Here is a 124409-nt window from a genome sequence, read left to right as displayed (position 1 = left end):
AGTTTTCAGTAATACTGTGACATATATCCTTATCCTTGATTACAGCTCTAAAAAATACACATTTAAGAGTATCTGCCACTGGGGGGGGAGGGAATTGGGAACAAGAGAGTGAGGAAAACTTGACTTTATTCTATGCCATTTTGTATGGTTTGATTTAATCATATGCTTTTTTACTTATAAAACTTTTAACATGAGAAGAGGGCATGGGGTGTTGAGAATGTAGCTAAGTAGTAGAGCACTTGTCTAGCATGAGTGAGGCCCTGGGTTTGATCCCCAGCACCACAAAGAAAAAAAAAGTATAAAAAGAACAAAGCAGGAGGCATTATACTGGTGACTCCAAAATATATACAAAGCTATGGAGGCATTATACTGGTGACTCCAAAATATATACAAAGCTATGGAATCAAAACAGTATGGTATTAGCATTAAAAAAAAAAAGACATATAGACCAAATTAACAGAATACAGACCCTAGAAATAAACCCAAGAATCCATAACCAACTGATTTTTGACAAAAGTGCTCAGAACATCCACTGGGGAAAGTACAGTTTCTTCAATAAACAGTGCTTGGAAAATTGAATAACCACATGCAAACTAACTGAATAATACCTACCTCCCCACCCTCTCTCCAAATCAACTCAAAAGGGATTAAAGCCTTAAATGTAAGATCCAAAAGAAAAATCTCTAAAAGAAAATAGGAGAAACACATCAGGACATTGGAATGGACAAAGGTTCTTGGTTATAATCACAAAAGTACATGCAACAAAAGCAAAAATAGACAGCTAGATCATATAAAACTAAAAATTTTCTATACAACAAAGAGAACAATCTACAGAAGGGGGGCACAACCTACAAAATGGAGTAAAATATTTGCAAACTATACATCTGACAAGGAGTTGATATTCAGAATATATAGGAAATTCAAATAATTATATCGCAAAAAACCCAAACAATTCAATTTTTAAAATGGTTTATATGCCTAAATAGACGTTCTCAAAAAAAGACATACAAATGGCCAAGAGGTATATGAAAAAAATACTCAACCAATCAGCAGGGAAATGCAAGAACTATATTGGGATATCCTTTCATCCCATTTAGAATAGCCATTATCAAAAAGACAAAAAAATAATAAACACCGGCAAGGATTTGGAGAAAGGAAAAAAATCTCATAAACTGTTGGTAGGAATGTAAATTAGTACAACCATTATGGAAAACAGTATGGAGAATCCTCAAAAACTAGAAATAGAATTACCAGCAAGTATAATACTGGGTATATGTCCAAAGGAAATTAGTGTATAAAAGATATGTATGTATGCCCATGTTTATTGCAACACTAGTAGCCAAGAAATAGAATCAACCTAACTGTTCATCAACTGATGGATGGACAAAGAAAATATGGTGTACATACAATGGAATACTATTCAGTCTTTAAAAAAGAACAAAATCTTGTCATTTGGAAAAACATGGATAGAACTGAAGGACATTAAGTGAAATAAGCCACCATGGAAAGAGAAATACTGAAGGACCTCATTCAGTGGAATCTAAAAAAGTTGATTTCGTAGAAGTAGAGAGTATAATAGTGGTTGCCAGAGCCTGGAGAAGATAGGAATGAGGGAAGGATGTGGATAGGTTGGTCCGAGGAGGTCTAAGAATAACTAAGTTAGTTATAGTTAGATAAGAGAAATCAATTCTGGTGTTGTATTACACAGAAGAGTGACTGTAGATAAAGATAAGGTACTGTATATTTCAAAGAAGCTAGAAGAAAGAACTTTGAATGTTTGTATCACAAAGAAATGATGTTTGAGGAGATTCATGTGCTTACTCTGATTAAACAATGTGTATGTGTACTGAAACATCATATGTAACCCCATAAATACGTACAATGTTTATGTGTCAATTTAAAAAGAGAGTAGAAGGTAAAGTTCTTGGTTGGGTCTTTCTTTCACTCTTTTTCTTTGACATCTGGGACATAGCTCTTCCTGGTTTCCTCTTACTTTGGACCTTTCCATTATCTTTGCAGATTCTTTCTTTCAAATGTGCCTTAAATTCATGGATGAAATAAATATTTATTGCATACTTATTATGTGCGAGGCACTATTCTAAGAACTGGAGAGGCATAATAATAAATGAAATAGCAAAGAGTCTCTGTTCTCATGGAAGTTACACACTGATAATGTAGAAGACCGTCTCCTAAGATTACATCTATCATTTCCTCCTTCCATGTATACAAATGCCACTCTAAACATCAAGAGATGGAGACTTTTTCTTCACCCCCAAACATGGGTCAGCCCTGTGATTTTATTTATTTATTTACTTATTTACTTACTTTTTTGGTACAAGGGATTAAAACCAGGGAGGCTTAACCACTGAGCCACATCCCTAGCCCTTTTCATTTTTTTTTTTTTTTTTTTTTTTGAGACAGGCCTCACTAAATTGCTGAGACTGGACTGGCCTCAAACTTGTGATCTTCCTGCCTCAGCCTCCCAAGTCACTGAGATTATAGGCATGTACCACTATACCTGGCAATTTTTAAAAAAAATTTTCGTAGTTGTATATGGACAGCATGCCTTTATTTTATTTGTTTTATTTTTATGTGGTGCTGAGGATCAAATGCAGTGCCTCACGCATGCTAGGCAAGTGCTCTACCAGTGAGCTACAGCCCCAGCCCCTGGCAATTTTATTTTAATTGATATATTGCAACAGAAATTAAGTTCTAGGATTTCTGGATCAAGAGTTTAAGTAAACTGGCAACTTTCACATCCTCTCTGAGAAGCCAGCTACCATGTTCTAAAGCTTCAGCCATAGCACGGGCCAATAAGAAACAATGTGAAGAGAGAAGCCACATTCAGGAACACTGAGGTGCCAGAGTGTAGCTTTCTGAGACCTTCCAGGCCTACTCAGTCACCAAATGAATGCAGGTGAGTAAGATAGGCCAAGGCAAAGTAGGTCAGAAAGTCAGCCTAGTCAAGCCTTGCCTGAATTCCTGACTCAAATTCCTGAGGAATGATAAGTTATTGCTTTAAGCCACTAAGTTTGGGATGATTGATTATGCTGAAACAAGTGATAAAGCTGTGAGATAATAAACATAAAATAGGTAGTGACTACAGCTATTAAAAAAATAGGGCAATAAATAAAAAGAACATGTTGGAGCCAGAGAGCATGCATTCAAATTTCAACTCCATCACTTGGTTTTGTAACTTTGGAGCAAGTTATTTAATGTCTGTATGCCTTAGTTTCTTCATCCATAAAATGGGAATAGTAACATTGTCTATATAGGATGATGTGAGGATTAGGTGATTTACTATCTGTGAAGTGCTTACAATGATACCTGGCATATAGCGAATGCTATATGTTCTATGCTCTACATGATGTTGTTGTTATTAAAAAGGTATAGGGATAGAAGGGAAAGGGTGCTGCTTTTTATAAAGTAAAAAGCTTTCTTTTAAGAAGACATCTGAGCGGTGGTGCATGCCTGTAATCCCAGTGGCTGGGGAGGCTGAGGCAGGAGGATCGAGAGTTCAAAGCCAGCTTCAGCAACTTAGTGAGACACTGTCTCTAAATAAAATTCAAAAAGGGCTGGGGATGTGGCTCAGTGGTCGAGTGCCCCTGGGTTCAATCCCCAGTGAAGAAGAAGAAGAAGGAGGAGGAGGAGGAAGAGGAGGAGGAGGAGGAGGAGGAGGAGGAGGAGGAGGAGGAGACAACATCTGAAAAGAGACATGTAAGGAAGTGAGAGCATGAACCTGTGGACACCTGGCACTCCAGGCAAAGGGAGCAAGTGATTGCAAAGGCAGGGAGGGCAGTACTGTTAGAAATGCATGATAAAGGTTCAAAGGGTCTGAATGAGGCTAAAGATAAATGAAAAAAGAATAGAAAGGTAGGAGATAAGATCAGGTTGACAATGATGTGGTAGTGAGGTAATCATTTGGGTCTGTGGGTTTATCTGATGTTCCTGACTCTTAGAGGGCTTTGAGCAGACGGTGTTAGAGGCTGGCTTTCTTTCTTTCTTTTTTGAGCAGGGGTGGTACTGGGGATTGAACTCAGGGGCACTTGACTACTGAGCCACATCTCCATCCCTTTTTGTATTTTATTTAGAGACAGGGTCTCACTGAGTTGCTTAGCGCCTCGCTTTTGCTGAGGGCAGGCTTTGAACTCATGATCCTCTTGCCTCAGCCTCCCAAGCTGCTGGGATTACAGGTGTGCACCACCTCACGTGACTGGCTTCCTTTTTCAGAGGGATAGCTCTTCTACCAGATGGAGAGTGAAGAATAGAGTGAAAAAGTGGAAGCAGGGACATCAGTGAGAGACTATTAGAATAGTTGAGGCAAACAGTCACTATGACTTAACTCTTAGAAGGTCAAAGTGTTACAGAGCCATTGATGGTGGTGCACACCTGTAATCCCCAGGGGCCCAGGCAGGATGATCTCAAGTTCAAAGCCATTTAGGGCCTCAGCAATTTAGAAGGCCCTAAGCAATTTAGCAAGGCCCTGTCTCTAAAAAAAAAAAAAAAAAGGGCTGGGGATGTGGTTCAGTGATTAAGGCCCCTGGATTCAATCCCTAGTACCAAAAAAAAAAAAAAAAAAAATGTATTACAAAGCAAGGGCCTGCAGTAGAGCCAAGGCAGTCATGGAGGTCCTCAGTTACTGGTTCTTATAATTATGCCAGAAAGATTTCAGACGTATCGCTCAGAGTAATAGGCATGAGGGATAGGAAAAGGGACAAAAAGGACACTCTCAAAGGAGAGAGTAGGTCCTCTCAGAGAGAAAAAGAATGGTGCACCCCTCCTACCCTCCAGATTTATTGGTGGGGGTAGGGCTGAGGGAAATTTCCAGAGAGTCCCACCCAGGTCCACCTCTTGACTTCTGACTGATAGCAGGATTGCATCAGACTGTCAAGTCCCCACTTCACAGGGCCTTACCCCATGGAAGAGAGATCTTATTATGATAATGGCATGCTAAAAATCCAAGGCAACTCTGAGTCACCTTGGCCCACATTAACTGGTTTTATGTTCATCTCTCCTTGAATTCTGAAATCTGGTTGGTGTAAAGGTCACAAAAGTCACCCTCCTCCTTTAGGGTAACTTGTGCTTTTCTTATCAGTAGAGAGGAGTTTGGGGATCTGCATATCGCCTGAAGATAAGAGTTGTTTGCTAAAAATGTAATATATCCTATTGAATTATACTAGGCAGGGCTGCACATAAATTGCTTTTTAAAGGAAAGCATGTTGGGGTCAGTCAACTCACTAGGCCCAATTTACAGAATTATCCCTTGAACCTCATGTTCCCACTGCTTATTTCTGTTACCTATTGAAAGGAGTTAGATTCTGGATATAATTTGAAGGTAGGGGCTACACTATTTGTTCATGGATTAATTACAAGCTTTGAGAGAAAGAAAGGACTTAAGACCTGAGTTTTTGGTAAAAATGAGCGGGCATTTATTATATGTTAAATGACAAAATTGCAACAACTTATTTTAAAATCTCCACCTCCTCCTCTTTCTTTTTCCCCTCCTCCTCCTCCTCTTCTTTTTCTTCTTCCTCTTCTTTTTGTTGCCCTGTTCCTAAAAGTACTGCAGTACCAGGTGGATGCGTGGAGTGGATGGAGAAAACTCCTGTTCCCTTTCCCTTCTTCAAAAATCCATTAACTATATTGTCCTCATATAGAGGAAATATCAGATAGTGAGTTGTAAATTGATAAGAACAGATTCGCCAAAAGGTCAAGAAGGATAGTTTAAAGATCTTAATTGGCTTTATTTTTGATTCTAGAGTTAGGCAACATTGTATTCTATAAGTAGAATAAGTGTTCCAGGGTACTGAGTAGTACCAGCTTGGTATTACAGAAAGATAAAGGCTGAAAAAAGCAGCAACAAAGAAGACAAAGTAGGCTGCTCATTTTAAGTTACTTCCTTTCGAGGCAGAGACAAAATAGAAAAATAACTGACTAGTTAATATCAGGTTATTTCGAGGCATTTCTTTTGTGTAAAGCTTAACTTTACTATTATGAACTATTAGGAAATTCAGCTTTTATCTCTCAAATGCTGATTTCTCTGAAGTTTAGATAAACAGTTTACTTTCAGATTGGTGATGTGGAAATATAAGGTCAATATGTCCATTTTGATTTCTATCCTGGTTGTTTAGGTTCTAGTACAGAAGCCTGTTCCAAACAAGGCTTCCTATAATTTTTATTTAATACTGAGATGGGAAAGACTGGGAAAACAGTATGCTTGGGGAGGTAGTGAGGTTGGATATCAGAACCGGATAAGTCATATATATTGTATTGTTATTAGACATCTGAATGGACATATCAAATAGACAGTTGAGGAGATGATCTTGTTGAGAGAAAAATCCAGGCTAGAGATATAACTTGAGAAGTCGTTGAAAAAGAAAAGCAACCTGAGGCCTGAGCTCTGAGACATTCTTCTAGAGCAGAGAAGATGAGGAGGCCCTAGCCCAGGCTCCTGCTGGGTTCTCTGAGGGAACAAGTGACCTGTGTTTGAGAAACAGAAAGAAGGCCAAATTAGCAGAGAATGGGTGAAATGGAAGAAGAGTAGAAAAGAAAGTTTTCTTCCCCTGCTCTCATCCCAGGACCTTGGGCATAATAGGCAAGGACTTGACCACTGTGCTACATCCCCAGCCCTGAAAAAGTTATAAGGAGGAGAATGATTTGATCTGATCCAAATTTTAAAAAGTTGATTCTGGCTCATGCTCCAATATGTCCCATTTATTTACACAGAATTTTAAAAAGATGCTTAGTTAAGGGCTAAGTCCTAATACAAATAGTTTCTTGTTTAAGTTCATTCGGGGTGAATAGATACAGGAGGGTTAGAATGGAAGCAGAGAGACACAGTAGGTTCTTGCATTAGGCCAGATGAGAAATGGTGATGCCTTGAACTGGGGACAGAGCAGTATGAGCACAGAATAAGACACATCTGAGTGGTTCTCCAGAGGACTGACTAATGGATGACACATGAGATTTGGCTGAGATTTTGGATGGGGGCACCCACCTCTCGCTGACATCTGGGAGCACTTTACTGTATGGCAGAACTTCATGCAAGATATTGGCCAAAATGAGGAGCAAAGACCTGCAGATGACATGTGGTAATTCGGGGGATGATTTAAATAGAAACGCTTCCACTCATCTCATACCAAAAAATAATTAGTGGATTGAATGACTAATCACCAGATGTAGGTAAGCAGATGCTAACTTGTTATTTTTAGAATGGAAGCACATGCTATATGAGGATAGTTGAGACGCATACTCATAAATCCTATATTATGGCAGGTAAGTAATTAGATATTAGAGCAACTTTTTTTTTTTTTTTTTTTAGTGTGGTACTGGGAATTGAACCCAGGGGTGTGCGCTGCCACTGCGTCACATCCCTTGTCATTTTTATTCTGAGATAGGATCTTGCAAAATTGCCCAGATTGGTCTTGAACTTGTGATCCTCATGCCTCTGCCTCCTGAATAGCTGGGATTACAGGAGTGTGCCACACAAGGACTACAGGAAGCATATTTAAATAATAATATGTTTAATATTTAAATAATATAAATAAATATTTAAATAATATTTAAATATCCATGTTTAAATAAAACTTCTTTTAAATCTGAATTACTTTATGTGGCATATGCATAACACTGCTACAATTTTCTTATTCTTGTCTCAGTTTTGTTGACAAAAATCTATTCTATTGATATATCTTGGTATTTTGATCTCAAACTTAGCATTACAAGTTGCTTTTTTTTTTTTTTTTTTTTGGTTTGTTTTACTAGTTTGGGCCTAGTAAAACAAAACTTCTTTTGTTGTTGTTGTTCATGTGTTACAATGTATAACATGTACATTTTTCTGAAATATTTTTTAAAAAGCATTAGGTTCCCAATCTACAAAAAAATATAAATAAAAAACAAGAAAGAAAGATTTTGCAAGTGAATTATTTAAAATGTAGAACACATTTTCCCATATAAATAGTAAGGAACTTGAGGGGTAGCTTGGTGGTAAAGTGCTTACCTAGCATATTCAAGGTTCTGGGTTCAATCACCAGGACCAAAAAAGAAAATCATAGGTACTGTGAGGTAAATAAATATTTAATTTCTGTTAACTTATAAATGTTATTTGTGGTTATAATATTATTTATGATGTCACTCCTTTCTGAAAACAATACTTTTGCAATATTTTGTAGTTAAAGAAACAAGAAGAAAAATTGTTTGGTTTTGAGGGAGTCATTTTTCATGAATGCTGGTCCTTGTAGAAAAGCAGATTTTAAGGGACAGTGAAGAGTTTCTGGGAGGTTATGCAGTTGAGGAGGGAAGAGAAGCAAGGATGTACAAGCAGAGAGCAGAGTCCTATCCAGCCACATTGGAGCCTGAAGCAGAAGAGAAAATGTGCCCTAATAGAACAGGTATCCTTTCCCCAGATTTTGCAGGGAGGCTACTGGAGATTGATCCTAGGGGTGTTCTACCACTGAGCTACACCCCCAATCCTTTTTATTTTGAGACCTCAAACTTGTGATCCTTCTATCTCAGTTTCTTGGGTCCCTGGGATTAATAACACCACTCCTGGCATCCTCCTGTATCTTGAATCAAGTGGAAAAAGTCAACAAAAGCTCTACAATTTAGGAAAATGTCTATACATAAGGCCTCACAATGTCCATATGTTCTCATACTACTATCAACTCTCATAAACCTGCCCTGTGGTGGGGGATTGTGATGATGTCAGGATGGTAGGGGGACAGTGGGTGCACCAGGTGTCCAGCAGCCAGCAAACCACTGGCTCAGGATTGGAAAGGACTGTTCCCTTTGCATAATCACATGGGTTTTGAAACAGGCCACTTGTCTATATTTAAAATTCAGATACTGTATTTTTTTAAAAAACATTTTTTTTGGTTGTTAATGGACCTTTATTTATTTATTTTTATGTGGTACTGAGAATCAAACCCAGTGCCTCACACATGCCAAGCAAGTGCTCTACCACTGAGCCACAACTCCAACCCCCAGATATTATATTATTTTTTTAATCTCTTTTTTTGTGTGTGTGGTGCTGGGGATTGAATCCAGGGCCTTGTGCATGTGAGGCAAGCACTCTACCAACTGAGCTATCTCCCCAGCCCCTCAGATACTGTATTTTGTTCATCAGGAATGTTTATGTATTTTTTAGCAAATTTTTAGAACTACTGCATCACACAATTATTTATTTATTTATTATTTTTATTACTGAGTGGGTTTTGGTGCTCCCTTGTTCCTCATCTCAATCCCACACTGGGTGGAAGCAGTAGGAAAGGAAGCTGCAAATGTCTCCCCCTAGAAAACCCTCACTCTTTTCCTTTCTTTCTTCTTCCCCCCTTCCTTTCCTCCCTTTCTTTATTTTTGTCTTTCTCCCTTTCTTGTTTTCTTTCCCTTCTCTCTTTCTGTCTGCCCACCTCCCCCCAACACACACTGCTATCTTTTCTTACTGTGGTCTGTGTCTCCCTCCCTGGTTGTTAAAGAAGCTTATCAGGTACTGGGGGCTAGGAACTGGAAAGAGGACAGTATTCAGTTTGAATAAGGTTTTGAAATGCTCAACTCTAAAAATCATGGTTAGCGTCAGGCATGGTAGCACATACCTGTAATCCCAGCAGTTCAGGAGGCTCAGGCAGGACAGCCTCAGCAACTTATGGAGGAGAGGACTGAAGCAACATAATGAGATTCTGTTTCAAAATAAACCAGGAGGATGGCTCAGTGGTAGACCACCCCTGGGTTCAATCCCAGTACTAAAAACAAACAAACAAAAAAAGTCATGATTAACTCTTCCACATTTCCAAGCATGGGGGCCAAGAGTGGGTGGCCTGGCTCTAGGAGCTGCCAGGTTCACGTATGTTGATAAAGGCATTTGGAGGAATAAGAAAAGATTTGAAGCAGCTTGGTAGGAAGAAGAAGAAATATTCCTTAAAAAGGATGTATGCAAGTGTGAGAAACCATTGCCTGAGGTGGAATCAACTTGGCTATGAGTAGCTAAATCCAGGGAAAGTTGGGGTGGGTGGAGAGACTGGGTTTTGAAGCACATTGTCTGTGGCAAAAGTTGAGTAGGAAGAGTTTTTAGTCAGTTCTTCACCCTGGCCACAGAGTGGTGCTGTTGGAACAAGACTGTCTTCACTTGGACTTGGCCAGGGGGCCTCAGGAACCCTGGGAATGGAGATGAGGAGAGGGAGGCTCAGAGATCTGACACACAATTTGTGAATATCAGAAATTTACAAGTCAGGATATTGTAACATGCATTTATTTGCATTTATGTACACACAGTAAGTACCTATTTTAAAGTAGTAATAACTTGCAGTAGATGTTTTTCAAACATTCCTAAAACCACTGCTTTTAAACTGCAGAGTGCTCTGAACTTCACTGTGACAAAAGGATGTTTCCAGCTAGACCATTTTACCCTGACACAGAAAAAACTTCAGGACAATGTTAGAGGTAATTGGAGCATTTTAATGCATTCAGAGAAATTAACAGTAACTAGTTGGACAAAGGTATCATTATTCTTTTTTTTTTTTTTTCTTTGTGGTGCTCGGAGTCAAATCCATCAAGACGAGGTAAGCCCTCTACCACTGACCTGCACCCCCAGCCCAGGTATCATTATTCTTTAGACACAGACTGAGCACATATGTAGTGGACAAACTGTTTTAATTGGACATTGACTGAAAGGGACTGGCAGAAAGAGAGCCCATGGAGTTCAAGATCCCTATTTCAGAAATGCGTTTTCTATTAGAAAGGAAGTTTTTTCACATGGGTTGGGTACCATTCTGAGTTCAAGGAGCAAAATTCCGTTCCACATAGGTATGCTAAGTTGACCAACTCACAGTGTTGGAAAAAGGGTGCTTGCTCACAGAAGCTGAGTGCTCATTGTGTGGAGGCAAGAGACTAGAATCAAGACCATTGGGTTTAAAATTCTAACTCTGACAGTTACAGTCTAAAAAAACATGAATGAACCCATTTCCTCATTTAAAATGAAGGGAATAAATACATTGCCAAATTAAGTGAGATGCGATATATATGAAGATATTGTTTAGAACAGATTAAAAAATGGTAGATGTATTTAGTGGCAATGTCTAATTAAGGAAGAAACAAGCACAGACATGAACACTCTTTGGGTATGAGTGGACATTCTTAAATTGTATCAGACAGGAAAATGATCAAGCAGCTTACACGTATTGACTTAGGAGCTGGCCTGTCTTGATTCTCATCCTGGTTCTACCACTTCTGGCTAGTTTGACTTTAGGGCAAATTATTTAATACTTTTGACCACATTTTTTTCCCCTGGTACTAGGGATTGAGCCCAGGGATGCTTTACCAATCAGCTACATGCCTAGCCCTTTTTATTTTGAGACAGAATCTCACAAAGTTGCCCAGGCTGGCCTCGAAATTGTAATCCTCCTGTCTCAGCCTTGAGTCGCTGGAATTACAGACATGCACCACTGTGCCTGGAAGTTTTTGGTTTTTGCTTTGAAATATTTTATTGGGATCCCTTTTATAGAACCAGATACTTGTGTTAAGAACAAATTCAAGTGAAAACTGAAACTGTCCCAAAATTTCTAATCAGTCTTTGTTCCAATAAGTTGACACCTACTCACACAGGTTAATACAGGAAAAATATAAATTCCTAGGATCTGGCTAGCACCAGATAGAGGTCAACCTGTGTACAAAATCCACAGCAATCAGAAAGAAAGGGCTTGCTCTGCACTTGTCACAGCATGCACCAATTATCAGGGACCCTTACCCTGGCATCTTAGCCATCCCAACAGTCTCCAAGGGGAAGATTCCAAACTTTAGGCTTTCAGTCAAGTTAGTGCAGAATCTCTGTGATCACAGAATTGTTATAAGAAAATACAAGAAAACTGGGTATTTTCTTTATTAATGTCGATTTTCCCCCTCTACCCATAGCCAGAAGAGTTGGACTAAGTATGTTTCAAATTGGTTTACTAGGGGACCCGACTATGCTGTATTTACAAATATGTTGTTTATAAAAAGAGCATTGACTCATTCTTTTTAAAACTTGAGCTGTTAAATTGAAAGCGGAAAATTAAATATAGCATTGGTTTCTCTCATTTCAATAGGGACCAAATTATTAATTCATTTCTGAAATATCTCCTTTGTCCATTCAGGCTCAAGAAATTAAAACAGTGCTGGGGATATAGCTCAGGGGTAGAATACTTGCCTAGTACAAAGTTCTGGGTTTGATACTCAGAACTGCAAAATAAAAATAAATAAATAAGGAAATGAAATTAAAATAATAAAACAATCATACACATGCAAAGAACAACCAAGAAAATATCTGGTATATAGAAACACTGTTTTCTTTTTCACTTAAAACTAGAAATAGGAAGTCTTGCTCTTTCCCTACATCTACAGCTATCCCAAGGATCCCTACAATTTTAGACAATGGGTCCTTTTTTAGGTCTACTGTTTAGTATAATTGCATTTATAGTTTCACAAGCCATTCTGTCACAGAAACACCTTGCAATTAGATTTCCCTACTTGCCTGTGAAATGTTTTGCTTTAAACCTATCATTCCTTTCCAGTTGTTTCAGAGTGTGGGACTACACATATGGAATTACTTGGCATCCTTGAGCATTCCATTTATCATTAAGAGTTTTGATCCACAACAGGTAAACTGTGCTTTCAGAAGTGAAGGCCAGGATGTGGGGAAAGCCTAATAAGAGGTAGGAGTCTACTAGGAGGGCAAGGAACATAGATTTTTTTTTTCTTTTCTTTTTGGTGTTAGGGATTGTACCAAGGACTTTGGATATGCTAGCTAAGCCCTCTATCATTGAGCTACACATGGAATTTAAAACTAGAAAACTAAGCATGGTAACTGGGACATTTGGAATTTGTGCACAGAAATTCCCAGGGCTTCAGAAATTACCTTCTTAAGTCAGTAAGAATTCTTAAAGTCTGGAAATATGGCTTCTTGCTCCACATTCTTTTCCAATAACTAAGTCACCAGTTTTGAACATTACTGTCTTAAAATCAGCAGAAATAGAAGACAGCATGTTTAGAATGTCAACTTCAAAGTGAAAATTAAGTACTAGTAAACAAATAACACACTACCATGCAACAATAATGTGGGGTGGAAAACAACAATATATGCATGTAAAGATACAAAGGAAAGCCTACATGCCATGTGCTTGCAGTTCTGCTTATTGTCATCAGACAGCACTGTCAACATGTGACAGTTACAAGTTAAAGTACTACAGGAAGAAGGAAGAAGGGTGATTTAAGAAATTATATTTTGTAGCTTTTATTTTTCAGAAAGATATGTATTTTACCAAAGATAATGTCATATGCCCCTGATAAATGAACTAGAGTCACTTACTTATTGTTAGTAAGTATTATATTTTGAATTGAGTATTATATTTGAATAAAATGACTTATCTTAATTTAGCCCTCATAACTGAGGAGTGCGTCCAAACTAAAGAGATTTCATGCTCTCTGTGCAAATATAATTTATTAGCATCTCCCATTAAATGAGATTTGTGAAATTTGGTATATAATCTTTGGGGAACTTTATAAATATTTTTTTGGTACTTGCTCATTTAGTTACCTTATAAAAAGGCTACTTGAACTCATTAAGATTTATTTCCCCTAATGATTAAATGGGGATAGTAATGGTACCTACCTCATCGCATGGCATAGTGATGATCAGTCTCCATGCAGCATGCAGTTTGCCCCAGATCAAGCATGGACATAGTGGCTGTGATGATGATGATGATTGCTATATTTTTATAAAGGCCTACCTGCCTTTTTGTTGTTGTTGTTTGTTTGATACCAGGGATTGAACCCAGGGGTGCTTTACCACTGAGCTACATCGCCAGCCTTTGTATTTTTTAATTTGAGACAAGGTCTTTCTAAAATGTTGAGATTGGACTTGTGATCCTCCTACCTCAGTCTCTTGAGTGCTGGGATTATAGCCGTGCACCACCATGCCCAGCTTACCCATCCTTTTTTTGGAAATAGACAGAATATAAATAAACAATCAAAAGATATGGATTTTGCGAGAATGTGTTTTTTAAAATATTGTTCTTCTTTTTATTCAGAAAAACCTTAAACACATGACTGATCAGTGGGCTCAGCTGATTTCATGACAATGTTCCTCATCAGTCTTTTATCTCAGGCTTTCAGCATTCACTGATGACTGATTAGATCTACCATTGCATTAAGGATTGCATGATAGTGATTTTCTCTTTTTATTCTTTCTGCTACATTTATTAGCTGAAATTCTGTGAGGACTTTCCACTCATTAGCAATTTGATAAATCTGGAAAAACAATTTGCAAAAATATTTTTTAAATACTTGTTTTTTTCTTTTTAAAAAAATTAATTGATATTCTGAGTAATGTTTGTACACTAGAAACCTCCAAGTGACAACTTAATTTTTAAGAATTAGTCTACAGTTCTTGATTTTATGCATTCCTTGTTGTTGTTCTGTTTGACACTTAATTTGTTCCACCTTAAGACAATGGGGGGTCCCTTTCAGTTGGTTGCTGTGTCCTTTTAACAAGCCTCCTGTTGGCTTACATAAGCCTGAGACATCTTTCTTGATAATTACTTTTCTTGCTTTCTAGCTAGTCAGATACCCATTTTATCTTATGGAATTTGTACTCCAGACCTAGAATCCATGATTTCTCCATGGATGTTTAGTTCTTTTTAGAGGGAAAAAAAAAAGTATTTAGAGCCCATTAGGGTCTCTAAATTGAACTTAAGGTTACTCATTTCTATTGTGTTGTTGTTCCTAGGTCTTTTTGATTGACAGAGCTTTTGGCTTCCCCCTTAGGTGCTTGGGATTGAACCCAAGGCCTGTACATGCTAAGCATCACTGAGTGACATCCCTAGCCCCCAGGGCTTTTCTTTTTGTTAAAGGAATAAGAAACATAAGTATATGTTTCCAAGTCCAATTTAAGTTCACATAAGTTTTCCTTGATTTAATATTTATGTCTATTTTCTCTTACACTAAAGAGTTAGATTTCTAATGACATTAGCATATTTGTTATTTGTTTTAGCCTTAGGTACACATATAAGTGATGGGGTTCAGTCTGTATTACCCCACAATATGGCACCTTGATAAGTGAAAAAACAGCAGAAGCAGAAAGCTTTCTCTTACTTTCCTCTTCCTCTTCTCTCCTAAAGCAGGCCATTAAACCTAGCTGACCGTTCTCTAAAATGGGTTATAATACTTAATTCTAGGGATTACCACTCTCTACCCAGAGGAAGGGAACATCCCTATCTTTAAAGACACAGAGATACCAAGAAGAATCTGAAAAAACAGGTTTGCTAAGTTCTCCCCAGTTTATTAACCATCAAATCAGACCCTTTTATCTTCCAGTCATATTTCTTCCCAACTATCTACTTCATCAAACTTAGAATAAAAATATACAGGCTTCCCTGTTTCTTTGAGTCTTCATGTGTGTCATGTATGTCTCCCATGTCACATAAACTTACATTAAATAAATCTGTATGATTTTCTCTTGTTAATCTATTCATTATAGAGATCTCAACCATGAAGTTAAGCAATAGATAAGAAAAGAAAATACTTCTCCCTTACAATAGACAACAAAATAAAAATAATGGTAATATTGCTACTATTGGTAAGATAATTAACTACATTTTATTTCCCCTAATTTTTTTTTTTGCTACAAAATGTAACAACACACTATAAACATTGTTCTGCATTTTGTTTTTTCACTTAAAATATTTGGCGATCACTCTATGTCATTATAAAAAGATCTCACTCCTTTTTTATAGTTGCATATTATCCCACTGTGTAGATGTATATGAATTATTTTTAATGTTTATAACACAAATTTTATATATTTCTCATGTTTTTATCTGTTGAATGCCTGTGGTAATCTACCTATCCTAGAAAGTTATAATTAAACCATAATTCCCACTATTTTGGCTAAATTTAATAAAGATAGAACACACACACACACACACAGGAAAAAAACACATACTCCTAGTTAAATATGGTAGTTCAATTTACACCACTTGCAAAAGAAAAAAAAATGACTCAAAAAAAATGGAATGAGTGGAGAAGCTAACCTGAATTTGTCAATAATATGATTTTACTGCTAATTTTAAAATGGCTGGCATTTTTCTTGACATAATTCCTTGAAAACAAAGCCTGAAAAAAAAAAGGTAGGAGGAGTAGGTCACATATGCAATCCCAAGAAAGGTGAGGGGAAAGGAGAGAGCAAATGAATGGAGCTGGTTTCTGAGTTGCCCAACTCTTGCTGGTTTCATAATGGTGGAAGTGTGCTCCAGGAGTCTTCCTGCATTTCCAAATTGTATGAGCTGGCCCTTGTGGGACTTTGCTGAAGCCAGAGTCTCTGTTAGTCCATTTGGGATGGTGGGCAGGCCCAGGGGTCTCTCCCTGTCAATCAGCCTCATGTGTGGGGGCTCTTGTTCTACAAAAGCAGGAGGTAACGGCAATAATGGACCTTCTTCCCCAGGACAAGAATGGCTTCTCCCATTGGAAAGCTAGTCATACTGCAAAAAAGCAGGGCAGCCAAGTTGACCTGGAGTGGTGCACGAACCTGGTCTGAAGCAGAATTCAAAAGGAGATTATCATCTAAGTCTTCTGTCCTCATTCAGACATCTTTGGTAACAAAAATTATTGTTTTGGACACAGAGCTAGAAAACACCGTAAGAATTCATCTGATACTTTTCCTTAACTTTAAGCAAGACCATAAATTATTTAATTTTTGAAAATTCTGAAGAATATTTTGCAATTTCTCCTCAATAGCCCATTCTAGTATCTAAACAGCAATTTTAATCTTTAAAATATCAGGCTAGCCCAGTGCAGTTGTGCATGCTTGTAATCCTAGCGACTCAGGAGGTTGCTTGCAGCAGGAATGCAGGTACAAGGCCAGCCTCAGCAACTTAATGAGAGTAAGTCTCAGAAAAAATAAAAATAAAAAAGGGTTGGGATGCAGCTCAGAGACAAAGTACCTCCTGGGTTTAATCTGCAGTGGCAATAAACAAACAAATCAAATAAATCAGACTGTTCTATTCTACTTGTTACTTTATGCATAATTTCCTTGGCTAATAATAATAATGATCATTTAAAAATTCTAAAGCTTAGGATAATTAGAGAAAGGTAAAAAAAATTACCCTAAACCTGGTCTAGAATATAACTTTTATTTGATGAAATACATAACCTCCTTTTAGGAAGAAATTGGCATTTCTAATAAAATGTATTATAATCAGCATTTTGATAAATTCTAGTGGAGTTAAATATTCTAAAAAAAATAACTTCTTGTTCTTTGTTAATTGATTGTTGGTTAAAAGTTTAATAGTTTTTCAAGACTATTTTTAAAATATTTGTGTATATTAGTGAAATTAGTCTCCTTTTATGAAATATGAATCTTTGAATTGGTTCGTTTTTTGAAATAAAGCTTAAATACATGTTAATAAATGAATTATCAGAAAGTTTTTTTAAAAAGTATTGTGAGGTTCAGATATCAAACATCCATAAATATTATTGTGACAATAGACATGACTCGCACACACACGTGGGCACGTGTGCATGTGTGTGTATGTATTTGTGACCTCCTTTCTGTATCATTCTGTGAGTGGTACATTATAGTAGCAAGAGTCTTAAGCATCTGTCACAGAAAAAAATTCTGTTCACCTGGGCACAGTAGCACACACCTGTAATCCCAGCAACTCAGGAGTCTGAGACAGGACAATTGTAAGTTTGAGGGGATCCTGGGCAACTAAGCAAGACCCTCAGCAACTTAGTGAGACACTGCCTTAAAAATAAAAAATAAAAAAGACGAGGGATGTAACTCAGCACTGAAGTGCCCCTGGCTTCAATTTCTCACAAACAAACAAACAATAAATAAATTATTAAAAAAAGTTTTGTTCAAAAACTGAAGGATATAAACCAGTTTGAGCCAGATTCCTGGTCATGTCAATATTAACATAGTACCTTACATATAATAAGTATTATATTTATGTGGGAAGAAGAAATGGGAGAAAGAAGGAGAGAAAGAGGGAAGATGTTTCATGCAAATTCGTGTCTCTTTACTGTTGGCTTACATCCTTACCTGTACAGTAAGAACAACACTGGTGCTCATCACACTGTGTTGGAATAAATGAATGAATGACTATCCATCTAGGACTGTTAGATACACTGTTGCTTGGAGGCAAAGAGATGAAGTAGACATCCTCAGCTTTCCCCCTATTCTCATTCTATGGTTTCTTTGGCCACTAAACATTGGCTCTATTGCAATTTTGTTTTATAAGTCGGAAAACCAAAATGCTTTCAGATGAAAGGCAGGGAGAAAAAACTTCCTCAGTGTATTTGCTTTAGTGCCAGGAAAGCCTACTAAATATCAATATCATTATCCATGATATCTTGTAAATATCATCACATGGATAAGCAATGTGAATTCAGAAAAAATATGCAAACAGCACTAACTTGTGGCTGGAAGAAGAACTTTAACTGTGCCCAATTTTATTCTATCTCATACTAGAGCTGCCTTGTTTTCGTTGTGCATATATGAATGCAAGCAGCCGCCTTTCTGATGTCAAGCTACTTGCACTGAGAAGGAGAAACTGCTGAAGTCATGAGGCTGCTCCAGGCAGAGCCTCATGTGAGTCATATGAAAGCTCCACACTGCTGACCTCTGGCAAAAAGGGAGTGAGAGAGGACAGGAGAGGCAGAGGGGGAGAGGTTCAAGTGTGGGTTTTCTCCTTGAACCTGAAAGACTATGGGTCAAGAGCTGTGTGCTAAGAGTCTACAGCCTGGGTGCAGCTGCTATCACCGTTCCAAAGGAGGCGAGGCACACAGCAGCCGGAGGAGTCAGCCTGTGACCATGGAGGCTGAATTCCAGGTATTGGTATTCCAGGAGGAGCATCTTTCTCTATTGATAAACCAAGAGTTCAGACAGACGCTCCCTTTCCGAAGCAGAGGTCTGATTCCTTCTGCGGTAGGTCGAAACCCATAAAAAAGAAAATTCTATTAAAGTCACAGAGAATTTATGGCTGTAGTTATCCATTGTGGGGATGTGCTTGTAAACCAAAAGGGAAAAAATAATCCTTGACTTTGTGCTGCACGAAACTCCCCTTGACTTGAAGTGGAAAAAGTGGTTCTTCTCCTGAAATCTCTAAGGTACTACATTGCAGAGCTGACAGGCTGCAGTATTGGTTTGTGGTGGATTCAAAATTTCAGTAATTAGCTCATATCTATTAGCCATGCCGTGCTAGAAGACTATTCCTCTAAAGTGATAAATTACACAATGTGTGTGGGGCAGAGGAGGCTGAGTTAAAGAAAAAAACGAAAAACATGTATCAAGGAGATTCAGGTTAACCTAAGCATTAAAGGTAAATGTATTCAAGTGAAGAAAGATTGCAGCATTTCCGCAGATGATACCATTATGGTCGTTTTGTTTTTTTGTTTTTGGATCTGACTTTCAGAAAGGTGCCTTTTGGGGGTGTAGGAAGAACCTTAGAAAACATCTTAAGGGTGAGAATCGGGTAAATTGAAAAAAGATGGTTTTGGCAGCGGCTGAATCTTGACTTTGCATAGATTTTACTCCTGCGCTTTCTTTTTTCTCTAGCTAACAGACCTAAAAGAAGCATCAAGCTGCATGACTTCATTTCACCCCAGGGGAGTGCAGGGGGCTGGTGCCCGGAAATTTGAGAGTAAAAGGCCACGGAGTAATAGCGATTCTTTTCAGGAAGAGGATCTGAGGCAGGGTTTTCAGTGGGTGAGTGAACCGCTGACGTTGATCTAGAAGAATTTAATGTGTGCTGGTCCCCGGGAAGCTGGTCCTCAACTTCCAGGACAATTACTGAGCGGGCCTTCCCAGGTAGCTTCAACAATACGGTTTCCCTGGGGGGAGCAGGGGAGTCAACACTAAAAATAAAATAAAAGAAAAGAAAAAATTGATCTTTCTGTCTTTTCCACCTCTCACCCCTCCCCTTCCTTTCAAGCAGAGGAAGAGCCTCCCTTTTGGGGCCGCCTCATCTTACTTGAACTTGGAGAAGCTGGGTGAAGGTTCTTATGCTACAGTTTACAAGGGGATTAGCAGGTGAGTTACAGTTGCAGGAGACTTTAAAAGATGAGGGTTCCATCCCCCTCCTTTTACATTATAGAGCCAGATGACACAGTACAGAAGTTCACAGCGTTTGGAACCTGTATAAGACACCAGGGCCAACAGGGAGAGAGACATGATGACTTAAATAGCCTTAAAATAAAAATAAACCTGTCCTACTCCAATTAAAACCAGCTCACTAAAATGTTTATCAGCCTTTCCTCTCTTTTATTCCATTAAAATAAAGTAGACTTTCTCCACTATTAACCAAAAAGAACAATTACTGCCTGGTGGGAAACACAATTGGGAAGGTATTTCTAGAGAGTTTTTCATATGTAAGTCACAATGATAAAGTTTTACAATTAAATTTGCTGCTAATTCTTCCACCTTGCCTTCTTATAAAAAATCTGAAGTTGGTTTCTGCAAAGTATGGAATACGCAAAAAATGATAAATCCTGAGTTTTCTACACTTGCAAAATATGCAAATAACCGGAGAATAAAAATACTACTTATCCAAGACAATTACCCATTTTGGAAAATTGAATTCCATTGCCTTTTAGGGTGGGAAGTTTGGAAGGCCTTATTTCTTTCATTTATCTTACTTGGATGGAGAAAAATAATGGCTTGATAGTGGTTAAATGTTAATTTTAGAAATTTAATATAAACACTACAAAATTAAGTACTTATTATTTATCTTAATGGTTTGTGATTTTTATGATTTTTTTACTTGTTTTATAAGGGAAATACAGTTTAAAAATATTGTATAGAAGCAAGATTTAATTCACACCTGCAGATTGTCATAGGAATTAATGATAAAAAAAAATTATTTCTCCTTCAAGAAACTCACCAGGAATAGGATGAAAAGTGCATTGGAAGTACATGTTCAAGTGCACAGGGATATAAGTAGAGGTGTGCAGCTCACTTAGGGATTTATAATAGAATAAATAAAAACCTGGTCACAAATAGTCATCAAGGCAGGACTGGGTAAATAATCACCGTAGTGTGAAATTGTATGCAGCCATCTGCAGTATGAAGTAGATGTACTAATATGAAAAGATGTCCAGTATTTTAAAAGAAAAAAAGCAAGTTACTGAACAATACATACTCTTTGATCCCTTTTAGGAAAAAAAACACTCAGATGTATTATACATATATAGATTTGTATGTACATAAAAGAGTCTGGGGAAATACACAAGAGATTAGTTATTTCTAGTGGTTGAAACTGGAGCAGGGAAACAAAGATCACTCTTAAACTTCTCACTTTATTCCCCACCACAAAGGCATTACATTTATAATATAAAAATATGTTCAAAAATACCGTAAAGATAGATGCCAAAAAGGCATTTGGTAAATTCAACATCAATTTCTAGTTTTTAAAACTCTGAACAAAACAGAAATAGAACGATAATTTCTCATTACCATGAAGGATATTTCAAATCAATAGCACACACACTTTTCTGTTAATTACAGAGACTTTCCTGGTAAGATTGAAATAAGGCAAAAATGACCATTATCCATAACTGACAAACAACGTCAAAAATAATTTTTTTGTATATGATATCATTGTCCCCCTAAAAAAACCAAAGAGAATCATCTAAGAAACTATTAAAAGTAGTAACAGAACAATAGGTAATCGGTTACAAAATCAATATATACCTATTAAGGTTGTCATATATATTAGAAATGATTATTTAGAAAATATAGTAGGAAAAGCTCCTCTCATAATAACAACAAAATGTGATGATTAACATTAAAAAGCAGAGCAGGATTTATGTAAAGATTTACTAAGGGACATCCAAGACTTAAAGAGTCAGACATTCATTCATTCTACTAAAGTCTATTAATTTTTCTAATTGTGATATTTATTATGTGTCACACACTACTTAAGCTAATAAGAATACATTGGGGGCTGGGGTTGTGGCTCGGAGGTAGAGTGCTTGCCTAGCATGTGTGAGGCACTGGCTTCAATTCTCAACACGGCATATAAATAAATAAAAGGAAGGTTCATTGACAACTTAAAAAAAAATGCATTGGAAAACAAAAGAGACAAATATCCCTGCTCTTATGGAGTGTGATGGGAGTGACATAAACAGTGAACAAATCAGTAAACTACTGAATTTGTTGAAGGGTGAAAAGTGCCAGGGAGAATGAAAATGGCCTGCGTGGTGGTGCACAATTGTCATCCCAGCTCCTCTAGAAGCTGAGGCAGAAGGAATGCAAGTTGGAGGCCAGTCTGGGCAAAGTAGTGAGACCCTGTCTCAAAATAAAAAGGGCTGGGGAGGTGGCTCAGTGGTAGAGCACCCCTGTGTTCAATCCCCAATAATTCATAGAAAAGAATGAAACAGAGAGAGAGAGAGAGAGAGAGAGAGAGAGAGAGAGAGAGAGCCAGAGTTGTTGTTGGATTACCATTTTAAATAGGGCTCCAAGAGGATGCCTGGCTGAGAAGGAAACACTTGAACAGGGAACCTGTTGGAGGCAAGGAGTGAGCTATGTATTAGCACAGTGGAAGGCAGGGGAGACTGCAAGTACAACAATCCCTGGGGGCAGAGTCAGCCTGGCATTGGAGGGGACAGTGGATAGAGATGAGTGCAGGCAGGAGGTCGTATGTGTGCATCAGGAGATTGCGTAGGTCTTGTACAATGACCAGTCCGAGGACTGATTAAGTACAGGGTATTTGAATTAAAAATTCTAATTGTGGGGCTGGGAGTGTGAAGCTTAGTGGTAGAGGGCTTACCTAGTACATGTGAGGCCCTGGGTTCCATCCTTAGCACTGCATAAAAATAAATAAATAAAATAAAGGTATTGTGCCCATCTACAACTAAAAAAAAGAAGAAGAAAGAAATTCTAATTGTGCAAACATGTCAGTGTCTAATTTCAAGTTTTGATGTATTCTAGGTATAGTAAATTCTCAGAGGATTAGATCCCCTTAGACACCAAAATCTACGAATCCTCAAGTGTCTTATATAACAGGGGGCAGTATTTGAATATAAATTAATACCTAATGCAATGTAAATGTTATGTAAGTAGTTGTTACATTGTATAATTTAGAGAAATGACAAGAAAAAAAGTCAATACATGTTCAGTACAGACATAATTTTTCCCAGATTATTTTCAATCTGCAGTTGTTTTAACAGATACAGAACCTACAAATACAGAGGTCCAACTGTGTATTCTAAACTACAATAATTAAAATTATGCAGCACAGGGCTGGGGATATAGCTTAGTTGGTAGAATGCTTCCCTCACATGCCCTAGGTTCAATCCCCAGCACCAAAACCAAAAACAACAAAAAAAAGGCCAGCACAATATAAGAAAAGACAGATCAAAGAAACATGGTTTTGAAAAGTCCAGAACAGTTAAAGATCCAAGTATCACTAAAATATATAATCATGGTGGATTAAGGAGATAAATGAAAAAGAAACATACAAGAACTAGAAGAAAAGATACGTGGATTCTTTGTAACTTTTAGGCTGGAAAGTCTGTCTAACACTCAAATCAGAATCCATGAGAAAAGATAGGAAGTGTCCGTGGTGCCCCATATATCCAAGTATGTTCTAGGGATCCCCAGTTCTGAGACACCTTAATAGATGTTTCATTGAAACAGTTATGGAAAAATCAATATGGGCAGAACAAAACCAAATTCAATTCTTTATTATAGATTCTTTCAGTATTTTAAAAATGTCAGTGTATACTGTGACCTTCTAAGAACAATTAAGAAGCATTTTCTAAACATATTTGACCAAAAAACTTTTATTGGGGGAGAGTAGGGTAGAATTTTACAGAAACAGGCTCTAAGCAAAACTCTTTGGAAAATACTGAACATCATAAAAATCTTTTTAAGTTCAAAACTTCATGGCTAGGGATGTAGGTCAGTGGTAGAGCACTTGCCTAGCATACATGAGACTGTGGGTTCGATCCTCAGCACCACAAAAATAAACAAACAAGTAAATAAATCTTCAAAGACATTATAAAGCAAATGAAAATAACTGGTGAGATGTATATGTAAGTATTTCAAGAAAAAAGTAGGCAATTTAGGGAAAGCACAAAAGAAATAGAAAAGACTATGAAAACTCACTTGCATAAGTAAAGAAATTCAAGTGTGATAACGTCTTTAACTTATTATATAGGCTAAAATGTGAAGATAAAAACAAAAACATCCAAAAACAACAACAACACAAAACCCAGTTTGGTGTGGATGTGCCAAAGTGACATGAGAGCTAACTGAAAGATTTTTCAAAGGACAAATCTGCAAACATTTGAAAAACAAAGTAAAGTAATATCAAATTATAACCCAAACAATAAAATACCTATGAGTCCATACTGATATAAATAAATGGTTCAATAAGTTAATAAATAAGAGAGGAGAAATAAATCTCCCATGTAGAATTCCAGCCAGATCTCAAGGAGGTAGATCATAGCTCTCAATTCCTTGTATGTAGTGACATTCATCCTGAAGTACAGAATGGAAAAGGGAAAGAGTAACTTCCCAGTAGAGAAACCTGACAAATGCTACTCCAGCCACGTGGTTAAGGTCCACATCAAAGGAAATTCATGTGCACAATAGGTATCCTGAATATAATGTGAAGATGGCTCCTCCCCAAATTCATGATCCCAAACCAATCATAAGAAAAACAGAAAGATCCCAAGAGAGGAGCATCCTACAAAATACTTGACCAGTACTCCTCGAAACTGCCAAGATCACCAAAAACAAGGAAAATCTGGGAACTATCATAGCCAAGAGTGGCTGAAGGATACATGACAACTGAATGGGATCCTGGACAATAAAAAGGACCTTTAGGTACAAACTAAAGAAATCTTAATCAACTCTGGGCTTTAGCAAATAATAACTTATCAATGTTGGTTCACTGTCTTCCTAAGTTTTCTGAAAAAGTGAAACTGTTCTTAAAAAAGAAATCTAAAAATACAAAAATAGAAACAAAACCCAGCTCAGTGTTAGCAAGGAAGTGATGGAATGGCCACTCTCATGCCATCGTTGTGTGATCACTTAGTGAATTCAAGTCAATGAAAACATGGGCACTGAATACCCTTTGACTCAGCAATTCCATATCTACCTAAGGAAATAATAATTAAGGCTGTATGAGAAGATGAATCTTTAAATATGATCATTATTGTATTTTTATAGTAGTCCAAAGGTAGAAACAATTTACACACGTTTGGAATTGGCTGAACAATTTGGTATGTTTACATGATGAAATATTAGGCCATTATTAAACATCATACAACACAATAAGGAATGATAAGAGAAAATGTTAAATGGAGAAAGATCAGATTACTGACAATATGATATAAATCCTGCTCTGTAAAAATAACATTTATAGTTGGTTGTGGCCTATAATCCCAACTACTCTTGAGGCTGAGGTAGGAGGATCACAAGTTCGAGGCCAGCCTGGGCAACATAGCAAGAACCTGTCTTAAAATAAAAAGTAGAAAGGGCTGTGGCTGTAGCTCAGTGGTAGAGCACCGTAGGGATCAATCCCCAGGACCCCACAAACCAAAGCAACCCAACATATTTATACCTGCATTAAAATCTCTGTTCTTTTTCTTTTTCCTTCCTTCTTTTTTTTTTTTTTTTTAAATCTCTGTTCTGGGCACTTGGCTTACATCACAAACAAAACAATGAATAAGGGGAGAGTAGGAGGATGAAGGGGGAGAGAGAGAGAATGGTGAAGCCTGGGCAGATCAGGCAACACTTGCCTGATCAGGAGGCTGTTGTAAAAGTCTGGCTGGTTTTTGAATGAAGAAGTGACTTGTTTTGACTTTGGTTTTTAAAATGTGCCCCCAGCTACTCTGTTCAGTATAGATAGATGGAGTACAAGTATTTAAGCAGGGAGATGGTTAGGAGACCACTACAAGAAGTCAGATGAGAAGTAAGAATATCTTAAATGCAAAAAAGGGAAATAAAAGAAACAATGCACATCAAACTATTATGAGGGCCGGGCATGGTGGCACATGCCTATAATTCCAGCAATTTAGGAGACTAAGGCAGCAGAATCACAGGTTCAAGGCCAGCCTCAGCAATTTAGCAAGGTCCTAAGAAACTTAGTAAGACTGTCTCAAAAAATAAAAAGGATGCTGGGGATACAGCTCAGCTGGTAGCGTGCTTGCCTCACATGTACAAAGCCCTGGGTTCAATCCCCAGCACCCCTATAAAGAGGGGGTTGATTTCTCTGTGCTTCTATTTTCTTCAGTTTTTTTCTATAATGAACATACATCGCTTTAGTAGATATAGTGTTGTTAAAATATATGAATCATATATATGATATATACTTTACATATATATATATAAAACTTTTTGTTTGGAGAATATTTTTATGTACTTATATGTATAATTTTTTTATTTGGAGATAATTGTAGATCCATATGCTAGAATATCTTTTGTTAGAAAACTCCTTTTCTTAAGCCTTCTTTTTCTATTGCTGCTTTGAACCATGTCAATAAGTGAGTGCCATACTTCCCATCCCCTTTTCTAGGATAAATGGACAACTAGTGGCTTTAAAAGTCATCAGCATGAATGCAGAGGAAGGAGTCCCATTCACAGCAATTCGGGAAGGTAAGAACCAGAAAAGCAAACCCAAGAGATCTGTTTTGATTCCTGGATTTGGTAAAAGAATGCTTTGAGTTTATCTGTTAAACATCTGGTTTTTTATATTTATGAAAGAAATATTACCATTACAATTTTATTCTTGATGCCAGTTTTCTAAGAAAACTTATACTACTATTTCATTATTTATTCTTGAGGACGTTAAGATTCAAAACTGTTATATCACTTGACCAAAACTTTGACCTCAAACAGTGTTTCTAAATACGTTCCAAGTGTTTGGCCTCATGCTGGTTGTGAAAACTGCATCTATACAACACCAAAAAAATTCATATGAAATTTTTTTAAAAAAAATCATCCAAATTATTAGTGGGAAATTTGCCTAAATGTAGCAAATGTTTCTTTCCTCATAGTTGAAAAACTCTTTTGGGAAGGCATATACTTTAAGAGTTGTGTCTGTATTTCCTTTGTACCCTGGTTGGTATAGCAAATGAGGAAGGATGGACTTGGGTTTGCATTGTAGGTCTACCATTACCAGTGGTGTGGTGTTGGGTAGATTGCCCAAGACTTAGTTTATTGTAGAGAGAGGATAATAATAGTCCATGTTTCACAAGTTGCTATGAGGATTAAACAAGAATATATATACAAGGCACTTATCACAGAGTCTGTTTTCAGACTTCAGTAAATGTTGGCTCTTATTATTCCATTCTTGCTCCTTTCTTTGGATAATTTCTTGTTGAGCATAGAGATAACTAATAATTTACACTATAAAAATTGAAAAGCCAGGCTGAGGTAGGAGGATCACAAGTTTGAGGTCAACCTGGGCAATTTACCAAGACCCTGTCTCAAAATAAAAAATAAAAACGACTGAGGATATGGCTCAGCAGTAAAGAACTTGGCTAGACTGGGTGAGGTACTGGGGTGGACCCTCAGTACTACAAAAAAAAAAAAAAAAAAAAAAAAGCCAATAGAGTGAATAAATCATTAAAAATACAATGTATCAACTTTTTTACATGGGCCATTTAAAATGAAATTGAGATTACTGTCCATTTTAGCAAAAAACAAAAGAAATGCCTTTCCCTGGCTTTACTTTCTCTCCCTTTTATCTTCTCTTTTTACTGAGCACATATTATGTGCAAAGCATATTGCTGAGTGTTGTGAAGGATGAGAAAGCTCCAGTCTCTTTTCTATGTGGTTTTCCATGTGGAGCAGATAATTCATGGAACAAGTGTGTAAAAGATATTGTAAACCAAGACAACAACCAGTGGTCTCATTATGGCTAATGGAGTCAGTAGATGCTGAGCTTAGGATGGGTTTATGCAATCAGGCATGGAAAAAGCAATTCAGCAAATGAGTTTATAACTGAATTTAATGCCATTTTCAAAGTCTTTCAGAGCCTCTGGGGAATACATCACTTTAAATTTAAGTGGAAGGGCCAAATGGCTGTCAGCTTAGCCAGGGACCCATCCTGGTAGGATCAGGTGCATTCTGGGGAATGCATGGTTTTAAGTGTGTAATACCATGGAAGCTGCATTTACTGATGTACTTATTAGTGGTCCCTGTGAAAGATGATCATGTTTGGAAGAAATGTGTGGATAGGATAAAGAGTATTTCTGAATAGAATAGAAATCACCAGGTCACTCTCCTTCAAGGATGGGATCCAGGTCCAGGTTCACTTCATTCTCCAGTTGTGGCCTTTGTGAGCTTGATTGTGTAAGGCCAGTGTTGCTGCTTAGCTTTTGCCCACAGCCATGTTTTTCAGGTTGACATTTGAGGCTAACAGTGAAATCTTTTTGCTGGATTTGCTAACAGATGGTTCTCAGCATGGTTCAGAAAAGCTGGATCTGTCTTGTTCTGTATGCTAGATGCTTCTTTCATTGCACTTTTACCAACGAGCTGCCTCCCGGTCACAGGTGCTTACAATTACATTTAGTATTGAACTGAGGATACTCTTGGTTGGTTTTATGAACTTCCCTTACTGAAAGGTTTGCAATGTATAATAATAAAAACCACAAAAGGATTTTTGACACTTTGGAGGTTGTTAGGCTTCCAGTTTCCAACAACGAATGTTTCTTTTTCCATCAATATAAAAACTTGGAGTCCTTGTCAGAGAGGCCCTCTCCCTTCAAGATGTGAGGCCTCATTTAAGAACTTTGGCACTGTCCCATTTCTCCCGAAAGAACTCGAAGGATGTGCGCCCAGGGAGACAGGAGGTTAACTGAGTAGGGCTGGAAGGCAAAATAAGAACAGCTGGAGTTCATTAGTTAAAATCCAGGGTCACTAGCTAAAAAGGCAACCAAAAGCCAAGTGCAGAAAAACCAAGTGAGTACCACAGCCTGCTTTAAAAAGCCTTGAAGCAGGAATTACTTCTGAGCAGTTTGGCTGCTCTGATGGCAAAGCAGCCAGAGACGAATTGAGGAGGATTTTGCTATATGAACAGTCTCTCTGTATGTTATAGGGAGAATACACGTGGCAGTTTATTAGTCTGGTCAAGTACAATACTATTTGTTTTCATTTGATCTTGATATATAATATTATGAAATTAGCAAAAGTATAAACAGCACTAAGGAAAACGTCTTAATTCAAGTTCCAGGTCCTTTTTATACCTCTTTCAATCTTCTTAACAACCTTTAGAAATAGGTGTTATGATTGCACTATAAGACACAAACTAAATCTCTCTGATTCAAAAATCCACAACTTCCTATGCTTTCATTCTACAAATATTTATTGAGTACCTGCTGTGGCCAAGCACTCTGCTTACTGCTAGGTACACAGCACTGCACATGTTTCTTACATTATTTTGCTAATTAAAAAGATCAGAAGCTTTTGCAAAAACTTAGAAAATCTTTCACAATTGGCTCAAAATTATATTTCAAATGTTTCTTCTCATATCTAGAAGAAAATATGTTTGTTTTTTTATGTCAGGATGAAGAGTCTTCATTTTATTCAACTCTTCATCAATATCTTAGTAATATACCTTATTTTAAATATCTTTGTACAAATGTTCAACTTTTGATTTAAACCTAGGACCTTCGATTATTACCAGTATTTTCTTAGGAAGCAATCGTATAATTAACCTTTTTTAAGAACCAGGCATACAAGGTAGCCCCTCTCCATAATCAATTTTTTAAACCCCTTCATGAACTCTTGGTAGTAAAAAGCGTTATTTTTGTTGTAAAGATGAAAGAATCTGAGTCTCAGAGAGGTTAGGTGACTTGTCCAAGGTCACAGAGCTAGTAATAAGAGTTATTAGGTATTAGAATCCATGTCTATTCTATTTACAATTTTTTCTACTTTATTATATAAATTTGGAAATGCTTGGTCTAAGCATTTCTTTTTTAACAAGATTAAAAGTGAAAATAGAAATCTGTTTTTATGATGTTCTCTGTATAAACATTAAGGAAAATGCGGAAGAAACATTTTTAAAGAAAATAATATTGTATATTTAGCAATTCTGATTCCATCATCGATTCTACAATACCTGTAATTGCATTCTCTAAATTGGAAAGTTTCAGCTAAGGATCTTTTAAGACCATTTGCTTTTAGGAAAATTACAGAGTAATTATTTCCAATCCATACAAGAGAAAAGTAAGCCAAAAAATAGTCCAAGGAGCCTTACTGAGGTCATGGGATGAGACAAAGGCGGAGTGTGATTCGAATCTCAGAGTTGTTCCTGGTGTGGTGGAGCATACCTGTAATCCCAGCTACCTGGGAAGCTGAGGCAGGAGGATAGCAAGTTCAAGGCCAGCCTGGGCAATTTAGCAAGACCCTGTCTTAAAATAAAAACATTGATAAATAGTCTGCAGTGGAATGCAAGCAAATCACATCACACACAGCAAATTCACATGTGCATGGTTAGATCTTTATAAAACAAAATGAAGGTATGTGATGGAAATTATAATTCCAGAAAAATCAGATGATAACCTCCTCCTCCTCCTCCACCTCCCCTCCTCCCCCTCCTCTTCCTCTTCTTCCTCCCCCTCCTCCTCCTCTTCCTCCTGCTTCTCCTCCTCTTCCTCCTGCTCCTCCTCCTCTTCCTCCTGCTCCTCCTCTTCCTCCTCCTCCTTCTCTTGTCCTTCTTCTTCTTCTTCTCCTTCTCCTTCTTCTTGCATCAGGGATGGAACCCAGGGACATATAACCACTGAGCCCCATCTCCAGCCCTGTTAGTTATTATTTTTTTATTTTGAGATAGGGTTTTATTAAATTGCTTAGGGCATCACTAAATTGCTTAGGCTGGCCTCAAACTTGCAATCCTCCTACCTCACTCAGCCTTTTGAGTTACTGGGATTACAGATATGCGCCACCGTACCCGCCCAGAGGATAACTTCATATCTGACATTTGTCTTAATGTTTATCTAGATTGTATCTTTTATTGGAATGTATAACTTGACTCATTGACCTGATCCATGTCAGAGAAAATGGGACTATAACTGCAACCCCACTTTTTTCTTCTTTTTTTGTAGTGCTAGGGATCAAATTCAGAGCCTCATGCCTGCTAGGTCAGAGCTTTACCACTGAACTACACCCCAGCACACCGACTCTTTTTTATTCAATGTCTAGTGGGAGTTGAGGTGGGTTGCCTTATTGACTCCTACATAAACTCATTACAAGTGGCCTGCTCTTTATTAATTCTCAGTACTTATTGACCACCACATTCAAGGCCTGTGTTAGTGCTGGAGATGGGAAAATAGGGATGGATTCAATCCATACTCAAGGATCCCACAGTCTGGAGAGGACTCTGACCTGCAGGCACTCACCACGACTTGGGGAGACAGCCTTGCTCTCCCTTGTCATCATCTTCCATATTTTCTTCACATCTCCAGGACAAGGAAGAGACATTGTGACCCATTGCACTTGAAAAGCATTACTTTTCCTAAAACTTCATTAAGACACAAAATCCAATGAAATGGACAAAACCAAGATATTAAATATTCTCTTATCATTGTGAGATGAAAGTGATAATTGTCTGAATTTTGAAATAGCTCACATTATCATATTACTATCTAGATTTGTAGATATCTTATGAACAGAATCAAAATCAACCATGCATGATTTTTCCTGATCTTTGGGATTGTGTTTCTTTTTTCATGTTTCTTCTGATTTTCTGGATGTTTTCATGATCAAGCCAAGTAGATACATACAAAATTCTTACAACAATACCTGGGATGGCCTAAATACTCAATGAGTGTTAGCTATTATCATTGATATCATTTATAAAATTACTTCATTTGTTTTTTTCTTTTGCAGTGCTGGTGGTTGAACCAGGGCCTTATGCATGGCAGGCAAGTTCTCTACCACCGAGTTACACCCCCATCACTGAAATTACTTTAGAAGCACCATATAGCTCAGTGGTACAGCATGTGCTTACCATGTGGGAGGCCCTGGGTTTGATTCTCAGCTCCACATTAAAATAAATAAATAAATAAACCCCATTGTGACTTGTCTGGAGCTTTAAGCACCCTGCACCCCATTTATTTGTGTGTCTTTTTGTTGAAGAAAAACAAAAATAATGTCAGGCACAGTGGCACAAGCCTGTAATCCTAGCTACTGGAGAGACTGAGGCAGAAGGATCACAAGTTAGAGGCCAGCCTCAGCAACTAAGTGAGAATAGTGTCAAAATTTAAAAATAAATAAAGATAAAGGGCTGGGGAATGTAGCTCAGAAGTAGAGCACCCCTGGGTTCAATCCCCAGTTACATAGATAGATAGATAGATAGATAGATAGATAGATAGATAATACTTGAAATATGATTATGAAAACAGCAATTTTACCAGAATCAGAATGCTGATTTTAGGATCTGTCTCCCTTTTTCTCAGTTGACTTTTTCATCCTCAATATGTTTAGTCTGCAGAACAGGCATTACATCCTACTGCAAAGATTATAAGATGTCCTTGAAATTTGAAGAAAGACTGTTTTTCCCTGGGTTTGAGACTCTCATATTTGAAGCTAAAGACATTTTTGGTCCTGTAGTGCATACACTCAACCACATACCAATGCCACCACAAGATAAAAGCTTTAAACATTATGGGCTCTTTCATGCAAACTCCCTATAAATTACTCAGTAAAATTCAGTTTCCACATAGCTATTTCAGTAGTCTCAGGCATTAAAAAAGCACTAGTAGGGGCTGGGTTGTGGCTCAGAGGTAGAGAGCTAGCCTAGCAAGTGTGAGGCCCTGGGTTTGATCCTCGGCACCACATAAAAATGAATAAATAAAATAAAGATATTGTGTCTACCTACAACTGAAAAATAAATATATTAAAAAATATCCGTAATAGACATGGCCGTAAAGCAGAACATTTGGGAGGGAGAAGACTAAAGAAACAAGGAATAAAAGGATCTGAATCAGAAACACTCTCTACCAGCCAACAATGGGTGGAATTTATTGATAATATGAATATACCAGATGTTGTTCTGTGTACCCTAGACACAGCAATAAGCAAAAAAAGATAAAAGTCCCTATTGTTGATGAATATTATATTCACAAGGATCAAGGCAGACAGTAAATGTATGTGTGCATGTATATACACGTGTGCATGTATGTATTTTGTGTCTGGTGCTGGTAAGTGCTATGGGAAAGAATGAAGCAGGGTCCAGGGATAGAGGCCTACTGGGGTGGGATGGGGTAGAGAGCTGCTTTTTCATCTACAGTGGCCAAAGAAGCCCAGACCTAATGTGTATCATCTGGCCAAAATCCTAAAGGAAGTGTGTAGAGAGCTGAGGAAAGAGAGTGGCAAGTAAAAGGATTGCAAACCTGAGACTTCAGAGAAGAATTGTGTTTGCAAGTTCCCCAGGAATAGGTAGGGGGCCAATGTGGCTAAAGCCCAGCAAGCCAGGGTGGCAGTGTGAGGAGATGCCCAGGAGTGATGGGCATGGTTGGATGAGCAGAGGTGGGGCTGGCCAGAGCAGGAACTTTGGATTTTATTGAGTGAGATGAAAGGTCACTGCAGGGTGTGGATCCCTCTCCAGTGAAGGATCCCAGTGGTTAGCTGTGGAAGAGATGGTAGGATCAGGGGGACCAGTTAGGAGGCATTTACAGCAGTTCTGCCAGGGTAGGATGGTGACTTGGCTCAGGAAGAGTGCAGAGGACCTGGCCCGTGAGGGCTTCTGGAATGTCTTGAAAGTCTTGCCAACAGATTTGCTGATGGATTGGGTGAGGGTGTGGGGAAAAAAAGAGTAGAGAGAAGTAGCCATTTGCCAGAGCAGCGAACCTTCATAAAATGAATGAATGGCTTAAAAATATTTCTGCAAAAAAAGCTGTGCCCTGTAAGGGCTGGGGATGTGGCTCAGTGGTGGGGCGCTCGCCTAGCACATGCGTGGCCCTGGGTTCGATCCTCAGCACCACATAAATATAAATAAGTAAAATAAAGGTATTGTGTCCAACTACAACTAAAAAAATAAAATAAAAGAAACTGTGACCTGTAGATAAAACTAATCAGACAAATATAAATCAAAACAGAGAAATGGCAGAGTTCCTAATAAGTAAAATAATCAAGAAAATTACATGAAATAAAGATTTATATTCATGTTTTTAGTAGTCTCATCCAAGTAGATATCATTCCTTGAGCTTTTTAGCAAATGATAGTTTGAAGTCATCATGATTAATAAAACATACAATCATGATTTTTAAAATAAGCATAAGGGGTTTTAGTAATATAATTAAGACTAAAATTGTATTAAAAATCTTAATATTCTTAGCAATGTCAGCTTTACCATGTCCTTTTTTTTTTTAGGGATCAGGTCCAGGGCTTAGTACATGCTAGGCAAGAACACTGGGTGCTAGGTATCAAGTCCTGGGTTTTGTGCATGCTAGGCAAGAGCACTGGAGCACTGAGCCACACTCCTAGCCCCTAATATCTAATTTTGATACATACTTTGTAGTGTGTGTGTGTGTGTGTGTGTGTGTGGTGTGTGTGCGATTGTATGTGTATAAGAGGGGAAAATTGTGAAACAATTTATAAGTAAAAATATACATAAAATACAAGCATTCTCAGTAAATAGTCAGAAGTCATGGTTATAAATACAGAAAGTGTTGAAAACTCTTGCAGAAACATACCAAAAGCAAGACTTTAAGACTGGGTGTGGGGGTTTAATAGGTTCAGTGTGAAAGGGGCATAGAGAAGCAGATTTGAGGACATTAATTTGAATTTGCCTTTGAGTAATGCTTTCCAAGCGTTCTGCAAAAGGGAGCGGAGTCCATCCTCGTATCAATCCTGCGGAGTAAAGTCAGGAAAGCTGATAGGACTTTTCACTGGGAGTGGCTACATGGAGACTTGGGTTGAGATACTCTCCAGAGATACTCAGATAGAAAGTGACAGGGCCAGGATTCATGTAGGGCTTCTGGCTCCACAGACAGTTCTCCCTTAAGACACTCAATAAATATGCTTGATAAATTAAGTGCTTACTCTGGCTGAGTGTTAATAGGTGGTGTGGTGGGGCATCCAAAAGAGAGAGAAAGTCATCTCTCTATTCCCATGTAGTCTTTGGTCTGGAACTTGAGAAATGAAACAGATGCCTGTGGAACTTGCTGATTACATTTATAAAACAGTGCATTTGTAAAAGCAAAATACTGAATTTAGTCCAAAAAGACTTTGGGAGCAAACAGTATAAATTAGAGCATAATAGGATTTTGAACTCCTTTGGTGGTAAGAGGGTCCCAGTTCCAACCAACTTAATAAAGAAGGAAATGCACTAGCCCACAGATCTGATAATTAAAGGTTTGCAGGGTACAAACAGTGATGGTGGGAAGCCACGTATCTCCATCACTCAACATTGGTTTTCTCTGCCTTAGTTTTATTCCTAGGCCTGCTGTCACCAGGTGTTGGTAATTTGGTACCAGCAATTCCTGGCTAAATCCCACAAATTCATTTCTCACGGTAGAAAAGAAAGCACCTCTTTCCTGATGGTACCACCAAAGTAGGGCTCTCCCAGGCCTGGGTTTTGTGCCTGTGTCTGAACCAATCATCCATCACTGGGGCTGATCTCTGGTTGGGTTGTATGCCCACATTGAATGGAAGTGAAGTCAGCCACAACAGAAGGGCATGGACTAAGTCAGAAGAGGGTTGAAACAGAGAAAAACAGAGGTGTCCCCATTAGAAGGGAGAATGGCTGTCAGAGGGCTGTAATAAGGATTCATTATAACTGGATAAGATTCATGCAGGAAATAACTTTGTTCCCCAATTTGAGTACTTAAGTTTGTTTGCTTGTTTTTAATCTTAGGGAATTCTATACTAGGAGGGAGTTGGTGCAAGAGATTTGTGAAATGCAGTTGTATCCTACAGAACTTTTATACTGACATTTCTTTTCTTTCCTCCTTCTCTCTCTCCTCAATGATGGGGGTTGAATCCAGGGTCTCACACATGCTAGGCAAGTGCTCTACCACTGAGCTGCATCCCAACCCTCTTTTAAGTATTTTTTTTAAATATTTATTTATTTTTTAGGTGTAGATGGACACAACACAATGCCTTTATTTTTATGTGGTGCTGATAGTCGAACCTGAGTCCCACCCATGCTAGGCGAGCGCTCTACCGATGAGCCACAATCCCAGCCTTCTTTTAAATCTTAAAGACACTATTTATTCATTCAGGAATGCCCTGAGCTGAGACTTATCATCTCTTTATGGTGGCTTTTCTGGTTTTTGCTCTCCTGAAGACAGGGTCTTCCTATCTCTAGAGCCCTCAATGATAGCCTTTCAACTCTGTTCCCAGCCACTCCTGGCCTTTGTGATTACTTCTCCCTTTTAAAGGGCTGCCTTTAGCCATCTAAGAGCAACCTGTGATTGAAGAGTCAAGAAACTCATGGGCCCTTCCCCTCTCTTCCCCTGACTTCCCAAGTCGGCTCTCTCTTTTCAAGTTTGCATTTTTTGTCTTTCCACAGTGGTATGCGACATTCCCTAAGAAAGCCTTTCCACTCTCTAATATGCCTCAACAAATCTTCGCCCTATGCTTCCCAGTTATAATCACCTCCACTGACCCTGTTGACCACTAGCAGGACTTTGCATTTTGAAACCAGTCCTACGTTGCAAAGTCCTGCTCTAGAAGGCAGACAATCTATTTCCTGCTCTCCCAGCGGCCTTTATCTCTCCAGGCCCCTACTCCTATTGCTGTGGAGCAGGGATGATGAGATTCCCAGAGGAGAGCATTCACAAAGTGCTCTGAGTGCTTTGATGAAATTGATGAGGTAAACAGAAACAGATTTTGCAACCATTCTAGCCTGTAAGAATGATAAGTTGTATATATGCAGTGATTTTACCATTTAAAAAATAATGGACTTTGTCATTTTAAGTATTCTTTCCAGAGAGATTTATTTCTTGCTGTAAGAAAACAGAATGCTTGATTTGAAACGTTTTAAAAAATAAATACGGCTTGATAGCTTTTAAAACAGGACTTTCGTTATCAGTGATTGATTTAATATTTTGTTTAATCTTTCTAGCGTCTCTCCTGAAGGGCTTGAAACACGCCAATATTGTGCTTCTGCATGACATAATTCACACCAAAGAGACCCTGACATTCGTTTTTGAATACATGGTGAGTTATCCAGCATTTTATAACACATGAAGGAGAGGCCTGGTGCTTGTATAATGAATCTGTTAATATTTTATGGCATGGTAAAACTTTCATTACAATGTGGAAGGGAGCATGGAAATTTCCATTATATTGTGATTTGTGAAGCCTTAATGTTCCTGTATCCATCTTTAGTCCAGCTTCTTTGTCCACTCTTTTTATTTTTTATTTTTTTGATACTAGGGATTGAGCCCAGGGTTGCTGTACCACTGAGCCACACCCTAGCCCTTTTTATTTTTAATTTTGAGACAGGGTCTCTCTAAATTTCTAAATCTGGCCTCAAACTTGCAATCCTCTTGCCTTAGCCTCCCAAGTTGCTGTGATTTCAGGGATGTGCCACCACACTTGGCTTCCTTGTCCACTATTTTTGCTGTCTCTTTTCCTGTCTCCACCAATAATAAACTAGGATTTTGAATTTGCCTTCTACATAAAATTTTGCCCTTTAAAAACAACCTATTTTTAATCACTAGTTGAGCAGAACCCAACATTTATTTCATTGATAACCAAGATATGTCACAAATATTTTAAAATTATATGTAAGCTTATTAAAGAACAACTCATTTTGTACTTTTAAAAGAAAAAGATTCAAATGAGCAAAAAGAAATCACAAGGAGCATGTACTTGCCTTGCCTCCAAGGATCCTTGGAGGGTGAAAAATTCCTGTGTTGTGTTCAGTGCCAGTCATTCATAATGAGCATCTCCATTTGTGCCAAGAAACAGGCTTCCTTCTATAAGCAGCCTGTCAGAAAGACACATTGTGTTTGACCTTAACAGTGTAGTCTCAGAAAACCTGGTTATATTCCTTTAACACCTTGGTCTCAAAATCCTTAACTTCATCATTCGTCCTTCATGGTCAGGTCTGTGGTCTGCTTTAGGACAACATCCCAGCACCCCTGACTTCACTCTTGTCTTCTCTTCCTCTGCTGCTCCATTCAGCACACAGACCTGGCCCAGTATATGTCTCAGCATCCAGGAGGGCTTCATCCTCACAACGTCAGGGTGAGTACTGCAAAGGTCAGGCTTTCCTGTCCATAGCAGATTTTTTTTTTTTTTTGGTCCTAGGGATTGAACTCAGGGGCACTCACCACTGAGATACATCCCCAGCCCTATTTTGTATTTTATTTAGAGCCAGGGTCTCACTGAGTTGCTTAGCACCTCACCTTTGCTGAGGCTGGCTTTGAACTCGCAATCCTCCTGCCTCAGCTTCCCAAGCTGCTGGGTTACAGGCATGCACCACCATAGTCCAGCTACAACAGAAGAATTTGGAAACAGATTTACATCACATAGCCAAGTACCATGACACCAAATAAGAGATGGTCCTCACTGATATTTTAGAGAAACATCAAATAAATAAATAGTTGTCCCTTGAGAACTGGAGCAATATCTAGCTATTTTCTGGGTAATGTAACCCTGTCAGTCATCAACATCATGTCAAGGTGTCCTCAGAAATATAAACTAATTAAAAAGGATTATATTAAAAGAAAAGAAATTAAGGTAGGTCTTCATAAAATAAATGCCTTTTTCATGGGAGACTACTGTGGCCCATGATAAAATTTGCATTGCTTGTTCTAGTGGATCCTATTATACATATGGGACTAAATTCCATTTTCTCAGTCATTAGAATAGAAATAATAGTAAATGCTTAACTAGCAGTAATTCTACATTATAAATTTTAGAAGTCATTTATATTTCATACTTTCTACTCCCTAAGGTTTTATTGGCATTAATTAATTGATCAACTCTTAGAATAACCATATGAGATTTGTATAGGATATATTTATTCATTGAACTAATATTTATGTATTCATTTATTCATTCACTCAAGAAATACTGAGTACTCAGTGTTATATTAAGTTCTATAGTTTTAATAACAAGTTATGTTTCTTATTTTCAATGAGCCTAAAGTGAAATAAGATACATGGACTCAACTAGGCAGTTTGAAGTGCAGTACTAAGAACTATATACACGTTAACTAAGAATATTATGGAAATACATGGTGAGTGGACCTAACCTAGTCTTGGGTCTGGTAGGGAAGATTGAGGACAAAACCTGTAGAGTGGGAAAAAAAAAATAATATAACTATGGATGATGAGATAACGAACTAACCAGGGAAACCAAGAAGGAATGTCTAGTCTGTTGAGGACTCTGCTAAGGATGAAGTCCATTAACTCATCTGCATGACGATGGGATTTATTTTTTTATGTCAGTGTTTAGCAATTTGAATGGAGGACAATTGGAGAAAGTAAACATTTGGACTGATCCAGAGTTAGTTTTACCAGACCCGTGAAAAGAAAAGCCAGGTAAGCAAGAGGAGATGAGGAGATTGCTAAAGTGATGGTCAGCAGCTTCTAGACAGTGTCTAAACTGAAGATAGGAAGTGAAGCTAAGCAGTTGCTCAGTAGAGGATGGAAGGGCCAAGGAACCGGAGTGTTGATTAAACAGAAGACCAGGCAGAAGAAAGATAACGGAGAAGGACAGGTTTTCAGGTCTGAGTGACTTACATAACCAGACACTGTCCAAAATGATGACAATGATAAAAAGATACAGGCATGATTCCTGACCTTCAGGACCTTGCACCTAAAAACAGAAGATAAGATATATACACTGGTGTTACCGTGGGACATTTGTGAATTATGCCAAGTAAGAAATGAGACCTGGTACTGTAGACTTGCAAAGAAGACTGCTGGAAAAGTTTCAAGCTTTAAAAGATGCACTGCATTTGAAGAGGCTGGAATAGCACAAGATGGTCCTGGGGGAGGGAATGCTCTCAGAAAAGGCACAGAGTGGGAAGTCAAGGATGTGCTTAAGGAAGAGGGACCCTGAGTTCTGCCCTGTTAGGGCTAGAAGCACTACAGTGTTTTTCAGTCTACAGGTTCTTACCAATGAGTGGGTCATAAAATCAATTTGGTGATTAGCAACCAGCATTTTAAAAACAAAATAAAATGAATGAGAAGCGAATAGAAAACATTATAATGCATTTCACTTAGAGCAAATATTATTTTGTGCAACTTTTGTTCTGGTTGTAACCATACTTATATTTATGTATGGAGATAAATGCTGGATGTGTATGTATTTCTTACTGTGGATTGCAGTCAACAAAGCTTCAAGGCACAGGGCTGGTCTGACTTACTTATTTTGCATACAAGGGATCCAGAATTTGAGAGGACCACTATAATGCCTGAGTTCATGGAACCAGACTTACTGTTACTAAAAGTGACACCTGGTTAAAATTCTTTTCTATAAGTGCCATACTGCATTTTTTGTTATGTTGGCCTGAAATACAGAGAATATTAGTGAAATAGGGTATACAGTCTAGGGAAATAGATTAGGTGGCTGAGAGCCTTATTTTCTCAGAGGTATGGACTTTATTCCTTAGTATAGTCATTACAGGGGTTTGAGTTCAGAGAGAATGACACAATCAGAAGGAAATGTTTAGGACTGTGATCTGTGGGATGGATGAAAGGGAAACAGAGGCTAGAGTCAGAGATTCCAGTTAGGAGTTATCTAGGATGTAGTCTAGTCTAGCACTTCTCAAACTCTATTGGCAGACAAGTTACCAGGGGATCTGATTCAGTATGTCTAAAGTTAAGCCTGAGTTTCTGCATTTCTGACATAATCCAAAGTGATACAGATGCTGCTGGTGAAGGACCAAACATTGGGTGGCATGGATATAGGTAAAAAGTCATAAAGGCCTAAATTATGGTAGTGATGGTAAGAATGGAAAGAACTGTGAAAAACAATAATAAAGAAGAGTTTACTTTGGGCTTGAGGGCTAACTGGGCACAAGGAAGAAAAGGATGGGGCTGTTCAAAATCATTTTGAACTTGATTGACAAGGAGAATTATAGCTTTATTAATAGAAATAGGAGAAGTTGGTTTGGGGAGGGAGAAGAGTCCTGTGAAGACATGTCCAGTTGAGATGGGATACCCAAAGGGGATGAGCAGCAGGCAATTGAGGAGGATCTTGGTGCTCAGGAGGGAGCTGTGAGCTGGAGATGTAGATCTGATGGTAGTTAACTCATGAATTTTGGAGTAAAAGACAGGAGAGTAGGCAGACATGGTGGCGCATGCCTGTAATCCCAGCAGGTCAGGAGGCTGAGACAGGAGGATTGCAGGTTCAAAGCCAGCCTCAGCAACAGTGAAGCACTAAGCAATTCAGTGAGACCCTATCTCTAAATAATATCAAATAGGGCTGGGGATGTGGCTCAGTGGTCAAGTGCCCCTGAGTTCAATCTCCAGTACAAAAAAAAAGGAGAGTAGATAACCAAAAGTGCATCAAGAGAAGAGGATTGAGGATGGAACTTTCAGTTTAAGGATAAGAGGGACAGGATAGCAAGTGACAAAAGGGAGCAGCTTTCAGGAATGTACACAACCTGATAAATACTTTGTCATGGAAGTCAAGAGGGGCATGGTGGAGAGTATCACCAATACAAGAAATACAGTTAAAAAATCATCCTCTTCGGAGGTCCTGGAGTTGGGGCTGCAATTGTTTGAGGGGATGTGACATCAGTGGTCAGGGGACTGAGAGAAACTACTAATGTTCCTGTGGAACTGCATTTGAATTTTATAAAAACGTAATGGATAGAGAGGAGAAAACCTATAGTGGCGGTGAAGACCCTGATGCCATCTATGTCACACTGATATCTTCTGATGGTCATGAATATGTTGTAAAAAGAGAACGTACACTAAAATGGCCCAAGTCAGTCTGCCAGAAATGAAACCATTGAGGTCAGTTTTAGAGAGATCCTTCACATGTGCTATCAAAAGTGTACACAGCTCCACTGAGATTCCTGAATTCCCAATTGCACCTGAAATTGCACTGGAACTGCTGATGGCTGGAACTTCCCAGATGGTAAAATAAAATAAATTATAATAAAAGAATCATCCTCTTGGCTTCAAGGGCTTTGTAGATCTGTGAGGGATACACTAATAAGCAGAGGAACTTATTGGGGGTATATGGAGGCAAAAAGGAAAAAGTAATCCAATCAAAGCAGGTGGGAGTGGGGATGATTTCCCCAGGATGGAGGCACTAGTGAAAATGTCAGAATGCCAGAGAAGGCATGGAACAGGCCCGAGACCAAAGCTAATTCAGTAAGGCTAGAGTTTAAAGTAAGCAGACTTAGGGATGGGTAAAGATGAGATAATGAGTAGGAGCCTGTGTCATTCTGTGCCACATGAGGACCCATTAAATGGTTTTAAACAAGAAAGGAGTAAACTCAGATATTCTTTTTGTAAAGCTCATGATGATAACAAGTGTGGTGATTGAAAGGAGGGAAATACTCTTTAAAAATATTGTATTATCCAGACCCAACATCCTCCTTGATTTATCCTACCTGTGCCACCCCCAACTCCCACTCACACAGTATGTAGGCTTCTCTTCCTCTGCTCATTCCCTAAGTGCTGGTGCCTACCAGTCTCAGCCTTGACCGTGAGGCTAATCGGCACAACGGTGGTGCCATGTGAGGTGATGGTGGAGGGAAGTGGCTCCATATGTGATCAGCTACCTACCCAGCATTGACTGGAAAAGGAAGTGTTGGAAAGAACTGTTCTGGCTTTGAGTATTAAGGGGGATGGTGGTGCCATTTGCTGAGATAAAGGAATAGGAAGACAATGGATATTGAAGGTACAGTGAATGATGCTCGGACCTGCTGAGTGAGGAGATGATGGGATGTCCAGGTGAACATCAGGCCATGTGAGTCTAAAGGCCAGGAAAGAGATCAGAGTTGGAGATAAAGGTTTCAAATGGTCAGAATATGGGTGTTCCCTGAAGTCCTGTCTATGGGTAAGGTGGTGAAGGGAGAGTATATAGACCTATAAGAGAGGAAGGTCAAGGACAGAGCCCTAAGGTACATCAGCATATTAGAGATTAGTAGAAGTGGAACCTATGAAAAGAACAGCCAGAAAGTCAGGAGGAAAATGAGGAGATTGGGGAACCAGGAGGAGAGAGAGAGTATTACAAATGAAAACATGGTCAACAATGCCAAACGCTGCAGAGATAAGAAATGAAAGGAATCTATTGGATTTCATGGCAAAAGGCATTGGTGATCATGGCCTTTTGTAGAAAAACCTCTTTCTAGGCCTCACCGTCAAAGCCTTTATATAAGGGTATGAAATTCACATTTTAAAGGACAGTTTCATGTGATGGCGAGATCCATCATGTAACCATGGAGTCCGTAGCCACAGTAGACCTGAGAAGCAGATCAGGGATGCTGGGGAGATTGACTAGACTCACTCTCCTGGGCACTGATGTCCTGAGGCAACAGCTGTGATTCAGATGACCACGTCTTCAGTGTGATAGACAGGGAACAGGAACTGACTAGATGACAGTGAAGAGAGGTAGAAGAAGACTAGCTGAACGCATGAAAATCTAAGAGATACCTAAAATTAAGGGTAGAGAAGTAATGCTTCTGTTGTTTGTTTGTTTGTTTTTGAGGTACTGGGGGTGGAACTCAGGGTCCCTCTACCACTGAATTATATTTGTAGTTCTTTTTTAAATTTTATTTTGAGACTGGGTCTTGCTAAGTTGACCAGGCTGACCTGGAATTTGCAATCTTCCTGCCTCAGCCTCTCAAGTAGCTAGGATTACAGGTGAATGCCACCATACCTAGAAAAAGTAATGGTTTTGAAGTGATATTGGGAAGGGAGAGGTAGCATATCCTACCTTTAGTGATCAAAATTATGAGGAAGTTGTAGAAAAACTAGCATATAAAAAAAGAAAAGAAAAAATTCAATAATAAATCTAAAAAAAAAATGAAAAGTAAAGAAAAACTAGCATCTACTAGAGAATAATGCAAGGAAGCAGTGAACTCACATCTCATTGAAGGAAAGGAGGCAGAAAAAAAATCATTAGAGCTTAGTCTTTGGAGTGTTTGCAACCAGGATTGAGGAGTAAAGAGTAAAGAATGAAATGGTTCGGAAAAGAAAAGAGCAACAGATACTGGGTTCGGTGACAGGAAAAGCAGAGCCATATGGAGATGAGGTTATAGGAGAGAAGGCAATAGTTAGAGACTTACATATTGAAAAGTGACCAAGAAAAACAGGGTGGAATCCTAGTGATTTGCCTTTGTTAGTCAGCTTTGTGTCACTGTAACAAAGCACCTGGGACAATCAATTCAGAGGAGGAAAGATTTTTGGCTCAGGGTTTCAGTCCATGGTCACTTGCCTTTGGGGTTTTTGTGTTGTTGTTTTGGTCAGGGAGCCTGTGGTAATGCAGAACATCATAGTGGGAGAATGTGGTGGAAGAGGCTTCTCACTTCATGGAAACAGGGAAAAGAGAGAGAAAGAGAGATCTAGAACAAAATATACCCTTCCAGATCATGCCCCCAGTGACACATTTCCCCCAAGTAGCCCCCCACCTCCCATAGTTTCCACTACCTCCCAGTAGTCCATTCAATTATGAGCCCATCCAATTAATCCATTAATCCATGGATGAGATCAGAGCCCTTGTAATCCAATCACTTCCCCAAAGCCCCAAATCTGAACATCACTGTATTAGGGACTAGCCTTCAATACATGAAGCTTTGGGCCACTCTCCATGTCAAAACATGATAGCTGCTGGGCACTGTGGTGCATTCCTGTAACCCCAGAGGCTCAAGAGGCTGAGGCAGGAGGATCATGGGTTCAAAGCCAGCCTCAGCAACAGCAAGGTTGCTAAGCAACTCAGTGAGACCCTGTCTGTAAATAAAATACAAAATAGGGCTGGGGATGTGGCTCAATGGTCGAGTGCCTCTGAGTTCAATCCCTGGTACTTCCCATCCCCCCCCCAAAATGACATTCTTTTTTAGATTTTTAGTATGAGTCCTAGGGACCCTGATAAGTGGCAGGAGGCAGGCTTCCCTGCACATAGCAGGCTAAATGATTCAATTATGGTTTTGAGGGACTCTAGCCCAGATGGCACTAGCCCAGTGGAATTATTTTGTTCCCCTCAAACCTTACTGTGTTGGAAACAGGTCTAACCCGTGGGCTATGGGAAGTCTCTTTGGAAAGAGTCGCCCACGGTCTGGCTTGACTTTGAGAAAACCCCATAGGATTTGGCGATAGCAATGATGGAGTAATTGTTGAAGGAAGAATCCAGGTTGTGAAGGATGAAAGAGTGAGTGGGTGGTGAGCTTAGTCAGCACACACTGCAGTTTTAAGAATTGTGGCTACAAAATACTATACCTTGATGCCGTAGGGCTTTGCCATTTACAATGCTTAGAGGTACCTGAAGAGGCAGAGAAGCAAGGCGCTGAGCAGCAAGAAGGTAGGAGGTGGGTGTAACTAATTAGTAAGACCTGTCTACACTTGGGACATGAAAGGCATTTCAAGCTGACCCACCAAGAAGCTGTGTCTCTGACTCAGCCAGCTGACTCTTTCCTTCTTGTCATGTTTTAATTTCCTGTCTTTTCTCAGGTTGGTATAGTGGAGTCAGGCAGTCCTGAATTTGAGTCTGTGCCTTGCCTTGTGTCTAGTTTCTAGACTCTTCCTAGACATTTTTTTTTTCTCCCTGGCACTGGAGGAATTCAGCATACTCTTCCACTGAGCTACATCTCCAGTCCTTGTTATTTTTAAATTTTGAGACAGGGTCTTGCTAGGGTGGCCTCAAACTTTCAATCCTCCTGCCTCGGCCTCCCCAGTGGCTGGGATAACAGGCATACACCCACTGTGCCCTGCTCTAGACATATTTTTAAAGTTTCCTGAGTCCTGGTTTTCTTATCTGTAAACTGAGGACAAGTTGTCTTCCAAAGGCTGGAATGCTCTCTGGCCACCATATTCCTATCTACTGTCTCTCACCTGTCTTCATCTCCCTCTTTCCTTCATCCCTTCTCATTGAAAGAGCATACTACGATACCTTATCTTTTGCCTAAAATTTCAAATTGCTTCTTTTTATTGTCTTGTCTATGAAAATTTCTATTTATACCAATTGGAAGTTTTGAATGTTAGCATAGGAATTTTGTGCTTTAGTAGCTTATTGGTAAATGGTAAATTGAGGTACCAGAAACATAAAGTGTTGGAAAGACTCATAGGAACAGTGAACATTTGAAGAAAGAGTCATATGAAAAAAAAATTTGGAGGGTGGTGGTGCTGGGGGCCTCATACATGCTAGATGAGTGCTTCAGCACTAAACTACATTCTCAGCCCAAGAAATTTCTAACTTTTTTTTTCAGTATTAGATATGAACCCAGGGCCTTAAGCATGCCAGGCAAATGCTCTACCACAGACCCATATCCCCAGATATCTATTATATAGAGAGATTCAGATACACTGGCATATAAGCTTGCCTGTCTCCTGCTTTGGTTGGACCATGCTGCTCATTAACTTGGCTCCAATGTCTCCATGTCATTGTTAGGTTAGCCCTGCTCCTAGTAGCTCTGAAGTTCCTAGTTTTCAAATTGCCACGAGAAAAGTGGATTTATCCACACACCTCTGCAGATGCCATTTTGCCTGTGTTCCCAGGAATGCTGGGCCTGGCCTTTTCTTTTCTAAACTGTTAGAACATGTTCCCAGTTGGCAGAGATCTTTGTAAACACTGATGTTGGTGTTTGGATTCTCATTGCCAGTGGCACTGGAAAATAGCAAGAGACACATTAGTTTTTCCTTGTAAGCTTTTACATCGATGGGAATTTAGTAATGTCTTTGGTTTCTGTGCTTCACAATCACAAGGGAAAAAAATTTGTTTTCAGTGCTGAGGATGAAACCCAGGGCTTCGTGCATGCTAGGCAAGCACTCTACCACTGAGCTGCACCTCTGGCCTCCATGTGAAACATTTTAAAATTGTGGCCTGGAATGAATTTTTGCTTTTTCCACCAGTACCACCACTCTTTCTCCTTTCTTCTCCCTACTATTGATTCCTTATTTTCTTTTGATTTTTTTGGAGGGGGGTTCATTTCGCTTGGTCTCTCTTCCTTCTTAATCTGTACTATGTATAGATTTTTAGCTTTGAATTTAAGACTTTAAAATTAAGTTTAAAAAGATAATGATTCCTTTCTTTCCTAACATCATCGAAGGATCTATTTCCCAGCCAGGTCTCCTTGCATTGTGTTTCAAAGAGGGTTTCATATCAGAATCTGGAAAACTTTCATAATTGAAAACTTTAGAATATCATTTCCAGGTCAACTTTGATCTTATATGCCAAATTCATTGGTGGGGGGAATATTATATCTTTCACATCTAAATCAATAACTAGTGTTCCAAGGGAAACTTCAAAGTTTGGCTTTATATTTTTAAGGAAGGGTAATTCCTGCAGTGTCAAAGAAATGAGATGTCAGGAGAAGCCAGAATCCCTTTGTTTAGGATGTGGTCTAGTTACTAGATTTTCTTTATCCTTTTTTTCCTCCCTCTGAATAAATGTAAAGTCCTTTTCTCTCTCTCTCTCTCTCTCTCTCTCTCTCTCTCTCTCAAGAGACACTTCCACTATATTCTTTCAGATGCCTGTTTTTGATTTAGAGGAGAAGTCAACACATAGTGGCTCAAATGTCCTTAGGTTTGGTGTTCATTCCTTCCAGCTTTTCATGTTTCAACTTTTGCGGGGCCTGGCGTACATCCACCACCAACACGTCCTTCACAGGGACCTGAAACCTCAGAACTTGCTCATCAGTCACCTGGGAGAGCTCAAACTGGCTGATTTCGGTAAGTCGCCCCTCAGGTCTTTTTCTGGGCTGTGAACAATGATGCTTTTGTGTATATGGACTAGTCCTGGCCTTTGAAAACTTGGGGGCTGGGAAGGAGATGCCCAATGAGGATATCAGATAACTACCATCCAGGAAGTGTGAGGCAAGAGAGAGAGTGGAGATCAACAGCTTCTTAGGATTCCGTCAAGCCCAAATCTAGTCAGATGCCCCAAAACTTAGGCATCCCCTACACCCTTGCTGCCATTTTTTAATATAGTGGCATTGGCAGAGTAGACTCTACTCAGTAGGTTTCCCTACATCTGAGTGGATATTACAAATTCTGTTAGAATAGATCAAGGTTATCCCAGGATAAAGAGGTTACCTCCAGACTATAGCACGGACTCTTGCAGGAATGGACACTTTTTCCTGCTCACCTAAGTATCTACAGAAGTGTGACTGTGTTCTCATCAAAGTGACAGATTTCCTCTGAGTATCACTATTATCTTTCCATTTTAGCATTTATCACAGTTCATAATTATATTCACATACCAATGCATGCACATACACACACACACACACACACGTACACACGAATACACACACATGCCCATACACAAATGTACATACATGTAGCTTTTTCTCTTCCACTAGAGCATAAGCATTATGAGGGCAGCTGGGATTAGATTTGCTTATCATTTTATCCCTACTGCCCTGTACCACACTAGGTGCTCAATAAATGCTTGTTGACAAACTGATTCCATGAGAGTGGAGGAACCACTCTTCTCTGTTTGACAAATGTCAAATGGTAGTGCTGTAGCTGCAGGATTTTATTATGAGGTAGTAGCATTCATCTTGACACATAAGCATTTAACAGAAATTCATTTACTACTTCTTTACAACAGTGAACTCCTCTTTTAAGTTTTTTTTCCCAATTACAAATCATATAATTATGTGAAATAAGCAGCTGACAAAAATACTGTCATTTTGTAGAATAGTGCTTGAGAGAAAATTATTTCAGATCCTAATAAATGAAATAATTTGGATCATCAGTCCCTATCATTTACCTATGAAACTGGGGGTTCCTGCAAAAATCGAGGGTAGACATATTAGTCCTAAACACAGTTAGTTTGGTTGCTGTTGCAGAGACCACAAATTATAGAGGTGTAGCATGCTAGAAGGTAAGAGTCCTAACCACACAGTCAAGCTTGTATGGTGGCCCCTGGTGTCTCCGCTGAGGCTTCTTGTGTCCTTAGCCCCACCATTCCCATGACATTTTCTCAGTTGTGTATTTCAAGGTGTTTGCCACTTCAGGCTCATCACAGCTCAGAGAAAGAGAAAAAGGAGACAGAACACTTCACTCCTCCATGAGGACATGACTCAGAAGCTCACACATCATCTCTGTTCACATAATATGGGCGAGAACTTGGTCACCTGACCACACTTAGCTACCAGGAATTCCATACCCAGCTACAAAGCAGTCAAGCTTTGGGAAATCCTCTTGGTGAGAATCAAGGGTCAAGAGAGTTGAGTGCTTCTATTAAAATCCCCCAAAGTTTGTGTGTTATTTTTAAAATTCTGTTTATTCTGCCATTCACACACTCTCCCAGTAGAGTGAATCATTGTGTCTCCCAGAAGGGTCACCACAGTGAGTTCCATGATTTTCCTCCTTTGGGCAGGTCTTGCTCGGGCCAAGTCCATTCCTAGCCAGACATACTCTTCAGAAGTTGTGACCCTCTGGTACCGGCCTCCTGACGCTTTGCTGGGAGCCACTGAATACTCCTCTGAGCTGGACATATGGTAAGAGCTAGCTGATGCCGAGAAATTGAAGAAAATGTGAGTCACCCAGCCATGAGGGTTGCTTGATCATCTATAATACATGTCAAGTAATGATCTAATAAGGACAGTCACTAACATTTATATAGAGAGACCTTAGGTGTTTCGAATGCATTATCTCATTTGATTTTTGCAATCAGTCTATGAGTTTTTATGGTAAAGAAACTGCTATCCAGAGAGGTCTTGCCCAAGGGATCTTCTGCATTCTACACTCCTTCTACCACTCCCCTCCTCCTGGCTCCTCATTTCAGTCTTTTGCCTTTTCTCCTTAACAGCTTGTCCTCAGAAAAACACATATAAACCCCCCAAAGAGACAGATACAAACACACACAACTGCACCCACACACTCACAAGTGCCCAAACATAGGGCACAGTCTGGTGGGAAAGGCATGAAGACTAAGACCAGGAGGCCTGATATTCATGCCAATTCTGTTTCTTTCTTTTTTGAGGGTGCCCAGGGGCACTTAACCACTGAGCCAGATCCCCCAGCCCTTTTTTATGTTTGATATAAAGACAGGATCTCACTGAATTGCTTAACACCTCGCTAAGTTGCTGAGACTGGCTTTGAACTTGCAATCCTCCTTCTTCAGTCTCCTAAGCTGCTTGAGATTAGAGGCATGTGCCACCATACCCAGCTTTATTTCTAATCAATTAATCTTGATTCTAATATTTTGAAAAACTCATATATCTTTCTTTTGTGTGTTTCTTCATTTTAAAAATGAGGGTCATAAGCTCTCCCCACCAGGGGTTAAATGGAACTGTAGTGCAAGTATAAGGACCTGATAGATAGATGCTATAAGTAGAACCACATTGTTAGGGTGACTCTTGGGTCAAGGGGGTATGTGGAGAGAATGGGACCTCAGTGGTGTTATGCACTCTGGGTGTTGTTCCTGGAGGTAGCCCATCATTTGAGGGCCACAGTTAGACAGTCAACTCTTCGAAGGTGATAAAATGCACAGACCTCTTTCAAGAGGCTTTAGAAAAAGGGTTTCTATAAACACAGGCTTTGTTTTTAAAAATCAATATATTTTTTAAATTAAACAGTGCACTAAAAGGCTGATGTAAGCTTTTAGATTTCCCAACAAATTGAAAAAGTTTGCAGAAAATTTCCTCCAGTTTATCTAGAGTCATGGATTTTTGATATCTGGTCCCATTTCTAGAAATATCACCTGATAGTCAAACCCCTCTGAAACTGTCAGCTTACCCTGCTCTGCACTGTCACTTCAAAGGCCTTCAACAGGCTCAGGCATGCTCAGCTCATAACGATGTCTTCCTGTTGTGTTTCACAGAGTGAAACTTCTACCCATCAATTTTAAACTCGCTCTTATTATAGAATATTTAAAACACTCAAACATATGGAGAACACATATGTAGATCAGCAATTCTTAACCAGGAGCAATTTTGCTCCCCAAGGAACATTTGCCAATGCCTGGAGACATTTTTTTGTTGTTGTTGTCAAGGCTGTGTGTATGGGGTGCAGTGGGGTGGGTTGCCACCAGCATCTAGTAGGTAGAAAGACCAGGGATACTGCTAAATATCCTACAATGCATAAGATAGCTCCCCACAGCAAAGATTTATCCAGCCCCGATTGACAGTGGCATAAAGATTGAAAAAGCTGACACAGATTAAGAAGCATAATAAAGTGAACTGCATGAACCTACTACCCTGTATAACAGCTAGAACTTAATATTGCCATATTGACTTGTGTACCTTTTCCATCAACTGGCTGCTCCACTGGATCAGTGTCCTCCTGAATTTTGTTTTATTTTATTTTTTGATCCTATTCTCTTACCCCTTTTAAAAATAGTATCTTACCTGGCATAGTGGCACATGCCTGTAATCCCAGCATCTCAGGAGGCTGAGGCAGGAGGAGGATCATGAGTTCCTAGCCAGCCTCAGCAATTTAGCAAGTTCCTAAGCAGTTTAATGAAACCCTGTCTCCAAATAAAATATTTTTTAAAAAGGCAGGGGATGTGGCTCAGTGGCAAAGTGCCTCTGGGTTCAATTCCTAGTACCAAAAAAAAAAAGTAATAATAATAATAAAAATAGTATCTTCACATTTTATTTGTATTCTTAAAAATGTTATTTTATTTTACCTGCTTTTGAGCTTTTATAAAAATGGGATTGCATTGTTTAGTCTTCTGTATCTTGCTCTTGTTCTCATGCAATGTTTCTAGGATTCATCCACATTGATTTATGTAGCTACACTTTATTTCCTGTTGTTGAACATTTTATTTACTTTGATTTTGTTTTGTTCCTGCTATTTTGAAAAGAATTGGTGTTTATTTTTAAGGGTTTTTCTAAGATACTTATCTAGGGATAAATGTGCTATCTCCCAGGGGATGTAAATGTTCAATTTTATAAAATAGTGCTTCATTGTTTTCATAAGTGGTTATAATAGTTGATATCCCAGCAGTGGATTGTAGCCCCTGATTCATATCTGCACCACTTTGCAATAGCAGAATTCTTAATTCTTGGGGTTCAATTCTTAGCACTGCATATAAACAAACAAACAAATAAAATAAAAGTCCATCAACAATAATTTTTTTTTAATTCTTAATTCTTGCTCATCAAGTGTACAGAATGTTTTCATGTTGTGATCTAAATTTGCTTGTCCCTAATCACTAATGAGGTTGGGCATCTTTTCATGGATGATTTGCCATTATGTTTCTTTTCTGTGATTTACTTATTCATGTCTTTTGTTCATTTGCTGTTGGTCTCTCTGTTTCCCTCTCTTCCTTTGTTGATTAACAGTAGTTCTTCATATATTCTGGATTTTAATCTTTTATCAGTTATGTGTCTAACAAGTAGCCTTTCCCAGTTCAGGGCTTATGTTTTCATATCTTAATGTTATTCTTTTGGATAAAGTTTTTAATTTTAATATTGATGACCTTATTAATCTTTTCTTTTGTTTATCCCTTTTAATTTCATATTTCAAAAGTCCTTCCTTCCTTCCTCTCTTCCTTCCCTTAGGTGAGGATGATATTACCTAATAGATGCTTTTAAAGATTGAACAGTTGTGTACGTGTGTGTATGTGTGTGTGCACACATGCACACCACTTGGGATTTGCACAGGAAAGGCAAGCACTCTATCAGTGAGCTACATTTCCAGCCCTTTTTAAAAATTTTTTATTTTATTTTGAGATAGGGTCTCACTAAGTTACCCAGGTTGGTCTTGAGTTTGCATTTTTCCTGTCTCAATCTCCTGAGTAGCTGGGATTACAGGATTGAGATACAATGCTCCATCAAAGGTTATAAAGTTTTTTCTTTGCACTTTCAATCTTTGGTGCATTGACTTTTGTGTATGTTAACCAAACTGTCTCACTCACTTCTTCAGTAACATGCCATGCCAAATCTCTCATATATCAAGTTTCCATAAATGTATAAGTTTGTTTCTGGGTTCTTTATTCTAGTGCACTGGGGTCAATTTATCTGTCCTATCTTCTAGAGCATTATAATAATAATTGATAGGACAAAGTCTCCTCACCCACTTCGTCTCCTCCTTCAAGAGTATCTTGATTATCACATATCTAAAATCCCAACTACTTAGGTGACTGAGGCGAGAGGATTGCAGATTGGAGCCCAGATGGTCAACATAGCAAAAACCCCATCCAAAAAAAAAGTCCTGATGATTTTTTGTATAAAGTTTAGATTCAATACTTCGAGTTTCATAAAAATTCCTAATATGATTTTCACTGGGATTATGTGGAATTTATAGACTACTTTGAGATTAACACCCATGATATTGCCTTCCAGTTTTTGAACATTATGTATCTCTCCATTTGTTAGTTATTCTTTAGTGACTTTTGGTAAAATTTTATAATTTTCTTTTAATCTAAGTTCTTACATATCTAAAATAAAGGTTCTTAGCCAGATATAAAAGTACACACTATTACAGCCTGAGAGAGTCTGAGACAGAAGGATCCCAAGTTCCAGGCCAGTTGGGTAACTCAGCAAGACTCTGACTCAAAACAAATTAAAAAGTATTGGGGAAGTAGATCAGTGGTAGAGTAGTATGGGGCCCTGGATTCAGTACTATAAGACAAAAAACAAGTAGAGGTTCTTGTAAGCCTATTTTATGGTTTCTTATATATGGTGTGTTTTCCCCCGTGTGTGTTTAGTTGTTTTTGACAGTGATGTTAATTTGCTTTGGAATTTTATTTGTGGGATTTCTTTGAGGTCTTAAATGAGGTGAGTCCTTCAGAGAGGATTCGTATTTGATGACACTGGGGATGTTTATCAAAATAATACAAATATTTTATTAATTGCATTAATTATTTATTAAAGTAGTTTTACCTAAGTATTGGTTTACTACCCAAGTCTTGACTTCTTTTACCACTATCTATCAAAAAGAACTATGTCAATTTGGAGGAATAGTTGGGTAGACTATGTAGCCAGGAGCATCTTACAAAGTGATCCAAAAGGATGAGGGTGTGTCAAAAGGACATAGAAGGGCTGGGGATGTATCTCCAGGCTAGACTATTTGCCTAGTATTCAAGAAGTCTTGGGTTTGATTCTCAACATTACCAAAACAAAAAAAGACAGGGGAATCTGTTTGAAGAGATTTCAATTGACCAAATCTAGGGAAATTTGGATATTAAAGTAAATGATGAGAGTAGAATACATGTGTCCACGCTAAAGATAGCTAGCTAGTTAGATGGATAAGAAGGGAGGCGCCTTCCTACAGTAGAATGCCAATTTATAACTGAAGCAGAAATGATGGAGGTGGAAAATCACTATTTTATAACCAGTATGGGAGTAATTAGTTGAAACAAGAACCATCCATGCTAAACTAGAGGGGGAAATTTTGATGAGCAGTAAGATATTTACATGGTCTCAAAGTACCTCTTCTCAAATCACTTAATTACAAAGAAAAAAAATAGTCACCTTATTGGAGAGAAATGTGGCAGGCAACATCTTACCTAAGTAATGAAAGTTAATATGATAAGACTACTGACATTATGTGCCTCCAAACATTATGCTCTGAGAAGGATGCCACATCATTTGTTTGATAGTCCCGAAAAACATAGCCTGAATCTAATCACAAGGAAACAGGAGATAAATCCAATTTAAGAATATTCTACAGAAGTAGCCAGCCTGGTACACTCTTTAGAAGGTCAAGCCCCCCCCCCTTTTTTTGGAGGGCCGTGCTAGGTAATGAACCCAGGACTTCATACATGCTAGGCAAGTGCTGTACCACTGAGCTACATACCACCCCTTGGGTCTAGGTTTTGAAAGCAAAGAAAGATGGAGGGACTGTTCCAGATTAAAGGAAACTACAGAGACATGTCAACTAAATGCAATGCACAGTGCTAGATAGGATCCTAGGGCAAATGGAGCTATAAAGAATATTAGTGGGTTCAAAATGCTAGAAAAACTAGGGTTATCAGGAAAATACCTCAACATCATAAAGGCTATCTATGCTAAGCTCCAGGCCAACATCATTCTAAATGGAAAAAAAATTGAAAGCATTCCCTCTAAAACCTGGAACAAGACAAGGATGCCCTCTTTCACCACTTTTATTTAATATAGTTCTTGAAACACTGGCCAGAGCAATTAGACAGATGAAAGAAATTAAAGGGATATACATAGGAAAAGAAGAACTCAAATTATCACTATTTGCAGACGATATGATTCTATACTTAGAAGACCCAAAATATTCCACCAGAAATCTCCTAGAACTAATAAATGAATTCAGCAATGTAGCTTGATATAAAATCAATACCCATAAATCAAAGGTATTTCTATACATCAGTGACAAATCCTCTGAAAGAGAAACTAGGAAAACCACCCCATTTACAGTAGCCTCAAAAAAAATAAATAAAAATTATTGGGAATAAACTTAATGAAAGAGGTGAAAGACCTCTACAATGAAAACTAAAGAAAGGAATTAAAGAAGACCCTAGATGGAAAGATCTTCTACCTTGTTCTTGGATAGGCAGAATTAATATTGTTAGAATGAGCATACTACCAAAAGCACTATACAGATTCAATGCAATCCCAATCAAAATCCCAATGATATTCCTCATAGAAATAGATAAATTCATCTGGAAAAATAAGAGACCCAGAATAGCCAAAGTAATTATTAGCAAGAAGAGTGAAGCTGGTGACATTACTAGTCCAGACCTTAAACTATACTAAAGAGCAATAGTAACAAAAACAGCATGGTATTGACACCAAAATAGACCTGTAGAGCAATGGTACAGAATAGAGGACACAGAGACTAACCTACATAACTACAGTCATATTAGACAAAGGCACCAAAAACGTACATTGGAGAAAAGATAGCTTGTTTAACAAATGGTGCTGGGAAAACTGGAATTCCATGTGTAACAAAATGAAATTAAACCCCTATCTCTCACCATGCACAAAACTCAACTCAAAGTGGACCAAGGACCTAGAAATTAAATCAGAGACCTTGCACCTAATGGAAGAAAAGTAGGCTCAGATCTTCATCATGTCAGATTAGGCCCCAACTTCCTTAATAAGACTTTTATAGCACAAGAATTAAAACCAAGAATCAATAAGTAGGATGGATTCAAACTAAAAAGCTTCTTCTCAGCAAAAGAAACAATCAGTGAGGTGAATAGAGAGCCTATAGGATGGGAACAAATCTTTACCACAAATACATCAGATAGAGCACTGATCTCTAGGATATATAAAGCATTCAAAAACCTTAATACCAAAAAAAAAAAAAAACAAATAACCCAATCAATAAATGGGCCAAAGAACTGAAAAGACACTTCTCAGAAGAGGATATACAATCAATTAACAAACATATGAAAAAATGTTCAACATCTCTAGAAATGCAAATCAAAAATACTCTAAGATTTCATCTCACTACAGTTAGAATGGCAGCTATCAAGAATACAAACAACAATAATGTTGATGAAGATGTGGAGAAAAAGGCACACTCATACATTGCTGGTGGAACTGCAAATTGGTGCAGCCAATCTGGAAAGCAGTATGGAGATTCCTTGGAAAACTTGAAATGGAACCACCATTTGACCCAGCTATCCCACTCCTCGGTCTATACCTAAAGGACTTAAAAAACAGCATACTACAAGAACACAGCCACATCAATGTTTACAGCAGCACAATTTACAATAGTTAAATTGTAGAACCAACCCAGATGTCCTTCAGTAGATGAAAGGATAGGGAAACTTTGGTATATATACACAATGGAACATTGTGTATACATACAGCATTAAAAGAGAATAAAATCATAGCATTTGCAGGTAAATGGGTGGAGTTGGAGAATATAATGCTAAGTGAAGCAAGCCAATCCCAAAAAACAAAGGCCAAATGTTTTCTTTGATATGAGGAGGCTGACTCAAAATGTCAATGGGGGGAGGCGGGAAGCATGGGAAGAATGGAGGAACTTTAGATAGGGCAAAAGGGAGGGAGAGGAAAGGAGGGGACAAGGGGTTAGAAATGATGGTGGAATGAGTTTGATATCATTACCCTAAGTACATGTATGAAGTCACGAATGGTGTGAAAATACTTTGTGTACAATCAGTGACTTGAAAAATTGTGCTCTATATCTGTGATATGAAATGAATTGCATTCTGCCATCATATATAACAAATTAGAATAAATACATAATTTAATTTTAAAAAAAATATTAGTGGGACTATAGATGAAATTTAAACATGGGTTATGAATTAGTGATTTGGGATTAATGTTAAAATTCCTAATTGTGGTAATTGTACTGTTTTATATAAGACAATGTTTGTATTCTCAGAAAATAACCCACCTAAGGAACCTGGAAAGGATAAAGAAAAATAAAGGTTGGGGGAGGATGTCTCATGGAAATAAAAGGGAGATGAATAGAAGAAAGGGATGGGGGCCAGGAGGAGGGGAGGGCAAAGAGAAACACCGGGGAATGACATTAGCCAGATTATATTGTTATATCACATGCATGAACAAATATGTAACAATGAGTCCCATTGTAATGTATAATTATAAGCACTGATAGAAAACATGGGAAAATAATAATAATTGGTTAATTAATTATGGGGCAAAAGAAAAAAACACATAAGCATTTAGAAGTGAAGAGTCATGATTGCTGCAAGTTGCTCTCTAATGCTTCAGGACAGTTAGGTAAGTAAAATGAAATGGAAGCAGGAAAACACTGGCAATGGCTTACTGTGTTTGAAAGACATAAAGGAGTTCTTTCTGTTCTTACATCTTTTCTGTAAGTTTGAGATTATTTCAGAGTAGAGGATGTAACTCGGTGGTAGAGAGCTTGCCTAGTATGCATGAGGCTCTACATTTGATCCCCAACAACGAAAAAAAATTCAAGATTAAGAGTTACCAAAAAGCGAAAAACTTGGTCTTTCCCCAAAGATAGTGTAAGAAGCACTACTTAGTACATGATCAGTGCTTGTAATTATTTCAAGCATGTTTGAGAAGAAAGTATTCCTTAATTTTTAAGTACAGGTTTTTAATATATCCAAAAATTTAAGATTGTTAATCATATCACCCAAATATTTTTTGTGTAATTTTTGTCTCTTTAACCTATCAATGGAGATATGTTGAAATCATTCACTGTATTGTCAGTTTACCACAATTATATCCATTTGGGGGCGGGGGCGGGTAGTGGGATTGAACTCAGGGGCCCTTGACCACTGAGCCACCTCTCCAGCCCTATTTTGTATTTTATTTAGAGACAGGGTCTCACTGAGTTGCTTATCCCCTCAATTTTCCTGAGGCTGGCTTTAACTCTCAATTCTCCTGTCTCAGCCTCCCGAGCTGCTGGGATTACAGGCATGCACTACAGTGCCTGGCCTTCTATTCATTTTTGCTTTACTTACTTTGAAGCTATTTTCATTAAGTACAAATAAATTTAAGAGTGTCCATTATTCCTTTCTGCACTTTAGATGTTACTTTTGGAATAATTTTCTTTCTTCTAAGGTCAGTCTTTTAGAATTTTCTTTAGTGTAGGCCTGTTGGTGGCGAACTCTCCCTTTTGTTTTCTGATGGTAAACGTTCACCTTCACAGGCAGTTTTTCTGGGGGTGCAGTTCTAGATGACAGTTATTTTCTCTCAGAACTTTGAAGAGGTAATACCCTGCTTTGTCTTCCATTGTGGCTGCTGAGAAGTTTGCTTTAAGCTTTTCAGTCTTCCTTTTGCAGGTGTTGCGTGTTTACCTTGAGATCCCCATTTTCTCTGGATGTTTTAAAGAAAATTTTCTTTGCCTTTGTTGTTATGCAGTTTCACTATGAGGAGTCTAGTATGCACTTTTTTCATTTACCCTGCTTGATATAGATAGCCCTTCTTCCATTTATGAATTCATGCCTTTCATCAATTACTTTTAAAAAAAAAAAATATCACCTCTATTCCGCTACCTCTGCCCTCTCTTTCTAGAACTCCAATGAAAGATTTTTGGACCATCACCTATTATCCATATCTCTTTTCTTTCCTTCATATTCTCCATCTCCTGAACCTTTTGTGCTGCATTCTGAATAATTTCTTCAGCTCCTGTGCCAGTTCTTTAAATTTCCCTTAAACCATGTTATTGCATGTATAAAGATATGCATTATTCCTTTGATAAGTGTTTCATGGATTTAACCATGGATGATGATGGCACAAAACAAAAATTAAAATTATTGTCATTACTCTTATTCATCCCACTATTATTATTGTTTGATGATAAAACTAAAAAAATATATATATAGAAATAGTGTTTGTTTTTCTGGTACTGGGGATTAAACCAGGGCCCTGAGAATTCTAGTGGTCTCTGAGCTACATTCTCAGCAGGAATATAGAAATAGATCAACAGGCATTTTCCATGGAGTTTACTATATTTGTTTACCCTCAAAGCCATTGCTAGAAATTGAGTGTTTACATTATGATTCTCCCTCTCTACTCCCATTTAAATTTTTTTAAAATTTTTCTTCTCAGATGGATAAGAGGGCAAGTGAGTAGGGAGAAGATCTCTAATCTACAAAGGAAAGAAAGGGGAGGAAAAATCCTGTTCTGCTAGACCATGCAAACCTATAAGGTCCAAACCAAATGACTTTGTAGGAGGCAAATGTCAGTGAGCGAGCATTGGAGCTTTTCTCTTAAAGAAAGCAGTTGACTACAGGGCTCGGGTTGTGGCTCAGTGGCAGAGCGCTTGCCTAACATATCTGATGCACTGGGTTCGACCCTCAGCAGCACATAAAAATAACGAAATAGAATAAAGGCACTTCACATTGTTTCTCTCTCCTTCCCCTTTTCAGACCTTAAAAGAGTTCATGAGGTACTTCAGTGAGAAAAACTCTAAATTCATTCTAAAAACTTTTTTAGAATGATTACAATGTTGTTGTTTTACTTTTTTTGTATTACAGTAAAATTTATTTTATTTTTTATTTTTAGTGCATTATAGTTATACATAATAGTGGGGTTTGTTTTGACATATTCTACTTATATACATACATATAATAGTTTTCTCCTTTTCAATTCCCAGCACCTCCCCCTTCCCTCCCCTTCCCTCCCCTTTTCTCTCCTTCTGCTTTCTGTCTCTATGAAGTTGACTGTTCCAGGTACCTCATCTAAATGGAATCATGTAATAACTTGTCCTTCCATGTGTGGCATTCTGCTCAGTGTACTGTCTTCAAGGTTCATGGCAGTCTAGTGTAGAGTTTTAAAGGAGGCTTTATTTGGGTACACCAGCTTCCCTATTGAGTACTAACTGCCATCAGCTGCTGGTTTTAAGACTATGGAAAGTTGTCCCTGCCTGATTCCTGTCCTGTCAGGCTTCTCTCTGCAAACTTACAAATAAAAAATGCGGGCCAGGAAAAGCAAATGGACATGTCATGTCCCTGCAATGTATTATGCTATTCTGAATCAAGTTCAGCACTAAAATGAAATACTAATTCATTTCTCCCAACAATATATCTTTATATGCTCCTTGCATCTCTGAAAGCCTTAAAACTCCTGAGATGGTTTTCTCCCCAGGGATTGCCTGAGGAATTTGAGGAATCTTTTTCTCTCTTATGGAAGATTTTATTCATGCTTAGAATAGAGAAAAAGTTAGGAAGATTGCCAGAAGGAGTAGAAAACATGTAAGCTGTTTTCTCTAACTTGACTGAAGTACCACAGTTAGAGCAATAAAATGACCCAGGGCATCTCTCCCTTCCGAAGGATTCACTGTTTATGCCACCTGGTCTTTTTTCCTCCTTGTGTGTGAAGTTCCTCTTCATCTACATGAACAATCCCAAGGGTATCTCCAGACCAGAAATCCACTGAGAAGCCTAGGATAAGAACAGCCACCAGAATGAAGATTTAAAAACAAAGCAGAAGCCAGACGAAGTGGTGTATCCCTGCAATCCCAGCAACTCAGGAGGCTGAGGCAGGAGGATTGCAAGTTGGAGTCAGTCAGCAAATTAGTGAGGCCTAAAGCAAATGAGCAAGACCCTGTCTCAAAATAAAAAATGAAAAGAGCTAGGGATGTAGCTCAGTGGTAAAGGATCCCTAGTACCAAAAAAAAAAAAAAAAAAAAAAAAAGAAAGAAAGAAAGAAAAGAAAAAAGAGCTAGTTTCCTATCTAGACTTCAGTATTCAGAATATTTTAAATGTTTGCTTAATCCTAGTATGAAGTGGGCAAAATGGATGATAGCCTCACAGCTTATATTCTTAAATTTAAAAAGTAAATAAAAAATAAAGCAGCTAAGGAATTTATATATACATATATATTCTTATGTCCACATCTATTCTCATATCCATATAAAACATATATGTACATATATACACACATATAAACATACACAAATTCTTATATCCATATATACACATATGTATCTATATATAAATGTGTATGTATGTGTGTATATATTATATATATATATATTTAGACTCCAGATTTGTTAAATTTCTGCCTGCCTTGAAATGATTATGAAATATTTCAACCAATAAACCAAATATTATTATTTTATCTCTATAACACAAATATCTTGTGTTACTTTTGGAGTACTTGTATAATGGCCTGAATGTTCTAGATTTAATATATTTTACATAATTTTGTGCTCCATCTTAGCAGCGTAGAAGGTAAAGTCATTAAAAAATTGTGTAACAAGTTGGGTGCGGTGGCTCACACCCATAATCCCAGCCACTCTGGAGGCTGAGGCAGGAGGATGGTGAGTTCAAAGCCAGCAACAGTGAGGCACTAAGCAATTTAGTGAGACTCTGTCTCTAAATAAAATACAAAATAGGGCTGGGGATGTGGCTCAGTGGTCGAGTGCCCCTGGGTTCAATCCTTGGTACAAAAAAAAAGAAGAAGGAGGAGGAGGAGGAGGAGGAGGAAATTGTGTAACAAAAGGACTTCCTTCTTGTTTTTCCATATCTACCAATTGAAAAGATACTAGGAGGGGCTGGGGGTATAGGTAAGGGCCAAAGTAGCATGCCCAATGCAGGAAGCCATCTGTGAAATACATGAGGACCTTCTCTAGGCATGGGAGCTAGGGAGGGATAGGCCTGGCATAGGGAACTTTCTGTGGCTCTCCTGTGGCAATAGATTGCCCAATGCATGTGACCTTCCCCTCCACTCTGCTAGAAAGGTCTTTCATAGTACGTAGTACTAGAGATGGGCATATCCTATTAGGAACTGAACAGTCCACCTTTATATTATTTTGGTGAAGAATAGTCTAATACAGAAGGCCTTTGATGTTTTCCGATAGGCTGGGCTCCATCTTGTTCCAGAAGCTCCATCCATCTGATCAGCTTGCTGGTTCTGCCCCCGTTTTTGAAACTACTTTCTGTGTCCTGTGTTTTTTTTTTTTTTTTTTTTTCTTTCCTGTGTTTTATTTCTCTTAGCTTTTATTTCTCAGCCAGCCCATTCCACCAAGGGGAACCCCATTTCCACCATCCGCGGGGGATGTGGGCAGGACCCAGGGCCCTAGGTTCAAATCCCAGCAACATACACACACCTTGAAAAGACAACAGACTTTTTCCAGGCAATGAAAGTCTATTTTAGGGAGAAGAAAAAAAGGTCGACTTCCAGTTTAACCCTAGGAATGACATATTATTTTTAACCTTGTTTAATATGCCTTCTCTTCTAGTGGTTCGTAAGCCATATAATTTCTTGAAGGTAGTTGGGAACTGGATGGAGTGTTGGGTCTAGTCTTCAAAAGCCAATACATTTTAATTTTTATTTTATAACCAAGTAATAAACCAATTACATATATATTTTATGTCCACACAATGTATACATTTCACTTCAAAATGAAATTGTGTTAGGCTCTTCAAGTGTGTTTGGAGAAAGCTTGGGCTATGGAGACCATTTGGGGGCACTTGCTACCTGCTCCTCAGTTGACTTGCCCCTTATATGTTACCATTGCTAGCAACCAGGATGGGTTTACCATTTGGTAGGGTGCCATTACTTTCATTCCCCTCCATATATTGTTCCATTTATACATTTTGTATCTGTTGTTTTAAAGACAACAAGCAAAAAGAATAGGAATATTTAGAAACAAATTAATGAGTTTTAAAATAACAATAATTCCAGAACTCCACCTCAAGATACTCTTTACTAGATCCATAAGTTACATTTATCTGATCAAAATTTAAAATGTATGACAAAAAATTTAAAAAAAAATTGGGGGCTGGGTTGTGGCTCAGTGGTAGAGCAATGGGCTCAATCCTCAGTATCACAAAAAAATAAATACATAAATAAACATAGAGGTCTACAACTAAAAAAAATTTTTTAAATGTAGCTCTTCTATACTAATTGACTTTTTAAAAAATGTGTAACAAAGACCTATTGTTCAAGAGGGTAAAGAAAAACCTGCTTGTAAAGCTTAGTCTGATATCTTTCTTTTTTTCATGAAATTATGAGAATAAGCCAGTTGATTAAGTTCAAAGGGTACATCATGAAACCAGATTTTGCCTATTGTGACATAAGATAAATTTCAGTTTTCTTTGAAAATATAGTCTCTCCCCAAACCAAATACAAGATAAGACTTTTTATTAAACTTGATTGTCGAAAAACCTGCCACCTTCTGCACAATCAGTAAAAGTAAATTAAACAGTGTATATTTATAGTCGGATGGAAAAAGTAACAATCTGTCATATGAAGTAAATGTATATGCAGTAGAGACAACATTTTATATGAACTTGATAATAAGTCTTTCATAATACAACAATCCATAATAAAATGTTTTACTTAAATTTCCTTGTTCATGGTGCCCCACAAAAATTACAAATTTATGTGTTATGGTGAATGGGATTTGGAGTAGAAAAAAATTGAGAAGTATTGGGCCATGAAGATAATTGCTATAATCAGTCACCTGAATCATTTTTAACACACAAAAGACATAAAAATGTGCACATGGGGTTGGGGATGTGGCTCCATGGTAGAGCGCTTGCCTCGCATCTGAGAGGCCCTGGGCTGGGTCCTAAGCACCTGCAACAAACAAACAAACAAAAATGTACATTCATTATTAGCAAAATAAATCTCACTCCTTCTTGTCCCTCAGGAATAATCTTTCAGTTTGATAATGGAGGAAGGAAAATTTATATTTCGCCCTATTTAATCTTTTTGAAGATGCACATTTTCTGTTAAATTGGGATGCATCTCACCAATAGTAGCATCTTCAATAGAAGTCAGCCAGCTGCAGTTGTGACTGTAGTTACAATTGCAGAATGAACATCAAATAAGCCAGCATCAAAACTTGCAGAATGGGTATCACTGACTTGGGAGGAAAACTTACAAATAAAGAGCCTTAAAAAAAAAAAAAAAACTGTATGAGCCAAATGATGTGGAGAAGGAGTGAGTTGAACATGTTTAGCAACATTCTTTAAGCAGGAGTCAAAAGTAAGCTAACTATGTAATTGCAAAACCACTTTAGAAGCCCAGAACCAATGACTTAGTTCTTTTATAACTTATTTTAAGAAATGCTGCATCATCAACCTCTTAATACAGGGGATGATACTGTGAGTAAATACAGACAGATATTGAGGAGTCTGAGTCAAATGCTAAATGTGAATAAGTTTTAGGAACCAATTTATTTTGTTAATGTTCCTTTTCTTCTTGCATGTGTATGATAAAATAATCTAATTAAATTTATAACATTCCTTTCAATAAGTACAAAATAAACGTTCTGACCATGTCATAGTTTAACTTGCAAGGGGTGTGTGTGTGTGTGTTTTAAGGGGTTGAAATCTTTTAAATTATTAAAAAATCTTAATCGACATGGAATAGTTGTACATACTTATGGAATAACTTGCAGGAGTTTTTAAACTATCTTAATGAAGTACACCATAGTGAGGTCTTTTTTGGGGGTTGGGTGGGTACTGGGGATTGAACCCAAGAGCACTTAAACAGAGCCAAATCTCAACCATTTTTTATTTTTTATTTTGAGACAGGGTTGCACTGAGTTGTTTAGGGCCTCACTAATTTCCTGAGGCTGACTTTGAACTTGCAATCCTCCTGCCTCAGCCTCCTGAGCCGCTGGGATTACAGATGTGCACTGCTGCTCCTAGTGATGTCTTTTTACAATGATAGCATCTTAGATTCAGTGGAAAGGACTATACAATTTGTGAATTCAGTACTTTCCCCTCTTCTCATAAAATGGATCACTAATAAGCTTGAATGACCCAAGATGTTTGATGATTACATAGTGTTCCTTACTGCTGCTGGCTTAGTTGCATCTTAACAAAAAGCTGCATGTTGTTCTCACTTTCATTTGACGTGGGGACTTCTCCCCCAACCCCCGCAAGACTTTTAATAGCATATGGCCCCTATTTAGTAGTCTCCAAAGTATTCCTCAGAAGTTGACACTCTAATAATTCAGTTTTGCATGTGTGGTTTCCCTGAAAATGTGTTGTTTTCCTTTGCTAGGGGTGCAGGCTGCATCTTTATTGAAATGTTCCAGGGTCAACCTTTGTTTCCTGGGGTTTCCAACATCCTTGAACAGCTGGAGAAGATCTGGGAGGTAAGAAAATAATTCCTCTTAAGGAAAAAGAAATATCCACATTTCAAACCTTGAACTAAATTTGCTTTAGAGACAAACGGAGCAGTCCGTCTGAGTCATGTATTAAGATTATAGAAACTGTGGTATTTGCTACAGGGATAAGCACCTTAGAGATGAGTGTTTAGGAAAACCCCTGCTGCTCCATAGCAGCCCATGAAGCCACCCCACCAATGACATAGGTCTCCTGATTCCTATTTTTATTATGGTCTCAACCTCCTGGGGCAATTTCTGCTATTACTACTTAAGCACTTCTCTGCCTTCTCACCTCCAACTATTTCCACCATGTATTTGGCCCTGGATGTTTCTCAGTTGAATGACAGACTGTCATGGAACCCTCATCAAACAGAGAATTCCTTGACTTCACTTGTCAGTATGAGATACGTATTCTCTTTATCATGCTCCTCAACAACCAGATTCCTAAGATGTCTAGGTGCCCGTGTAGTGTAGTTCCATTCCTTTATATTATTTATCTCTACCTTCTTTGGTACTACGATGTGGTTGGTTTTTATGTCCCTTACATAGTAGTATTTCAGTCATACTATAGTCACCTGTATGTTTCTCTTTTGATGATTTCTTTTATTGTGACAAAAAACATTAAATTTGTCAGGTTGGTCAATGAGAACTAAGTTACTGTTAGGATAGGATAAATAAGTTCTGGTGTTCTATTGCACAAAAAAGCTAGAATAAAGAATTTTGAATGTTTTCATCACAAGGAAATGTTTTTGGTTTTGGGTTTTTTTTTTTGGGGGGGGGATTCTTGTTTGTTTGTTTTGTTTTGGGCCCTGGAGATTTAACCCATGGGCATTTTACCACTGAGCTATATTCCCAGCCCTTTTAATTTTTTATTTTGAGATAGGGTTCCACTAAGTTGCAGAGAGCCTCACTAAATTGCTAAGGCTGGCCTCAAACTTGAGAGTCTTCTGCCTCAGCCTCCCAAGTCACTAGGATTACAGGCATGCATCACTGTACCTGGCTTAGAAATGATAAATGTTTAAAAACATATATATGTTCATCCTGATATTAACATTACACAATATACAAATGTGTTGACACATCACACAGTACACTATAAATCTGTACAAATTTTATGTGTCAATTAAAATGCAACGAAGTGAAAGCTTTTACCAATTTCATCATTTTTAACTGTACAGTTCATGCAGTAAGTTCATTCCCATTGAATGCCATCGGTGACATCATTTCCAGCGCCATTGCATCATCCTAAACAGGCTCTGCAACTATCAAACAATAACTCCCCATCTACCCAACCCCCCAGGCCCAGGTAACCTCTAATCTACTTTCTGTCTCTATGAATTTGTTTATTCTAGGTACCTCATGTCAGTAAAATCGAGTAACATTTGTCTTTCTGTATCTGGCTTATTTCATTTAGCATAGTATTTTCAAAGTTCATTCATGCCGTAGACAATGTCAGGTACTTTACACTGGGGCTTTTATCACTTGCAATTCTGGATCCTGCTCCTTGTCTTCTGGCCAAGATAAAATGTACTTTGGGAAATTAGCACATTATATAGCAATTAATCACTGACTTATATTTTCTTTTGGAACCAGAGCGGCTTTTATGAAGAAACCTGGGACAAATTGAAAAGCATTCATAAACTAAAAGAACATTTTTCAGACCAAAAAGACTTAGAACTTTTTCCTAGCAAAACAGATAAAATGCTACTTTAAAATAACATTGTTAGATGGTTGTAACCATCTAAACTGGAGACAGGCTAATGAAATGGCTTTGGAATCAGAGAACCTGGATCTTCCTGAATTCTAGCCACTTTCTAGCTATGAATGTGGGAATGTTATGTAATATCTCTGAACTTCATGACTTTCTAATCTTGCTGTGAGAATTCCATAAGATCAAATGCATAACAAACTCAGTATGCCATAAGTGCTTGACAAATATTTGCTTTCTTCCTTTCTCATATAAATTGTTACAGAGATGTTTCAGTAACCCAGTTGCTAGTGAATGTTATCTGATATTTAACTTATTTGGTCGATTCTTCCACTTAGCATTATTACTTCTTATCCACAATAGAAAAAGCACAATTAGCACTGCCTAAACTTTTTTTTAATTTTTTAATATTTATTTTTTTAATATTTGTTTTTTAGTTTTCGGCAGACACAACATCTTTGTTTGTATGTGGTGCTGAGGATCGAACCCGGGCCGCACGCATGCCAGGCGAGCGCGCTACCGCTTGAGCCACATCCCCAGCCCCACACTGCCTAAACTTTACCCTGCAAGAACCCTTTACACATTCAAAGAATTTTTCCCAGCTGTTTGATACCTATTGAACATTCACCATATATAAATTCTTTTCAAGGACTTATAGGAAGCAGCAAGTCATGGAAAAAAAGAGAATAAGAAATATTCGTGATTATGTTTTCAAGAGTTGTTCGGTCTAGGTGGGATGATGGGTAGAGTCCAAGTAAATACATATAGAACAAACAAATGTGTATATATGGAAAGGATATATGTATAGTTAAGATAAATTTTAATATTGAAAAGAGATGTAATATTCAGAGATTTGAAAAGTAGCATATTTTAAAAGAATATATCCTTATATGCTATAAGTATTTAAAGAGTGGTGTATAAACTGACTTTTTAAAAATCACACACTATTTAAATTACCATGCATTTAAAAAGCAATCATTTTATACTTCTTTGCATTTAGCATAGCACTTAGAAATCATGAACAGAAAGAGTAGACTAGATGTTTCCCAGGACCTGATGACACTCTAGCTATTAGTTCAAGTGTTTAGGCCTGGCCTTGGTAAGTGACACTGGGTGCCTGAAGGATGTGTCAGGTAATTCAATAAGTGAAAGATGCTGGACTTGAATCTGGATGTAAAGTACCAAAAAAGAGTGAGGCCACAGAATCCAACAGGACCTGTCCCAGAAGCCATGTTCATGTCTACTGTTACTTTTACCACATTGCAGTGAGTGAAAGGGTCTTTATTTTGACATTTATGACAACCCACTACAAATTTAAAACAAGTGGACATATTTGAAATAACACTGGCCTGAAGTCAGGACTCAGGAGTCGTGAACACAACTCCAACTTCAGGCACGAAGTAGAGCAAGTGTGTATCCAACACCCCTGGCTCCAGGCCTCAGAGTCTTCAATTGTATTTGATTCTCTGACTCTGACTTTAGTAACCAAAGTGCAAAGAGAACACTGTAGCTCCTATGAATTTTAATCACAATATTCTCTGTTCATTAAATTTTCCCCTCAGTTTTTTTCTCAAGTTTATGTAATTGCATTGTTCACTGTTGACTTTCAACCTGTGCTTCCAGAAGATAGTTCTATATTGTGTAGCTGTGGATTATGGGCACTAGGAGGTCAGAGTCATGAAAGCTCATTTTCTCATTGTCCTCTCCAAGCAGTTTTGTTATTACATCTGTAGTTCCATACTTTGAGGAAAAATGTGAATATCATGAGTTAGCAGGTTTGCTGTCTTTTGTATCACTGTACCTCATCTGGTTAATCTCAAGCAGATTAGAATTATTTTTTCCCCAGTGCAGTGCCTGGCCTCTGGTAAGTGCAAAGTTAATAATCATATTATTATTGATAATAATACTTGTATTCCACTTTGGTCTCCATATGTAAAATCTGATTGTAACTAGTATGTATTGCTTTAGAAGCAATAGGGCCATCAGGGAAGTGAGTGTCTGGAGGAAAAGTGAGGAAAGAACATCTACAAAGGGAGCATATAACTGTGGATTCCAGTTTTTCATTTTTACAGTTGAGGAAATAATGTCCCAGAGTAGTTTCAACATAGACAAGTTTGCACAGATAAAGTCACAGCAAAAAGGCCATAGAGAGAAAAAGACCCTGTTGAATATTGTTTGAAGCCACTAACATTACATTTGATGACATCACAATATCTATAAGCTTATCCATATGGCTCTACTATACCTCTAAGTATAGTGGATATGTGCTTTGGGTCTGGATCGATTTCTTTCTTTTTGATTGATAAATTAAAAGTGTGTTTATTTATCATATACAACATAGTATGTTTCTTGGGATTTTTTTTGTTGTTTTGTTTTGTCATGCTGGGGATCAAATCCAGGACCTTATGCGTACTAGGCAATTGTTCTACCACTGAGCTACACCCTAGAGCCAGTATGATGTTTTTTTTTAAAGACGTTTTGGAACTAGGTACTGTGGTGCACAACTGTAACCCCAGTAACTTGGGAGGCTAAGGCAGGAGGATCACAAGTTTGGAGGCCAGTCTCAGCAATTTAGTGAGACACTGTCTCAAAACAAAACAAAGCCGGATGTCATGGCGCAAGCTTATAATCCCAACAGTTTGGGGCAGGAAGATCGTGAGTTCAGAGCCAGCCTCAGCAAAAGCGAGGTACTAAGCAACTCATTGAGACCCTTTCTCTAAATAAAATACAGAATAGGGCTGGGGATGTAGCTCAGTGGTTGAGTGTCCCTGAATTCAATCCCCAGTACTAAATAAATAAATAAATAAATAAAAAAGGATTGGAGGTGTGGCCCAGTGGTAGAAGACTTCTGGGTTCAGTTCTTCATGCCACACAAAAAAAATTAATTAAAAATCAAATAAAATACGTATTGGAGTGGCTAAATTGAGCCAATTAAAATATGCATCACCTCACATACTTTGTGTGTGTATGTATGTGTGTGTAAGTGTATTGAGAATACTTAAAATCTACTCCATGATATTCAAGAATACAATACATTAACTATAATCACCATGTTGTATTATGATATATAATACAATAATATAATATAATTTATAATTATATAAATATAATCAATATGTTGTATATTTCTTAACCTTTTTCATATCTAATTGAAATTTTGTATCCTTCAACCAACATCTGCCCAACTCCCAGCTCTAGTCCCTGGTCACCATTAGTCTAGTCTACTGCCTTGAGTTGACCTTCTTTAGATTCCACATACGAAGATATCACAAGGCATTTGTATTTCTGTGCCTGGCTTATTTTATTTAACATGTCTTACAGCTTTATATACGTTGCTGCAGATGACAGGATTTCCTTCTTTTTTCCAAACATCCCCTACCAGATGCATGGTTTGTAAATATTTTCTACCATTCTATAGTTTGTCTCTTGATTATTGTTCTGTTTTCTGTGCAGAAGCTTTTTAGTTTTATGTAATCTCATTTGTCTGTTTTCACCTTTGTTGCCTGAGAAATAGGCTAGAAAATTAAACAGATTACAAATAGTTCCTGAATTTGTGTTTTACTAAATGTGGTCTTCACAGATAAAAATAGGAAAACTATTTGAGGTTCTATGATATTTGATGTAGGAATTGCTTCTTTGAAATCAATGGGCCCATTCTAAATTTCCCAACCTCTAACCACATTTTTCTCTACAGTTAGATCTCAGTCTTAGCAATAAAGACAAAATGAGAAGTTCTGAATATTTATTTTAACATCTTTTGGTCTGTGGGTGTGTGTGCATGTACATGTGATGTATTTACATCTAAAGTCATAGCTGCCAATATTTTCTGAAGTGTTTTTAAAATATATTCTTAAAGTGTTTTTGCAAGCAATCATGTATTCAGTCCTAAAATCAGAATAAACTTTCAGAATAAACTATGCAAACTTTAAATCCATTTATCAAAATGCCTTTAGTTTTCATTCCAATGAAGGCAAATAAACAGCTCCTCCGACCACTGTGTTTAAAACCTAGAACTTTCTGCCTTACAAGAGCCCATGGCAAGAGAGAAAATCAGCAATTTTTTGAGTTTCAGTTTCCCAGAAAATGAAGATGAAATTTAGTAACTTTCTCAAGTGAAAAAGAATTCTCTAACTTTCAAATGGAAACTGAGCATCAAATTTCCAAATAAAGTATATTGAATATTTTGGTTTACACTTCTAAAATCTTAAGCTTAAAGCTTTTAGCTCAAAAGAGTTTCCAAAAACTTTGGTATCTGTTTCATTGGCACGAAATGCAACACTAAGTAACCGACAAGTCTGGTGATACCTAGAGAAGATATGAACGTGGTTGTTATTTTGTTTGTATTGTTTTCTCTCTTGATCTTTGCTTTCTTTTCCTCGTGTTTTGCCACCCATCAGAAGATGAATGGGTGCACACGAATCACACCCACTCATTTATACTTGCATCCCGGCAAATACATATGATGGTAGGTTAAGAAAGAAGAATTAGCTTCCCGTCCTCTGGCCTTTTCCTACAAAAGAAGAATTAATCCAGTTGGTTTTTCAAAATGGATTCTAGGATTCTGAGTGTTCCCTCAGGCTCAGGGTGGTTGATAGGAAAAGCCTATAATCCCCTCAGTTGCTTTTCAGTTTGTTTAGAGAATGGATAAAGCAGGAAGATTTTGCTGGGTGGCATGATTTTTTTTTTTTTTTAATATATGAGGGAAAATAGCACTTCAGTATCTTTTGTTTAAGGACAAGCTTAAAAGGCTGGAAAAGTAGACCTCTCAGCCAGAGTCCTAGTCAGCAAACTGATAGGTTTGAGATTCTGGATTCCTTATTGATAATACTGCTGGTGTTGGGCAATTAACTTCTTGTCATAAAAATTGCGCCAGCATCTTTATTCACTTGGATCCTCCAGACTGTCTCTGCAAGATGCTTCTCAAGAGTAATCCTGAGGTATGCATCTATGAAGAGTTGTGCTATAGCAGTGTATTGGAAGCTACAAGTGCTTTACTAGTATTTCACAAAAACAGTGTAATTCAGATTCCCAGATATAACTGGCTATGGGCTTTCATGATCATCTTAAAAGAATGGGAAGAGGAATCCTATAGGGGAACTTTCCAGGACAGCACCATCCAAAATCTATTTTGGCTTTGTGTTCCAAACAACTTTTATTTTCATACAGCATCTTAATTTAGAATCAAGACCTTTGATTTGGTCATGTAAAGCATAGGCTAGCTCTTTTTCAAGTGATGCTACCATTATAGTTCACTAGTGAAAAAACCAAATGCTATATTCTAGGCTGCTGGATACAAAGAAAACAACCCATGAGATGAATTTGGTAGAAAGGACTGGAGTTAGGTTAGGGGTCATTTTTAGCCAACATTCCACTGCCTAAAGGTCAGTAATCTGAATCCTTTTTAATCTGAGCACGTTGGGAACAGCTGAATGCCTATGCTGAGGCATGATTTAAGCTGTCAAATGTCCTCTGTCAGTATGCTTACGGTAACGTGATGTAAGGCAAAGGGACAGTCACTCCGGCTTGTTTATACCCCATCTGCTAAAATGACCTCCTCATGCATGGTGTTCATGCAATAAATATTTGCAGATGAGGATGACTTTAAGCAAGGCCATATGATCTGCCTCAGAATATCAAGTCAATTAGCAAAGACACACAGACCATAGGCATGTACTAGACTTTGCCCAATGTTAGAAATACTACAGTTTCTCTTATATATTAGCTGGTGTAATGTGACATAATCAAATTTTCCCCACTCCTCCCTGATCTGTCCTTCTTATCTCTGTACCTGCTTCATCTTTCTGGTCTTCCCATTGACCTTTATTTGTCTTTTTCTGTCTTTATATAGGTGTTGGGAGTCCCTACAGAGGACACTTGGCCTGGAGTCACCAAGCTACCTAACTACAATCCAGGTAATATCAATCCAAACTTCTGAATGTTTGGAATTAGCAATGTCAGGAGAGCATTGGCCACACAGAGTGTCTGCTTTGCATTGTGAAATTAACTTAAAAGATGGAGTTCAATTCATCTATTTCCTGATTCTTTTATGAGAAAGACATTGAAATAGTAGTTAATGTTAGATTGGTTTCCCCAACTCTGTAAAACACAAGTAGCAAACTGAAACATAATCTGGAATTACTAATACTATGGATTCCTCATTCATTTCCAACTGCCCGATGGCAAAAATAAAAAATTAAAATTAAAAACCCCCCAAACTCAAAATATGATCTCACTTTTAAGTACCCCCCCACACACTGTCATTGAGTTACAGTGGTGTTCTCATCTTTTCCCACCCTGTCCCTACTTCTTCCTGTCCACTCTCCTCTCCATCTGGATGAAAGTGGGACCCCTAACTTTCCTCGGCTTTCTAACATGTATGCAAACAGAAGTTTGGAGTCACAGAAAACATTGTGCATGAGGTCCAAACAAAGCTGCTGTGGTAAACACATGTGCTGTTCCCCCAAACTTCAAACATTTAGGTTTCAGGTTGTCCAGGCAACAAATAGAGACCCTTAATACTGAATGTCTTGATGAGAATAACAATGCTAGAAACTTGGCCAAAAATGCCTTCCTGCCAGAGTCTATGCTAAATAAGAAATCTGTGCTATAATAAAACAGAAGTGAGTTGCATTTTACTGTCATATCAAAGTAATGTGCATTTTTTTTCAAAGAAAACTCTCAAGGTTTAACACTAGGAGGGTTCATACTTTGCATTGTTTTTAGTAGGAGTTCAACTTAATTCAAGTAAGTCAAAAATTTTTGAGTACTATCTGTTAGGCATTAGCAGAGGTGCTGAGGCTGTGGGGATGAATACAGTGTGTTTTTGGATCTCTGAAGCTTAGGTTGAATTCATTCATCCACACTCTTGCACTGGTCCTCCTTAGCAGGGTGCCTATTTGTGAGAGCTGCTCCCTTGGGCTTGGGAAGCTTGTGGCTTTGAGCCTGGCTGAGTTTATAGAAGGAAGGGAGCCAAAACCTTCCTTCTAAGATGTCTAATCCTGCCTTTGCAAATCTTAAGAGTTCATCCTATCTTAGGCATGGGGTCAGTACTATTAATAACTCAATCATAAGGAATATGTTTTTAAAAGGTCATCAGGATCTGTGTTCCAGGAACATCCCTTCATGTGACTCAGAAAGTCCCTTTTGAGTCACCCCCATCCCTAGCCCTGAGATGCTGCTTCTGCTTCCATACACATGAACTCCAGCAATTAAAGGGCAACTGAAGGGGAGATGGGAGTCAGGAAAAGTGTCAGTTGGAACAATGTTTACACCATTCTGGACACAATTTCCACACCTTTCCCTTTCATTCCACATAAGTAAGAACACCGAAACTTTGAACTCAATCAGCACAATTTTCTAAGTATTTTTTTTAATTTTTAATTAACACAGTAATTATATATATTTATGGGGTGTAAAGTGATATTTCAATATGTGCATACAAGGTGTAATGATCAAATCAGGGTAATTGACATATCCATGACTTCAAACATTTAATCTCTTTTTGTGGGGGGAATAGTAAAAAATCCTCTTTTCTGGCTTTTTTGAAATATCTAGGTAATTGTTGCCAACCATAGTTATCCTACTGTGCCATAAAACATTGGAAGCTATTCCTCCTATCCAACTGTACCTCTTTACCCATTGACCATCCTCTCTCCCTTCATCATACCATTTCCCAGGTTCTGGAAACCATTATTCTATTCTCTACTTCTTTGAGATCAACTTTTTAGCTTCCACATAAAACATGAAACGTGTTATTTGCCTTTTTGTGCCTGACTTACTTCACTTAATCCATATTGTTACATCCATATTGCTGCAAATGACAAAATCTCATTTCTTTTATGGCTGAATAGGATTCTATGATGTATACATACTACATTTTCCCCCATTCACTTGTCAATGGACACCTAGGTTGATTCCATATCTTGGCTATTGTGAATAATGCTGCATTAAACATGCAAGTGCAGATGTTTCTTTGACATTACCAAATTTAATTCCTGTATATACCCAGTAGCAGGATGGCTGGATTGTATGGTAATTCTATTTCTAGTTTTTTGAGGAAACTCCGTACTGTTTTCTATCATGGCTCTATTAATTTACATTCCCACCAATAGTGTGTAAGAGCTACCCACCCTGCTCCACATCCTTCCCAGTACTGGCTATTTTTTGTCTTTTTGAAAATAGCCATTCTAACTGGATTTAGGTGATATTGTGGTTTTGATTTGCATCTCTGATGATTAGCAATGTTGATCATTTTTCAGGTACTTGTTGGCCATTTATAAGTCTTAAGATATATCTAAGCAGGTCATTTGCCCATTTTTAATTGGATTATTTATTTTTGTGCTGTAGAGTTGTCTGAGTTCCTTATATATTCTTTAGCCAATGCAATTTTGAGAGAATTCAGTTGCTCTGAACTTGGGAGAACTATCCAGGGTCCATCCACGTCCACTCTTCCATTTCTCTGCTTTGTCTGGGCTCTGTCTAGGAGGACAACACAGTTTCTGTTTGTACAGTTTTGAAAACTCACCTGGTGCTGACTCAGCTTTAAGATATCTCTGCTGTTACCTGTTTTCTTGGATCTCTGATCAGCAGGGTGGTAAGCTTTCTAGCTACAATGTAAACTCTTTTGCCTGATTAAATCTGGCAAGGTGAAAGGGGTGTATTATTTTAGAGTCTGGCTCCTTCCTTCTTCCTTTCTTCCTTCCTTCCTTTCTCTCCTTCTCACCCACTCCCCATTTAAGTAAGCTGGCTGAGAACTCTGTGTCCTCCACTTCAAAGGGCCAGTTGTCTTATTTTGATGTGGGCAGATTGAGAAGTAGGCTTTGAAAAGTAGGCCTTTTTTTGTTTAATCTTTTCTCCTGGGATAGCTTTCAGAGCAATATATCCAAGTGTCAGTGAGGGGGTTCTGACGAGCCCGGATTCCCAGACGCTCAGCGGGATCATTCTCTAACAGAAATATAAAAGTGAAATATTAAAAACCCTGGAACGTGAACTCCATCTGCAGAGTAGCCGGTGTCTTGCCTGCTTGCACCATGGGAAAAAAAAGATCTTGAAAAAAGAGGGAGGAGAAAAAAAGTGCTTTGAGTACGAGGTTTACAGGTTTAGTAGAGCATAGTAACATCCCCTCAAAGAAGTGGGTGTTGCTCTTGACCCCCCAAAATGCTCCTCCTTTGACTCAGCCGCCAGAACACTCCCCCTCCCCCACAACACACCCCCTTTTCACATGCTAACTGAGGTGCCCGTGATTGGCTGAACAATAAACTGGTCACACTTGCTAAAGGGCTGCCATCTTTCACACAATTAGTCAAGACACATTAATCAAACTGGCTGGGGAACCGGGCTGCACTGGCCTCCTGCAGTGGGGGAAGGGAGAAATTTTGGTGATCCTGCCTAAGAGACCCTGGGTAGCAAAAATAAAGACGTGAACGCTGGAGGGGATTCTACTCTCAGAGAATTAGAAAAAGTTAAAGGCCCAGTTGATGCCTTATCTGGGATGTGGTTGGTTTGTGGCTCAGAAGATCCCAGAAGCTTAGAGTAAACTGGATATTCATGTTGGCTAAAATCTGTTCATATAGTCGTGTGGATTTGAACAGTGAACCCCTCTAAACAACTCTGCAAACTTCCTTCAACCATCTTAGCTTCCCTTTCCACACCCACTCAGGTCACACCCGCCTTGAGCCTAGAGCACTAGACAGAGGACATGCCAATCCACACAGCAGAGGTTTCACTATTGTGGGGACAAATAGGAATAAAACAGCCAGCCATTTAGAACCAGCTAAGTCAAGGCATCAACTGGGAAGTTGTTGGTCTTAAACTAAGTATTTGAAAGACATTGAAAATAGCCAGTTCTGAGAGAAAAAGTTCAAACGTTTGTACTTTTCATCATGATATTTTCTGATTTTTCTTTTCCAAGTCCCCATTTAATAGGTTTTCCATTGGCCATAGGGACCTGATAAGATCATACCTTAGAGACCCATTTGCTACAGAATCATGTAGGGCTTTTCAGAGGATCAACTAAATATTTGGACACATCTCAGCGCAAGTAAATGGAGGCCTCCCTCCTCCAGGGGCTGCCCAGTCCACCCACTACCTCATTAGATGCAAAGATCCTGTGATAAAGAGAAACTTTTTTTCTGCCCACATGATTGCAGCCCAGTTGTGGTTTTTAATGTGTCGTTGATTGTTTCATCCAACTCCTTTTGCTCCCCTGAAAGGGTCTGTCGTGGCTCTGTTTGCTTCCTTAAACACGGTTTTTGAAAGCGCTCACGCTGTGTGAGCTCAAATCCTAGCATTAATGCACTGCTGAGTTCATTTCACCACACTCAAAAGCGCTGAGTTTAAATCCCTCTCAATTCCATTTGAGGCACCAGAAGACTTTATCCTCCTCTACTAATGGTTCCAAGTTTACATCTAGATACTAGGGTTCAAGGACAGGAGAGGATTTAGAAATAACAGCCCCTGATATTAGTCAATGCATTTGCCAAATTGGCAATTAGTTCCTGATGTGCGTGCAAAGCATTTTACTCCTGTCTCTTTGATGCCTGTTCCCATAGAGAAGGGAACAGAGTCCACGGAGGCCTTCAAACTTTTAAAGCAATATCTGCTGAAAATCATGCCTGATTTGTGACATGAACTCCGCCACAGGGAAGCATCCGGGATTAGCCCAGTTCTTTCAGTCCCAGGAAAGAACGCCTCACATGGGAAGTTTTTCCACTGGAGGAACTTAGTGGAAATCAAAAGGCAGAAAAGCAGTACAAAAAACCCCACAGGGACCAGAATCAGATGCACTCTAAGTGATAGGCCCATGGCCAGGGATAGGCAGCAACGCCCAGTTGTTTTTTGGTATGCTTGCTTTTTCAACTTTTGACCACCAGGTGGAAGCAAGAAATAACCAGGGTGGAATGAGTCCTGACATAGAGCAACCCTCCAGCACCACAGCCTCGCTCCCAGAATGTCTAATTTTGACTAAATGCAGCATGAGAGTTTCACTGCCTTTGACACCACTGTGGGATGGAGGAAGAATAAAATCTAAATAATCCATCTCCATTGGGATTATAAAGAGCTGTTATGCTTTAGGCTCAAAGGGTTCTGAGCATATCTCTGTGTTTGCTATGAATACAACCTAAGATTGCATCTGCATTGTTATCAGCTTTGTCACATGAGCTATTAGCCCAGTGGATTGAAGAAAAATGTTGATAAGACAAGGCATTAACTAGGGGCATCAATTCTCATATGGAATAGCAAGTCCAAGCTCCCCTCCTTAATGTCAAGGGAAATTGAGGAAGTTGTTTCCAGTTCCCAAATCTGTAAAATCCTGTCATTTAAAAAGTGCTCCCTATATGCCAGGCAATGTTCATAATTATATGCATATGTGATGTACATATACAATATAGCAATATGCTTATGTTTGTTGCTAATATACATAACTGCTAATCCCTACCATGGCCTGCCAACGGCAGTGCTGGAAAGGGTAACACCATCCTACAGATGAAGAAACAGAGGCCTTCCTCCCAGGCTCACAAAGAGGCATTTCTTGACTGGAAATGGGTCAAATCTGCATCCAAACCTTGTTTTCTCTCCATTAATCATGTTGTGTCCCTGTCTGATTTCGCAGGGCGGTGTTGAGAAGTCAATGAAATTATTGAACTGCATCTGCCATGGTGTTTAACCTTCAGGTGCTCAATAAATTAGGGTTTTGGGTTTGTTTTTTGTTTTGTTTTGTTTTTTTTTTTTCAGTGCTAGGGATGAGCCCAGGGCCTCATACATTGCTAGGCAAGTGCTGTACCACTGAGCCACAGCCCAGCTCCTGCATTCTGTTTTGTTTTGTTTTTTTGCAGTGTAGAAGTTCAGCTGCCTAATGACTCACCATGGTGCAGACCCAATGACAGGTGTGAGAACTGATGCTGCCTCTTTCTTTATATTTAGCTCCTTCAAAAGCATGGCCTCCTTCTAAATGTCAGGTGTGTCTCCCAACAACAGAACTGACTTTGTTTCTGCTTGCTTAGGCCTAAATTTTGCCTGAATTCCCACATTCTAAGAGTGGGTGCTCAGTGTTCAAACGTCTACCTGAGTCAGTCTGAGTGCCTGGTAAGGCTGTCCCTGTCAAATGGTCTGTCCATTCTGCTCCTCACACCTGAACTGCTGTGAGATGTTTGCCCATTCAAGAAACCTCTTGAATGATTTTTAATGCCCTAGGAGAATCCTTGTGAACTACCTACCACATAATGAATATCCAGTAAGGGCCACCAAATCACAACAGCATTTGTGTTATCTTCATTCATTTTACCCAAAGATTGAAGATGGCATGGTAGAAAGAGACAGAGTTTTCTCCAAACCAAACTTCTAGCACTTCTAGTATTTTATACATGTCCCCTAAATGGCACATAATAGGTAGTCAGTAGATATTTGTGAAATGAAATCAATGACTAGGAATTATAAAACTTGGGTTCAAATTCCAGTGGCACCCTCTAGGGCTCTAATTTATTCTTATTCTGTCTGCTTTCCCAAGAAAAAAACATATAGTTATTATTGACCTTATTACTGGGCAATAGTACTATAATTTATTGAGTATTAACAATGAGAAGCATCATTTTACATTGATTCACAACCACCCTATCAAATCAGGGTGCTGTTATCCTCCATACTTTACAAAAGAGTGCTGAAGCTTTGACAGGTATATGTCTTACTTAGGTCACCTGACCAGTAAGGGGTAACCCAGTATTTACAGACACATTGAACCCCAAGATGGTGCTCTTAGCTGTGTTCACATTACCTTAACTGTCAAATGGCAACGGTAATGATTTGGTGATTAGGACAATGTCCTACACAGGAGCCCAGCCTATGTCACTTTTCCAAGTCCATTTCCAGATGATTATCCTAGTCTTGATGTTCGAATCTGTGAGCTTGGCGACGGGTTTCTGGAATGTAATGTGACTGCCGTCCCTACCCTGGGACTCTGGCAGCCCTCCCTTGCTACAGCTAATGAAGCCACCAGCGATCACCGAATCTATGAACCGAGATTGGGCTCATTACTGTTTCGCTTCTGGAGCGCTGCCGAAAGCTCCCGGGGAGTTCCTATTAACATCTTTATTAACCCGTCCCCCACATCAGTCAGTGAAATTCATTTAGATACACAGCCCACTTTGATCTTCATTAATAGTTTCTTCTAGTTTCTACATTTATTTTTAGTTTTCTCATCTTTAATTTATTTAGTGGCAATTATTAGTTTTTATGGAGGGGGAGTAGATGATCTTAAAGTAATTAAGATTAGGAAAAATTGGGAGTGAAAACAGGTAAAACACATGTCTTTCTAAGAGAAAAGAAACATGCAATTTTTATGTTGTGTGCAATACATAGAATATATAAATTATATATATATATATATATATATATAAAATTTGACAATTAAAATAAATAAATAAATGCATTAGATGTTTAAAAAAATTAAAACAAAGCAAAACCTGTCTATATTCTTGTATAGTTTCAGAAGAAAAGGGTTTTCAAAGTGCCAAATGTCATGGAACTGACTCAAACCAGGGGCTCCTTCCTTAACTTTAGTGCCAATGCCTTGTGGCATCGTCAATCTCTGTTATACACAGGGCTGGATACACAAGTGGGTTCTCATGAGTTACTTTTACATTTTAAGAGTAAGGTTAACTAAATTTATTGCATTTTTATTTTTTATCCAAGCATCAACTTCTGTCTTTCATTTAGCAAATATTTATTAAGTGCTAGGTGCTGGGACTGGGAGAATAAAAAAGAAATACAGCATGGAATCCTGCCTTCAAGGAATATAATCCAGAGGGAGAAATAAACCAATTACACAAGGTGGAAAGTACATTATAGCATCATGCCCTGGGGACCTAAAGAACGCTGGGGAGAGGCCATCTTTATTTGGGGAGTTTGGAAACGTTGTAAGAGGAAAAAACATGAGCTGAGCTTCTACAATGAGTAGGGAAAGGTGATAGGGGTGAGCAGGAGGAAAAGATGATCCCAGACAAAGGGACCAGACATAGAAGAATAGGAAAGCAGGCTTATGTGGTAATGTAGCAAGCCAGTCAGTTGCTCAGGGCAGCTAGAATGGTGGCATCACTGGAGATGAAGTGGAAGAGTAGTCAAGGACCAGACTGGGAAATGCCTGGTAATCATGCTAAGGATTTGCACATTGACCTGTAAACAAAGAGAAGGACTTGAATGATTTTTAATGAGAAGTGATATGGCAGGATTTAATTTTTAGGAAAAAAAAATCTTGCAAGACTATAGAATCAAATTGGTGGTTAAGCAAGGTGAGGCAATAAGCAATGCTTTAAATTCTAGAAGACAATAGGATGTCTGTACTTGAGCAGTGACTGATTAGATTTGAGTTGTGAAGGAACAAAAACCTGTCTCTATGGATAAGAGAGAGAGAGAGAGAGAGAGAGAGAGAGAAAGCGAGGGCACCATTCACTGGGACAGGAAATAAAAGGGGGAAGGAACAGATTTATGCGGAAGGTAATAAATATAAAGTTTCAACATTTTGAGCCAAATGGAGATATTTAAAAAGCAATTAGAAATACAAGTATGTGATCACAAGAGTCCAGTTTAGGAATGCAGAATTGGAAGTCATTTGCTTAAAGCCCAAGATGTGAATCCTGTTACCCATGAGAGACAATATGGAGAGAGAAGACATTGCCAACCTAGTACTGAAAGGGCCTGGTAGAAGGAAAGGAGTCTTTGGGAGCTGAGAAGACCAGGAGGTAATGATAATAATAACATAGAAAACCACATGATTGTAAGCTTACTGGAGGAAGCCAGGTACCATGTGTGTATATTCTCAGTACTGAGCACAATGACTACACCTGGTGGCCCTTAAATATTTGTAGAGACTATAGGAGAATGAAAAATGCTGTCAAATATGCAACTGTGAAACGATGATAAACCCTGAAAAGTATGATCAAGTTCAAAATCCATTTGTTGGGGGTGGATAACTTTAACCACGGTACTGCTGAGAGGGAGGTGAGTCCTGACTATGCCCACGCCCTTCACCTTCATCCACCAAGAGCAAGGCCCGGCTGCTTCACCTACAGAGACCTTGGGAACAGGCTTCAGAGGATGGTGCATCTTCTCAGACTCACAGAAAGTTTTGATGCAGAGTTAGAAAAGTGGCAAGTTACAAACATGAATCAGAGTGCCAGCCTCAAATGCCAAGGAACCTTGCCCAGGAGAACACTGACTTTTTGAGTCCTGATGATGCTCAAAGAGGAATCTAAAGCCTGGTAAAAGCTCCTGGAGCCAAAGAATAAGGAACCTTCCAAACTAGCTCCTTGAGGAAAAGCAAAGCCAGCAGTTGAGTAGTTGGGAGGTAGGGAACGATAGTGTGTGTGTGTGTGTGTGTGTGTGTGTGTGTGTGTGTGTGTGTGTTTGGGGTGGACAAGAGGCACAGGTAGGAGAAAACGGCTACAGATTTTGGTAGTGCACTTTTAAAGTTACTGCTTGAGATAGCAAAGTAAGGCTAACAACATTATCAACTATCTAAATATATGGTATCTCAAGAATGCATTGTATTCAGGAAATTCCAGAGGTGTAGTTCAGTAGACCACACTATAAGATAACCTTAGAGTGATTGTGGCAAGACTAGAAAATGTTTTACTTTGAGAGGAGACTCCAAATGTCCCAGTGATGTTTTATCAATCAACCAACAAATCTCTATTGACTAAGGTTCCCATATTTGAGTCAGTTGTGAAATGAGTTCTATTAAACATTTATGCGAAATAGAATTTATTTATTTATTTATTTTTATGGTGGCAACAGCTCTGCCTTCAGTGAATTTTCTTCCACTTACTTTGGACATTTAAATATCCCATCTTTAGTTTTCTTTTGCAACTTGCTTTGCTTTTCCTGCCTCAAATTTCAGTTGAACTCAAATGAGAGAACTCTTAAAAGAGAACCGCAGAGGGAGGAGATGGAGGGAAATCTGGTCTAATGATTTACTGTCGTCTATGGAAGAAGAAGGGAAACAAGCTACTCCAGATCTGTTATTTTTGAAGGCTAAATGGTGATGTGTACAATGCCTATCTGTTTGTGGACGGTTCCCTCATCGATTGCTTGCAGCTTAAATACTGGGAAAAATCAATGGAAGAGAGACAAGGTGTTTCGATGTTATTCAACATCTGGTTACCTGCTTAAGAGTGGGAGGGTAGGCCACAATAGGCCTGGGGCTTTGACTTGGCTTCCTAGCAGCTCCTGGCTACATCAGTTGCTGTGAGAATGTAGCTACAAAATAGGAGTGGCAAGAGCCAGCCCTATCATTCTACCCAGAACATGGAATCTCCAGTTCAAAATGTTGTCACTCCTGGGGTCTGGGGGCAACTCTCACAGTCATCCTTTCCTGGTTGAATTTATGAGAGCTGATTTCTGCCTTGTCACACTTCCTCTTTTACATCCTGGAACAACAACATATTAAGGTATGAGTCAGACTCTACTGCAGTTTTTATATACATTGATTAATGGAATTCTCACAACAACCTCACTTGTCACAGATGAGGAAATGAGGCTCAGAGAAACATGTGGAGCCGCTGGTGAGTGCTGGACCCACTCTCTTAGCTAGACCAGCAGTCCTCTGTCTTAGCCTCACTACAGACATCTGGAGACCATTAAAGACATAATAACAGCACAACAACTAACCAATGCCTGGACCTTCCCAGACTAGTTAAATCAGACTCTCTGGGGGGAGTGGAGCCAGGGCTGCCTTTCTTTTAAAAGCTCTGCAGGTGAGGCTAATATGCAGCCCCCTTGAGAGCCACCATGTTAGACCATGCGACCTCTCCAAGACAATGGTAAGAAAAAGAAGAAGAAGAGAGAAGGAACGAGACAAACACCTTTTTAAAAAATCCCCTCTGTATACCAAATGCTTATTCTTTTCTAATCCTTCCAGCAACTGGAAAATTATTCCCATTTCATGGATTTGTAAGCTTTCTCGGTTACTTGACCAGAGAGGTTAGGCAGTTTTTCCCCAAGACCCAGTGCTCCTAAGCAGCAGGGAAGCGATCTGAGCCTGGGTTTGTGTTCAGGTTACTGCACTACACAGCTAAGAAACACACCTCTGGCTCACACTGAGGCCTCAAAAGAAATCAAGCCAGGCCTATAAGAATTGGAGCTTGGAGCAAGTTAGAATTTCAGTAGCAGGAAACAGTTATGGAAGGTTTACCTAGGAGAACAATAAAGCAGAGATACCTGAGAGGAGAGAGAGAAACAAGGTACACCAGACAAGGGAAAGGAGCAGGAGAAACAGTGAGCAAAGTCTTACAGGCACTTATTACCCAGTTCCACAACCCTGTGCAGAAGGAACTGTAATTATACCCCTTCTACAGATGGGAAAACTGAGGCCTAGTTAAGTTAAGCCACACTTTCAAGTCACACAATCAGTAAATGGTATATCGAGGAATGAAAACCCGGGTCAAGGGTCCAAGTGCCTCACCATACAGTTTACACTGCTCATCACTTTTCAAAGAAAGAGGAAGAAAAGGCAGACAGGGTTTATTTTGCTTAATGCTCCAGAGCAGGCACTTTACAGTCATTGTGTAATTGAATTGCTTTAACGTCCTTGAAGGTGACTGTGACCTGCAGCTTGGGTTAAGGAAACCAAGGGTCACCAGGGTTCAAATATTTGCTTCATGTCTTGACAAAACTAAAGCAGCAATCAGTACCCAGATGGATTCAGCTAACTCCCAACATGAACAACACTAAAGCTTGAAATAGTATAAAATTACTAAAGGCTAAAAAACACAGCGCAGAGAGCTCTACGATGGGAAAGACAGAAAATGGGAGAAGACTGACATGGATTTCATTATGCTAATTGGAAATTGGGATATGACTGAATGAGGAAATATTTTAATGTTGTTTGGCCAGGGAAGAACTGTAAATAGACAGTAGAAAGTGGTTTGGAAATAAACATACCAAACAAATACCAGATATTCTTATCTTTATTGGTTATTTTGAACTCAGGCACAATTGTACTGAACAGAGGGTAAATAACCTGTATATACTAATGCTTCCCTTAGTGCCCACCTGAGACTATAAACCACCGGCAGAGTGGTTCACATTTGATTGCATCTGACCTTGAAAATTCAAACCATTTTCTTTGATCACTCCTTTTACTCTACAACTCTTAGCACTATAAATTCAGCTTTTAATTGAACTTGCTTCTGAAAGTACAGCAGGATACTGACATCCTTCGGTATCCACAGGGGATTGGTTCCAGAACCTTATGAGATACCCAAATCTGCAGGAGCTCAAGTATCTTAGTATTTTTCATATAATTTATGCACATTGTCCCATATGCTTTTAATAAAAAAAAGATTACTTATTGTGCATAGTACAATGTGAATAGTTGTTATGATATATTGATCAGGCGATAATGACAAGGAAAAAATGTTTGTACGTGCTCAGTACAATTGCCCCAGTAATTTTTAAAATATTTTCAATTCATGGATGGTTGAATCCTTGGATGGGGAACCTGTAGATAGAAACCTGCAGAGACAGAAGGCCAACAGTAAGCTAGGTGTGGTGCTGCACACTTGTAACCCCAGTGATGTGGGAGGCTGAAGCAGGAAGACTGCAAATTTGAGGGCTTGTAACCTAATGAGGCCCTCAACAATTAGTGAGACACTGTCTCTAAATAAAAAGTTAAAAGGACTGGGGATGTAGTTCATTGATAAAAATACCCCTGAGTTCAATCCCTATTACCAAAATAAGAAATAAAAAATAAAAACTGGGCTGAGGATATAGCTCAGTTGGTAGAGTGCTTGCATTGCATGCACAAGGCCCTGGGCTCAATCCCCAGCACCACAAAAAATAAATAAATAGATACTAAAAAAAAATAAAAGGCCAACCATATATGCTTTTTATTAATATTTTTTGAGAAAATAGGCACAAAAGTATAAAGGGTAAGCCCCTCTAACCACAGTCTCTGTTTAGTGAGTAGTTTTCTACATGTTTCTATGCACATACCAGCTTGAATATGTCAGTATTACCAAAATGATTTTTTTCTTTTGCCAAACTCTGATGAAATTCTTGGTTGTAGTAAACAGCATTGATATATTCCATTTGTATAGAACCAAGAAGAAGAAAAATTTTTTTAAATCAAAATTTCATGCTTTAGAAAAGGGTAAGGCAGAAATATCACTTAAGTGAGAGTCAAAATACTCTTTTCTCAATTTGTATGAGAAATACAGCATCAGCAAGCATCTTCTATGGATCTTTTCGTGGCCCTCACCTAGAGGTGACATTGGATTTCTTGAATGAAAAATGTCCCCTTTCAATGAGGTTTTATTTGGGGTTAGTATCAATACCAAAAGTTATGGGAAAACCCTGTATCCAAATATAAATGTTCTAGAATGTTCCAAATTAAAATTACAATTATTATTATTATTTTTAACACAAATGGCATATAAAATTAGCTTCCCTTCCTTTTTACCACTTTTAAGTCTTTGAAATTTTGCCCTATTGTTCCTTGCATGGATTTTCATGTGTCTATGGCAAAGTTTCTTTTGATTCCTTCATATTCTCCATGCTCTGCACACCATATATGCCAAATAAATGTTTGTTGACTTTACTGAATATTTTGACTCTATTGGTTTGCTAGGGCTGCCATCACAAAGTGCCATAAATGGAGTAGCTTAAGTAACAGAAATTTATTGTCTCACAGTTCTAGAGGTTGGAACCCTGAAACTGAGATGTCCTCAGGTTGGTTCTTTCTGAGGACTATGAGACAGAATCTGTTCCAGGCCTATCTCTTTGGTTTGTAGATGTCTGTCTTCTCTTTGAATTTCTTCACATCATATTCTTTGGTAAATGTCTACCTCTGCATCCAAATTTTTTGTGTGTGTGTGATGTTTTTTGTTTTGCAGTACCGGCTATTGAACCCAGGGTCACTCTACCACTGAGCTGTCTCCACAGTCCCTTTTATTTTATGATTTTGGTCTTTATTATTTATTGTATGTATGTGTGTGGTGGGGTGAGTAATAAGGATTTAACCCAGGGATATTCTACCTCTGAACTACACTCCCCAGTTCAGTTCATTAATTTTATTTCAAGATAGGGTCTTGCTAAGGTGCCCAGGCTGGCTTCCAAATTGTAATCTTCCTGCTTCAGCCTCCCAGTTGGCTGGGATTATAGGTGTGCACCACCCTCCCCAGCTAAATTTTCCCTTTTCATGAAGAAGCCAGTAAAATTGTATTAGGGTCCACCCTAATGACTACATCTTACCTAATTATATCTGCAATAACCCTATTTCCATAAAGGGTCATATTCTGCTGGGCGTTGTGGTGCCTGCCAGTAATCCCCAGTGACTCAGGAGACTGAGGCAGGAGGATCACAAGTTGAAGGACAACCTGGGCAACTTAGCCAGACCCTTGTCTCAAAATAAAAAAACCAAAAGGGCTGGAGTGTAGTTCAGTGCTATGTAGAGCATCCTTAGGTTCTATCCTTGGCATGAAAAAAAAAAAAAGTCATATTCTGAGTGAGATGCTTGCAATTAAGACTTCAAAATAAAAATTCAGAGTGAGAAGAGGCCTTAAGAAGTCATTAGTTAGCTTATCTAATTTTTTTCTTTTTTTTTTTTTTGGTACTGGGAATTGAACCTAGGGGCACGTAACCACTGAGCCACATCCCCAGCCCTTTTTATTTTTTATTTTGAGACAGGGTCTCACTAAGTTGCTTAGGGCTTTGCTAAATTGCTTAGGCTGGCTTTGAACTTGCAATCCTCCTGTGTCAGCCTCCCAAACCGCTGGGATTACAGGCGTGCACCACTGCACCCGGCTGATCCTTGAGTCCTCTTTTACCCAGGCCAAGAAGAGTATTTAGAATTTTAATAATATTTTTGGCAACATATGGGAGGGTTGTTTTTGTTTTTTAATGTTTCTCTCTGTGCTTTCCAGAATGGTTCCCGCTGTCGAAGCCTCAGAGCCTTCAGATTGTCTGGAACAGGTGAGCATCACATTGGGGAAGCTGTTTTTTAGGCAGGAAGAAGAGATATGTCCCTGGACCTTGGTCCACTGAACAACCTCCAATGCCTTGACCTGGGGCCTCTGAGTCCCAGAAAGAAGCTCTGAGAGACCCAGCCCCCTGTGAATGTGTTGGTTTTTCTCTATGAACCATTTTACTTTCAGTGAGTTAGGTCATTAAAATTGTTTTGTGCCCCTCAGTCATGCCCCAGGCCCTGAGAACAGGGAGTGTTGGCTTGCAAGAAAACCTAGTGGGTTTATTATTCTCTGACACAGAGAAACCAAATAACATCATTGAGTGGCCATTGGAGGGGGAACTTGATTCATGGAGGTCATGCTTTCCCAGGCCCTCTCAACGCAGTCTCTGCTCAGACCAGGGCAGACTTTTATTACCAGCTTTCAACAAATCCCTAGTTTCTTTTGCAAAGTAAAACAGATAATAGAGACATTCCGGGAATAGTTAGCTAACTAAGCTGTGCCAGGCAACCTCGGGGCTAAGAAGAACTCAGTGTTTTCGGACAATGACCAATTACAATAACCAGTATTATTTGATCTGAGAGTAATTAGCCGAGCCTCTGTTCTTTTTGCTTCAGTGAGGAGGCAAAAAGGGCAGTGAGCAAAACATCAGAGACAGGGGAAACGAGCTCAAATGTCAAAGAAAAACACACTCACACAGGTGGGGAGAAGTGAAGAGTTTCACAAGCCAAGATCCTAACCGAACGTTTGAACATTGCTCTTGACTGAAAATATGGAATAGTTGAATCTAACCAAATGTCCTTTGACTGTTCCATTCCTACTCTTTGCATGCTTTAAAAAGTCACCACGTAGACTGAATACCAGAGCACAAAGGATAAATAGGTTGGAAACAGAGCTATGGACTACCACAGGACTTTGTATTGGGAGGATGACTTGAAACTCCTCATTATCTCAGGGGAAGCTTCCAGAGAATTGCTGTTTATCATTTCATTCACATTTTCTCTTGCCAGTGTAGTCAGGTTCCCTAACCCCTAGCCAGAAACATTTGGATTTTCACACTGCCCATGGCTTGCTTTCATTCCACTATTGGTTTTCAAAATAAATGGTACCTCCACACCTGTGAGGCATCCTAATGCTGTCTGGAGCTGCAGCCTCCTGCTGTTTGCCCACCAGCCCTTCCTTCTGGGCCAAGCACGACTTGAATCCCTACTCTGACTTTTCTGACTACACAACTCCTACCACCTCTGCCCATCCCCTTGCCCATGGCAGTGTCTTTGCCTCTGCTTAGGCTTTTCTCTGCTCAGATTCTCAAAACAAGGAGTAATGTCTGGAGCTGTGCTAATACAGAAGCCACTAGTCGCACATGGCTATTTAAACTTAAATATTCCAAATTAAATTTAAAGTTCAGTTGCTCAGTTGCACAAGCAGCATTCCAAGGACTCAAGAACCATATGTGTGCAGTAGCTACCATATTGGGCAGAGCAGAAATAGAATATTTCCATCATCAATGAAAGTTCTTTTTTTTTCAGTACTGGAGATTGATCCCAGGAGTTACACTGAGTTACATCCCTACCTCTTTTTATTTTGAGACAGGGTCTAACTTGCTGAAGCTGGCCTTCAACTTGTGATCCTCCTATCTTAGCCTCCTGCCTTAGCCTCCTGGGATTACAGGTGTGCACCATGGCACCTGGCTCCTCAAGGAAAGTTCTTTTGGGCAGTGCTGGCCTAGATTATCACATGAGAAAATTCTTGGTGCTCAAAAGGGCCCTGCAAAGAGCAGTAGCATTAGGTGAGCTATATACTACGTGCTTAGCAGAGTGCTGCTTATATTATTACATTCAATCCTTACAAATGTCATTTTCATGTCAAAGAGGAAGAAACTAAGGATCACAAATGCTAACTAACCTGGCCAAGGTCAACCAGTTAGGTAGCTGGTGGAGTCAGGATTCATCTTGTGTACAGGTCTCTATGGATTGCCAACTGAATCTACAATTCAATTGTTAGTGTGGTTAAATCAAGACCAGCTGACTTTTCATGACTTTTCTACATGATTCCTACAGAGGTGTGGTGGAACTATGCTCAGGCCTGTAAACGGGCACAGGTTCTCGCTAGGGGTTTTATGGTGACCTCTTTAATGTGGACCTAGTAAGACACACTCTTCAGACTGATTAGCAAATTGTAAGACAGCTTCTCTGATGTTGTTTCTTCCTAATGCCAGTGATTGCTTCCTATGGGCATTTACTTTATCATGTCCTAAACTGGAAGCAGTAAGAAAATTACCTACTCCATTCCTTCCCTTTTCCTTTCTATGGTTTCTGGGGGGGAGCAAAAAACCCAGTTAAGCTCAAGGTAACCAGGCTCATCCTGTGCTGCAAAGATCAATGGCAGCAACGGGGGTGGAGATTTTCATACTTAGAGCCAGGTTGTGCTAAGAAATTAAAACCACTGTCTCATTCTTCTGAGAACAACTAGATTTAACATATGTTGAATGATGGGATCATAGACAGTGTTTGACATAATCACAAAGACTGGGCTCAGCACCCTGAATGGAGAGTATACCTGCCAGACCTCCTCAGTCCTCCTCCTTCAGGCTCCTTTTAGTCCTAACTGACCTGGAAATCTGCAAGGACTGGGGATTTCCAAATTTCTTCTTCATCTTGTCTATGAAGAATTTATTCCTGAGTTGGAGGATAGTAATCTGTTTGCAGAAACAGTCTTATGTCATGGAAATCAGGGACCTGAAAAATTCTTATGCAAGCCTAGTGCAAAAATTAAGCAAATTACAAATGTGCACCAAGACCTCTAGCATCCCAGCACCATGGAATGCAGAGGGAAGAAGTCTCTGCTTTCTTGCTTTTGCTCTAAGTTGGTATGTGAATTTGATGTTAAGTAAGCTGCTCTGTTTTTTGCTTGATTGTTTCATGACCATGCAATTTAATTTTGAATTCAAACATCAGTCCTGTGGTTAATTGTCTTCCAGGATCTGCATAGTTTTCCTTCTTGTGGCTTTCTACTTGTAAACCTATTTGTGGCTTGTAGAGATGGATGTACTTAAATGATAGGCACTAGATTAGCAAAAACTTTAAAGCATTGTAAGTAAACAGGCAACAGGAACGACGTCCCCTGCAAGGAAATTGTCATACCTACTTGGCTAATGGCTCCCAGCAGTCCCCTACCTTACCACTCTCCCCAGGTTCATTTCAGGCGCCTCTCCCTCTCTTTTTACCAAGCCAGTAACTAAGCCTTGATTCCCTTTAAACTCACTCTTCTCCCTTCCACTCCAGGCTCTGTATGAGCACCAGAAATTTCTGCAGCAATGTCTTCCCCTTGCCTGTCCCCAGTTCTTCAGCTCTCAGCTCAAATGTCACTTCCTCAAGAAAGTCTTCCCTGGGGCTGGAGTCGTGGCTCAGCAGTAGAGTGCTTGCCTTGCACATGCAAGGCTCTGGGTTTGATCCCCAGCACAACATAAAAAAATAAATAAAATAAAGGTATTGTGTCCAACTACAACTAAAAAATTAAAAAAAAAAAAAAAAAGAAAGTTTCCCTTAATGCCTTCTCCCATTCTGGGCCAGGTATCAGGGCTGTCTTGATTTGGGTGGCTATAATAAAATACCTGCGATTATGTAATGTATAATCAACAGAAATTTATTGCTCACAGTTCAGGAAGCTGGGAAGACTAAGATCAAGGCCACAGTAGATTTGGTGACCGGTGAGAACTCTGTGCTCAAAGATGGTGTCTGTTTGGTGTGTCCTCATATGGTAGAAGGGGCAGTCTCCTTTATAAAGGCACTAATTCCATTATGAGGCTCTATCTTCATAATCTAATTACCTCCCAAGGGCCCCATCTTCTAGTACCATCATCTTGGTGATTAGATTTCAACCTAAGAATTTCAGGAAGAACAGAAGCATTCAGACTAGAGCAGGAGCCTTTTCTTCAAAGTGGTCCCTATGCATTTTTGTGATAATTTGGTGAACTTCTGGCTTACTAGACCAAGATGCCAGAAGACAGTCTTGCCCCATACCCCCCAGAGCCAACCACTCACTAGCACATAATAATTGTTTGATAAATTATTTTATTCATCTCCAAATATACAGTTCAACATAAAGTCAAGCTGAAAACTCATCCTTCATGTGATTTGGGTGCTTAATTATCTCTCTTGTTCTGCTCTATCTCAGGAAGAATGAAGAGGACTTCCCAGCTAAAAACCCTGGGGCTCAGCTTCAGAAACACTATAAATAATTGAATTTTCCACTGGAGCTTCACCTTCAGGAATCCCCTCTCTCCCTCCAGGGTTCCTTGCTTGATGCTTTTGGCGTCCAGACCTAGAAAGCATTGTCAATTGGGCTTTTCCGCTTGGTTGAGGCTGCTGTGTCTATCCAAGAAGAATCCTTAATTATATATTTCTGTTTCTATAATTACAAAACTGTGTCCTTTATGTGTACATGGTGCCCAGAGACAAGGTAGAGGGCAGGCAAGCTGAAGGATAGAACTTTGAGATTTTTTTTCCCCCTTAATCTTAGTAATAGGACAGATAAGAGTTTCAGGACGAAGGTTATTACTCCAACAATTGTGGTAATCCCAGGAAAGTTCTTTTTGAAACATTATTCTATATCTAACCTTTTCTATACTTTTAGCCATTTCCTTTTCTATACATTTCACACACACACACACACCCCCTCCCCCCTCCTCCCCCAACCTTTATTTTCCAGGATGAAGGCCTTGGAGAAACTCTATTTCTCTCTCCCACTTTTCCAGGCTGGGCAGGGTTCCTGAAGCTGAAGACTTGGCCTCCCAAATGTTGAAGGGCTTTCCTAGAGACCGGGTCTCCACCCAGGAAGCACTGGGCCATGATTATTTCAGTGCTCTGCCCTCCCAGCTGTACCAGCTTCCTGATGGTGAGTGAGGAGTGTGTGCATGCGCATGGGTGTTAAGTTTCCATGTCTTCAGTGTTCAACCTGGAGAATCATAAAATGAAGATAATAATTAATTTGCCTGCAGGAATGCAAGATGGGACCAAATCTTGCCTGAGTTTTGCATGAGATTCTCTAAAACCCTGAAGCACTGGTAGAGAGGTGACAAGGATCCAACATTTCAAACACACAACTTATACTTAGAAATTGGATGAGATGAAAGTTCCCTCTGAGTTGTTTGCTTTAGCTAGCATCTGCCAGGAGAAGCAAAACCAAAATTTCTAACAAGCCCCTTCTCTCTTTCCATAGAGAGTAAGATGATAGGTGACATGGATATGTCAGAGAGCAGAGCTGGGCCTTTCTTGATTGGTAACATGATGCTGCAGAAGGAAGTGTGGAGGTGGGGCGCTGTGGGGAGGGAAGCACCCTCCCAGGCCAGCTGCCCGCTGGAGAGGCAAGTTACCCTGAAATCAGCCTTTGCTGCCTGGGCCTGAAGTCATCCTCCAAATCTGAAATCTGCTGAGGGGTCATGTGGTTGGAGCTGTCCTCTTGTTCCTCAGAATGTGGCCAGGAAGGGCTATAAGGAGGATGTGGGCACTGTGGTCAAGGTCTGGGCTGTTTGAGGGGACTGTCCTTAGGTGGGGTTTCTTTGAAAATATCCACCATTCAACTGAAAACAGTTTTTAGGAGTCCTGAGGCAGAGAAAAGGAAGCTAAGCAGGAGGGTCTAGGGGTTCAGACTGTGAAGAGAGGACTGAGATGGGAGGAGGGGGCAGGGAGAATGAGGTTCACTGGGGTGCAGTGGGGTGAGGAGTTATTGCCCGGGAGGTGTAGACACAGTCTGGTCCAAGTGGCCAGGGTTTTCAAATGCAGTTCCACTGTATCTGTGTCATTGTCCTGCAGTAGTTCAAAACTCTTAGTTTGGGACTTGTTGAGGAATTTTATTATTAAAGTGAGTCATTTAAGATCTCCAAAAATAACTGTAATCATACAACTGGGGTTAATGTCTTACTTACCCTTGTAGGAAGAATCAGTCATTCGAATTTATTAAGTTGACATAAGTGTCAAGAACATATGAAGTGCTATAAAAAGTTGAAGAAAACAAGAGACTTGTCCTTGGCCTCAAGGAGTGGGAGGAAAAGAGGGTGAGGAAGAGGAAACAGGGCACCCTCGTACACATATTAGCACAAATCATATCTAAACAGCTAAAATCTGTGCGTAATCAACTGCAGATGTTCAGGACTGCGTGTGCTAACGGCAGTTCTTTGGAGAAACTAGAATAATTCAAGTGAGATGGATTAGGCTGGAGGTGAATCTGAAGTGGAATTCGAAAGGAGGGGAGGGACAGGGTTTGGCATGTGGGTGGAATGAAAGATGTGGCAGGCCGACCTACAATTCTCACTTCCTTCCTGGCATCTCTGCCCCACTTCAGCCCCACCTTGTCCTCTCCCATCCCAATCCCCTCTTCCCAACCTCAGCCCCTAGCTCTTTCCTTCTTAGCTTTCTTCTTTGGGGTTTGGGATTTCTAACTCCATCACATCGTGCAAGTGTCCATGCTTGGGTGTACACACACCCTTCTCCCCACTTAAAAGAAACCTCCCCCATCAGCCCTCTCCAGGGTCTATTATTCTGAGAACTGCTGGGGGATCTTCAAAGTTTTCTGGGCACCAGCTTTTGCTTGATGAAGGGTAATTAGGAAGAAACAATCACTGTCCAATTGATGTGTTGTTGGAAACTTGAGTTTTGATTCATCCTGGCAAAGCCACCAACAGAGGGGCCCTGGTACATGTATGTCTAGAGGGGTGTGTGTGTGTGTCTGTCTGTGCGCAAGGGTGAGAGAGACAGAACAATCTGTATTCCTTCTCTGTTCACCCAGCCACAGAGCCCAAATCTACTTTGACACTTTTAGAAAAATGAAAAGATGGAATCTTGCAGGAGCCTGCCTGTGCTGGGGGGAGATGAGGGGTGCTCGCAGCAGGAGGGAAGTTGACTTTTCTTTATACATATAGGGGTTTTTCCATGCAGAGTTTAAATTATGCCTGATAAAAGGAGTTTCGTGGATGTTTCAGTTCTTTCAAATTCTCCTGGCTTCCTCCCAATTAAATGAGGTTTGTCAAAGCCACAGGGCTCTGCTGCTGCTGCCTCAGCGGACAAGCACTTCCTGCAGCGACATCTCGAATCCCTGAGGGAGAAGATGAAAGGGCCAGCGCCAAGAGACAGGGGAGGGGGGCGAGTGTGTGTGCATGCACGTGCATATGTGTGTGTGTGTGTGTGTGCATGTGCCCGTGCGTGTGCATGTATGCTATGGGGAGGGGGTAGAAATACATAGAGAGACAGATCGACATTAGGACAGGGGACAAGTAGAGAAGAAAGGCAACGCTACCGGGAAAATTGGTAAAAGAGGTAGAAGAAGAGAGAGAAGCCCCTGAAGCCAGTTTGTGCACCTTCGATACAGTGGCCCTTGCCAAGGGCGCATTATCCACGAAGGGCTGCATTCCCTGGGCCTGGCAGTGCCAGTCTGCTTTTTCATTGCCCCTGGCAAAGAGCCTTTGTTAAGAGTCTCCTTTGCAGACAGACAGCACCAGTGGGTAATCACCGTTCCCAACCTGCGGGGACATAAAATCTCCATCACCAAGGTGGGCTGCTGCCCCAGGCATGAGAATCTAGCAAAAATGAGGTACGCCCTTGTTGGTGATTTGTAAGGAGAGTTTTCTGACCATAATTATGCAAGAAATTTTACTTTCTGGTAGCATTTGAGTATGGAATCATTTAGGAGCTTATATTTATATCAATTTATTATTCTGGTTGCAGGATAACAGAGTTGTCACTTTAAAATATATTCTGTTTCCCCTTTGATCTGGAAGATGCCAGCTATTATTGTCTGCCCTCTGAAGAAGACAATTAAAGCATGAAACCTGTGCCTGGGAAATATGTGGAGGGCAAAGGAATAGCCTAAATCTCAGCAGAAGCGTGGCTTAGCCTTTCCCCCAAAAAGAACGGCTCCCACATCCAGCCAGCTTGATTTTCATCAAACCAAGTCCCGAATAACACTTTCTCTAGATTGTAGCAGCCCGCTCAGAGCCAGAGGAAATTTATCAGGGGGTTATTTGCCATGAAAAACCAGGAATTCCAGGATTTGTTCCCTTTTGGAGATGGCTCTTAAATGGAAAAGCGTGAATACGGGAATGGAAAGCATGTGGGAACCTCAGCCAAGCTCTGACATTTTCCCTCATTGACTCTTGAACACCTGAAGAAACATTTGTTGAAGGAGAAATTATTGGTAGTCCCTCTCAAAACACACCCAACATCAAACTAATTGCTTTTGCAGATGGCCAGGGAGCCGCTCTCCCCACTCAGGCACCAGCTTACAGCCACACTTGTGGTCCCCCTGGCTGAGCCAGCAGTGCAGCACGTCAGCTGGGGCAGCAAGGACCTAAAATTAGGCTGTTGGCAACTCTCTAATCTTAGCTGCAGGTTCAGCCTCTTCACTTAATTCCCTTTGCCCCCAGCATGAACTTGGGCTCTGGGAAAGGAACACTGCTTAATGATTTGGGGGCGGGGGGGAGTAGAAAATCATTAAGCTGCCCCTTCTAGAAACTGGCTCCACTCTGGTCTTTACAGGAAGCCTTCCAAATGTTGCCCTTGGAAAGTTAAGACTGATTTTGGAACCTAGCCATTTTGAATTACACACACTGATCCAGAAAAGTTTTTTTTTTTTTTTTTTTTTTTCATCTGGGGCAGCAAATGCCACGTGATTTAAGAGTCTGGTCCTTAAGCCACCGTCCTTGATTGTCAAGACATCAAAGGCTGTCTCTCTCTCTCTGTCTCTCTCTCTCTCTCTGGGTTGGTCCTATTTTCTCTCCAAATCCCAGGCTTCAGTGTCTACTGTTCCTCTTCCTGGACTAAATCCCCCTTCTCCTTTAAAACAGATTTTAGCATCTTAGGAAAAAAAATTTAAAACTTAAAAGCTTGCAGTTGTTTCACAAGTAAGTTTCTGAAAACAATGTGCCGCAGGCTGTATTGTCATCGTGTACTTTTGTACACACAGGGTGGAAGGAGGCATGGCTTTGCCCTGCCTATCTTCACACCACCCTAATACCTATATGCTTCAAGTTCTTCAGCAAGCCCCGCTCAGATTGCCCCATTAAAATCTAAGCCATATTTTGTTTTACTCTAAACAAATTCAGGCCTTCTTTTAACATTACTTTAATGTACTGGAAAATCCCTGTGATATCCCTTCCCAAACGTCACTTCTCTAGGCTGAATATCTTCCACCATTTTTGTTGTTGTTTCCAAATGTAGATTGTTTCTTCCACTTTCTTTCTTTTTGCTTTTTATTTCGAGGGGAGGGGGGTACCCAGGATTGAACACAGGGTCGCTCAAACTTTGAGTCACATCTCCAGCCCTTTTTTATATTTTATTTTGAGACAAGGTCTCCCTTAGTTGCTTCATTAAGGCCTAAGTTGTGGAGGCTGGCTTTGAACTTGCAATCCTCCTGTCTCAGTCTCACTAGCCACTGGGATTATAGGCGTGCGCCACCACACCCAGCTGATTCTTCCACTTTCTTAGTCTATTCTGAATCCATTCCAATTATTTTGCTTATCTCAAAGATTCTGAACCCAGTGTAGACTCAGGTCTCTAATACAGTGGGAGAATTATGTTCCAGTTCATTCAACAAAGATTTACAAGTGTCTATTAGTTGTGATTTTGAAAATAATAGAAATGAGTTACTCATGGACCCTGTCCTCAAACAGCTTCCAGTCATTAAGGAAATGAGACAAGTATGTAAACAATTACAGATCAGATAACATATTTAAATGCTCGGAGAAGCAGAGATTAACCAGATTAAAGCCAGCTGTGGGGATCCAGGATGACTTTGAAAGAGGGAGTCCTAAAAGATGATGAGTCTGGAGGGCCAGGGAGAAAGGACATCCAGGGAAAGAAATGTCATGTTCCTCTTCAAACCATGCAATATCATCCTAAAGCTGTTTTCATTTTAATAATAGTAGCACAATCTTAATTCATATACCATGGTAATTTTTACTTTTATCATTGTGTATGTTCTTGCAACACTCTTTAATACTCTTAAACACTCTTTAACATTGACTAGTGAAGTTTAACTTATATGCTTCTACGTGATTTTAGATTTATTTCATTTATCGTTTTTATTGTCTGATTTACTCAGAGTTTAACCAGAATATTCTGGAGGCCAGATTTCAGGAGTTGAGGGTGGTAGGGAAGAGGGAAGGCAGATTCTGAGCCAGCTGTCTGAACTTTATACAGCTTCTAAGGGTTTCCAACATACCTTACACCACTCTCTCCAATTTTCAAATCCTCCATTAATCAGTACTTTAAAAACAATACGTTAAGAAACAAACTGGGAGTGCTGGGGACATAGCTCAGTTGGAAGAGTGCTTGCCTTGCATGCACAAGGCCCTGGGTTCAATCCCCAGCACCACCAAAAAAAGAAAGAAAGAAAGAAAGAAAAGCAACAAATAAATTGGGTGCCGGGTGCCATGGCACATACCTCTAATCCCAGTGGCTCAGGAGGCTGAGGCAGGAGAATTAAGAGTTCAAAGCCAGCCTCAGCAAAGATGAGGTGCGAAGCAACTCAGTGAGACCCTGTCTCTAAATAAAATACAAAATAGGGCTAGGGATGTATGTGACTCAGGGGACAAGTACCCTGGGTTCAATTCATGGTACCAAAAAAAAAAGAAACAAATTAGGAAATGGCTTTCATAAAACACTTATTCATACCTTCTACACTCAACAGTTGTCCTCAATGTATTACAATACAGTAGAGGAAATCTCAGGTTGAGATATGGTTTATTTTGAGATATGGTTTATGGTGTTGCATAGACTGTTGCTAGGAGACAGCTGGGTAAACCAAGTCCCTCTGCCCTGCCAAGCTCTTAAATTGGTTAAATTTGTTATCATTATGTTCTGAAAAAATCTCCAAGTAAGGATGAAATTTTGAGGAAAGAGAGACCCTTGGAGAGGGAAAGGACTTGCAGACTACTTGTTCTATACCTTCATTACAGAGATGGGTTGCTGACACCCAGGGAGGAATGGTAATTACTACCTTTTATTGAGCATCCATGTACTTTACATAATTCTCATTCAAACTATATACTAATCGATGAAGCTGGGATTATTATCTTCATATTACAGATTAGGAAATTGGACTAAGAGAGGCCAATTGCTTAATTTATGGCTGTGAGTAGTAGGGTCTAAACCTGACTTCACATCAGACTCCAAGCCCACTCTCTTCCCACCACATATTGCTCTTGTAGAGACCTCCTAAGAACTTCAGAGCAAAACCAGGAGCAGAACCAAGAGCTGGATTCCCAGTCCCTACCCTTTCTGCTGTCTCATGTTCTATGTTTAGTTTAAAACCTTCCTGGGAAAGATTCCGAACGTCCCTAGGTAACATGTTTAATATGCAACACTTGAAGGTTCACTTTTAGATTTAATAGACTCACAGCCCAGTACCACTGACCCCTTCCTCAGTGCCATCTGATCTTAGTTTCTATTCTTTTTCTTTTCTTTTTATAATAACATAAACACAGTCACCCTTGGGTTTTAAGACTTCAGTGTTAGTTATGGTTTTTGTTTCACTCTATAACTCATTCCGTTTTACAAGACAAACATCAGGAATCAAATAGAAAATGGGGCAAAGGCATAAAATAGCAGTTTATGCAAGAGGAAACAAAAAGAGCATACCGATACATGGAATAAGCAGACAGCTTTACTAGGGGTTAAATAAACACAAATAACTGTTAAGTTAGTTAATTCTCCCTTTTACCTAATGACTCCCAGTGCTGGTGAGGTTGTGGTAAAATGATTCTCTGCTGTAAACTGGGGCAATTTTTGCAAAGCATTAGGGTAGGAATCACACAAATAAATGCTCATACCCTTCTACCCTGTGTTGGGTTCTTTTTTTTTTTTTTTTTTTTTTGATAGCTTTATTGAGGTAAAACTAAAGTACGATAAAATGCACATATTTTGAAGCATGCAATTTGATCAGTTTTGACATGTATGTAATCAAAACAATCAATACAAAAAGCTGGGGTTTTTTCCATTACTTTATTTTTTTAATTTGAAATCATGCAGACTTGTGGTTCCTGCCTGATTTATTACATTAGAAATCAAACACCATCAACTATTCTACCCTGTATTTTTATTCCTGAAAACTATTCAAAGAAACAATTGAATAGGAAAAAAATAAAATAAAATAAAAGCTAGGTTAATGAAAATGTTCATTGCAGTGGTATCTATAAGGTTTTTACAAATATAAAATAAAAATGAGGGAAACAAGTTCAAATATTAAACACTAGAGAAAGGATTGGGGAAAGTGTGTGTTGACTCAGCATACAGTTCCATGCGGCCAATTAACATAATTAACAGAGGTGTGTGGTACTATGGAAATGCTTCTGCTGGGACATGAGCTACAAGAAACTAGAATACAAAATTATAATGTACCTGTGAAAATTACCATATTTATGAATAAAACGGAAAGTTAGCACACAAAAGTTAAAATGTTCTTCTAGTTTAGGGGGTTTGTAGATTATTTTTTCCCCTTTCAAATTTTTTTAAAAATTGATATTGAATTTTTTTATTGTTTAAAAGAATTGATTAAAACAAAATGGTACGGGGAGCCTGGGGTTCTGGATTGAGAGTTAAATACCTATGTTTTCTTCTTTTTCTCCCCCACTTAACCAACATGCACTATTGGCCTTCATAAACCTTAATTTCTCCATCTGCACAGTGGGCCAACACAAGTTTCCCTTACCCCAAATGGAACAGGATGTTTATTTTGTAAAACTTTTAGCTCATTGGTTCATGTAAGTGTGGTCCTAGGAGAATGAGAAGTAGGAGGGAGAGGAAAGATAAATAGGCACTAATTAATTTTAAAAGGAAAGATCATCTGCTTTAATGGGAAATGCATATGTGCCGTGCCCCTAGTCAGAGTCGGAAGTGCACTCCTTGTTAGTTAGCAGCTTCAATTTAAGGTACTGTGTGATCCTTTGGGCTTTGAAGATATGAAGCCTCTATACATACACATGAGCTAAAATTACCGCCTAGTCAGGACTACGTGTGCACTCTGAATAATTGCATGCACTAAGCAACCCCAGCTGATGGATTGATGATATGTAAGCAGAGTGCAAAGACCACGTGATGAGGGGAATGGCAAGACATTTTGAAAGGATGGCATAATTTCCAAGCTTTCTTTTTAACTTACGCTTTTTCTTTTCGCCATTACAGACAAGTAAAAGGGATTTGATTATCTTGTTTCCTGTGAAAGGTTATTTAGCCTCTCAATCCCATTAAGTCACTCTCTGCACTCCAGTGCACCGCGCCTTCTCCAGGTTATCAGCCCAGGAAGAGTAAATGGAGACACCAGGATCAGATTTCTAAAGGAAGGAAAGTTAAAGCAAAGTTTGAAAGGGGTGACAGCCAACAGCCCTGAGCTTGGGAACTCAATTAGAATGAAAGACAACTATCTCATTATCTCCTTCCGAAATGATCTAAATACATAAGAATCTAAAAGTTTTAAATAAACTTGTCCTACTGACTTGTCGAGATGACTGAATTTCTCATCTCAAAAAAAATTTTTTAAACACCCACTTTCGTATTTATTTATTCTAAGCGCGAAGCAGCTGCGATAATTATGCTGTCAGATTCAGTCAGCTAATGAGGAGTCACCAGAGTGGAAGGTTTTGCATTTGTGAGATTGCTGAAGAAGGAGAGCCGCTCTACGGCTTTTTTCTTTCTTTTTCTTTCCCACCTTTCTCTTTCTTTTTCTGAGTTGGGAAGGAGAGTCTGGCAGTCCACAGTCAAACCAGAATCCTTTTGATTCCTTGTTTGTTCTCTCTGTCTGTCTCTGTCTCCTTCTCTCTCTCTCTCTCTCTCTCTCTCTCTCTCTCTCTCTCTCTCTCTCTCTCTCTCTTCCTCCTTCCCTCTCTCCGCAGTCCTCTGTGTTTTTGAGGAGCTGCTTTTGATAGGCAAAGAAGCCTGGGGGAAATCCCAGCTTTTCATATCACCACTGTCTCCAGGGCACAAGGAGACTTTTCCCCCATAGAAGTTCCCAACACTGTTTGGATTTGAGGCGATTGAGCATCACCTGTAAAGTGTACACACTGTTTATTTTAGCCATTTAACTGTTCATGCTATGACATGAGCGAAAAGAAAGTTGACTACAAAAGTGCATATTACAATGTCCCTGTGGGAATGTCAAATGCATATCGACAAAACTTGTCTCCCCTTTCTAGTCTAGCAAATATATAATTCCAAACCAAAGAAGTAAGAGCCACAGACTCCCCACAGCATCTAAGAAAGTTCTTCTGGCCAAGCGAGGCAGGGCCAGCATTGCAGGTTTATTTCTATCCTTTGGGTGAGAGCATCTTCCAGCAAACACTATCATTAAGACATTTTCTGCATGTGGCGAGCCAAACATAGAAATTTCTCTCTTTATAGAGTTGTGAGATGTTCTGAGCTACCCAGATTTGTACTGATTGTGAGACTTGGAGGAAACCTGAAGGAGTTCTATAGTAGATTTGCTTTGGCGCCATTGTTAAGGTTTCTAACAATGGCTACTACTTATTAGAAACATTGTATGCCAGGAACTCCTCAAGGTGTTTTGCATATGTTCACTTCTTTAAATTTACAGCAATCTGCCAGGAATTTCAGTTTTTCCCATTTGTAGATGGAACTCTTAAATGTTAACTTTTGGAGGATTTGGCCCATAACTGTAGTTTAGTAAGCACTCAGAAACAATAGGCGCTTAATAAAAACAGGCGTCTGTGGACATGCAAACTGCCAGTGTGCTCAATGAACCAAATACCAACTGTCCCTAATTGACAGTGGTTTTATTTATATATTTTTTTAACTTTTTGATGGCACAGAAGTCATCCACAAGTCCAACAGAAACCTTACAATAGACCTCTGTGCCCAAAGGATCCTCATCAGTTGGTTTACTGGCTTTGGTTTCAACCAACCACACAGATCAAAAATATTCAGGGGAAAAAAACCCTCACATCTGGACAGAACATGCACTGTTTTTCTTGTTATTATTCCTTAAGCAATGCAATATATAGCAACAATTTACATAGCATGTGTATTATATTAGGTATTATAAGTAACCTAGAGATGATTTGAAGTATACAGAAGGATCTGCAGAGGCTGTAAGCAAATACTGTACCATTTTATATAAAAGGACTTGGATTCTTGGATTTTGGAAGCAGGGACCAATGGAGAACTGGACTTAGAATTCTGAATTTTGATCTTTTTTCAGATTGGTGACGCTCTTTCTTGATGTTCCCCAAGGGGACAGATTATCAAAATTCTTTTGTTTGCACCTCACTTTCCGTCCTTGCTTGTGTCTGTAGGTCTCTCCCAACTCAATCCCTGTTTTTACCATCTGCCACACATAGCACCCTACCTTGCCCTAGTCTTCATTTGGTAAATACGCCATGACCTGAGTCAAGTAGAAGAACTTGACGATTATTAGTAGATTTGGTAAAGTGAGTCATCCTTGAGTCACTATAAATCACTAGTAAATAAGTCTGGCTCATGTGACGAATGTTACAACAGACATAAAAATATAACATACTGTGAAACATCCCAGGAAATAATATGTTGGTGATTTTTTTCTTCCCTACAGAGGAGTCTTTGTTTACAGTTTCAGGAGTGAGGCTAAAACCAGAAATGTGTGACCTTTTGGCCTCCTACCAGAAAGGTCACCACCCAGCCTGGTTTAGCAAATGCTGGTGAAAAGAAGGGGTGGAGTCACCAAGATTCTTCCAGGTGAGTGATCCCAACAAGGAGGCTCCTTATGGATAGAACTGAAAAGCAGTTGCCACCAGGCAGAGAGAACATTATTCACCAGTTCAGATCATCTCTGTTCTGGGTCTGAGGAACAGGTGACCTATGCTTCAGACCTCCATTATCATACCTCCTACCCTGGGGAAGAGGACAGTGTATATCACCTGTCTCTCTCACTCCTGGAGTGGTGGGGCTCTGTAGAAAGCTTCCAGATCACTGTGACACTTTGGCCCATGCAGCTGGGACAAAACGTTACAACTGACCTCGTTTACCCCTTCCTTAGGTGGCTCTATGACAAAGCAAGACCATAAGAAAGGGTGACCAATCATCCTAGTTTGTCCCAAACAGAGGGGTTTCCTGCCATGCTAGACATTCAGTGCTAAATTTGGCACAGTCCCTGGTAAACTAGGATAAGTAATCACCTTAATGGTACAAATGACCTTCCAAGGTAATCTCAAGGAGGAAGTGATATTGTGGAGGATTTTTCCAAAGCTACCATACTCTATAAAAGAAATTCTGCCAACAGGAACCAGAAACCAGGTGGGACAACCCCAAAAGCCACCATAGTAGAGACATCCCTAGGAGCACTTCCCACATGGTCCTTCTGTGGAGGCTAGACAGAGAAGTCAAGCTGAAACTCATGTACAGGGCCAGCCAGCTCTTTAGGTGACCCTGGCTATGTCCCAAACTACAAACATTATACTACAATCTGACCATCCATTTGGTGGCCACAGCTGGGCCGTGCTTGCTAACAGAGCTGTTGGGGCCTAGATGGTAACTACCAACATATTCCCTACACACACACCCGACTTACTCACATGGCAGGATTCAGCTCTTTGGATTTCTCTTTGTCTTTCTCTTGGATCTCTATCTTTGACTGTCACTATTTAAAGGCATATGTACATCAAGGATGTCTGCCTTCTGGCTCTTCAACAATGATCTAGACTTCAAAGAACAGGGAAGTTTAGAGTTAGAGCTATTCCCCAGAGTATTTTATGAAATACGTTAAGTTTGTATTTTGACAATATACAACTGGAATTACAATTGGCAATGCAATAGCATGGTATTCCTCAAGAAAAATATTTTCTAGAGAAGAGTTTTTATTGTTTAATTATGCCACATCAAACCACCTAGGTGTGAGAGCTGGATGAACTTCAGCTGCAATCTATAAAGTGAAGCATGTGCCCTTCGTAAAATGATCAAAGATACTAACGAAAATGGTCTCAGATGGTGATGGTCCTTAGCATTATCATGATGATTTCAATTGCTGTTGTTATGTATTTGGTCCTACTTAGCAGCCAGAAGGTGGGGAGATAACCTTGCCTTTCCGATCTACAGTGACTTTGCACAAAGAATTGTCACCTGTAGGCATAAATTAGTCACAATAGAAGATCAATTAAATGCAGCTGGTCAAGCTTGGTGCCTGTGCCAGCGACTGAAGAACAGAAGAAGCAGATTGAGTCTCCATTGGAGTAATCTCATGATATCCCTAGGCCTTGAGACTAATGTAAGGAGATAAAACCGGTAGGAGATGAACCACAAGAGGGAAAAGCTAGAGCAATTAAACTGTTTAATAAATGGCTTGGGATCTGCAAAATCTGAAAGTGCTGGAGTTAAAGAGACTAAGAGCTGTAATCACACAGACACTGGGGGCCTGTAAATCTTTTCCACTGAATTGAATTTATGTTAAAATATTCACTTTTCAGGAGAGTCAAAATGTAAATTGAGGTGTTAGGATTTGGTAACTGGCAGCAATTCCTCAAAATTAAAACTCATGATAGATCCTTAAAATGTCAGTTTCAGGCATGAAAAAAAAAAAAGTCTACTGCTATCTATAGGAGAAATGGGAAGGAACTAAAATTCTCTGGATGCATTCCATGTGCCAGGCACTGCAGTGGGCCCTGTTTACATGTTATTTCAAAGCGTAGCATGTTTTGAGTAGTGGATTAGGGTGAGTTAAAACTGTAGTTTGTACACCCAAAATTAGATTTGGATTATTTTTTAAGTCTCAGTTCTTATTACCAGGGATAACATGCTGTCTCTTATACTTACCACTAGAAATTTTGCAATACTGTTTAACAGGTTTTTTTGACTCAAACAATATGTTGTTGTTCGTTATTTTGATCTTATTTATTCTTTATTCCCTTCTAGGGCTGTTTTCATGCTGCCTCAGTTTTCATTTGCTTCAGCTTACTAAGAAGCTTCCGATCTAATTCCATACTGCACACCTGAGATATTTTAAATATGATGTTCAAGGCAATGGTTCATAATACTCAAAGAAAAAGCCATGGAAGATTGTTATTGTCATTGCGTAGAATTTAACAGTGATTGGCTCAAACACTGGGCAGAAACTAAGGTTCTCTGAGAGAGAACTTCTGAACAATTTAATCTGTTTTGAGGGAGATTCCTGGGCCAGAAAGTCAATTTCCCAACAGGACAGATGGGAAACTGACAGTTGAAAGAATTTGTAGGCAGAGCTGGTGCTTATAGAGGGCTGTCCCTCTTGTATTCACTTACAATGTCCCCCAACAAAAGGACTTGTGTGGCCAGGAAAGGATTAGTCTAAAGTTGAGAAAAGTCTCCAGGGAAAATGGTCTCTTGGATAAAGTCATCAACAAAAGGACTTACTTAAGACTGGTTGTTATGTCTTGGTAGGGGGCGCTTCTCCTTCACCACCTGCTTTATCAGAACACATTGCCGTCCCACCCCACACAGATTTCAAGTTTGGATTGAGCCACTGGTTAGAATTGAATTTCAGACTGTCTCCCTCAGAATCCTAATTGTCTATGGTGATGGTAACAGTGATGAGGAACCTTAGCTCCCATTTGACGGTGGAGATACTGAATAGACAGGAACAGAGTCCACAGATGTCATTCAAGCCAAGTTGCACTATTGGACACACATGTGTGCACACACCCATAGCCCTGGAGTTAAAGGAGCTCTGTCTTGACTAAGGCTGCCCCCATTTACTGCAATGACTTTAAAAGGAACCAGGGAAACTCTAACTTCATTTTGGGAAATTTGGTAGCCTAGAAACCAGAGACCTCTATGTATCCTTCAGAAGAAAAAGGAGGACCAATTAACAGAGAATTTTAAAAATAATAACTATCCATCCAAAATTTCAGATGGAAGAAAGAAAGATGCATACAGATAGTCCCATGAAAACTGCCTTTATGAGTATTAATAAGGCATTAAACAAAACCTGCCCAGATGTACCTAAAAGATGAAATGGAATAGTATAGACTAGATCATGGGGCAGATATGTGTGCTCAAAAATAATGACTATCCAGCTTTAAAAAAGGCTGATGGTTGTGTGGTGCAGAGTTCAGACTTGTCTTATTCTGGTCAAATATTTTTTATAAATTACTCAAATAAAATCTGAGAAGGTGGACAGCTTATTCATACAACTCACTAAAGTACTATTATTATGCATGTGTTAGTTCCATTTTACAAAAAAGGAAACTGAGGCTCAACAAAGTTAATCATTCCTTCCCGGGAGTACTCCAGAGTTCAGATGCAAACTCCAGGTCTGGCTGTCTCCAGTGTGATCTTTCCAGGAACCACAAACATATCAGATGTATAGAATATACATCTCTTGAAGAAGCAGTTGATATTTAGCATTGGATCATGATTCAAAGGATTAAGCTTTGGCTAGAAGCTAATGAGCAATAAGCTGAAGCAATATTCATTCCTATCAAATTTTATCTGATTTAAATTCTTGCACGTTGGGCTTAAAATGCCTACAACTCAAGTCAAGCAGTGACTTAGAGGAAATTGGCACTGTTAAGTACAAGGTGAATGAATAGTATAATCTAGCTGCCCTCAAAAGATAATGCTAATACTTTCAGGCTACATAAATGAAGGACTAAGATGATATCCCAGAGAAGGGAAGTATCTTGCTCCCTATAGAACAGACCACATTTAAATTATCATGTTCAACTCCACACATCACGTTTTAAAAGAAACATCATACTGAAATAAATATTTATTGTGCACCAATTAGTCTTCTGATCTAATCCTATTTAATCCTCTTAATGAGACTAAGACATCAATGCCCTTGGTCACCATTTTACAGAGAAGAACATTAAGAATCAAATATTAGTTGCTAGAATTTGATGCCCATACTCTCTCTGTGCCCAACGTCAGTGCTTTCTCCAGCCTACTTCCAACTCTGTTGCATCCTCCAAGAAGAGAGGGCATGTGGGCCAAGCCACAGGAAGAAACAGGAGCAGAAAAGAGAAAGGCCAAAGGCCAGGCAGACTCCTTCCTGAGAGTTAAGGGTTGTCACAAAGCAAAGCAGCTGCCCCCACTGGGTGGCTGCCCAGCTAGGACAGATGGAAAGCTGTAGGATGCTTTTTTGTTTTGTTTTGGTACTGCAGATTGAGTCCTGGGGCACTTTACCACTGAGCCACATCCCCAGTCCTTTTTTATTTTAAGACAGGTTCTCACTAATTTCCTGAGGGTCTCCCTAACTTGCTGAAGCTGGCCTGGAATTTTGATCCTCCTGCCTCAGCCTCCCCAGTTGCTGGGATTACAGGCATGTGCCACCACACCCAGCCTGATGCTACTTTTGATGCAGCAGGAGGAGTCCCCAAATGGTTTCTCCTGTCCACCAATCGACTGTGTTCCCACACAGTGGCAGACTTCCTCTGCCACCCCAAAGATACAGATTTCTATGGGAAGGACTCTCATATTGGAGGTTAGAACAGCTGATCTCTTCGGCCCTATCTTCTCTCAAAATTCTCTGATAACGGTTTGTGAATAAATATGGACAGATTATACTTGGAATTCGGGTACGATATTACTGTTGCAAGAATAGAGAGACTTATTTTATTTTCTAAAAAAGATATCTTTTCATTTAAGTCTAAATTGACAAAATTATCCTCTTTATAATGAAAAGTAAATTATGCTTATGCTTCCTTCTTTTTTCTCCTTCAAATGATAGATCTGCCTATTAAAAGCTTAATAAAATTATGTGTAAAATTCTGAAACAGCATTCAAATCCTCCTTCATTCCTTGATTTTATAAAATGAGCATTTCTGGTGTTTGTGCACAGTTTTTCCCTCCCATGTTTCCTTTGGTTCCTTTGATAGAAACACACTTGAATTTTAAAAGCATTATTTATTTTTGCTCAATTTTATTAGTAATGCTTACTTATTTAGTCATGAGTGCTGATCATCTAAAATTCTCTCTCTTGACATCCATAACTGGATGGCACTTCTTGGCTCTTTGGTGGGTAGATAGGGCAACATGATTGGTTCTGGCTAATGAATTGTGACATGAAGTGGTCTGTTTCACGGGCCAAGCTTTCATTTGTTTGCTGGTGCAAGGCTCTTCAGACTTTTTTTTAAAAAATTGTCCCTCTGTTACAGAGACCAGCAGCATTCAAGAGGATCCCAGAATAAGGAAACATGGAACAGAATTCCCCAGATGACATGTGATGAATGTGTAGTGGGAAAGAGAGATAAAACTGTCCGCTGTTTGGAGCCACTCGTCTTTTAGGGTTATTTGTTACTACAGTATTATCTAGCCTATCCTGACCAGTAGTGGGGCACAAAAATTTCAGACCTGCAGTGCCCAACATGCAGGGCTACATGTAACTATTTATATTTAAATTTGAATTAATTATTAAAGTAACTTTAAAACATCAGCTCTTCAAATATGCTGATCACATTTCAAGGGCTTATTAGACAACATGGCTAGTGGCCACCATGCTGCATGATGCAGATGTTTCCATCATTGCAAAATGTTCTATCAACTAGTGCTAATAGACTGCTAGGACTTTTATAAGAGTTGATAATGCTATCTTCTAACATGTCTTGATATTTTAAGTGTGTGCATCTAATACCACCTTGGAGTTAGTCTTATAAAGTTTTAAGTTTTAAAATGAAATCTCTGATCCTTCATATATATATATCCTTCATATAATTATAATGCACTAATTGAAATAATAATAGAAGGGAGATCAGTAGAGCAAGTGGGTTGGGGGAGGAAAGGGGAAGAGATTGAGGAGTTAGATTGATCCAATTATGTTAAGTGCAAGTTCAAATATAGCATAATGAATCTCACTATTATTTGTAATTATAGTGCACCAATGTAAAAAATTTTAAAAATAAGTAAATGAATGAAGTAAATCTCTGGGAGCATCCAATGGAGGTTACCCTGTGGAAGAAATCATTCGGAGCAGTTACATTTTTTAGAACCAAAGAGCTCAGAAAGTGCATTCCTGAAAGTCACATTGATAAAGAAGATTAATATCTTTTTGTTTCTCTTGATACCTTTATTTTTATTTTATTTAATTAATTAATTTATTTTTTTGGATGGAACTGAGGATTGAACCCTTGGATCCTTTACCACTGTGCTACACTCCCAGTACTTTTCATTTTATCTTGAGACAGGGTTACACTAAATTACCCAGTCTGTCTCAAATTTGTGATCCTTCTGCCTCAGTCTCCTGAGTAGCTGGGATTACAGGCCTGTGCCACCACTTTGCATAAATTAATTCCCAAGTAATTGAATTGTAGTTCATCCTCTCAGAGTCTCTGAACTTTGCATTTTTTACTTCTTTATTTTTCTTCTCTATCCCTAGGTGGTTTAATGTGCATGAATATGAGATCTGATGGGCTCAGTAATGAATTCATCCAAGTTCACTATCATCATTATAAGCACTACCATTGAATATTACAAAAACGTACTGTGGGAGTGCAAAACTGAACCAAAACATAAAATAATCTCCCAATCCATTTGTTAATTCACTCAACAAACATCTATGCACTGGAAATACAAAGATTATCAGTGGCTTCAAGAATCTCATGGTCTAATGGAGAGGTAGATGGAAGTAAATATAAGATCCCATGACAACATATCCATCTATCCTATCACAGAGGAGACGATGGGAAGCCTTGTCTTGAAGTGGGAGTTTGCCAGGCACGGAATTGAAAAATGGAAACAGCCCTGTACAAGGGAGATGTTGAAGGGAGAGGATGTATTTGACTATAAGGAATTGAAAACCCCAGTCTAAAAGTCTCAAAATATTACTTCACGTAAGAAGTTCAAGGGTCTGGAGTTGTAGCTCAGTGGTAGAGCACTTGCCTCACACGTGTGAGGTACTGGGTTTGATCCTCAGCACTATATAAAAATAAATAAATAAAGATATTGTGTCCATCTAGAATACATATATAAAAGAAGTTTAAATTATTTGGCCCCAGGATTAAGTTAATGGGAGAACAACACCCAAGGACACAGGTTCCTTGTCCTTCTTCTCTGTGTCTTCAGGGTCTGCTGCCTCAGTGTTCAGGCTGGTTCCCCTCATGGTCACAAGGGGATGTCACGCTTCCAGGCATCACATGCAGTGGAAGCAGAGGGGGTCTCTTCCTGTGTGATTCTTTTTAAAAGAAAGCACAAGGCTCTGTTTACACCTTACTGATCAAGCTGCCACATAGTCACATTTTCAATGCTAGCAGGGAGAATTAGAGGACCACTTTAGAAGGTTCAGGATCTCTTCCTGACCTGAAGCAGGACCACCTTCCCTGGATAGTCATGACAGCATACCAGTCTGCCCCTTCCCCATGGAAGCAGGAACAACATAATCTACAGCAACTGATTGACTGTGGGGTCAAGGGGGGGAGGCTCAGGGGGTGTAAAGAATGGCTGGAAGCTTTCCAGTCTGGGGCCAGGATGACTTGTAACACCCTTCACAGTCAGGTGATCAGTCTGGGAGAGAAGGTTATGAGCTCATTTTTAGATATCTTGAATTTGAAGTGCTGCATTCACCAGACATTTAGAACCACTGGCCCAACTGCAGGAAGTGGAGCCTGGCCATATTGGGCATCACCTAATACTGATGGTCCTTGAAGTTCCCCAGTGTGATTTCCCAAAAGGACACAGGCAAAGGGAAGAAGTACAGGAACTAGGCCCACATTTAGGGAGTGGGAAAAAAAAAAGAATTGGCAAAGGAGATTGCTATAGTTTGCATATGGTTTGTCCCCCAAAGGTTCACATCCTGAAGACTGATCCCCAGTGTGGAGGAATTTTCAGGGTGGAATCTGTAAGAGGTGGGGCCCAATGCCTGGTATTTGGGCCATTTGGGGCCCTCCCCTCAGAAGGAATTAATGTTGATCTCACAAAGGGAATTAGTTCTCTCAATAATGGATTATTATGAAGTAGGCCATTCCACATGCTTGCCCCTCTTCAAGAAGCTGGTTCCCTTTCCATTTCTTTTCCATGGGATGATGCAGCCAGGATACTCTTGCCAAAACACTGGAGCCATGCTTTTGGATCCTCCAGTAACCAGAATCATGGGCTATATAAACCTCTTTTCTTCTTTTCTCAGGTATTATATCACAGTAACAGAAAATGGACTAATACAGAGATATAACGTTAGTGGCTAGAAATTGATGGAGAAAGGAGGTATTATCAGGAGGGGAGAAAAAACGAGAGTCATTCTATGTGACAAAAGTTAAGAAGAGCATTCTGAGACTGAGTAGCCTCCAGAGAAAAACTTTAGGAGGGTGTAAACTCAGAAGGGTCATGGTTGTGTTGACAGTTGGCCATTGGTAACCTACAAGGGAACAGCTTTCATGGAATTATGGTCACAGAAAAACATGATGGATTAAAGAGAGTGACTGGTAAGAAAGCAGAAGCAAGGAACATCTATCAGAAATTCTTTAGTGAAAGGATGAAAAACGTGGGATACTAGCTAGAGAGTGGAAGGAATGGGAGGTTTCATATTTTCTTTAGCAAAGGAAAGCTATGCATTTTTATGGGCTAAATTAAAAAAGAAGGAGGAGGAGGAGGAATCAGCGAATTATCTAAAAACACCAGGCTTGCTCCACTCTGGGGCTTGTGTCTGGCTCTTTCCCAGTTTAGACCTCTTTCCCCCGATGTCCACACAGACAGCTCCCTAGCTTACAGCAAGCCTTTACTCCTGTCACCTGTCAGTAAAGCCAGCCACAGCCACCTTAAGTAAGGGGGTTGCCTTCCTGCACATCAATCCCCTTAATCTGCTGTATGCTTCTCCAATACATTATCACTCAATTTCATGCTCAATAACTTATTTCCTTTTTATGACATTTATTGTTTATTTATCCATTGCTAAAATGCAAGGTCCACAAATACAGGAATCTATTTTTTTAGTCACTGATGCATCTTGATCAGTGCCCTGCACATGGTAGGTCCTCAAAAAGGGTCTTTTGAATGAATTAAACACCTTTTCCATGTCTTCAGGCAGCCCAGCGTTCCCTTTCTCCCTTGCCATGTCTGTTTGTTCTGGCTTTTTTTCCACATATGAGACACCCAGGTTTTATGTTTATTGTATGTCCTCCATTTCCCTCCGTGTGAGCCCTGCAGGAGCAAGGATTCTGACACGTCCTACTCACTGATGTATGCTAAGCACGTGGATTTGTGCGCGATGCATAGTCATGTTTACAAAATATTTATGAAACAAACAAATAAATAAATCAGTAAAGATTCAGAAATTGAAGGAAATGAGACAAAGAGTCTCTGTCTGCCTGGGAGAGGGTAAGAGTGGTGTGTCCTCTGAGATGAGAGAAAAGGAAAAAATACACCGATACAAATATTAAGAAGCTGCTAAGCAGGTGTACAAGATTGGGAGCCGAAGGATGACTTCTGCTCAGATCTGGCCATTTACTAATTGCCTGACTTTTGGGCAAATTATTTCTCTGTGCTTTTACTTCCTCCTGTGTAAGACACAGATAATAACAGTACCTGTCTCAGAGATTTGCTTATGAGGTTTAAATGAGTTAATACATTTTAAATATTCTATTTTTTGAGAAAAGGTCTGTCTAGGTGGCCGGTTCTGGCCTCAAACTCATGACCCTCCTGCCTCAGCCTCCTGAGTAGTAGGAATTATAGATATGCACCACCACACCCAGCTTTATTTAGCGTCTGGAACATAGTAAGCGCTTCAAAAGTTAGCTAGTAGTAGTAGTTCAGGTGGCAGTAATAAGATATCAAGTTAGGTTCCAGAGTTAGATTGGCTCTGGGAATGACATGGGGAGGTAGTTGACAACTCCTAATTCTGTTTGTGACTGCGGTTCTTCTGGTGAGCCTGACTAGGTATGGCTGCAGGTACTTTTCTAAGGCATGTACTTGGGTTTCACTGACCTCTTAGTCAAACAAACAGATTTAAAATTAAGGATCAGTGTTTAAAAACACAGATACCGTTCTCTTCAGGCACATTCCAATTCCTTCTATAAACTATAATAATGACATTGATTTTTTTCATCCCTGATTCTTTTGGGGTTTTGTTATTATGTGTAAACAATGTTTGAGAAAAGATCTGGAGGATTCAAGGCAGGAGACACAAAAAGCCAAGCTAACAGCCCTAGCAGAGCCCACGATGGCTGCAATGGGCCTCGCAGTTCTGGAAAAGATGATTCCCCAAAAGGGTGGCTGGGGAAGGCAGATAAAAGACCCAAGTTAGGTCATGTGACAGGTGTCACTTGAGTAAGATACTGGGGCCAGAGATAAAAGCCCACTCCTTCTGGTCACATGATACAGCTTCATTACGCTCCCAGTGGGGGGTTAGAGAGTCTGGATGCCATTTTTACTTATTTATTTATTTGTGTTTTTTCCCCTTATTCTGTGATAATGAGAAAATGTTTAAACTCCCATCTCTGTGTTTAAACATTTCTTCCTGCTGACAGCAGCGGGATACCCCTTGATCAACTGTCAGATTGGAAAGTGCAATTTTTCTGGAAAGTAAACAGCATGTTAGCTGGTTGGAAATAATTTTCTGTTTATTGGTAGCTGTTAGCCCAGGAGTGATGGAGCCCTGTGACAGCACTTGTCAAGTGAAGAATAAGAAACAAGTTTGGAAATACCTTTAAGACACAGCTCTGACAATGGAGCCTCACTATTTTTTTTTCTTATAGAAATGTACTCTAAAAAAGTTAAATTAAACCAGGCAAAAAAAAAAAAAAAAAACTTTTTCACTGTTACCAGCTCTTGGAGATCCTATGGCAAAACTGACACAGAATCACAGCCAAACTCTAGAAATGCTGGAGCTGGAAGGGTACTTGGCCATCACTGAAATCAACCCCTAATTTTATGATGAGGAAACTGAGGCTCAGATGAATCCTCTAGACTCCTCTCACAAGTAAAAGGAAAACAAAACTATCCATGTAACAAAGAAATAAAGGTTTTATTTCCTTTTAAAATTCATGGGTGAAGATGAATGGGAAAAAATGGTGGAGGCCGTTTAATTTTTTTTTTTTTTTGTACTGGAGATTGAATTCAGGGGCACTCGACCACTGAGCCACATTCTCAGCCCTATTTTGTATTTTACTTAGACATAGGTCTCACTGAGTTGCTTAGCATCTCACTGTTGCTGAGGCTGGCTTTGAACTTGCAATCTTCCTGCCTCAGCCTTCTGATCTTCTGGATTATAGGTGTACACCACCAAACCCAGACCATTTAAACATTTTTGATCTAAGTTTGGTTCTTCACAATTTTTAAATTATACAGAGAGATGTGTATGTATGTGTGTGTATAATTTATATGTACATATACCTATGTATGAATTTATATGTATAAAAATACTACCCTTTTTTCAGTGGTGAAAAAGACATCATGGTCTTTTATTGATTAAACAAATCATCAGGAGAGAGGGTACTTCTATGTCTAATAGAAGAAATACAAACAATACACAGTTGTCAGGCCTAATTCAATACCTATCTTGAATTAGGGTCAATCTGAGGTCCTGATTGGTTCAGTGAATGGACCGAAAACATATCAACACTTGTTGTCTTTCCTTGAGAAAATATCATGGTGCCATTTTGCTTTTCTTTCCAGAATCAGTAGAGCTGATATAGCTCATACCATACATGTATGACTCAGGAATCACACAGGCATAACCAGGAGCCAACAGATTTAGGTTCTGTCACTTACGGGGCCTTCTTTTTTTAATCTTTAAAACAGGGTTGATAATGCCTACGTTGTAAAGTAAGTGTAACACCCAGCTGCCTGGCTGACACAGACTAGGCACTAAATAAATTACTTTTTTTTATTATACTAACAAGCAAAACTAACTGAGAAGAAAGCTAAACGGAACAACACTTGTGTTTATATGTCTGTCTCCCCTTCAGAGTGTGAACTCCAAGGTGGAAACTGTCTGATTTATCTGTGTGTTCCCTGGGGCGGGAATACCGTAGGCATTCATTAATGAGTTCAGTCACTCATTCAACGAGCATTTATTAAGTTAGTGAATGAAATGTATGATATTGGGGTTAGAATGGTGGCTTGATGTTTAAGCTTGGAGAGCCACAGAAGTGCCCATCTTACAAAACTCACACACAGTGGCAGCTGGGAGGAGTGTCAAAGGTCACCTTTAAAGGTTCTCACAAGGTGAGGCGATGAAGGCAACGAGTCAGGAAAGCCATTTTAATTTCAACATTTAATAAAGCTACAAGTTGATGTTGACCAAGTAGGAAAGCAAGTCCCCTCAGCAGCGATCTGTTGGGGAAGGGCTCCACTCCATCGCTAGGAAGCGCCTAGTTGGCACCTAATGAGAAATTGGGAGACTTAGAAAAATTCCCTGCAGGCACCTTTGAATATTTTCAATTCTGGATTGTATAATTCCTCTTATGGGAAACAAAGTACTTTCCATTCAGTATGCATTTAAATTTATGTTGCTGTCCTTTCTCAGGCAGGAAGAAGCTCGACTTGGGTCATTTAATAGGTAAAGCATGTAGCAGACATAACCATGTAAATAAGTTGCTTTTCAAAAATGGATCACCCCAACAGACATGAGGCCGAGAGCTGAGTCACTCCTGGGAGGTCTGAAAGTCATTTTCAGGACAGCCTCTCATGGAGCCTTCCAGATACAGAAGAAAGGGAAATGAATGTGTGGAAGAAACTTGAATGGATGAGTGCTGCAGCCACACACTGAGCCATAAACACCGTGAGGCTTTCCTCTGTCCATTCCGACTTCACCTGACATGTGAGAAAGCACTAGGGGGCAGGTCCCAGGTCACTTAGAGTTCGGCAGGCAGCCCCCAGCCCCAGCCCAGATAGCCATCCACTCTCCAGGAACCTGTGTTAGGAAAAGTGTGGGCTGAGGAGGAACACTAAGTGGTTTTGTCTGTCACCTCCTCCACCCCAGCTGGAATTGGGCCACTATCTGATGGAAGCACTTTGCCAACTTTCAGAGAATTCTCCACTATCAGTAAGGCTGTTTTTTCATACTTAGGTTATCGCCAAAGGCTTTCACAACAGGGCACTGCTATCACCTGGGGCAGGGGGGCAGTGCCTTAAGAGCAGGTGGTAGGCCACCAAAGCCAGGGGGCACATTGGGTTACTTGAGGTTTTCATTTACATTAACTACAGCCCCTGTTTCCTGAGGACCAGCTCCATGCTAGACCTTGCTCCCATAGCTCCTCTTCTTCAGCCCCAGGGGACACAGGACAGGTTTGGGGGGGTGGGATTCAAACTCAAATTGGCCCATGGGGCTCCATTGTCCACACTTGAAGCCCTGCCCTGCTGCAGAGGACTGACTGGGTTTCCAGAATAGCTGCGTGGAAGGGGATACAGGGGCCAGCTTGCAAATCAAGTGCTGGATTCAAGTCCCAGTGCCCTAGCCTTGTACCTGAATGCCTGTGAGCAGGTTACTAAACCTGATGAGATCTCCTTTTCCTTATCTGTAAAAATGGGTCTGTAAAAATAATAGTACCTGCCTCTGAGGGGGTTATGATAGGCTTGAAAGGGTCTGACCCACTGGGAGTGCTCAACAAATGACAGTTACTAGAATTATCATATCCTTCACAAATGCAATCAATGTTATTTGTTCCCACATAGTTGTGAACAGGCATATGTATTTGGAGGTCCACAATGTGACAATGAAGGAAAGCAACAGCCACTATTTACCAAGTACCTACTACGTGTCATCTAATAGACCTGGTGCTTTATATACATGACTTTGTGCTTTAATACATGATCTTATTTATTTTCTGTGGTCATCTTGCAAGATATTATAATCTCCTGTTCAGAGAAAGACAATGAATCTCAGAAAGATTAGGTGACTGGCTTGAAGTCACCCAGCTAATAAAGGGGGAAGCTGAATTTAGAATCCAGGACTGACTTCAGAGCCTGTGCTAAGTGCTATGGTATGTTGCCTCTCTGACGTAATAGACTTTTACAAAGAAATAAATTCTTAATATTGCTACTCAAAGGTGTACTGTATTTTGAAGAAAGCATTTTGAAAACTGTCGGCTCACCCCGTCAGTGCCGCCGTCGTTCCCACTTTTAGGTCCATACACAAGCCTCCTGAGAAAGCTAATCTAATTCAATTTTATCAACCTCATCTTTTAATCTAAAATGGCATTACTTAACTTGATTATGCACCTTATTCCCTAGGCTTTGATCTGAATGAATTTTGGCTGTTGTTAAAAATCAAATCCACCTTTAAAAGATAAATATTTGCCCTCGTCAAGATACTCCAAAGAATTCACTGCAGTGTCTGAAAAGAAATGATCCAGGGGATTTTTAACAGCATCTTTGGGATAAGTGATTCGTCTTCCAAGGACATTGCTTTGAAGGGGCGACTCATGTGGGATGCATACGCTCTGGTATGTTTATTTAAAACATACCTTAAATTTCCTTCCACAGATTTACAAGTAACTTCCCTGGATGCCCCAGACGCTCAACCTTGCTGATGTAGGGGAAATTGATGAGGTCACCAAGTTCTTTTGAATTGTGTTTTCCCTGGACTTCTAAACTTTTATTCAGAGGTTTATAAACATGAGCAAAATGCTCCACTGAGGAAAGAGATCCCACTGAAACAGACACCCCCACACTTACACAGAGACCCATCTCAGTTCTGCAAGGCTGAACTCTAAGACAGAAATGGCAGTTACAAGGATAGTTCGCGGCTCTGAAGAGACAGTTTGAGTATTGAGTTCAGCTTTTTTTATGCAACTACCCTAAGCTTAACCTATATGCCTCCCACTTGCTAGACACCTGGTGTGGCATCTGAGCCCAGACAGAGCCAGACAACTTGTAACAAAAAACTGTTGATTTTTCCATGTGTTTTCTTTTATGTGGCCTGACATTTGATAATCAATTTAATGTCAGACTTTTGGGACTACCATTCCTTGGCCTTTCTCAGCCCCAACACTTGATGAATCAGCCAGTAGGCCTAACCCAGCCCAAAGACATTCTCACTGGTCTGAGTCATTACATCAGACTCCACTGAGGTGCTTCTCTGCTAATTTACTCAAAGCACAGCCCTTCTACTCTCTGCAGTAACACGAACTTGTCACTTTTGCTTTTGCCTACACTGATGCCCACTTCCTCCCAAAGTACCTCCTCCCCATACTGAGCTTCCCAAGGGTTCACAACCCTGAAATAAGCCATACAATAAAATGTCTACATGTTGTACTTGTCTTACTTTGGTGCGGTTCCCATTTGTCTTATCGATTGAACAGTAAAACTCTGATTAGTGTGGTGGGCAGGATCATGGTCCCCCAAAGATGCCCAGTCCTAATCCCAGGAACCTAAGGCTGTGTTCCATTACATGACAAGGGGGAATAAAGGTTGCAGATGGAATCATGATTGCTAGTCATCTGACCTTAATAAAGGGAGAGTGTCCTGGATTATCCTGGTGTGCCCAGTGTTATCACAGGGTCCTTAAAAGTGTCAGAAGGAGGCAGAAGAGGAAGGCAGAGTACTGTGACAGGGAACTGGACCTGCTATTGTAGGCTCTGAAGGTAAGGGAAGAAGGCCATGTGCCAAGGAATATGGTCAGCCTCTAGAAGCAGAAAAGGAAACAGATTTTCCCCTCTAGCCTCCGAAGTAGAACTAAGCCCTCCTGAGACATTGAGACCCATTTTAGACTTATGAACTTCAGAATTATAAGATAATAACTGTGTTATTTTAAACCACTTGATTTCTTTTTGTCATAGCAGTGAGTGGAAACAAATGGGTTAGTAAGACTAAAACGACCAAAAAGCATGATTCATTGACCCTTTTCCTGCATATCACTTCTAAGAGAAATATTCAAATCTCAAGAAAAAGTTAAATCAGAAATTTACTTTTAAGCAAGATGTTAGGTTAAGCTCTCCAGAAACAGACTCTGACACGAGTTGGGTGCCACAGGCCTACTTGGGAAAGGTCTCAGGTGACTTTGGTTGGGGCAGTTCCTGGTAGCTGAGAAAAAGGCCCAGCAAGGAACACGCTGTGAGCCATCAACAGTGGATGGTCTCAGCTGTTGGGGGACAGGTGATTTGGCCCTGAGCCAGGCAGACACTAGAACATTCACTGCAAGCAATAATATTTGTAAGTATGCCCCTGAGATCAATATATTATATATTCCATGTTGACTTGATATGACAGGTAAGAACCATTATGAGTTTCGTACTTTCTATGAAGCAGACTTTATGTTAAGAACCTTGCAATCACTATCTCTAGTCTTGGTAAAGTAACCATTATTAGTTCCATTTTACAGATGAGAACACTAAGGCTCAAAAGGCACAACTGGTGAAGCTATTTGTCTCAAGCCACTCAGCTAATAAAGTGGCAGAGCCGGATTTGGACATCAAAGGCAGTCCACTTCATCCACAGCTCACCACAGAGCACATGAAATGCGTCCCCAGGAAGAGAACTAACATCCACTAACATCAATCTAACACCGACCAAGATTCTTGGTTCTCAAAGAAAGATAAGATTATATTCAGTGAACTCAGCTTCCTAAATAGGAAAAGCGGCCCAAGACCAATTGATAAGACATTAAACAAGGGTTGAAATGAAAAAGAACTTCTGGTGGCCAGAGGGTTGAATAGATTAAGGTTTGTACCACATGCTGTAAATCAAAGTTAATTACATTTTTACTCCACAGTGTGCATGGTGAAGTGGGTCATAATTTTTACTTATGCCTCAGTGTTCTCTTTCTGGATGGAGGCTCCTAAGGGAAAAGTGTCAAGACATTCTAGCTTTCCTTATACGGCCCCTAACACTGCGTCAACCCAGGACAGCACATAATAAATACCGTTTGATGATTTTCTCCCCTCACGTTCAAGGCCTCAGACCCCATCTAAAGGCTTGCAGTTCAATATGGCTCACTGTAGCACTCTCCCTGCGGGCTGAGTCCAGAAAATATGGTGCTCTGGAAAACACCATAAAAGCTCTCCTCTTTAATAAGGATCCTGGTGTCCCATGATGGATGCTATAAAATCCGGGACCGGCTGGTGTGTTCATTGCCGTGTGGGCCCATTAACAGCGTCTGGTCCTGTGGTAACATACTTCATATCCAAAGTGCAAAAGCGAAAGCATTTATTATAAATAACACCAGGTCACCCCGGAGTAAACACAGCTGTGCCCTCGTGGTGTCTTGTCAGTGGTGCTCCCTCAGTAGATTAAAGAAATCCATGTTTTATGGGGCCATCACTTATTCTGTATATACACAGAAGGCTGGTTCACTATCAACTCAAAGCTTGCTGCATATAATGTTTCAGGTCCGGGAATTGAATGGAGCAGAGATGCTTTGCTAAAACACTTATTCTTACATGTTTTAATATTTTCAAAAGGGTCAGTTTCTGTTTATTCCTAAATGATTTACGCAACATTTTGGGCCCTGCCCAAATTGTAGCTGCCCTTTAGATTTCTCACAGACTCCTCACCATGCCCCGCTCCCCACGCCCTCCCAGCAGCTGGGCCAATGGAATGAGGGTGATACTTTATCTAGAAAGGTTTGGGACTTGGCTCTGTCATCCACTAGCTGTGGGGCTTGGGGCTCTTCTGTTAACACTAAGCCTTATTGTTCTCAGCCTTACATAGGAGAGAAGGAGCTCTGCTTTCTGCACTTGTGCTGAGCTAGATGGGTAGATCCCAAATTAAGGGGCAGAGTGGAAAGGGAGTGGTAGAACAGAGTAAGATCCAGTAAGCTGCTGAGAAAAAAAATTGAGTATATGTCAATATTATTACATTTACATGATACTATATAAATATTAACAAATATAAATTTGTTAATTAAATATGTAAATCTATAATAATGCAAAAGTTGTTTATTTTATATACATGCATATGTAGGGGTGTGTATGTATGTGTATTAACAGTCACTCCTGACCGGGCATGGTGGCACATACCTATAATCCCAACTACTTAGGGTGCTAAGTTAGGATAATGACAAGCTCAAGGAAAGCCTTAGACCCTGTCTCAAAAACAAAATAAAAAGGGTCAGGGATGTAGTTCAGTGATACAGCTCTTGGTTAGCATGTGCAAGGCCCTGGATTCAATCCCCAGTGTCACAAAAAATAAGTAAATAAGTCTTTTTTTTTTTTAATTACGTATCTACTGAACATGTACAGACTTTTTCATGTTTATTTCCTCAACAATACAGTATAACAATGATTTACATAGCACTTATATTGTATTAGGTATTATAAGTAATCCAGAGATGACTTAAAGCATAGAGGAGGATTAAACATAGGTTATATGCAAATACTAGGCCATTTTATATAAGGGACTTGAGCATCTGCAGCTCTAGGAAGCTGCAGGGGTCCTGGAACCAATCCCTAGCAAATTCCAAGAGATCATGGTATACGTAAAGCCTTTGCATGATTCTAACTGTATACAATTAGTGCAGTAGTACGCACATCATTTATAAGTAAAAACTTCGCATAGATAGGGACAAGCTGGGAAGACCCACGGAGGTTGGCGGGGGGGCAAAGCTGTAGACACATGCTGCAGTCTCTGGAGGTGAACAATGGCCACGTGATGGTTTTTTCACAAGATTCACCGCTTTTCCAATCACTTTGTCCCCACCAGTGGGAACTAGACCCAGAGACATTGAACCTCTCATTATTTTCTCTAACTACTACAAACTGAAATGCTCAGAAATTTCCCTCAACGGAGAAGAGAGTGATCCTGAGTCAGAGGGAAGAGATGTCCCTCCTGGGGTGGGAGATGTGTCTCCATTCCACACTACAACTGGATTCTTGTTCAAAAGATGCCACAAGAATGAAACCCAACTCTTGAAGGTTCTGTTTATACATAAACTTGATTGCTTCTTCTCAGTTTCAAAGGGGCGAGAAAACTACATAACTTACTAAAATAATGCAGTTTTACTACCCCAAGTTCAGGACCCTCAAGTGTTCCACTTGTGTTCCAAGGGCCTGCTATGTCTCAGGAGTGTTGTTTGGCCCTGAGGATTCATAAATCTCCACCGAGTCATCCCTGACCTTGATGTGCTCACAGTGGAGTGAGGGAGATGGACAGGATAATAGAGAATCTCAGGGCATGTGCAGATGGTGAGTCATGCAAAGAATTATGGGCACAAGTACACTGCCCAGGGGTCCAGAGAAGGCTGCCCAGAGGTTCTTCTTTCCCAAGGAGTAAATTGAAGTTTGCCAGACAAGGAGTCAGGAGGGTGGAAACAAGTCACAGAAGACAGAAGGCATCTCATCTGTGAAGGCACAGAAGTGGGGCAGAGTGTGGGATGATGGCGGGGTGGCAGGGGAGATGTCAGGAGATGACCTAGGAAGTTAAGCAAAGACAGCTTGGGAAGAGTGGTGTCTCTTCTGCTTTATCTCACAGTCTATTTTAGAATGTTTCCAGCTCTTCCCCACAAATAAACCTCACAATGCTTAGCCATCAACCTCTAATCTTTCCTTTCAGTCTTATGTAACCATGAATCTACTTTCTGTCTTCATGGATTTGCCTGTCCTGGACATCTCTCATAAACCAAATATTACCACTTGTACTCTTTCTTATCTGGCTTCTTTCATTTGGCACGTTTTCAAGAGTCGGTCATATAGTAGAATGCATTAGTTCTTTATCCCTTTTTATGGCTAAATAATGTTCCATTGTATGGATGTACCATTTTTATTCATCCATTTGTCAGTTGTGGAACATTTGGGTTGTTTTCACTTGGGAGCTATGAATAATGTCCACACTTTGGGGGCAATGTATGCTTTTCTTTCTTTTGGGTATATCTCTAGCAGTAGATTCACTGGATCATAGGGTGGACCTGTATTTAACATTCTGAATAACTGCTGGACCATTTTCCAAGCAGTGGCATCAGTTTACATTGCTATCCTCAGTGTATGAGGAACCGATTCATTTTAATCCCACATTTACCTTAACTCCTACATGAATTCTTCAGATTGGCTCTTGACCCTCACTCCTGAGGGAGGAACTAGGAAGTGGTTTCAGTAGTGGCCTTTACATTAGCCCTGCCTGGGACTTGTTTTAGAATGTCTAGGCCACCCCCTTTCTGTCAAGCAGTCTCAGCCTCAGGGATACTGGAAGATATGCGTACTTTCCTGTTTCGTAGGAGTGTTTTGAGGAGAGAAATTCTTTGGGATCCTTGGAATGGAAGTGCACAGTTTTATGAGGTCTGTTGGTTGTAGTTGCCACAACAAAATGAACAGCCGTAATACTTAAAATTATTGAGTGTTAGCCCTGGAAGGAACAGCAAAGACCATCTAGTCCCACGTGGGCAATGAGCAGCCGCTTACAGGACATCTGCTCAATTGT

At 39.4% G+C, this 124409-nt stretch overlaps 1 protein-coding gene, 1 non-coding gene and 1 pseudogene across 3 annotated transcripts; 2 read left to right on the top strand and 1 right to left on the bottom strand.

Moving 5' to 3' along the window:
* Nucleotides 1-5538: 5538 nt before the first annotated feature.
* On the bottom strand, nucleotides 5539-5721 carry LOC114097979 (U2 spliceosomal RNA). The gene has a single exon (XR_003583645.1). It is a non-coding gene; the product is annotated as a U2 spliceosomal RNA (small nuclear RNA).
* A 13009-nt stretch (nucleotides 5722-18730) lies between these two features.
* Nucleotides 18731-103868, top strand: Cdk15 (cyclin dependent kinase 15). 2 transcript variants are annotated; one of them, XM_027941844.2, is made up of 13 exons: nucleotides 18731-18853; nucleotides 19580-19729; nucleotides 19959-20053; nucleotides 26547-26626; nucleotides 37044-37138; nucleotides 38111-38173; nucleotides 47658-47781; nucleotides 49439-49559; nucleotides 65418-65511; nucleotides 73080-73143; nucleotides 88144-88192; nucleotides 92942-93081; nucleotides 103777-103868. In XM_027941844.2, the coding sequence occupies exons 1-13, from the start codon at nucleotides 18731-18733 to the stop codon at nucleotides 103866-103868; spliced, it is 1290 nt and encodes a 429-aa protein (XP_027797645.2). The 2 variants fall into 2 exon arrangements, with proteins under 2 accessions (XP_027797645.2, XP_027797644.2); XM_027941843.3 differs by having other exon boundaries at nucleotides 103759-103868.
* LOC114097844 (elongin-C pseudogene) lies at nucleotides 41751-42034 on the top strand (annotated as a pseudogene).
* Nucleotides 103869-124409: the final 20541 nt, after the last annotated feature.

Source organism: Marmota flaviventris, chromosome 11 (genome assembly GCF_047511675.1).
Source record: "Marmota flaviventris isolate mMarFla1 chromosome 11, mMarFla1.hap1, whole genome shotgun sequence".
Classification (NCBI taxonomy): domain Eukaryota; kingdom Metazoa; phylum Chordata; class Mammalia; order Rodentia; family Sciuridae; genus Marmota; species Marmota flaviventris.
Note: the sequence above shows the minus strand (reverse complement) of the source record. Positions and strands in the feature narration are given on the sequence as shown.

What these genes read in the sequence shown, in the direction of transcription:
- Cdk15 (XM_027941843.3), top strand. Translation starts at nt 18,731, where the DNA reads ATGGGTCAAGAGCTGTGTGCTAAGAGTCTACAGCCTGGGTGCAGCTGC. An exon ending in TCCTCTGAGCTGGACATATG is followed by an intron (nt 49,560 to 65,417) that starts GTAAGAGCTAGC and finishes TTCCTTTGCTAG; the next exon opens with GGGTGCAGGCTGCATCTTTA. An exon ending in GCTGTACCAGCTTCCTGATG is followed by an intron (nt 93,082 to 103,758) that starts GTGAGTGAGGAG and finishes TCTTCCCTACAG; the next exon opens with AGGAGTCTTTGTTTACAGTT.